The sequence below is a fragment of the Larimichthys crocea genome, chromosome II, assembly GCF_000972845.2.
Source record: "Larimichthys crocea isolate SSNF chromosome II, L_crocea_2.0, whole genome shotgun sequence".
In the NCBI taxonomy this organism is placed as follows: domain Eukaryota; kingdom Metazoa; phylum Chordata; class Actinopteri; family Sciaenidae; genus Larimichthys; species Larimichthys crocea.
In genome coordinates, this window is record NC_040012.1 from 6,266,176 (window position 1) to 6,401,184 (window position 135,009).

General features: G+C 40.8%; 6 protein-coding genes and 4 non-coding genes across 25 annotated transcripts; 6 read left to right on the forward strand and 4 right to left on the reverse strand.

Moving 5' to 3' along the window:
• Positions 1 to 10,702: 10,702 nt before the first annotated feature.
• LOC104932880 (microtubule-associated protein futsch) lies at positions 10,703 to 33,718 on the reverse strand. 10 transcript variants are annotated; one of them, XM_027289456.1, is made up of 51 exons: positions 33,617 to 33,718; positions 29,234 to 29,286; positions 29,129 to 29,155; positions 28,957 to 29,025; positions 27,754 to 27,807; positions 27,343 to 27,423; positions 27,054 to 27,107; positions 26,899 to 26,946; positions 26,756 to 26,821; positions 25,453 to 25,533; positions 25,314 to 25,364; positions 24,582 to 24,689; positions 24,212 to 24,283; positions 24,050 to 24,118; positions 23,640 to 23,708; positions 23,494 to 23,553; positions 23,297 to 23,368; positions 23,144 to 23,206; positions 22,985 to 23,056; positions 22,726 to 22,794; positions 22,156 to 22,227; positions 21,869 to 21,928; positions 21,674 to 21,727; positions 20,950 to 21,018; positions 20,235 to 20,306; positions 20,033 to 20,095; positions 19,869 to 19,940; positions 19,503 to 19,562; positions 19,355 to 19,420; positions 19,212 to 19,277; positions 19,063 to 19,131; positions 18,885 to 18,953; positions 18,327 to 18,395; positions 18,175 to 18,246; positions 18,001 to 18,066; positions 17,655 to 17,726; positions 17,513 to 17,569; positions 17,315 to 17,380; positions 17,177 to 17,239; positions 17,028 to 17,099; positions 16,851 to 16,913; positions 16,441 to 16,500; positions 16,306 to 16,359; positions 15,557 to 15,628; positions 15,385 to 15,441; positions 15,006 to 15,068; positions 14,696 to 14,770; positions 14,141 to 14,180; positions 13,984 to 14,035; positions 13,362 to 13,776; positions 10,703 to 12,527 (listed from the first exon to the last, which is right to left on the reverse strand). In XM_027289456.1, the coding sequence occupies exons 2-51, from the start codon at positions 29,279 to 29,281 to the stop codon at positions 10,899 to 10,901; spliced, it is 5,142 nt and encodes a 1,713-aa protein (XP_027145257.1). In that variant the 5' UTR covers positions 29,282 to 29,286; positions 33,617 to 33,718; the 3' UTR covers positions 10,703 to 10,898. The 10 variants fall into 10 exon arrangements, with proteins under 10 accessions (XP_027145257.1, XP_027145261.1, XP_027145268.1 ...); XM_027289460.1 differs by having other exon boundaries at positions 29,234 to 29,289; positions 33,621 to 33,706; XM_027289467.1 differs by lacking the exon at positions 33,617 to 33,718 and adding an exon at positions 33,428 to 33,551.
• A 1,165-nt stretch (positions 33,719 to 34,883) lies between these two features.
• Positions 34,884 to 52,569, reverse strand: apol1 (apolipoprotein L, 1). Of its 4 annotated transcripts, XM_019254232.2 has the most exons (37): positions 52,486 to 52,569; positions 52,174 to 52,375; positions 51,993 to 52,064; positions 49,520 to 49,591; positions 49,230 to 49,295; positions 49,081 to 49,131; positions 48,879 to 48,950; positions 48,729 to 48,800; positions 48,565 to 48,627; positions 47,608 to 47,673; positions 47,455 to 47,523; positions 47,293 to 47,361; positions 47,112 to 47,180; positions 46,965 to 47,024; positions 46,635 to 46,700; positions 46,469 to 46,519; positions 46,280 to 46,354; positions 46,112 to 46,159; positions 45,903 to 45,962; positions 45,751 to 45,804; positions 45,568 to 45,639; positions 44,423 to 44,476; positions 43,829 to 43,894; positions 43,479 to 43,556; positions 43,329 to 43,388; positions 43,072 to 43,143; positions 41,768 to 41,821; positions 41,228 to 41,281; positions 39,959 to 40,036; positions 39,823 to 39,873; positions 38,991 to 39,080; positions 38,844 to 38,894; positions 38,367 to 38,405; positions 37,693 to 37,770; positions 37,532 to 37,571; positions 37,105 to 37,156; positions 34,884 to 36,799 (listed from the first exon to the last, which is right to left on the reverse strand). In XM_019254232.2, exons 2-37 carry the CDS (start codon positions 52,174 to 52,176, stop codon positions 35,842 to 35,844), a joined length of 3,105 nt encoding a protein of 1,034 aa, XP_019109777.2. In that variant the 5' UTR covers positions 52,177 to 52,375; positions 52,486 to 52,569; the 3' UTR covers positions 34,884 to 35,841. The 4 variants fall into 4 exon arrangements, with proteins under 4 accessions (XP_019109777.2, XP_019109779.2, XP_019109776.2 ...); XM_019254234.2 differs by lacking the exon at positions 52,486 to 52,569 and having other exon boundaries at positions 49,526 to 49,591; positions 52,174 to 52,469; XM_019254231.2 differs by lacking the exon at positions 52,486 to 52,569 and having other exon boundaries at positions 52,174 to 52,468.
• A 1,487-nt stretch (positions 52,570 to 54,056) lies between these two features.
• On the reverse strand, positions 54,057 to 75,558 carry tep1 (telomerase-associated protein 1). The gene is made up of 56 exons (XM_019254257.2): positions 75,392 to 75,558; positions 74,275 to 74,792; positions 73,988 to 74,197; positions 73,728 to 73,877; positions 73,406 to 73,570; positions 73,187 to 73,324; positions 72,879 to 72,950; positions 72,539 to 72,666; positions 71,367 to 71,524; positions 71,160 to 71,269; positions 70,700 to 70,778; positions 70,134 to 70,326; positions 69,707 to 69,974; positions 69,461 to 69,613; positions 69,294 to 69,359; positions 68,682 to 68,800; positions 68,495 to 68,560; positions 68,241 to 68,384; positions 67,666 to 67,957; positions 66,560 to 66,681; positions 66,356 to 66,469; positions 66,062 to 66,179; positions 65,566 to 65,754; positions 65,022 to 65,188; positions 64,779 to 64,920; positions 64,462 to 64,641; positions 64,275 to 64,367; positions 63,980 to 64,115; positions 63,733 to 63,892; positions 63,003 to 63,136; positions 62,828 to 62,916; positions 62,346 to 62,460; positions 62,231 to 62,257; positions 61,937 to 62,144; positions 61,736 to 61,856; positions 61,249 to 61,373; positions 61,073 to 61,172; positions 60,779 to 60,934; positions 60,463 to 60,678; positions 60,305 to 60,361; positions 60,079 to 60,214; positions 59,385 to 59,636; positions 59,137 to 59,288; positions 58,953 to 59,060; positions 58,753 to 58,857; positions 58,465 to 58,594; positions 58,285 to 58,370; positions 58,040 to 58,166; positions 57,082 to 57,212; positions 56,862 to 56,983; positions 55,883 to 56,029; positions 55,527 to 55,626; positions 55,056 to 55,170; positions 54,827 to 54,909; positions 54,597 to 54,701; positions 54,057 to 54,454 (listed from the first exon to the last, which is right to left on the reverse strand). The coding sequence occupies exons 2-56, from the start codon at positions 74,788 to 74,790 to the stop codon at positions 54,335 to 54,337; spliced, it is 7,815 nt and encodes a 2,604-aa protein (XP_019109802.2). The 5' UTR covers positions 74,791 to 74,792; positions 75,392 to 75,558; the 3' UTR covers positions 54,057 to 54,334.
• A 2,406-nt stretch (positions 75,559 to 77,964) lies between these two features.
• Positions 77,965 to 85,049, forward strand: zgc:66427 (E3 ubiquitin-protein ligase ZNRF1). The gene is made up of 5 exons (XM_019254256.2): positions 77,965 to 78,822; positions 79,897 to 79,992; positions 80,087 to 80,192; positions 81,510 to 81,611; positions 82,435 to 85,049. Exons 1-4 carry the CDS (start codon positions 78,264 to 78,266, stop codon positions 81,565 to 81,567), a joined length of 819 nt encoding a protein of 272 aa, XP_019109801.2. The 5' UTR covers positions 77,965 to 78,263; the 3' UTR covers positions 81,568 to 81,611; positions 82,435 to 85,049.
• A 3,142-nt stretch (positions 85,050 to 88,191) lies between these two features.
• Positions 88,192 to 91,648, forward strand: LOC104932872 (40S ribosomal protein S8). The gene is made up of 6 exons (XM_010748200.3): positions 88,192 to 88,291; positions 89,251 to 89,357; positions 89,575 to 89,674; positions 89,894 to 90,069; positions 90,597 to 90,726; positions 91,489 to 91,648. The coding sequence occupies exons 1-6, from the start codon at positions 88,288 to 88,290 to the stop codon at positions 91,596 to 91,598; spliced, it is 627 nt and encodes a 208-aa protein (XP_010746502.1). The 5' UTR covers positions 88,192 to 88,287; the 3' UTR covers positions 91,599 to 91,648.
• LOC113744138 (small nucleolar RNA SNORD46) lies at positions 89,393 to 89,500 on the forward strand. Its single transcript, XR_003461301.1, has one exon. It is a non-coding gene; the product is annotated as a small nucleolar RNA SNORD46 (small nucleolar RNA).
• On the forward strand, positions 89,730 to 89,798 carry LOC113744148 (small nucleolar RNA SNORD38). The gene has a single exon (XR_003461305.1). It is a non-coding gene; the product is annotated as a small nucleolar RNA SNORD38 (small nucleolar RNA).
• On the forward strand, positions 90,434 to 90,502 carry LOC113744150 (small nucleolar RNA SNORD38). Its single transcript, XR_003461307.1, has one exon. It is a non-coding gene; the product is annotated as a small nucleolar RNA SNORD38 (small nucleolar RNA).
• On the forward strand, positions 91,062 to 91,130 carry LOC113744152 (small nucleolar RNA SNORD38). The gene has a single exon (XR_003461308.1). It is a non-coding gene; the product is annotated as a small nucleolar RNA SNORD38 (small nucleolar RNA).
• Positions 91,649 to 93,402: 1,754 nt separating the features above from the next.
• Positions 93,403 to 121,147, reverse strand: LOC104932877 (unconventional myosin-IXb). 4 transcript variants are annotated; one of them, XM_019254238.2, is made up of 41 exons: positions 120,823 to 121,145; positions 119,332 to 120,174; positions 112,539 to 112,633; positions 112,338 to 112,400; positions 112,114 to 112,213; positions 110,767 to 110,867; positions 109,171 to 109,294; positions 108,778 to 108,867; positions 108,503 to 108,619; positions 107,898 to 108,032; positions 107,267 to 107,388; positions 106,716 to 106,857; positions 106,293 to 106,482; positions 106,114 to 106,180; positions 105,565 to 105,657; positions 105,449 to 105,488; positions 105,172 to 105,294; positions 104,330 to 104,410; positions 104,132 to 104,242; positions 102,964 to 103,086; positions 102,634 to 102,783; positions 102,138 to 102,271; positions 101,159 to 101,500; positions 100,936 to 101,017; positions 100,533 to 100,730; positions 99,573 to 99,673; positions 99,413 to 99,486; positions 98,945 to 99,129; positions 98,047 to 98,154; positions 97,756 to 97,926; positions 97,616 to 97,654; positions 97,409 to 97,520; positions 97,239 to 97,312; positions 96,946 to 97,138; positions 96,215 to 96,343; positions 95,757 to 95,862; positions 95,532 to 95,663; positions 95,308 to 95,431; positions 95,081 to 95,181; positions 94,859 to 94,989; positions 93,403 to 94,679 (listed from the first exon to the last, which is right to left on the reverse strand). In XM_019254238.2, exons 2-41 carry the CDS (start codon positions 120,106 to 120,108, stop codon positions 94,417 to 94,419), a joined length of 5,643 nt encoding a protein of 1,880 aa, XP_019109783.2. In that variant the 5' UTR covers positions 120,109 to 120,174; positions 120,823 to 121,145; the 3' UTR covers positions 93,403 to 94,416. The 4 variants fall into 4 exon arrangements, with proteins under 4 accessions (XP_019109783.2, XP_027144769.1, XP_019109785.2 ...); XM_027288968.1 differs by having other exon boundaries at positions 120,675 to 121,145; XM_019254241.2 differs by having other exon boundaries at positions 94,538 to 94,679; positions 94,847 to 94,989; positions 120,675 to 121,147.
• Positions 121,148 to 135,009: the final 13,862 nt, after the last annotated feature.

Sequence of the window (135,009 nt, forward strand, 5' to 3'; positions counted from 1 at the left end):
CCCTTATAGGTAATGTTCATAAGATATCATTGTATATGTGCTTCTGTTTCTATTCAATCCAGATGTTTCGATGTTTCGCTACAGATAGCGGCTGTTCTGGATGAGATTTGTTGCTTTGGTCATTTTTCGTTCGGAAGCTCTTAATTTCTTCTATATATTTCTTATTTATTAGTGATTTCTTATCCACCTTGTGTATACGAGCTGCTGTGACAAGTGAATTTCCTTCAAAGTTCAGTTTTGCCCGTGGTGACAGCAGCTGGCAATGTCTGCTCAACGTCTATTTACAAGCTGATCCTGGATCCTGGAGTCATATGACATCAATTTCCTTGACAACTGGACAAAAGTCCATTTGTTGACGTAGATAATCGGATGTGATTGAAAGCTCCAAAACAGCTACTAAATGTATCCTGATGTGAGATTGTTTTTGTGTGTTTAGCTGGCTGAAAGGCTCACTTGGTTACAGGTGTACGTTTCTTCCTGTGAATTTCCAATTACTGTTCCTAAACCCATTATTTCTGTGGATGACCCTCGAATTTGTTAGAACCTAAAAATATAATGGTTATTGTGTACCATGAGCTCCATTGGATGCTGCGGCAGAAACTGTGGTCATGTTGGTGGGTGCCACTGTGTTGTTGGTGGGTGCCATTGTGGTGGTGGCAGCATTGTTAGCGGTCAGGTCAGTGAGGTTCACACGTTGGTTCAGGATAGGGATGAAAGGTCCGATTCCACCAGCTAATAATTACATGAGGGAACAGAGCGGTGGGAGGTTATACAGCTGTATGGATGAGTATCTTAAAGTCACAATAAAATAAATATAATGTACATCGCTATCAGAGCAGGAAATCCAAATTCATCGCTAGTCCTAATCTAATTCATCATCATCAATTTGTCTTTTTAATTTATGTTATTTATTCCATGATGGATGGGCAGTGCAATTCACAATAACGTGTCAAGCATCAAAGCTATATACAAGCTTGTGGTGGTAGTGTAATTTTTATACACTAATAATAATAATTAACTTTATCCTCAAAATCTTTATGACGATATTGTTGTTGCTGTTTCTGCATGGAAATTTTGTTGTGAACCAGGAGAATATCAAATACAGTGTGTGTTAATGTGTATTCACTTACTTGCAGTGACAACTCCAGAACCGGCGGTGATGTTGGGGTTGGTACCGATGCTGATCCTGTTCTGGTTGAGGGACACACCTTGGATATCGAACCCGCACCTGATCACATCGCCTTTCAGCATGACTCGAATTCCAGTCACTCTCTAATGAGGTAATATGACATTTAACAGCAGAGTTTAGGTAAAAAAGATACAACGTGTAATATAGTACTCACACAGAAAACACAGAGAAAATAATTTTAACTAACATTTTGGGGAAAAATGCTCAGCATTCAGCAAAACATTGTTATATATATTTGATATGCCATTCATATGGCATTTTCATGTCAATTATACAGCAACTATATGGATTCATATGGTAAATAAAAATTCCAACCATAAAGGTGAAATCAACAGTACAACTTACAGTCTCCGCTGGCATGAACGAGTTACTACCGTTGTTTCTGCTCAGTGTCTGGAAGAACGTTGCATTGGCTGAGCCGTTATGTGCACAGACGAACAGACTGGTGCTGCCCTGAGGAAAGAATTAGTGGGTTTAAAAAAAGATTAGTTAACTCTCTTGAAGCGAGGGGCAATCAAATTCCAACATCACAGACTAGCGACTTTGTTATGTTTGATTAAAAGTGATTAAAGTTATGAAATGTTCCAGACAACAGTTAACTTTACAGCCCTACTTGTTTTGTCTGTTGTGTGTTGACCTTCATGCTCACCTGGAAGTATTTGTGCACTATTATGGTTTACTTCTGTTTCCTTGTTTGCATTTGTGTTTCATGCCTTTGTTCAGGTCAAGTTATTCCGGAAAGTTTTCCACACTGCACAATGGGCTTCATGTGACCCTGTATTTGTGTAAGACACTCTGGTTTGTTATTTCCGTGTAATTTAAATGACTTGAAATTATAACCTGAACTAACCTGCAGTAAATTAACTGCATGAGGAAGCTGGCAGTGATATAATCATTTTTCTGTTGGTGGTTTAACTTTTTACAATTCTACATTATCCTCACAGATAGGCAAGTTTTTATTGTATCATATATCTATCTTATCTGTGATCATTTCCAAAAAAGTTAGATATCTGGCACCCGTTTTTTACTTTTTTACTTTTAGTTTTTTTTACTAGTTTTTTAATAATTTTAAAATTGTATTTCAAACTATTAAATGTGTGTTCTGAAGCATGGAGCTGTCTTTTACCCAATGCTGTTTTCTTTACAACCTTTATTGAAGATTCAGGCAGTCTTATCGGCACAATATATAACATATAAAGTCAATAAATGTCACATGACATATTTAACGAGCCATTTGTAATGAATCAGGTCAATAAAACCTTAAATAAAGAAGTAAGTCAATTTACTTTTAGTTTTATGAGAGCTGTGATATGCTCATGTCTGGGTGCCATATAATATTTGCCAGGTGTCTGTTATCAGCTTACCACTAGTATTACATTTCTATGGCTGTGGGAGGGGAACTTGACGGTGGAAATTTTTGACTTTACAACACATCTTATTCGGCGGAGAGAAGGAGGTTCGGCTTGGAAGGACGATGGAAAAAGAGACATATGTGATTCCGCATGTTTAAAGTGACAAGAGCTACAATTATATGTCCAATATGCTTAAATTCTTATCCATACATCTGTAAGGGTGGCTCCCATAGCAATGTATCCATGAATCAGTAAATCAGTGAAATAGTTGGTGGTGTGCGACTTGGTGCCGTAATACGTTACATAGTCCTCACAGGTGATCGTACCTGGAGCACATAATTACACATCAGTGAAGCTTCAAAATAATTTAAAATTTTTCATTTGATGTCAAGTCAAAATATTTGCTCTGCCACCAGTTGAAGGTCCAATCAACATGCTTGAATGGTTAGACAGGTTTTTCAACTGAACCCTCGGGATGTTAGTCGGATGTCAGTGTAGCTGAACCAAAGATTACAACCCAAATAACCGTAGTTTAAACTTTATTATTATTTTAGTTTAAGTGGACGATTAGATATCCCTTCAACAAATATTTTACACTCACATCTGTAAGGGTGGCTCCCATAGCGACGTATCCCGGGGACGGAACGTTTCCCCTGAGGTCGATGGTCAAGTCAGTGCTGTTAGTAGGTAATACGGTTCTGATAAAGGACACAAACAGGCAGGTGCCGTTTGTAGATGGATCGCAGTCGGTTGGGTCGTCCAAACAGATTTTATGGGATCCACAACCATCCCGAGTGATGTCCACCTGGAAGACACACACAGTCATTCATACACCGAGTCACAAGAGTAGACATTTCACATTTTTAGATTAGCCGGGAGGCAGAAGAGGCAGGACTGCCAACATGGTGGAAGCCAGCGCCACAGATTTTCAGTTTCAAATGGCTCTTCAGAAACCCGTGGGTCCATTTTCTATATAGTCAGTGTTAGAAATCGGTGTGTTCTACAGCGACGTCTGTAAATATAAAGTCTCATTCACTTTAAGATGGGGGTTTATGGAGAGTGACTCAACCTGGAGCCAGCCTGACGTGGCCGTTTGAGGTGGCAGTTTTTGGCAGTTTTTTTTTACTTAATTTCACAGTCACGGAAATTGCTGCTTGGTAGAAATGTGAAAAAAGGCTCTGTCTAGAAAATAGTGTTTGTTCTGCTTGTCCACTCTGGGTGGAAGATAGTAACATCTGTAGATATAAAGTGTCACTCTAAGGTAACAAAAACGTAACGATTCTTATTTTCAGATGATTATACACAAATAAAAACACAGCTGTGAATATTATATTCAATTAAAGCACACTGGACCTTTAAATAAAATCACTGAAGCATGAAGAATAAAAACATGAGGTGTTAAAACTCAATGGAAAGTTAGTTGTATGTCTGAATGCCAAATGAAAGTTTTGAAAGCAATCCTTAAACTAATAAAGATAACAGATACATATGTTTGAGGCACAAAGCTGAGTACAAAGGATTAAAGTGAAAGAAAGCAAACCTGTCTATCATTGGAAAATGACAAATGAGACGTCCCTTGAACGCCTGACGCCACAAAGACGGTCAGTGTAGCAAACAACGCGATCAATCGTCCTTCCATTCCTGATAGGAGAGCACAAAAAAAGCGTTTAAATAAATATTAAAAATCTGATTTTAAAAAAAAGGTCTAATTTGGGGCGGTCGGTAGCATAGTGGGTTAAGCGGCTGCCCCGTGTGTGGAGGCTATAGTCCTTGCTGCAGCTGGCCCCGGTTTGAATCCCGCATTGGACATTTACTGCGTGTCACTCCCCCTCTCTCTGCCCCCTGCTTCCTGTCTATCTTCAGCTGTACTATCATTAAAGGCATAAAAGGCCAAAAACATAATCTTTAAAAAAAATATTTTTAAAAAAGGTCTAATTTGAGAGTTTTTCTATTACCAATACACTAAACCTAAGATGAAATCTCTTATATAAGTAAAAATCTGTATGAATAACTGATTTAAACACATTTTAACAAAGTGTGTGATTGTATTTCTACTAAGAAAACACATTTGGTTTAATAAAAAAATATATAATATATTATTTTGAATTATACACAAAGAGGATATGTTTTCAGAGATTAAAATGTACTTTATCTGTGAATAAATGTAAAAAATAACTAAGTTTTTACAGCACAAATTCATATAAGTCATGAAACAGAGTGATACCCTTGAGATACAGTTAGAAAACACTCGTAATCAACTCATAATTAAGATGTTTTTGTCTTTAAATACACTTAAATTATCATAATTAGAACAGTAAAAAAAAAGATTCGTCCACTTCCCCTAAATCAGTTACTATAACTTAAAACTTAACCTCATTGAACTTTTAAAAATAATCAAAATAAATACTTAAAATGAAGAAACACAAGTGATTCAATCCAAATATAAAAATTAGTTTTGAAGTTTTCCCTTTTTATATCCGAGTCTTACCTGAGCTGTGATAGTCAAAGTTCGTGTTGAGGTGTGCAAATGTTCTCTGTTCAGCTTCTTCTGCCCCGCTGTGAGCAAACAATCCCTGCAGTGATGATTTAAATCAGCGAACTGATGCTGAGTGGGGAAGAGGGAGGTGATATAGCATCATGAAGAGGGGTGTGGCCTTTGTACCTGCCTGGAAGGTATGTAATTCAGGAAGCAGTTTCACTGAAACAAAAGAGGTGGCCGACCACTGAATCAACGTGTCAACTCAACATTTGAAAGAAGGTTATTGTAGTTCAAACTTTGGATTATAGCTTTGTTTGAACAAATGTTTCATTTATATTCACATGAACTCAAAACTCAAGTTCTATTCCAAAGTTATCATTCGAAACAACTCCACTATCTGGTATAATTGAGGTTACTTGCTGTTTTTTTAAGCACATTAGTGACTTCAGGTGATTTCAGATGTGAGATTCACTCGTCACATCACCTCGTTGTTACTCATAAATAAGAAATCTCTAGAAGAATGTCATGAAGTCGTGCTGGTGTTAAAGAGTCAGCTGTTGGGATGAAGGACCTGTGGTAGAGCTCCTTCTTACATGGTGGGAGTAGCAGTCTGTTGCTGAAGGAGCTGTTTAAGGCCTCAAACAGTGTCATGCAGGAGGTGAGAGGAGTTGGACTTCCTCTGGAGAGTCTAGAGGACAAAGCTGGACCAGCTAGTCAGAGTCCTGCACACTCCAAAGGACCTCAGTAAGTTGTAACTTCTCGAAGGTGACAAGTTGTGTCTGGAGTCTGATGTGTGTACGGTAAAATGATGTAATAAAACACCTTAAACCTTAAAGGTGAATTCAATAGTACTGATATCCTTTTTCCCGTAACATTAGAAGAACTTATACCGAATTTATGCTGGTAAAAAAAAACAACCACAGCTCAGTTTTACAACACAAAACATGATTAAGTGTCACCTGCTAAAATTGTTCTGAGGACAAACAATATTCTGGTTAAGGCTGTGTAACATTGTGATCATTCCTGTGGAATCAATTGTCCATGTGTTTATTTTTATTTATTTTTTGATAAGGAAGTTGTGTGGCGTTTCTCAGAAGTTGTAGGCTGTGAACTAACTGATATGTCCCACCTATTAAAATAACAAAAGAGCAGCGAGGTCACAGTCTGATATTACTACAGATTTAAGTTTGATGCACTTTTTTTGACGCACATAAATATAAAAATTGGGTTTTTTTCTCCTCATCCTAACCCCTGAGAGGCCTGCATAAAAACTATGTTCAACCCATTGTGAGACTCTCTGAGACTCCCCTGAGGCCCAGACCGATCAAATTTCTTTTGTTGCCACTCTTTCTTTTAAAGCAGACGGAAACTCTGAAGGATTCATTTCCCGAAAATAATTTTAAGTACAAGACAGAAGCATGCTATTTTTCTGTTGTCGGGAAGAAACCGGTGTTATTTCTGTAAATAAAATAACAAGATATCGAGTTGGTCTGACCTCAGTTAACCAGAATAATTATCACAAAGGTAACACGAAGTAAAAGAACCAGTTTTTACTGAAACTATGTGAATGAGAAACTCTGGAATTTTACCAGAACACGCAGATCATGTGTGTAAAGTACATTGCACATATATTGCACTCACACACACACACACACACACATATATATATATATATATATATATATATATATATAAAACAGCGTGGCACTATGGAGTAGTAGTACAGTACATGACGTACTAGAGTAGCCACTAAAGTTTAATGTGCTGCTGTCGCTACTGACAAATTTAGTTAAAGATATACGCTACCTCTACGCTTCAGAGCTAAAGCCAGACGTTAGAAAGTCCCTGAATCCATTCGTCTTTTTTATAACCTTATCTTTAGTTCCTCAAGCGTCCACTTGAGGCTGGCTCCAGAAGTGAGTCAGTCTCCATAAGTCCCCATGTACAAATGTCCAACTTCACAGCAGAAATAAACATGTTTACAGCCTGGTACAAAAAACTGTTTTGGTCTCTATAGCTAATTTCCCCGTTTATGACAACTGTACTCAGGGTGAATTTATATACAACTCACCTGATCAGATTATATTGATGCTTAAAGTTATACAGAATTAAGCCCATAGACGCTTTGACTGACAGGTAGGTGCTGTTACAGGTGGCTTGTTTGAGCTTGTTGAGATGTCGTTCGACCCGCTGATGCCAATTTTTGTGAATTTAGAGTCACAATTTAACCTGCATCACGCAAACACGGGGAGAACATACAAACTCCACACAGAAAAGCCTCAGCCGGGGTTTGAGCCGAGAACCTTCTCCCTGTGAGGCGACAGTGACGCTCAAAGTCACTAAATTTCCCAGCAGGATACCTGAGTATGTTGCTACTAGTGTCAGGTTTTTCAACTGGTTTACCATAAAATAAATACATCAAGGCCGAAAAAGGAGATGGCATGTTTGCTCGCCCTGCCTCGACTCACCTGACCCACATTCAGGTTTCCTGGCACCCATGATTTAAAGAAAATGGGAGACAAAAACATGCAAGCGACGTCACAGACGTTTTTGCTCTTTGAGGCAGTGAAGGTTCTTGAAAAAGGGGAATTTCCAGCAGCAGTGAGAGTACTTGACGTCAAACTGCTTAAGTAAATAATATTCTTCAGATGTTATTTAAATGTTACTTTATATTAAAATGACTTGAAAAGTTGTGATCGATAGTTCATGTTGATAATGTGACAACAGAGGTACAGGTTTTAAAACTCTCTTCTCTTCAAATGACATGCTCACCTTCACGTCCACTTAAAAGGTTCAAACTAGAACTGTCTTAATGATGTGAAAAAGCTGTTATCGAATAGTGATGTTATATTGAACCTGCTGCGGGTCTGGTTAGCGTAATAGTGTTTGTTCTGTAGGGCCAGGACTGTTTGCTTTTTTTAAAAAAACCACACACTCCTCAAACAGGCTGTGCTGAAAGTGAATGAGTGTGTTTGCTCTTTGTAAAGAGAGACAGAACAAACACCAAGAAACTGAGAGCAAAGTCACAAAATTACAATTCTAACATGTTTTTGAAGACAGTGTGAGAGTTGCTGACCTTTTAAGGGTGATTTATTTAGTTTTATGAAAGCTCATTAATGAATTGGCCAAAGTGAAGATGCAAATTGGGGGGTATCACGAAGAGCTCGTTCAGAGTTGATCTTTGCACTGTGCATGTGTGCTGTGTTATAAATATAATGGACGTCTGTGCTGAAATATCTTAACCACGACTGGATGGATTGAACATTCACAGTGCCCCGAGGATGCAACAGTTTTACATTTATAGATTTAAAGGTCCACTGTGTCAGAGTTTGGGGCAATATAATATTCATAAATGTGTTTTTATTAGTGTATAATCACCTGAAAATATAAGAATTGTTGTTTTTTATATCCACAGAGTCCGCCTCATAGACAGTATAAACAAAATTGTTGATTTTCTCTGTAAGTGTGTAAATGTGCATACAATTTCTATGAAAACATTGCAGTTTATACAGCTTTCTTGAGCATGAGTCAGCATATAATTGAGACACTGTTCTGTCTTGTGATATAATCTCATGAAACTCTTCCTCCTTCCTTCTATCAGAACATTGTCGTCACAGGTGACTAATAAAAATGCCAGATGTGAAGCAGCAGAAAAAGAAAAAACAACGACATGGTGGAAACTATCTATGAAGCCAATTTCCTCGTGTCGCTGCCATTTTATCTTTTAAACTGAGATGTGATGTGAATAAACACCTCCTAAAAGGAGTAAAAATATTCACGTCGTACACTCTTATACTAGTGTGTTGTTTCACATTCAGAGCGTCAGAAAAATATAAAAATGAAACTTAAGATAGGATTGAGTCGCGCCTTAAAATATTAATATAAGTAGTACTCAGCATCACCTTTGATAAACAGAGTCATAACTTACACAGGAAATACTTGTTAGTCTGTTTTATAACTTATTAACTTCACCTCTGCGTCCTCGACTGTTTTATGAGAAATTGACTCAGGTTTGATCTCACACGCACACACTCAGGTATTCACGGCTTTTCACTTAATCTCCTCGAATCTGTCAGGTCAACAAATCCAGGCAGCGCCACCCAACGTTGAACTGAGTAGAGTCTTAAGTTCTAACAAGAGTCTAAATAAAATCAAATAAAATCAGAGAAGGTCTGGAAATCCAACCTTTAGAAACAGGAAGTTTATTTTACCTTTATGATTAGAGCTTTTATTGAGTTATTAGTTAAACTTTTTTCATGTTTGAAAGCTCCACAGAAGTATTCAGATCCTTCACTCAGGTAAAAGTACTAATACAACACAGAAGTACTGAGAATCATCATAAATTGCATTAATTAAAGTATTAAAAGTACCAATGAAGTACTAATGTACTCATGCAGACTGTTATACTTCTATATATCAGTATTTTGACTCGTGTTGATATAAAATCAGGATTTTGTGGTTGTTGTTGATGTGAAGCTCATTTGTTTGTATAAAATCAAAAAGAAAAAGAAAATCCAGTCGAGTCAAGAAAAAAAAAGAGTTGCAGCAGTTTGATGTTTTCGGATAACTAATAATTTATTTGATCAATACATACCCAGCACCGTACAAAATATTTACCCCCGTATAAAAATACAAACATATAAAAACAGACACCAGACAGAGTGAACAGGTTCAGGTTACCTGAGGTAACACATACACACACACACACACACACACACATACACAAACAACAACAACAACACAATGTACAGATAAGAAAAAAAAAATGTAGTTTTTACCCTGAAACACCAGAAATATAAAAAGTAACAGACACGAGTAGAAAAAACATGAAACATATATTTAAAGGTTTATCACATCGTTAGATCATTATTATAATGAATTAATATAATTAGAACTATTAGCAGCCTCTCCTCTGTATTTTACATGCTTGTGGGGTGACAGGAAGCATCATCCTTCCTGTGATCACATTGGCTGTGAAGAGATTCCTAATTGTCTTTTATATCTTTCGTCATCGTGTCTTCGGCGTACCTCAGCTCTTACACTAAGTCAGCTGAGACTGGCGACCCTGATGAGGATCAGTGGTGACAGAAAACGGATGAATGGACGACGTTCGTTTGTAAAGTCTGTCGGGTCGAGCAGCTTCACCGAGTCGGACTCACATCAGACGTTTTGACTTCGAAACAAAGGCACGCACGACTGACTGATTATAATAATGACTCTGCCCTGTGCATTGATTAATAATCTTACTAGTCTTTCCGGTTTTGACAAGTCAAATATCTGCTGTTTGATCAATATTTATTCAGTATCCACACAAATATCTGCTGTTTGATCAATATTTATTCAGTATCCACACTGGAGACATCACACTGTGTTTGATCCTGCTAAATGAAAACTTCTTGAACCTCTTCAGGGATTTGTATCAGTGTGTTTCCATTAGTGTATGATCACCTGAGTACGAGAATCTTGTGTTTTTGTTGCCCTGAGCAGACAAATGTGTGAACTTTTCCTATCAATCTGCAACTCCACTGCTAGGTGGCAGTAAATCCAACAAACTGGACCTGTAAAGTAAAGTATTGATGTTCTTGTGACATGAAGCTGTTTGCAGCACTCTGTGGGCTCAGTCCTGACCGTGGACTGCTCGAATTTGCTTCAGTTGAACTTTATGATTTCTTTTAAAGGTCGTGTGAGGAAGAAGTCACATGCCGGTCAGCAGGAGGAACTCTGTCCGTGTACACATGATAACAGAACATCGTGTTAAAGTCCAGCTGAACATTAAGTTCACGTTTCAACATCCTGTTTCTAGTTAAACGTGGTCGATGGATGTTTGATTAGTAGTTTTGTTTCCCCTTTTTTCGTGTCAGTCGGGTGGAGTTAGTGTTTAAATGTACAGCCCGTCGTCGAGCAAAACGCTGGAGCGTGATTGAGATCCTCGCCGGCTGTGTCCGTGCTCTCTGTCTCTGTCGCTTCCTCTCCTCTCTCTTTCCTCTCTCCTCTTCCTCCTCTCTTCCTGCTCCTCCTTCTCCTTCTCGTCATCACCTCCTGCTTTCTCAAACTGCCTCCTCGCGCTCTCTATCCTGCTCTCTCGTTTCTCGTGATGACTCCTCTTTGACCTGGACTCCTCTCCTCTGCGCCCCGACTCTCTCTCTGAATGCTCCTTCCTCTCCTCAGTTTTGTGACTCCGATGCGACTCCTTCCTCACGTCACCTCTTCCGTGATCCTCCCTCGTCACCTGCCTCACCTCCTTGCTTTCTCTCTCCTCAGCTCTCCAGTCCTTCACTCCCCTCTCCTCCGTCCTGTCACTGTGTCGGCTGCTGCCTCTTTCTTTATCCCTCGCTTCGTGTCTGCTCCCTCTTTCGCTCCTGTGGTGTCCATCTTTGTCGCTCCTGCTGCTGCTGTGCCTCCTCGTACTCCTAACTTCGGCATCTTTCTGTTTTTCCGTGACTCTTTCGTCCTCTCTGCCACTCTTACTCCTCTCGCTCTCTCTCTCCGTCTTCGCCCGCTCACTGTAAGCTTTCCCGCTCTGCTCCTCACGCTTTGACTCGCCTGATCTCCTCTTCGTTTCCTCTCTTTCCTTCTCGTCTGTCTTTTTATTCGTACCGTTGTCTTCTTTTGCGTCTTGCCTGCTCTCGTATTTTTCTTTTCCGGCTGTGAGTCGGTTCTCGGCTTCTTTGTCCTTCTTCTTTCCTTTCTGAGATTGTTCTTCTGAAACTTCTTTTTCCACTTTGACCGCCTCTTTCTCCTCATCAGAAATCTTCTCTAATTTTGACTCAGACTTGCTCTTTTCCTCACCTTTTCCCTCTTTCTTATCATCCTGTTCCTCCTCCTGCTCCTTCTTCTTCTTCTCCTCCTCCTCCTTATTTTTCTCTTCCTCCTTCTTCTTCTCTGTCTCCTCCTTCTCCTTTTTCTCCTTCTTACTTTTAATTTTTTCCTGCTCCATCTCTTTATTCTTCTTCTGCTCCTCCTCCTCCTCGCGCTTCTTGTCCAGTTTCTCCTCCATCAGGTCCAGTTCCTGCTCCAGCTCGGCCAGCTTCTTCGGATCCGACTCCAAATCGTCGTCGTCGACTTCCACCTCCACCTCCTCGATCTCCTCGAATTCCTCCACCTCGATGCCATCCATGGTTTTCTGCAGCTGCGTCTTCACCTTGTTCAGCTCCAGGAGGCCGTCCTGCAGTTCTTTGCAGACGTCCCGGATCTTGGTGGCGAACTTAGTTTTGGCGCCCTTGCGGAGCTCGTGGGAGTCTTTGGCGAGGAAGAAAACATCCAGAGCGAGGAAGAGCGCTGACATCACCCCGGTGGTGACGCTGATGGCCTGGGCGGCTTTGGCGGCGCCGCCTGCAGCTCCTAAAACCTGAACGGTGCTGATGAGCTTGTCGGTGTTGATCATCAGGGCTTTCCCGGCACGGCCGCCCTCCTTCATCACGTGCTTTAAGTTGTGGTTTAAAGCCTTTTTGGCGGCGCTCTCTGAGTATTTTTCAAAGTCCCACTCCTGCAGGGTGTCCATACCGGCCTACGAGAGTCACAGAGAAACAACAGAGTCAGCACTGAGAGATCTTTTAGATTAATTAATCTATCTTTTAGATCATTTACATTTAATTCCTGGTTTTATAACACTCTTTCTTACCATAAATGAAGTTTAATTTAAAAAACAAACCCGCGTATGAAATATATTAAAATATTCTGATGTTATTCTGTCATGTTTGTCGTATTATTTTAGTCGACGAGAAACTGTATCACTGCAACAATTAAGCAATATGAGGTGTGCTTTATTGTCATTATTGGCACGACAGTAGTGAGTGCCAATATTGACGTTAAAGCACACCCTTGAATGTAATATATTGAGATTATACAACAGTTAAACATCTTAAATAAAATATAGATCCAAAATGTTTGTTTTGGGGCAATTTGTTCTCAAACTGAACATTTTTTTCTTCCCTTACTATCCCCGTTTCCAAGGAGATACATTTCTACTACATATTTTCTAAATGTTGACCAATCAGATTGCTTGGTTGTTGTACCGGTTTAGGTTGGATTACATGTCAAATAGTCGTGTCAGAGTCTGATCTAACATTTCCTTCCTTACATTGCCTTCATGTAATAAAAATAGCTTTAATGTTAGTTACTTTACCTGTTTTACCTGTCACAAGCTGTTTCCCACTACAGGGACACAACCCTATTATTTACTTCTGTATTGTCAATGATAACTGAGCTCTGAACTCTGAGAAGAGGTTATAGCCTGATAAATACTGGATTTCTGAAGCCGATTTGAAGCTCTAGCTGCACAGTTTTTGTGTCTGGACCTGCGACACATCTGCAAACAGCTGTATGAGGTTCATCTCCTCACCTGCACGAACTCCAGACACTCTCTGATGTCTTTGATCTCCTCCTGGTAGCCCTGGATCATCTTCTCCAGCTTCTTTCGGTCCATGCTGGAGTGAACTGTGTCTGTGATATTGGCCGTCGCTGAGGTGATGCTGCCCGCCGTCGCCACGCCGATGCCCACCGCAGTGACGATGATAGAGGCACCGAAGGTGAAAGGCGCCAGGATGAGGCCTGTGATCGTTGCCACGCTGCCCGCGACGCTGGCCACTCCTCCGCCCACGGCGGCCTTCACGGTTTTCTTGTGGAACTGATCAGCAGCGTCGGCCAGAGCCAAAAGCTCCAGGATGCGGTGCTGTAAGGACGCCCCCCGCTGGTTAAAAAGACGCACGAACAGACGTGCAGCCATGTAGACACGATCAGCTGCCTGCTCCATCGCCCTGCAGAGACAGATGTAAAGGACTAAAAAGTGTCTCTGGTACAATATAATTAATCTGACTTTTTAAAAGGTGTTTTCTGGAGAATTCAAGGATATTTTAAGACTTTTCAAGACCTGCAGAAATCAAATGGAAATAAAACAATAACTCTGTCCTAAATAAATGTTTTCTGGGTAATTATGAATGAAGTTCTTAAAGAAAGTCACTCACATCTGCTCATCATCCTCCTGGAAATTGGACATCTCGTTCCACTCAGCCCAGCCTGGAAAACAGCAGCAGCAGCAGCCGCAATACATGAATAAATCAATAAATCAATGCATGTGTAAAGAGTCCAAACAGATTAAAACATGAAGAGACAAAAACAAACCTTTGACTGTGTTCCACCACTCAATCAACTCATCAGTTTCCTGAGAAAAAAAAAGACTTTTGTCAATGAAAAGGCGGCCGACAGCATCTGTGACAGATCTGTAGAGAAACATTAAAACACACGAACACTGGCGAGGCTCTGACGTCTAACCTGTTCGGATCAGATAAAACAAAAACACGGTGCTTTAGCGTCGGTTAGAGACCAAGAGCTGTCGACTGAAACATCTCGGACGGGACTGTTTAAAAAAGAGCATCTCGATCCACCTCCGACTCTCGAGACGCTGGTGCGGTTCATTTGAGGTGTTAAAGAAAATATTATATATAATATACAATATTGCTGTACAAGACGCTCCTGTTTCATCCTGTTTACCCGTGAGGTACTAAATAATAACGTGTAGCCGATCTGCAGTATGATGAATGAGATATTTCTATTATAAATCATAAATTTAAACACAATATGGACATAAGAAGCATCAAAGTGCTGTCACTGGCTGTAATGTGACTTCTCAGATTAAATGAATCAGTCTACAGGTGTGAACGTGTTTCTAAATCACACCTGTTCAGACTCCAGACGGGTTTCTTCAGTCGGGTAAGCGGCCATCTCCACAAGCTGGACCTCGACTGAGCTCTCCTGTGAAAACAAACACGAAAACACAAAGTTAATATCTGAGTGAGGTTCATTAGTAAATTAAAGTGTCTAATAAAACATGATATGATGTTATGTATGTAAAAATCTTTAAATGCTATACACTGTTGAACATCTTCATTATGTCAGCTGCGCTTTGAAAAGATACACAGCTGCATGAAATTTAATATTTGCTTCACTAAAATGTTTGTTATCTATTGATTAATATGATCTTGTTAACCTGTGCTGGGTTCAGGTCCTGCAGCTCAACGACTTCTTCGACAATCGGCATCTTGTCTGAACTCTGCGGAGGAAAAAATAATGATCAAGTCAGCATTGAACTCATCTGAGCAACATAAACACAGATTATTAATAATAAGAGAAGAAAAGACAAGAAAAGGAAATGTGAGTCAAGAAGAGGACGAGACATGCATCTGTAAAAACACTGCAAATAATCTGGATTTTTTATAACTTATCATTTTTAACATGCCTTTTAATCAATCAAACATAATATAAAAATGTTCAGCATGTCGATATCTGCATCCGGTTTCAGATATTTCTCTCTGTATTGATGTAGAACAGGAACAAGGTGCAAAAAAACAAGCGAGATCTGAACAAACCTGAGCACCGAGCTTCGGCATTTTGGGAAGAGTTGTCTTGACTCTGAACGAGACGACCTGAGAAACAAAACAGATTTTATCGACGATGAAAGAACTTCAGCATCGAAGCTGAAGAAGAAAAACAGCCATTTTTTACTGTCATGTGTGGATACAGAAAGTAACGACGACTCACTCGTCTTTTCTTCTTGATGGTTCTCCTGCGTCTCAGCCCGCCTCCCACCGGCGGCTCCATGTCTTCACTGTCCTGCAAAACAAAGAGGGAGAGATGACAGCTGTTAACTTTTTGTATTTATACATAATGGTAGTATAATAAATGTTATGTGACCGCAGAGACAGCAAAGATTCAAATCAGATCACTAAACATGTTTTTATATTCAGAGCAGCTTCACTCACAGTCTCTAATATACAGATCAGAAATCAATCTACATCATTTTTCTGTGACTACTTGTTTGGTTGCTAAACACACTTCATCCATATCAGTGGCAAAACAAGCAAAAACACAAAATAACAAGAAACAAATGATCAAACAATAAAAGTCAGAAAGCAAAAAAAAAAACCTAGGAAAAAAAAGAGTGAAAAAAATAAAACAAATTAACAAATAAATCAGATTTAAAGGATTAATACGTAGCGACATCTAGTGGTTAAAAATCGGGACTGCAGTGAAAACTCAAAACACTAGAGAGTCGCCAGCAGGCTGTTACAGTCCCACTGTTTACTGATGATGATTATGTGACGTGATTTTGATACTTGAACTCAAAGACTTTATAGCTTTGTGTCTTTGGAAACTTTATGACAGAAAAAAATTGATGGATTTATACGTGGAAAAGTCACCACAACGGTGCACTCTGTCCCAGAAAACAACCTCCGCCTCCTGCAGTGAGAGGCTGGATCTGAAAGTAGTCGATCTCGTTAACATCGTACCTCGACAGTTTTGGGCGTCCTCCTGAAAATTCCAGCAAACCCTCCTTTTTTCTCCTGTTGAAAGAATAAAACATGAAGCATCATGTCGAGTCACAAACAGATGAGCAGAAATGTAACACACTCGATGAGACTCACCTTTGAGGCGCCTGCAGCTTCAACAAGGTTTTCGGTACTGTTCTCCACAGCGAAATAATCCTTTAAAAAAAAAACATGAATTCGCTTTTAAATATCGCCGTTATAAAGTTATCGCTGAAGTCGTTGGGGAACAACAACGAAGCTTAACACAGGGACCAAAAACCTACTCAGATATTTAAAAATACACACTGAAGCTTTGATATTTAAAGTCCTTTATAATGTTTGCTTCGATGCTTGAAGAAAGAGTCAGGGAGAAAGCTTGGCTTGGATTAAATATTAAAACTATCACTAGACTTGTAAGCAGAGACTTCCTTCCTCTGGATTTGATGTTTCTGGCTGAGTGTAGTCATCCTCTCAAAAGTATTCAAACATCAACAGCAAGCATTAAGCAGACTTCAAGAAGCTCTCACCTCGTCGGCGTCATTGAGGCTGTCGCAGCTAGAGGACAGTTCCTTCGTGTCGCTGAGAGGATCCTGGAAAACAAAAACTTTAACTTTTAGCAGGCAGGTCGGGTTCGCTGAAGGATTTTACCACAAAGATCTAAATGAGAGCTTTCACAGACTGTGTTCATGAGTTCATCTGGTCACCTTTGTGACGATGGAGCGTGGGGCTGGTTTGGGAGACTTTCTGAAGATCCCTGCAAGTCCTCCGGTCTTCTCCTGAAACACGAGGTAACAGTCATTCAGCAGGAAAAGCATAAAAATAAAAGTCTGTGCTCGTCGGACGACGTTCGTACCTTTGATGAGGTTACTTCCAACAAGTTTTCAGATAACTTGTTATCCTCGCCTGGGTCTAACTCCTGAACAGAAGCGAAAACGTGAAAAAGACAAAAAATATAAAATCCAAACTCTGTGTAGAAGAGTCATCACTGTACCTCGTCTGTTGTGGCACCGTCAGCTGGTTTATGTTTCTTAAACATGCCGCTGAAAATACTCTTCTCCTGAAAACAGACATCAAACAACGTGAGGGACAGTGAAAACTGCAACTGTGATGAATCAGAACATTTCATTTTGTATCCACAGACTGTAAATAAAACACACAGATTGTTTTATAGCGTTTCTCGTCGCAGTACCTTGGCGCCGCTGTTCTCAGACAGACTGTCGTTACTCGCCGTCAGCTCGTCTTTGTCCTGAAAGAATGAAAGTGGACGTTATTTGAATATGTACAATAAAAGCCACCACAGACAGTGAAACTACACACACACACACACACACCTCTGCAGCCGCCTCTTCTCCAGACGCTTTCTGTGTTTTCTTCTTCAGTCCACTGAACAGCCCGCCTTTCTCCTGCAACGTTTTAGAGACGTTTTGAAAGTTATTAACGTGGTTTAATTTTGGGGGATTTGGTTGATGATCTCTCGATTGGCTTGTGAAGACGGCGAAAGTAGGTTTGGAAGACTAAACAGGTGTGTGTTTATGGTTCACCCGGGTACCTTAAATTACACTAGATGCAGACAAAGCACACATTGAAACATGCTGTTACTTTGACTCTATTATGTGCAACAACAACATCAGTGGTGACTTAAACTGTAGCTAAGATGCTGATGATGCTGACACTGACCTCGTCAAACAGGTTTTCGATGCTGGACGATCTTTTGAAGATGTTGGCCAGGCCTCCTTTTTTCTCCTGAAACACACACAGAGTCAAAATCTGAATCAGACTTAACTCACACCGTGTTTTAATCTTCAAATGAAGTATTACAACTATTACATAACAATTTAAAGATTGAAGTACCTTTGTGGCGGTGGCGTCTAACAGATTCTCACAGCTAGCAGATAACTGATATTCACTGTTTGCCTCCGACTCCTGAATTCAAACAGTAAAATATCAAAATCTGCTCCGTCCATAAACAGAAAATTTAAATCAAGTGAATCTAATCTGAGTACCTTGTCGTCTGCAGCGCCCTCTGCTGGTTTCTGAGGCTTCTTAAACATGTTGCTGAAAATATTTTTCTCCTGAAAAACAGTTTGGTGTCAGTGAACGCTGCCTCCGAAGACATTTTATCTACATGTCATTGTTGTTAAAATGTAAGAAAATCACTTGTTTTGTCTTAACAACAGTCCGAACCCAAATATAACCAGTTTATTCTCACATAAGACAAAGAAAAGCTGATGAAGCTGAACGATGATGAAACTTTTGGCCTTTTCACTTGAAAAACAACTAATCGATTGCTAAATACATTTCTGTTGAATGATTTATCGTTTCAGCTCTAGTCATGAGTCCAACGATCATAAAAAACCAAGATGATTCCCACGAGCACTGTCAGCCTCTCTTTGGTTTATTGTTCGCCCTCGGGATCAGATTTGAGGAACAAAACAAAACAAGCCCCTCTGGTCTCTTTTTGTTCATGGAAACTGGATCAAGGAATCATGTTTAATTTAAAATAACATGTTGATCTATTAAAAAGATCATGTAACAGATGCCAGAGAGTGTTTTTTTTTTACCTTTGTGTTGGCGGCTTCAGACAGACTGTCGCTGCTCGCTGGAAGATCATTCTGTGCCAACAGATTCTCCTGAAACAAGAATTTAAAAATAAAATAAAAACAGACATAAGAAAGGGTAAAAAAAATGTGCTGAATTATGTCACGTCTGTCATGATTCTATATTAAAGCCTTTGAGTACCTTGTCTGCTGCAGCGCCCTCTGCTGCTTTCTGCGGCTTCTTAAACATGTTGCTAAAAATATTTTTCTCCTGAAAAACAGTTTGGTGTCAGTGAACGTTGCCTCTGAAGACATTTTATCTGCATGTCATTGTTGTTTTCTGCGGCTCACCTTAGTGGTGTTACTCTCGGGCAGGTCGTCATTGCTGGCAGACAGCTCTCTCTGAGTTTCTCTGTCCTGAAACATTAAAAAATAATAATGGTTTATCAAACATGCCGAATTGTGAGCAGGAAAAGTTAGAAACTGTAATTTACCGGTGACTCTGCCTTTTCTCTGGGAGTCTTCTTGAGGAGTCCGCTGAACAAGCCTCCACTTTTCTCCTGATGAAAAAGATTTTTATAAATCAAGCTTCTTCTGTTTCGTTAAAAAGTCATTAATCATCTCGAAGTTTGACTCGCTGACCTGTTTGTTCTCAGACAGACTCTCGTCGCTGGTTGAGAGCTCTTTGTCGGGAGACTCGTCCTGTAAGAAGTGATCAGAGGTTTTATGCTATTTTTAACCCAGAAATACTAAAAATATGATTTTAATCTTTACACTGATGAAAATGACGTCGCTTTGAGTGACACTTTGTTGCAAAAACGTTGTTGAATATTAGTTATAATTCATCACAGTTCCACAAGAAACATATTTAATGAAGATCTAATTTAATTTACAATCAAAAGATTTAAGAAGGAATTTGCACCGACAACTAATCACGTGTTTTTAATCATATGTTATGACTAAATTTGATAGTTTAGATATAGAAATATGGCTGTGAAGAGCTTTTACCTCCTCGGGTCGAGCAGCTTCTGCAGCTTTAGGAGCCTTCTTGAATATTTCACCAAATATTCCTCCTTTCTCCTAAAATATACAAATTCAGACAGTCATTGGTCTCTCTTTTCTAAACGATGCATAAAAAAAAGAAACAAAGAAACAAAAAGAAACAAACTCACCTTGGTGTTCTCAGACGGAGCTTCACTGCTGCCCGACAGCTCGTCATCTTGTGGCTGATTTTCCTGAGAAAAGATGAAAACAACTAAGACGCTTTTATGAAATAACACAAAAAAACTGTGACATGAACGACATTTAATCCAACTTCAAAACACTGATTTACTGTTTAATGGATGACTGAATGGGACCAGAAAAACTTCTTACTTCCTCTGTGGAAGGAGCGTCTGCAGGTTTGGACGACTTCTTGAATATTCCACTGAACGCACCTCCTTTCTCCTGAAACACAGATTAGTCCACACATAGAGCATATGAACTCATTAGAAAAATACATAAAGTTTCATACAATTATGATTTAACTACAGAAAAAAAGGAACGTATACAGGACAAATCAGATCAGACGCAATTTATGCATCTGTAAGTTATGAAATACTTTTATAAATAAAATGAGTTTCTTTAATGAGCTTTGTGCACAGTTTGAACAACATTAAATCTATTTGAATGTATATAAAATGTAAGAAAATCACTTGTTTTTTATTTCCAAACCCAAATATAACCAGTTTATTCTCACATAAGACAAAGAAAAGCTGATGAAGCTGAATGATGATGAAACTTTTGGCCTTTTCACTTGAAACACAACTAATCGATTGCTAAATAAATTTCTGTTGATTGATTTATCGTTTCAGCTCTAGTCATGAATCCAACTATCATAAAAAACCAAGATGATTCCCACGAGGACTGTCAGCCTCTCTTTGGTTTATTGTTCGCCCTCGGGATCAGATTTGAGGAACAAAACAAAACAAGCCCCTCTGGTCTCTTTTGTTCATGGAAACTGGATCAAGGAATCATGTTTAATTTAAAATAACATGTTGATCTATTAAAAAGATCATGTAACAGATGCCAGAGAGTGTTTTTTTTTTACCTTTGTGTTGGCGGCTTCAGACAGACTGTCGCTGCTCGCTGAAAGATCATTCTGTGCCAACAGATTCTCCTGAAACAAGAATTAAAAATAAAAACAGACATAAGAAAGGGTAAAAAAACAAAAACATCTGCGAGAAAAGTAAATGTGCTAAATTATGTCACGTCTGTCATAAATTACAGCCTTTGAGCACATTGGCAAGAAGATGCATCATACTGGCTGTGCTCCACTTGGTCAAAAGTTTGGACACTTGCTTGAGTGTGGAAATCTGCACTTTGGTCTGACGAGTCCACATTTGAGATTTTTGAGAACAGATGGTGTCTAGATGTGTGGTTCCCACCGTGAAGGAAGTAAAGTAACCAAATAAAAATAAGAGCCGACCACACGCACAGGCCTCCACTTTTATGCCCTTTTACACTGTGCATATATTAATTATATTAAGCCACACTCAGGAGGAACATACACCACTTTTAGTTACAGGCGAGTCTATTTGCTTTCTGATGAGATGAAATGAGGAGTAAACAAACACATGACATCAGATAATTGAGCCGTTTCCATTCTTCATATTATCTTTAATGATACAGACCATTAAAAAGCCCGCTGGGTCTAATGGCGTGCTTTTGTGTGCCAAAAGTCAAACAGAGCGTGAACTGACACTCGACAAACCGGCATGATGGCAGTTTTGTTTTTTTTGAGTGTGCCATGTCTGTTATTACAGGAGACGTACCTCTCCAGCTGTTTTTGTCTTTCTGAGGAGTCCGCTGAACAAACCGCCTTTTTCCTACAGAGAGCAGACGACTTATTGTCTTTAATTTCAGAATCATGAACTTCATCTTCCACCTACGAAGCTTCAGATATATTTTCTCACACTTCATTATCATGTTACAGTGACTCTTTTGTCGCTTCGTTAATGAAGACTCACCTTGTTCTCCGACAGGCTGTCAGTGCTGGCAGAGAAGTCGCTGTGCAACGACTCTGCACCCTAAAGAAAACAAAAATGTTACTCGACCTGTGCGAACATGCAAACTGAGTCCAACAAAACGAGGTTAAACTCGCAATTCAACAGATTCAAGGCTTCAAAAGGCCGAAGTACATTCACTCAGGCACAGAGTACATGAATCAAAAATCATCATGTACAATACTAAAACTTTGAGACATTCACAGCTGATAATTTTTCTGATATTTTGCAGAAGTTTATAAATGTTTTACCCCCTTCAGTCGGGGAGCCCCTGACAGTTTGGGAGATTTCTTGAACATGCCGCTGAAAACGTTTCCTTTCTCCTGGTGAAGAAAAAAAACTTTCTTTGTTTGAGTTTGATAAACGCTTTAAAATTACAATTAAAGTTTGTTTAATCTACAATACAAACAAACTCTTACAGATTATTCTCATATTATCTTTTTCCTTGCTAGATTTACTGAAAGAAAACGATGCTTTTGACCATAAATGCGCCTTTGACAAATGAAGAGGACAACTATTATAAATATTAGATTTTTCACTTCACGGTTAACTGTAACAGAAACAGTAGACATAAATCTTTTTGGTTAGTAGGGATTAAATAATGTTGCTTCACTAGTAGAGCAACGTTAAACAGAAAGCATCATTTACTGTGTTTATTATGTCGACTGATAATTCCACTCCACACATAAGATGTGAAATCAGGGTTAGGTTCAGGGTATTAGCAAGGAGCGCTTGTTTTCTAAGTAAAGTGGAGGGTTCAGAGTGAATATAAGATTCAGACCGCCCCCCCCACGCCGCCACCGTCATTCAGGGTTCCTTACTTTGGTCGTGTTGTTCTCAGACTCAGTCTCGTTACTGTCTGATGGGTCCGTTTGCAGCGATTGTTTATCCTGAAACAAAGATAATCAGAGTCACGGTGTCTCAGTGGTTTGACCGAGTCAAAGATCACTTGTACTTTGTTTGCTCTTCAACATCCATTTGTTTTTTTTGTACTGTGCACACAGGCAAGTTCTGCAGCAGGCTGACAAATATTTTCAGTGATTGTTGGAGCAATCTACAACATGTGGGGAATGTTTTTACCTGTCCAGGTGTTCCTTCTGTGGGAATCTTTGGAGACTTTCGGAGGATCCCGCTGAAAAATCCTCCTTTCTCCTGCCGACATCAGACAAATTGATTTGACCGTTACATAATGAAAAATAACGATGCTGCTGTCACTTCACAGACGAACGCTGAGCTCACCTTCGAGGTTTCAGACAGGTTATCGTTGCTGCCTGATAGATCATCGTGTAGAGACCGACGGTCCTAAAATACAAAATAAAATTGGTTCAGTGCGATCATCGGGAGACAAATTTAACTTTTTGATTTTGTTTGAATGATTTTCATCCACGTCACCTCGTCGGTCTGAGCAGCTTCAGTTGGTTTCGGAGACTTCTTGAACATCCCGCTGAATATTCCTCCTTTTTCCTGAGACAGACACAAACACATGGAAGATTTATTTTGGTGAAGTTCGGGTCTTTTTGTCCGGCTATCTTCCCTGTCTGTCTGTCTGTCTGTCTGTGTGTACACTGTAATTAAAGTTAATCTTTCACCTTGTTTTCAGACAGACTGTCACTGCTGGCAGACAACTCTTTATTAACACTCAGATACTCCTGAAAAGTAAAAAAAAACACACAAATAAAACAAATGAAAAATATCAACATGAACTTTTTTAAGAAGACAGGAGGAAGTTTGTCACCTGTGCAGGTGTTTCGTCTGTTGTCTTGTTGGTTTTTTTAAGGATGCCAGAGAAGAAGCTTCCTTTTTCCTGAAAGAAAATGTACAATTTATGTTAATGATAATACAAATACAGATAAACAAAACACAACACATCACCCAAAAACATCTCAGACTAAATGCATTTGATCCCAAGTCTTCTAAGACCTCTCGAAACATTTAATTAAATCATAAGTGGGCAGCTTCACAGAGCTTTTCTGCGCCTGACTTTGATTTAAACACACAGACGTGAATACAGAGATCTCTCTTCACAAATTTGTGTCACATCTTTCAAATCAGAGCTAATTCCATAGCAGCGGACACAAACAGTTTCTGTAAACAAAGAAAACTATCTGCCCTTCATCAGGCTGACTGACCGTCACGCTGAAGTACCTGTGATTGTTCAGAGCTTTTCTCTTCTGCTTCTTCTGCATCCTCAGAGTCGCTGTCGGGTTTGCTGAGCTGTCAGTGAACAAAAACAACGAACAATGAGGCGACACGAGACTGTAGGCTGAAAGTTTATGATCAGAAAATGAGCAGAAGAGCCGAAGTTACCGTCACCGTGGGAAGCGATGATTTCTCTTTGGGAGTTTTCCGAAATATTCCAGCGATCAGATCTCCAATGTCCTGAACGACAAGATCGAGAGAGAAATCTGATTTTTACTGACCAAATAATGAATTATGTAAAATGTTGAATACTGTGTACACTGTGTAAAATAGTTACTATGTGGCTCCCCAGTGTATTGATGGAAATGAAGTGTAAAGAACTTTTAAAGTAATCTGAAGTTCAAAAGAATACACTTTGTGGTTTCTCTGTCCCGTATGTATCAAAACAACGACTGAACAATGGTTTGGTTTGTCTGGAAAAAGCAGAACTGGCTTCTTAACTGAGTGGAGGCAGTTAAACCGATGTAAAACCTCTCACCTGTTTCGGTTCTGCATTCTTTTCCCGCTTGTTCTTTTCTGCAGGTTGTTCCTTTTTCTCGCCGCCTGCTTCCTCCGTGCCGGGATCTGGACTTGGATCTCTGCTGGCCTTAGAGAAGAGTCAACACAGTATGATCATCCTGAGTTATTTCAGGAGCACAACCTGACAAGCGAAGACACTGAAGTTTAAAATACGTGCTTCAGATTTCATGAAGATTGTCGTATTTCCTCTATTAACCTCATCACCTGAGCTGCAGGTTTTAAAACCTGAGAGCGAGATAATCATTATTATTATGTCTTTATTAGTGAGCCACCAGCAAAGAGATGACAAGAAGCGAGGGAAGACAAAGAAAAGGTGCCAGGCTGGATGTAAACCAGGGATATCGCAGCTCATGTTCGATGCCAATACCACTAAGCCACCATGTCAGAGAATCTTGCTGGGATTTTGATCAATCCCAGAATGCAGACAAACATCCAGGAGGTAAGAAAAAAAAGTATTAAGAAATGAACATGGAGATATAAAACGCAGAGTGATGAAAGTTCAGCCGAGTCTTGTGTGACCAAAGACGTCTTTACTCAGTACAGAAATAAAAGACTCTCAAGGAGCACCTCGTATTTCTTTAACCACCACCATCAACACCACCACACAACCAGTAGCACTTCCATAAAAAGTCAGTAGTAGACGCTGCAGCCACCAGCAGCAGAAAACACCCAACCGGGCGGTGCTTTATACCTTAGGTGACGTCTTGATTTGCAACCCTTTCATTACTCCCTTCAGAGCGCGCTGTCAACGGTCACAGTCACATGTCACAAAACAATTCATAACATCAACGGTAAGTGACACACACATGATGAAACACACACACACACACCGGTTTGATGGCAGGAGCCTGTTTGGCCGGGACGTCATCAGTTTTTTTTTCCTCTTTGTCACCGTCGTCGATCACGTAACTCTGAGGAGGAAGGAAAAGAATCAGTCAACAAACGCTGATTCAAGATTCGCTCTGTGTGTGTGTATATATATATATATATATATATATATATAAATATAAAACAAGTTTAAGCTTAATAAGTCCTCAGATTTTCTTTTATCTGAAGGCAGTGTCACTGAACAACTTACAACATTGACTAATAATGGTACACACCTATTTTATGTCTAAATACACACTCATGTCTCGTGTGTGTGCACACCCAAGGGCGAGGTTTAATCTCTCTGTGTAGCGACACTACAACAAATTGAAGTTATGAACGTTCTCTGTAAAAACCAGCATGTAGAAACAGCTTTTTGCAGCCAAAATACGAGTAGGAACAGGTAAGATCCTGACAGTTTTTAAACATTTACACACATTTTTTAGTTTTTTTAAATGTGCATATTGATTTCTTATTTATATTATATGTACCTTAGTGACCTTAATGGTCTAAAATAAACCCAAACTTTGCAGAGGTCATGAAAAGCCAGGAGGAGGGATTCAGGATTTGACTCAGCTGCTGATCCCTCAGTCAGTGTAAGATGTGTTCAAACATACTACAAAGAGTATTTTTGGTTATAATTATGGTCTCTATGTGACCTGCATAAATTATAAACAAGATCATGAGCGAGACGATTGGCTGACGGTGGAAAGTGGAAACTTTTGTCAACAGAGGCTGCTGGAATCAACCCAAATGGAATTGTACAATATTTAATTATTTATAAAATCACATTTGTATTGACATCAATAAGATACATACAGGCCCATCAGTTTTAGGCCGTACTCAGACCAAATCTTTCTTTCATTCACTGTCTATCTACCTTGTCCAAGACTGTCTCGTTGTCTTTGTCTCAAAACAAATCAAAGGAAGCGTCTTGGTGTTATTATTTTGCAGCATAAGCTGTGAGCCAGATACTGAATGGAACGTCATGAACTCGGCCTGGATAGCGCCCGGTTTCAGTGACACGCTGACTGTGGAGCAGTTTGACCGCAGTGTGATATCAGGTTGCGTTTCTCCAAAAGATGTTTCAGGTCACGTTTTTTGGCATACGCCCACGGCCACGGACTAAACCGATGACCCACTTTTAAATAAATAAGAGAAGAATTGCGTTTTAGCTGTAGCAGCCTGATTTGGTCTGAATCTCTCAGAAAATATGGACTCAACTCAGGGTGCAACACAGAGGCGAGCTTCAGGTGCATCGCTTACAGTGAACGCCGGCGTTTTCTCCTTTTGGCTCCGCCGAAACACTCCAGGCAGGACTCTCTGATTACTCTACAACAAAGCACACACAACTCAAGATGAAGACGTTTGAAACACTCTGTTATGTCAGGGCTCGGTGTTAAACATACCTGTTTGAAGTCGGCTTCGTCTTTTGACTGGGCATTTTCTCTGGAGCTCTGATGAGAAAGAGGAAAGACACTGACTCGTAAATTTATGAAAACAAGCGAGAAGGAACATATTTCCTTGTGTGTGTGTGTGTGTGTGTGTGTGTGTGTGTGTGTACCTGTGTGTCCTGTACCTTCCTACGTTGGCTGTATTTGGTTGTGGCCTTCATTTCCTGCACACACATAAAAGCCCGGAAGGAACAATAACAAAAGATATTTGGAGGAGGAACAGAAACATGAAACTTTATAATTCTTTCTCACACCGAACTTTGAAAAGGTTTCCGATCCACTCGAATTTCACTTAAAACAAACACACATCCCACATTTACCGACTCCGTAGTTGGCTTTAAACATGATAAAGTGTGTATGTATTTATATTATATATTGCAGTATTTGTGTGTACCGCACCTTTTCTGTGGGTCTGGGTGGAACCACGGGCGTTTCAGACGGTTTCTCTTTTGTCTCTCTTTGTATCAAGTCTCCATTAACCTGAGACACACGTGGGAAAGATGATAAAAATCTATTTGAACAATGATGAACAAAGTGTATGAAGAACATTAGTTAAATATCAATATAGCAACGTAAGCGTGTATTTCAGTACGAAGATATATCACCATGTGGTTTTCTACGGACGTCCTAAGCAGCCGTGCATTCATGCTTTTTATTTCCACCGTCTTTATCTTTTTTAATAGATTACAGTAGAAATGCAGACAAGAAAGAAAGTCCAGAATATTCACAGACCTAGCCTCGGCATAAAGATCTTTGTCACGTGTTTATTTTCTCTGTAATGCGAGCTATCTGTTAACACACAGTCAGTACCTTATTGTTTGTTGCTGCTGCGTTTTTCCTCCGGTATTGTGTGCGACTCAGTTCCTGCAGAGAAAACACAAAAATTCAGATCTTCAGAGTTGATACTCTCTTTCCTGGCCTGAAGGAGAAACTACAGTGGGGAACTAAATGTACAAGAAACGGTCCAGCCTAGAGCCACTATTTTGTTTGTTTGTTACTGTAGAAACATGGTGGGTAAACATAGTTACTCATATTATATTCAATTTCTGCCCCTAAATTTTAAAACACACTGAACCTTTAGTGAAGATTGTCTCTTTACTAAATTGGGCTGTCTACGCAGTCAAATGACACAAATATCTTTTTTAAATGATGCCACATGATCGGAGGAAACAGAGAAAAAAGGGAGCTTGGATGACGTACTGTGAGTTTGGCTTCTGGTATCAAATAAACATGTAACAATATCAAGTAAACTGAAATATGTTTCTGAAACTGCAGAATATCGATTCATATTTGATCTTCACCGCCTACTTGTGCAGGAAGCTGCTGCCCGATCTTTAGCATGTCCACGATGCAAACATATTCCCCCCGTGCTGTCGTCACTCCGCTGGCTTCCAGTCCGTTTTAGAATTGATTTTAAACTTCTGTTGTTTGTTTTTAACACCATTAATGGCTCGGCCTGCTCTTACTTGTCAGAGATTTTAACTTTTTGCAGTTGTGACAGAGTCCTGTGCTCTTCGGGTCAGCTTCTGTTAGAGGTCCCTGGGTTGAGATTTAAACAGTGGGGCGATCGTTCTTTTGTCGTCGCTGCTCCCAGACTGTGGAACAAACTTCTACCTGACATTTGCACCACTACTGATCTCAGCCTTTTTAAATCGAAAGCTTAAGACACACTTTTTTTTTTAGATTGGCGTTTTAATTCTGACTGGGGCAGTATTGTTTCTCAGGTGTACTCATTCTGTCTGCTCCTTTTTATGTATCTCTGGAAGGCCTGCAGCACTGCAGCACTTTTAATTATATTTATTTGTTGTGTGTCTGTGTGGCTGTCAGTGGATTATGTCAAAAATGCAGAAGTACAATCTGCAGTTTGATCAACAGCCCGAGAGCCGAAAGCAAATGAGCGGGGAAGCTCTGGCTGAAGGCAACATGGAGGGAAGTTAAACGGTGTTCATTTGCATACAGTGCCCACGCTGTTTTTGATACAAAGCTGGTACCTACAGAGACAAACACACTTACAGCGTCTGAAGGTCGTGGAGGCATCAGAGGAGCCGGCTTCTGCGGCCTCTCAGGGTCACTGTTTTTTATCTGTAAAGACAGATTACTAAAGTATGTAACCTTGATATAAGTCACATTATAAAACACTGATATCACTGCACACACATAGCTAATCAAAGGTTTATTAGAGTACCTCTGCAGGCTTTGGTGGAGGTTTAGGCTGTGAACAGAGAAGGAAACATGTTAAACTGCAGGTTATATATTCATGTGTTTTTGTGTCCGCTTTAAATGAACTCACCGGCTTCGGCTTCTTTTTGACATCTGGCTTCGTCATACAGGCCTCCATCGTGTCTGCAAGGTGACAAAAAGAGACAGAAAAATATAAACAGAGCTGATTACTGAGTACTACCTCTGCTCTTCACAGCGTTCCTTCTGAAATGTCAAAACAGGAAAGTCTTTTTCTGTCCCCCTCCCCAGCAGACGACCGCCACAGAGTCATAGAAAGTTTTTACCAAAGTCCTGCACGCTCCAAAGGACCTCAGTAAGTTCAGACAACTTTGACCACTCTTGTACAGAACGTCTGTGTGCGACCAGTCCAGTTTACTGTTGAGGTTGAACTCCAGGTATCTGAATGCTCCCACCACCTCAATATCCAATCCCTGGATGTTCCCCAGTGTGCTGTGAGACGTCGCCATCTCCTTTATCTTGCCGTCGATGATCACACCAGTTGTGAAGTCTGCGATGACCACCCTGTACTCCTGCTCATTTCCTTCTAATACAACAGCGGCTGCATTGCCCCGTGCTGTAAATCCCCACGTTAGACGCAGCCATGAAGCCTCACATGCTGTGGTTTGTTGGTGAGGGAGTTTTCCATGACATGACGCTCACATCGACTTCAGAAATCTCTGATGTATCGAACTCACGGCCTAAAAATACTGAAAACTTTTTTAAACATTGAGATTTGTTTCCATCTTTACCATCCACACGATACGACATGAACGCAACATAAAGGAGAGACCTTTTTTTTTCTTCACAATGATTCAAAGCACATTTTTTTCTCGAGCTCTGACCAGCTGCATTTACTTGTAATGTTTTGCAGCTGTGAGAAAATTAGACTTAATCTTCTGACAGACATTCTTTCTTTCAGTGTTTAGATCGTGAATATGTATCTGTTTCCTCCGGGTGTACAGAGGATGTCATGATTTATCTTTTAGCTGAGCGGGATGCCAAACCCACGGACTGCCCTTTAAACACAGACCTGTGTTTTGTGTCTCTGATCATGTGACTGTCCAGCACATGATGAAAGGGGATGAAATGGGAATACACAAAAATTTCTTCTGAAGCAGTGAGTCGGTTTCTGCAAAAACTGAGAGAGCATAATTTATGCACAGATTATTATCAAACAAAATCAACACATATCTGTCTCATAAAACTCACAGAAGTCTAAATACTGTTGCACTGAGTGATAACGGGGTAGTTTATTGTCCCGTTTTATCAGTGTAAAAACACACGGGGTAGTTTATTGTCCCGTTTTATCAGTGTAAAAACACACAAAACTTCACTGAGTCGATCAATATTTTGATCATTTCAGTCACGTTCACAGCAGAAATGACAGTAAATTGAACATTTTAAGCTTGTAGACTGAAAAAAAAACAGGCAAACTGAAGACGTTAAAGTAAATATTTTAATATTTCATAAACTAAACAATTAACCAGTTCATCTACAAAATAACTGGCATGTTAATCTATAATGTAAAGCTCTACTTCACTTTTGTATATTAAATAACGAGTTTTATGCCCGATCAGGTTTCAGCTGCACGTTAAAAGTCTTTGCTGGTTTTGGTCTCCTCGTGTGGTTTGTTGATAAATAATAGTGTCATGTAGAGTCATTATACTTCATCTAAACTCAGGTTAAACATATGTGAACTTGTTACATTAATTACGTCTGAGTCATTCAACTTTTCTCAATCTCTTGTGGGCATTTTGTGTGATCCTAATAACCTTTTATCAACCTGTTCCTCAGTATTGTAAACTAACTTTTTTCATACGTCTGGTTACAATATGCCAGTGAAATATAAGTAATCTCTCTTTTCAGCAGCAGTTACTTCAGTAAAAGAAGAAGCATCACTGGAGCTGACAGCGCTCAGAGCGAAAATAATAATCAGTATTATTAAAAAAGGTCCGGTCTGTAGGATCTATTGCAACTTACAGGTGTAGTTGCTAACTGCAACCACCTCGCCTCACCCTCCAAGCAAAGGAGAAACTACAGAGACAATACAGAGTCTGTGTGTTGTTTTGAATCTCTTCCACAGCAGCCATGTCGACACAGGTTTTTCCATTTAGTACAGCAGAGACTTTCCAGAGAGCCAACACGCACCAACAGCAGCAGCCTTACGCTGTCTGACCTGAATGGACAACTGACTGTATAAAGAGTGGACAGCGTATCCGTGGCGTCACACACGGATTTCTAAGGTGTTGTTTTGAAGCTTAAAATCTGCCTGGTTGCTCAAACAAGCCGTCTGTAACGGCATCAAAGCAGCCACACTGTTAATCCTGCATAACTTTAAACCTTAATATAATCTGAACAGGTGACTTTTATATAAATTCACCCTCAGTACAGTTGTCATGAACGGGGAAATTAGCTACAGAGACCAAAACTGTTCTTTGTACCAGGCTGTAAACATGTTTATTTCTGCTGTGAAGTTGGACACAAACTAGACTCACTTATGACTCACTTCTGGAGCCAGACTCAAGTGGACGTTTGAGGAACTGCAGGTTGTCATTTGGTGTTCAGCTCTATTCTATAAAAAAAGTTCTTATTTCCAGATGATTAAACACTAATATACTGTAAATAAACCTGACACACCGGACCTTTAAAGTGTGTTTTAATGAGCGATATCTTCTGAATTTGGCATTTAAACAGTATAAAACATCTGAATGTTATGTTGGCTGTTTCATTTTTAGATCAAACTAATTAATTATTTGAAGAATAAAGGAAAAAAAGAAACAATAATTAATAGTTTCAAGCCTAAATAACACAAACTAAAATAGTCACATTAGTCAAAGTACTGCCTTTAAAAGTAACTATTCCAGCAGTATGCAGGACAAGGAAAAGTAATGGAGTACAATGAGGCATAAAGATGCAAATTTAAAGCTTAAAACTGTAGAAATACAAGTAAAATCAACACTTTAGTAGACGAACTGTCAGGTAAAATGATTTACTGGATTAAAGCATTTAGAGAAGTGCTATAATCTGAACGGAACATTACCAGAACTGCTAAGAAACGTTGAGCAAACGTTCGCTAAGCGTTAAAAACACGTTCCCCGTTTTAAACAGGCGGTAAATTATGACATGATAAACGCGAAACTGCTGAATTAACCCAAACTTTGACCTACCGACGGTTTGGAGACACTTCAGAGACACTTTGCGTCCAGTTTGAGTCAAATATGATGAAGGTGGACACACGGCAGAGACAGGCTCCCTTCACAGACAGAGACAATCCCAGGAGTTTCCTAAACTTCACCACACCCGCACAACAACATCTGCACGCAGGAGGCGTTCAAGGGCGCCGGGAAAACTCAGAAATCACAGCTCTAGTTTGTTTTTGTTATACAGTGTAGTGACTAGTGTTGGTGTTATTTAAATCACAGTGATATATATAAGAAAGAGATGTATTAATTATGTTCTATTTGTCTTAAACTGCAAAATATCCTGTAATATCCATTACATACACTAAAAGGAAAACTAGTTATTAAGTTCCTTTTCATCCTTATTAACCATTTTTTGCTGTTTAAGGTTTTTTAAAAAAGCTCTTTAAGTCACTTTGAGAAACATTTTTAAGAACTTTGGAGTGTTGATTGCTGCTTATTTTGCCGTAACCTGACCTGGTTTTGATTAAAAACCAACAATGAGACAGTTTGAACACCTTTGAAAATACTTTTTGTGAGCGTTTAATGCCTGATACATGTCTAACTTGTGTTTGTGTGTAGAAATTACTGTTGTGGTGACATTTCTAATTGTAATGGGAGCATAGAGAGAGCTTAATGATGTAATATTTGATATAAAGTAATAAATAACTTTACCGCCAATGTTGCATTTAAAAATTAATATTTTAATATAAATTATTACATATTGTACCTTGAATGAACTCAGGGATAATTACTATTTACAGTACATTGTACAATGTGTAGATTTTACGGTGAAAAACTGTTTATTTATACACTATTTTAAGGGAGTTTATACAGAATCAAGTAGAAGTAAAACACTAATATTTAATGGCATATTTTACACAAATTGCATAAATACACTAATATTTAATGGCATATTTTACACAAATTGCATAAATAAAAGAAATAAAAGCTTGCTGTATTATCTATTTAGCATATATAAAATACAAAACAGCTAATATAGACATCACTGTTGATGCAGCTTTCACCCTCTCCTCCTCCCAACCTGTCAGTCTCATGCCCCCATGTGTCTCCAGTGTTTTTACCTCCAGGTTTAGTAATCCAAATATTTCCGACATCACCCAAAGGCAACACGGCTCACAGGTCGAACAAAGCATCCCAGTGAACTCACATGTTAAATAACCAGCCACATAAAAGATCTGAGCCACCACATGTCCGTCTGATCATTGCTCCAAAGATGAAAGGCTGAGTTATAATAAAGTCAAATATCTCACCTGGTTTTTTTAGAGAAGATGTGAATCGTTTGTCTCCTTCCTGATTTTGTGGTCTCACCTGGGAGGTGTGGGCGTTGCCAGTTTACCTGTGTCTGTGTGGGAGTGAAAGAAACGAGTTTCCCAGCCGTTGTGACTCTGAGTCATCAGTTTCACAAGTGTGTCAGCTATGTGTAAATAAAAAAAACAGAACATGATGGGAGCTGACATAAAAATAGAAAAACTCAGGAGTCATCTTGGCTGACACATTGTGACATCACAATGATTGTTACGATTGTTTTATTTTTCAGAATTAATTTAACTGTTTAATTACATTTTCTAGAAATATTAATATTAATAAGTGTTATGAGGTTATTGTTTTTTTTGTTTTTTTTATTGTTTCTCTTTGTGCATGCGTGTATGTGTATATTGTATTAAGTGTATAGGTAGATTTTGTTTTGTTTTTTTGTAATACAAAGGCAGGAATATATTTTATTTATCTATAAGTATCAGGTAAATCTAAACAAGTTGCAAGGAAGCTTGGTGTTGTCATTCATTATTTAAAGAGAAGGGGTGGGAGTTCATAAGTTATTCTTCTTTTTCACTCCTTTTCAAAAATGTATTTCTATGTTTAAATGTTTTGCCTTACTTTTATTTTTATTTTGGTTTGCATATTCGAAATAAACACTTCAATCAATCAATCAGTCCTGAGTTATATATAAAATATGATGTAACCGTTTTCTTTTTTTTTATTTAAAAAAAAAATCATCCAATGATGAATGACAAGTACTGTAAAATTAAACATAATCATAATTCAATTGTGGAGAAAATATTTATTATTTTATTACATCTGTTATTTGGGACTGTATATTTATTTTCCAGGTCTTAAGACAGGTGTCTTCCTACATCTTTAAGTCATTCATACTTCTCTGTCTCACTGACTATAGAAAATCTTTAAGTCATTCATACTTCTCTGTCTCACTGACTATAGAAAATCACTAAAGACCTCAGATTTGTGGGGGGAAAAGGAAAAATATTGACCTTAATCTCAACATAAATTTAACTTTAGACTCATAATTGTGTTTAATACAAACTCAAATCAGCGTATGAATTCTCTATCATGTCAACAAAAGGATTTTTTTGCACCTAGCAGACTTACATGCACATTCATAGAAAAGTAATCTTCTTATCTTATTGTTAACTGAGCAAACACAGACTCAGTTAGTACAGTAGTTGGTAGAATAGAAGGAAATGAAGTGTTTGCTTGGACTTATGAACAAACAGACGGACAGAAAGTGTTTCTCTGGCCTTTAATTATGAGTTTTACATTTATTACACACAGAGGTCTACAATATATTGCACATATAAAGGTATCATCGAATGAACAACACCCAGAACAAGACAGAAAAATAAATATGAAGTTCATTAAACAGCCCGCAGAGCTGACGTGTGTCATCCCAGTTGTCTAACAAGAAACCCGTTAACAAATGGAAATCATTAAATCATCGAATATGGCAGAAACTTGTAGTAGTTGGTTAGAAGTTTTAGTTGCTCGCCTGGAGCCAGTTGCACCACCCGTTCATAGTGTTAACTTACTGTCACACTTCGAAATCTATACATCACTAAAATAAATCAGGTCGCTCTACAAAAATCAAACAGAGATCAGTTGCTACTCAATATTTACATCCCGTAGCTAACGGAACAAAGCTAACGTTATCGTATATGACCCAACACTTGACTAAAAAGGCTGTTAATTAATTGAGTTCATTACAAAAAAATTTTAAAACGTTGCACTACAAAGAATTGTTTATGTTGGCATAAGTTGTGTTACAGCTTATGACTTCCTGTTGGCACTACAGATGTTTCCCTCGACTTTAGAGAAGTCTTTAGACACGACTTAAGTTCAAATGGTGCAGCCCAAACCAATGAAACACTACTTTATTGGCTCTTTTTGTAAAGACATAATCAAAGCTTAGTACCACTGTCCATCTAAACGTCCCACATCAGATCCAAACCATCAAGCAGCAGATGTGGTTCAATGGTTTTGTTGCAGCCTGGACATCTTAATAAAAACAACATAAGGCAACAGAGTCGTGCTGCAATTGGCACCAACCACCTCAGAGATGCGAACAGGGCAGCAGTAGTTTTGAGTCAGTAGATTCAGAAACATTTAAAGCGTTTGTAGTGGACATGGCATAACGTTTGAATCTTCCCATGATTGAAAACTCAATATTAAAGCACAGTTTCTGTCAAACATATTCTCGGTTCTCGTAGTCTTTTTTAATTTGTTTTTTAATGCGGTCGATTTCATCCTCTGAACTGTCGTCTTGGTTGTCTTTCTCTTTCTTGTCACTCTCCACAGACGGTGTATCATTGCCTACGTCCTTGTTTTCTGGCGTGGTGGCTTGCAGCTCCTCTCGGATCCCGTTAAGCTCCACCAGACCGTCGTGCAGCTGCGTAGCCACCTCCCTGATTTTGGCGGCAAACTCCGACTTGGCGCCTTTCTTGAGTTCTTTGGAGTCTTTGGCCACAAAGTAGATGTCCATACCTACGAAGAGTCCGGTGAGTACACCGGTAGCCATACTGGCGATCTGGACTGCTCTGGCTGCTGTGCTGCCGGCCACGTTGGCGATCTGCACCACGCGCATGATCTCGTTGGCGTTGATGAGGATCGCCTTTCCTGCCATGGCACCGTCCTCGTAGAAACTGCTGCTGAGCACAGGGAAGTCGCGGTTGTAGGCGTGTTTTTTCATCTTGATCAGGTCGAACTTCTTCAGGTTCTCGATACCCTGCTTGATGAATTTCAGGCACTTGTTGAGGTCGACCATCTTCTCCTGATAATCCTGCACGATCTTCTCCACCTTCTTGCGGTCCATCGAGTTGTTGACCTGGTTGGAGATGCCAGCACCTGCTGACGTCAGACCGCCCGCCGTGGCAACACCCAATCCCACCGCCGTCACAATCAAGGAGGTTCCCATGGTCACAGGTGCCAGGGCGAGGCCGGCGATGGTGGCGACACCCCCAATGGCGCTGGTGGAGCCGCCGGTGATCTGAGCGATCTTTGTGTTTTTGCTGAACTTATCCAGGCCATCCGCGATGCCGTTGAGGTCGATGACGTGCTGCCAGAGGCTCTCAGCGCGCTCCGAGAACAGTTTGTTAAAGACACGGATGCCCTTCTGCACTTTCTCTGCCGTCACAGCGAACGCCCTGAGAGGAGCAAGTTAGGAGTCATTACACAGAGCGAGATCACTTTATTTTAAACTTAAACTTTATTTTTTTATTTTCTCTCACTTACAACTAATGTCACTATGTAGTCAAGCAGATATAAGTGGTTTAATTTAAGAGATATCCAGCTTTCTCTCCAATGTTCTGATAACTCTTTTGTGTAATATTTTGTGGAGTGTTTCTGGGGATTTTTGTTAAATACATTTTAGATGTGGATATCTCAAAACTAAAGCTATCTGCATGGCTAAATGAAATATTATTTAACACCTATTTGAGCCTTTACTTACTTGGCCTCTTCTTTTTCGGTCATGTCATCATCTTGAGGCGTGTCTTCCCAAGCTGGTGATGTAACAGAGAATGATAATTAGCTTTTATGTGGCCAAAAGTATGTCAATAACAATAACAGAACCAAAGGTTATGGGCATTTCTGGGTGATGGGGATGAGGTCATGGTTTCAGTCAACTTCTACCACACTAAACCATCTCTTTATGGACTGGGCTTCCTGCACTGGGCAAAGGGTCTTGCTCAAACTGTTGCCACTGAGCTGAAAGAACGCTATTGTATGATATATAAATGTATGCTGCCTTTAATTGGAACTTGGGGGGTCAAAACAAAACAGTACCCATCATGTAAACAGTGATATCCACATACAATGTTGTACATTTGGTCATACAGTGTTTGTGGTTCAGACCTCGACTTTAATTTGTAACTTACACTCCACTGTGTCCCACCACTCCATGAGATCCTCCACATCCTGAAAGACACCATTAGATTTGTGTTGGTTTGAATGTTTATGGTTGGTAAACAGGTAATAATGTGGCATCACATGATACTGAAATGTTACTGTGGTGACTTGCTTTTCATCTGAGACCAACCTGTCTGTCTTCAGGCCGTGCCGGGTCAATACGGAAGTCTTCCAGTTGGTCAAACAAAGACCTGTTTCCACCTTCATTCTGAAAGATCACATATGAATGTTTTTTACAGTGTGTGTCAGCAAAAGACACTAAACAACAAAGAGCAAGAATTAAATTTGACTTATAAAGTGTAACATATCCTTAGTTTCACTTTGAGTACACTCAGAAAAATAGGAGGAAGTGATGGTGAAAGGGATTCTGACTAGTCTGACTTATTTCTGCTGTTTTGCAGAAGTAAAAAAAGGGCCAAAATCTTTCATGGTCACATTGAAAAAGGAAGCAGAGAAACAAGTCTGGGCACATTGCAACCTAGACTCGACTTCCATGTTATAAAAGCACAAACACTGTGAGGTAGATGAAGGTGTGGGGGTGGGTGTCATGTGGTGAGTGAAGGGAAAAAACAACGAAACACATGTTGACTATAATAGTCTCCGTTGGGAGCTGAGTGGACACCCTGGAGACAAACAGAAGGTTGTTGTCAGGGACCGGTTGGATTGTAATCCTAAACCACAATGAGTAAGACTCCACATGTTAGCACTGACTGGGAGGGAAGTGGTTAAAAGTGGCTTTGACTGTAAAGCTCCATGTATGTGAGAGGTGAGTAAAGACAGAAAGTCTGAGGAGTGTTTCTTTACCTCTGCAGATCCGTCCTGTGCCGGCTTCGGAGTTCGACCCTGAAACCACAATTAAAAGACTTGTAACACCAGGATACAAGTGTACTTTGGGGCTGATATTTGTTCTTATGTAAACAAGATTAAAAAGTCAGTTAGAGAACAAAGAACTCTGGCACAATAACTTATTTATCTTTATCTTCAAATCAACAGTTAGGCGACTCAGTGGTTTGCTCATGGAGGCGTTTGGAATTTCAGCTATGCAAACCTCACCAAAAAAAACATGTTTCCAATTAGCAGCAAGAGATACGTACAGGTGAGAAACTAAAAAAAAAAACAGAGCCACTGTCCACTTGTTTAGGATGGAAATATGTTGACGATGTGTCTATATCGTTCAATTAATAATGTGACTTGAGCCCAAAAACATTTTGTCAGTTTTGTTTTAACAAACAAGTATCGTCCACTCAGGAGGAAACACGTTTGTACATGTTTGAATGTTACCTTGACTCGAGGCATGAAGGGGTTGTGTTTCTTAGGTTTCTTGACTTTTGTCTAAAAACAAACAAAAAAAAATCAGGATTACAGAGTTAGTCAAAGGTCAGTATCATAACAATCAAACTGAGAGCAGAAGGAAATGAGTTAAAAGACCTCTGTCTTGTCTTTGCCCTCCTCATCTTTCTTCTCCTCTTTGGATGAAGAATCGTCTTCTTCTTTCAGCCCTTCATCATCAGACGAAGCCTGAAGTAAATAAAAGTAAATAAGACATAAAGCTATGCATGAACTCCTCCCTAATTTAAATAGTTAACGGATGAAGTATAGCACATATAACTTATTGAGGTAAGTGCTGATTTGATCATCACGAGGGATTTTTAACCTCGTTTGCACCGACAGCACCGCAAAGAGAAAATCATTTTTATATCAACAACAACTAACTCACAGTTTATTCAAGTTAATTAGTGCCTAAGGGGTGTTAATTGAGATAATAGGTTAGTTAGAATAATTACTCATGAGCACATTTTCTTCTTTATCTCTGTTTGTTGAACTTTGTGCTGCTGCAGCCTTTGTGTTAACCTGACAGCATTAGATTGGTGTCATCCGCTGTGTTAGTTAGCACCCATCGTCATTGACACCCTCTGCTGATCAATTAATTAAGGAACTTAATCAGGACAGGATAACAGGCACTGGATGCCTGAAGCGCGTGGGCGTGATGTATAACACACACACACTGCAGGACCGTCACATGTCCGATGACGTACGCTTGGATCAGACTACTCAAATTCTAGTTTCTCCGGTTCAGCGGCATCGAACAGTAGAAACACAGAGAGATACAGATCTTTATAAAATTATTATTTCATTAAAGACAGAACGATGTGACAGATATAAGACCATAGTGCTGTCATCAGTGATGTTAGCTGGTGTGTTAAAAGACATTTGGGCAGTTTTGTTTGAACAAACAGGTTTGTACATGAGTGAATTTTACCTTGACCCGAGGCATGAAGGGATTGTGTCTCTTAGGTTTCTTGACTTTTGTCTATAAAGAAAGAAAATCACAGAGTTACTCAAAGGTCAGGACAGGTCAGATTCTGAGTGAAGGAGCAGAAGGAAAACCTCTGGACCTCTTCTGTTTTGTCTTTGCCCTCCTCGTCTTTCTTTTCCTCATCTTCTTCTTTCAGACCTTCATCATCAGACGGAGCCTGAATTAAGGAACAAAGTGTGAACACAACAATGAAATAAATTAGCACAAAGTTACATATGAACCACTTCCTAATTCAAATACATTTAAATTATACATTCAGCATGTATGCATGATATGCAAGACCACCAACATAAATATCCACTTGACTGTATTGACTCTACTTGTTCCCACACCTTCTTAAACATCAAATTCCAGGATGTTTCCAGGACTTTCAAGGCCCAAGTCCATCAAATTTAAGGACCCAAAATGGTAAAGTTTGAGGCAAGGTTAATAACTGCCACAGCCCTGAGAGTTAGCATCGTTACAGAAGCTTACAGACAATTAAAGAGCGAGAGGCTTGAATGTGATGTATAGACAGACCCTCTATGAGGCCTCCTCTAACAAAGCACAGCAAAACAATACACTGTAAGCTAAAACAAACACCAGTTGCATGTGTGGGAGACATGCAGGCAGCCTGTTTACTCATGTTAAGTCAAAAAAAATGTCAAAAGAACATCAGTTCTTGCATAAAATAAATAAATTCAAGCACTTTCAATGACCTGTTTTTCTAAAAACAAAAATATAAACTCAACAGTTTTGTTTTTTTCTCTCCTATTTTTCATGAGTTGAACTAAAATATGACTTCTTCTTCTCAGCACACAGACGTTTTATTTCTTTCTAAATTTGTTTCTAAATTTGGTAAGAACCATCTTAGTGAGCACTTCTCCTGTGCCGACATAATCCATCCACCTGACAGGTGTGGTATCTCAAGATGCTGATTAAACAGTGTGACTACAACACAGGTGTAACATCTTGGACTGGTCCCAATAAAGAAGACTCTGTAAAATGTGCTTGTTTAATCTTGGAAAATACAGTGTGAGGCACTGAACATCAGGCTACTGACACCAATGGTTTTTCCCAGGAGGGCAAAGTCGTGACCCGTCCCAGTGAAGTAGGGCGTGTCATGAGTTTGTCCTGCATTGAGCTGTTATTTACTGATGTTTTAGAACCATAGCAACAAAATGAGAGCTAAATAAACCTTTTGTGTGCTCTAAGGAAGTCCTCAGTCTCAAAGAGGGGGAATTTAATTTAGTTTTTCTAAGTGTATTTATGTGTAATTCGAAAAACATCCACAGCCTTGACTTTCAGCCCCTCAAATTCACAAATCTTTAAGGATTTCAAGGATCTGTGGGAATCACATGTTGCATACCTTGGCTGCAGCACGCGGCATAAACGGATTATGCTTGAGTTTTTTCACTTTGGTCTGTGAAAGAAAAAGGCACAGTTACAACACGTTAGGCGACATGAGAAGCGATAACTGGAAGAACTACATTTCATTACAGCCGTTTGTGAATTGAAGGACTGCGTCTGTGATTCATACATGCTACAGTAGTCACAGACTGTGAATATGTCACACACACAGTCTTGGGTTTAAATATTTTTTCAATGACCTGAGAAGCTAAGTGGAAACAGAGTTAGGGTGAGTAATACGAGCTTTCATAAACAGGTGTCACATGTCATTTGCACGTCTCTGGTGTCAAAGATTAGAAAATCAAGAAGCAGGAATTAGAAAAGATCTTGTTTTGCACTGAAATCCACAATTTGGACACAAAATTTCAGACTAAAAACACAATTAATCAGTCTCTATACAAGTTATTATGCGGACCGATCCATTTTCTGAGCTACATACTGAGGCTGTGGATTATTAAATAATACAGTCTGTCTGTAAACGATGAAGGGATAAACTCACTGTTTTGCTTTCTGGAGGGTTCGACTTGTCTCCCTCTTCGTCGTCTGATTGGTTCTGCAGCAAAATTAAATTATTCAGACTTAAAATGAAATGACAATGTTTCAGCAAAGTCTTTTCTACATGTGTGAAAGAGTTTCACTGTTTGTCAGAAACTCCTAAATTTGTATAAACAGCAATATGAGGCTATCTCGGCTCAATTGTTGAGTGTGTATGAGCTCAAATAACAAAATCAGGCATCAAGGAACCAAGGGAAACTAGGCAAGTAAACTAAGGGAGGAGGGAGGGGTGTACAGTGTCCGACTTTGGCTGTTTGAAGGCAGCATTCAGGCGACACATTTGACTGAGTTTATGTGAAGAACTTAAAACGTTTAATGCGTCTTCAGGGCTGCTTTTCTTTCAAGGTGGAAATTTGTAACTAAGTTTGTCAGAATACAAGAACTTTAAACCAGTAAACTATTAAAAAAAACAATAGTCGATACCTGTTTCAATACCACCACAAAAGTTCTAGCGTCGGAAAACTGGAAAACTATTTTTAAATTAACACCCTGCGCACAGTGCTGGTGCAGAAACTGACAGTTTAACTAGAGTAGATATTCTTATTTTATTTGGATACATCACCCTATGTCTTCTATTTTATTTCTTATGTCACCATTTTAATTCTCCACATTATTTTAGTGTTTACTCACACACTTTAATCTGCTCACCTCACTTCCCCTTTCGTCTACCGTCACGCACACCTACACCTCTACGCTTCTATAGGAACAGATCAGCGGATGATCCATGAGTGGACGAGGTTTGATGTTCATGACACAGCCGATTGAAACCAAAATGGTACCAGATGGCATCAGCAGCAACTAAGGTGTGTTCACTGTCGCTTTACCTGGTCAGTGCTTCTAAAATAAACAGTGTGAATGCAGGTTTCTTCATCATACATGAGAAGATCCTGCTCTTGCATGAGGTTTTCAGCTCTGACTTAAAGTGAGCCTTCAAGAGTCAAACTCTGCACAGCGAAGGTTAAATATCCAGGTGAAGTAACAATGAGGTAATTTACACCTTTAAATTGATCTGAACTTTAAGTTTTATGTTTTTTCTTATAGCTAAGATATTCTTTGATATTCAATATTTACTAAATATAAACTTTCAGTACATATAGTAAATAAATCAATCTAACCCTTATACTGTGTGTCTAGTCAGTACCTCAGTTACCTCATGAAAATTAAACCAGAGAAGTTTCCTCAAACCCGCAGTGATACAAACAGAAACAACATCAGCTCCAGACTAAAAACACTAAGAGCTTAAACTACCTCCTCTGACGTCCTGGCAGGAGTTTTTGCAGGTTTGGCTTTTTTCTCTCTGGAGATCATGTCCTTGGTGTCCTGCAGAGGACAAAGTTTATGAGAAAGTTACAGTGAGACCTCTCATGTATAAAAAACTGTGACATTGAAAAGGATTATATGTAATCATTCTTCACTTTTGTCAGTTGTTATAGTACAGCATTCATTAACTTTGAGTAAGCAGAAATATCCATACACCGCGATAACTCTAAATCTGAACACTGTACCTGATTGTCCTCAGTTCCTCTCGCTTTTACTTTGGCGTGTGTAGATGTGCTCTTCATCTCCTGTGGAGAGATCACAGCCTTAAAAGTCACAATATGACAGACGGCTGAAGACAGAATAATCTCCTCGTGACAGTGTGACTGCTTTCAAACCTCTTCAGTTGGTCTGGGTGGGACTGTTGGTGTTTCACTTCTTTCTTTCCTCTCTCGCTGGATCATGTTGCTCTTGACCTGACAAGGACACACACACACAGACACACACTCACAGTCACACAGTGTGGAGGAGCAGGAGCAGGCAGGATTTAAAGGGGGATGAATGGAGAGGATGTGGTGGAGATTCGGAAGAGGAGGAGCGTGAGGAGAGAGGGTATTTTTGACAGAAGTTGATCAGCTATGCGCGTGTGTGTGTGTGTGTGTGTGTGTGTGTGTGTGTGTGTGTGTGTGTGTGTGTGTGTGTGTGTGTGGTCACCGATGACTCATGAGTGATGCAAAAATAGACTGACCGCTTTCGGCTTCTCTTCCACTTGTTTCTCGTCCTCTTTGAGTGTCTCTGTGTCTTCAGTGTCTTTCTGAACAAAGGGACATCAAACATGAGCAATTAAACTGAATCAACCAAAATCTGCGCAGCGATAAAAAAAAATTTAAAAAAAGACCATACTTGTCTAACTCTTTAATTACTTCACCTTTTGCTCTACAGTTTTTACAATTTTCAGCATTTATGGTTATTTTTCGTATAATTCCAGGCGGCCATTGACTTCCATTCATTTCTGTTTGGCATGAAATTAAAATGACAGACTGAAACCTGTTTGAGTTGTGTTCAGACACCAAGTCTGAATTAGTTACTGATTTTTTATACTGTATAAAATAAATGGAAAACAATGGAAAATACATCTAAATTGTTTAGAAATCGATCAGTTGTAGATGACAGGTACGGTCCTTTAAGTCTGAACTACATCATTACTACTTGATGAACCAATGAAACCAAAAAAATTACCACCATCACCATTATCACAGTCCTATCACCGCTGCCCGTCACTTATCATGACTATCTCACCAACACCTCCACCATGTTCAAACACAGTTAGCAGGGTAGTTACTTTATTTGCAGATTTGAATATATTCAGTTTGGACATGGCTCCGACCACGGCGTTCTGAGGGCGAGACACATCATCGAAAGATTAAAAGGGAATATCTCTGTCTTAGATTTGAATCTGCCACTTTAGACACGTTGTTTTTTTAAAAAGCACAGACTGTATATAAAGCTGGATGACACGTCTCAACTTCTTCTCACTGTAGAAAAATTAAGGAATATATGATTTGTACTGCAGTCAGCCATCAAAGTCCATGTTTTATAGCAGACCTGGGCATTAGGTGGCCCGCGGGCCACATCCACATTGGCTGTACCTATTCGGCCCGCGTGAGGTTACCCAGAAATGTAGAAATGTACACAGAATGTAGACTTTTTTAACACGAGCTCTCCGGACGAACTGTAACAAGAAGGATAGAGGACTCATCTTTGTCCGTGGAATAATTTAAGGAAACGGAGGAGCTGGCAGCGATGCAATCGATGAAAGGGATGACAGCCGGGAGTGATCTGTTTACAGAGGTAAGGCATGCTTTGACAGGCTGGGACTGAAATGGAACAAACTGGTAGGTGTTACCACGGATGGTTGTCCAAATCTGACGGGAAAAATGTCGGTCTACTGAAGAAGATGCAGGATAAATTTACTGAAATAAACCCTGAACAGAAATTTTTAGATTTAGCAGATTTGAGTTCCGAGTATTGGTCTGGCCCTCCACGACCTTTGCAGTATCTCATGTGGCCCCTTGGGAAAATTAATTACCCACCCCTGTTTTATAGTTTCCCCCCTGATGTAATTTAGTTTATGACCGACAGTTTTGCCTGGTCTGAGGTGCCCCGGTGTGCTAGAGGTTGTTGCTGAGGCAAAAAAAAAAAACACCAGTAAGACAAGCTGAGTCTAATTATCTGAAGCTCCTGTGGCTTGAAAGGTATGATAATCTCAACAAGACCAGACAAGACAAGTTGGGCTGGACTGCAGACACAGTCTGTGGGTGAAATGCTCATGACTTCTTACTTTCGACCTTAGCAGGACAAAGCGCTTCATAGTGACTCTCAGTCACGCGAACACACAAAACAGGACACTAGGAACTGGAAATCTTCCTCTTATTCAGGAAACTTACAAAATAACACAATGAAACAGGAACAGAAGGATCAAATCACCTGTTTGTTGCTTGATGACTTTTCACCGCTTGCAGGTGGATCCTCGTCATCTGAGCCCGCCTGCTTCTCCTGCTGCACAGAGACAGAAATCTTTATTTTATGAAAAACACGCCAACAAAGCTGTACACTTCACTTTTAATACATCAATTGATCTAAATATCTATTTATATTCTTCTTCCTTACTTTGTTTGCAGATCGGAATGGATTCAGCTTCGTCATCGCTTCAGAAAATTTACTCTGAAAATGAAACAAAACAAAAAGATTTTTTAAAAAATAATACAACAATAGCATCAGAAATTAAACTGACAAAATCAAACTGAGAAAACTTCACAAACCTGTTTGTGACCGGACTCATTGTCCAGCATCTCCTCACAGTCAGAGTCAGAGTTCTTCTCCTGCACATGGAGCGAATATTTCATCAGTAGATATAAAACAACGGTAGACAGTATGAACAATAGTGCATCATCTGTGGATGACTTGTCATTGAGGGACGTGTGATGAGAAACTGCAGCAAACGTCAGGAGGACGGTACTCCACCTCGTACCTGTTTGTCAGTGTAGAACGTGCTCTTCATCATCGCACTGAAGCCGTTCTGAAAAACACAAATACACCGTTACCTTCCACCTAACAACTCATTCTTTGAGCATTCGTTGAGCTGATTACTAATTTTTAGAAAGATGATTTCTATCTGCGACTACTCTGGCATAACCACCTGCTTGGCTTTGGGCTTCTCTGTTGTCGAGGTATTCTCGTTTGAGTCTCCTGAGTGTTCAGTCTTTTCCTTATCCTGTTACAACACATTACCGGCATGTCATCAATCTCATGAGCAACAGTGTAATGCACCGCCTGGGTAGAGTAATTTATATGAGGCAGGATGAGTTTAAGTGTGGGGTGAATTTACCTGAGATGAAGAGGTGAATGGATTCTTCAGGATCTTTGATGCAACGTCGCCCTGACGGAAAATTCAAGTTACAAATGACTTCATCTGCTCTGTGCTGTGTTAGTGTTGAGGTGGGAACCCAAGTGAACCCAAAAAGACAAGAAAAGGACTTGAAACAAACACAAACCTTTGTGGACTTCTCTGTAACGCTCTCGCTGACGGCAGAGGATTCACCATCCGCAGATAAATCATCCTAAACGGAGCGAAAACAGACACTCAAATGTTTTATCCTCTGATTTTAGTAAGGTTTAGTTTGTAGATAAATTTGACAATTCTGGTAAACCTTGACCAGCCTTTTGCTCTCCGTGTCTGCAGATTGTCACTAAAAGTGATGCCAAAGTCAGGAATGTTCTAATTTTATACTTTAAAAACTAAACCACGAACCAGAAGTCTCCTGAAAATTTCCACTTAATTATCAAAAGAACAGGTGGATTTGGCTTTTACCCGAACGTCTTACCTGAGACTGAGATTTGGCAACTTTTTTTCTGAACACACCGCTGAAGATTCCTCCTTTCTCCTGAGGAAATAACAGGAAGCCAACATTTAATATCACAGATACTACTGCGGTATTGTTTCAGATCGAGGCGGCTTTAACAAACCTCACCTTAGTGCTGCTGTTCTCCGAAAGATTGTCAGTGCTGCCCGAGAGCTCGCTGGGTTCAGACAAATCATCCTGAAGGCGGGAAACAAACGTTAACCAATTAATATCGATAATTTCCAAATAATTTATAGGAACATGGTTTGATGGTGACATGAATAAGCTGCAGCGATCCTCTATAACTCACCTGTGATTGTGTCCTTCCAAAAGGCTTTGGGGATTTTTTAAACATCCCGCTGAAAATCCCTCCTCCCTCCTGCAACAACAGTTACATGAAAATGATTTATGAAGTTTTTTTTCCCACAGTGGAGGAGTTTAGTAAAGTATCCTCTGCTGCCACAAGCCTCACCTTAGTGTTGTTATTCACGGACAGATTGTCGGTGCTGCCTGGGAGCTCGTCGGGCGCATTCAAATCATCCTGAAAGCGAGAAACATCCACTTTCAGTTATTATTATCATCTCCTGATAATAAGACAGGTAAAGGTGAGATGCAGAAGTCTCACCTGAGATTGTGTCCTTGCTCCAAAAGGCTTTTTTTTAAACATCCCACTGAACACGTTTCCGGTCTCCTGGGGGAAAAAAAAGTTAAACAATAATTATATTATGTTATTTTAATGCTTCTTTTGTATTTTCACCTGACAGGCAGGCATTGAATGACTTTACACATCGGCGAGCACTTCATGCAAACTGCTGATGCGTGCAAGTTCAGCTCACGCTTCAAAAACACACAACAAATCACACAGTCGACTGTACTCTACCATAGGATAAACCAGAATCACCAACATACGGTAATAGTTAACACTAAGGAAGAACTCAGTGTTATTTTAGAGTACAAATCTCTAATATTCATTCAGTCATGTTTCATATAATGAAGTTTCAGGACCAACAAACAACCACCACTTCCTTTCTCCACCTAATAAAAATAACAAATCATAAATAGAGTCTCATGGTTTGGGGTTTATGGTCTAACGTTTCCGTTTTATTTTGTAATTCTCTCCTCTTCTCGCGTGTTACTCTGCTTCATGTCTTTCTGTTTCCTACTTTGATTATCTGTTCCTGCCTGATGAATTCCACCTGTCCACGTTTAGTTCTCACCTGTCTTCATTTGCGTATCTAGTCTTGTGATCTTTGGTTTCAGTTGTCAGGTTGATATTTCTCTCCATGTTCCTATATTATCTATCTATCTATCTATCTATCTATCTATCTATCTATCTATCTATCTATCTATCTATCTATCTATATTCATTCATGTCTACATTTGAGTTGAATTTTAGATTTATCTTAACAGGGATTTGTTGAATGAGTCTAAAAACATCATACTGCCAAACGTCAACTTTAAAGTCTCTTTAAAGTTCAACTTTCATTATTACTGATATTTAATTTAAAAAAGTAAAAGCACTACTTTAGTTTTTAGTTTGTATTTTTGCATTTTAAAATCATATTTTTCTTCTGAGACTCACTTTGGTTGTGTTGTTTTCAGACAGACTGTCGTTACTGGCTGTGAACTCGTTGTCCAAAAGATCCTGAAACACAAACACAAAAAAAGATCATCTGTCAGCTTCCTACTGAAACAACACAACACAGCATTATGTGACATTTATGTAAAAAGAAGATTGGGTTTCACCTGTGAAGGCCTCCGGGCGTGTCCTGGCTTAGGAGATCGTTTCAGTATCCCACCAAACACTCCTGATTTCTCCTGAAGAGAAGAGTTCAGTTTGAAAGACACAACAACACAAACTTCATAAAAATATCACAGAGCACAGAGGAAACTCACCTTCGATGACTTCTTGTCTGTTAAGCTGTCACTGCTGACAGACAGTTCAGGATTTTGTAATGAGAGGGTGTCCTAGAAAAGATAACCAAAGCTGACTGACTGACTCGATACCTCAATAACTCAATAATTGCTGCTGAGTCTTTTTTTGTGGATCAGCGTGACTAATGATTTCAGTTCTAGTTTCATCAGAAAAAGTTCAAACCTGTGGCTTTGTCGTCTTCTTAAACATTCCTTTAAACACGCCTCCTTTGTCCTGAAATATTAAGAAATAAGTTTACATGCTAAAAAATAAACAGAAAATAAAACAAAACTCAACACTAATAATTCACAGGAATGTTTCATGAGTGTCACCTTGGCGCTGCCGTCAGTCAGACTGTCGTTGCTCTTTGAGAGTTCACTGTTGGCTGACAATCCATCCTGTGAAATCAAAACACAGAGCCTGTGTGAGTATATGCAGAATCAAATAATGTAAATCCATATCCAGATTTTATTGTTTCATATCTGAATTTTACGTGTCTATTTTACAAAATAGCAGTTTTTGTCTTATTTTTGTAAAAAACACAAACACCTTAAATATCACTGTCAATATCAGTATATCATCAGTGATTAATGTGAAGTTAAATCAAAAAAGATAAGGTCACCTGTGCCTGGACAGAAGGTTCTGATGACTTGGCGGAGCGTTTGAACATCCCGCCAAATATCGCCGCTTTTTGCTGAATGAAGAGCAAAATAAAAACTGAAAATTAAACTACAAAGAACATATTCACAAACACATAAAACATACTACGGATCAAAGGCTAATCTCGAATGACGTTTCAGTTCAGACGCACCAGCCTCATTCAGAACGAGTGAGTAACAGAGGGTAAACATTGACTTCCGTGACCTGTGAGTCAGCAGCATAAATTTGGCTCCACAATGGAGACAAAGCTCAAAGAGACAATTCACTGATGAAATGATGCATTCACTGGTTCACATCTCACAGTCCAGATTCACGGACAGATCTCAAGTCTGGACTTGAAGCTGGTTTCATGTCCAGACTTGAAATCTTAATGACAGTGACAGAGCGATATTACTGATTTAAAGACATTAAAAAGGAGATACTGGGGAAGCGCATTACAAATAAACTGGATAGAAAACAGGCAAAGACGACTTAACGGTTCATTTCTGTTAAAGCCTTTTCCAAAGATGCAGCATTAAATAAAAAGGTTTGTAAATTCAGTTGATGATCATCAGAATATAAACTACAAATATAAACTTTATGAATATGCAGACAGAGCAGAAAGCCCCTTGTACAAAAGTTGTGTTGCATATTAAATTGATACTACAGCTCATAGCTGCACGGGGATTCATGGGTAGCCTGTCATCAATGTTTTATTTTATGAATAGTCTCCTTTATCTAATATTGTGTTGGATTTATGTTAATGTGTATTGTGAGGCTACAAAATGTACAAGTGATTTGTATAATAATAATTAGGCACTGTGGATCATCAGCGGATCCGAGGAGGGCTGAATGATGCACAGATAAACCACCTGAAACAACACCTACCTGTCAATCAAAGCAACCACTTTTTTTAATTAAACAAACTTTAAGACTTAATTAGCTATAGAGACCAAAACTGTATATTTGTACCAGGCCATAAACTTTTATTATTATTTATTTCTGCTGTGAAAAATTGGACATTTTAACATGGGGACTTTTGGAGAGTGACTCCACTTTTGGATCCAGCCTCAAGTTGCCGCTCGAAGAATTGCGGTTTTTGGCACTTACGCATTGGCTTCATGAATAACCCAATGCTATAAAAAAAGTCCCAAAAAATTTGCATTATTTCCTTCTGTTTAAGTAATGTTTGTTCAAATATATATATATATATATATATATATATATATATATATATATGTTTTAAGTACCGTATTTTCCGGACTATAAGCCGCTACTTTTTTTTTCCCGCGCTTTGAACCATGCGGCTTATACAAAGATGCAGCTTTTCTATAGATTTTTCTTCAGCCGCCACGAGACAGACAGTTTTTATTTAGCACATGCAACACAACACGCACAACGAATTAATAACAGCGAATTATTTTCACCCCCTCATCATGGAAAGCGCACGAAGAAGTTCGTATGACGCAGCTTTTAAGTTGAAGGCCGTCGATCTGACTATCCAGGAAGGAAACAGAGCTGCTGCATGTAAGCTTGGTGTTAATGAATCCATGGTGAGACGTGTTACATGCACTGTTTGGCAACAATCAGTTCAGGTATATAAATAAACATCTACGGTACAAAATCTTTCTGTGTATCCAGTAAATACAGTGGTCCCTCGTTTATCGCGGGGGATACGTTCTAAAAATAACCCGCAATAAACGAAATCCGCAAAGTAAGTTTTACAATTATTATACATGTTTTAAGGCCGTAAAACCCCTAACCACACACTTTTATACACATTTTTACACGCATTTTGTAGAGTACTCCCTTAGCCAATTTAGGACGCAGAACACAATGCGCGTTCATAATGTACAGTACGCTGTAAAAAAAAAAAAGCATGCAAAATTACACTGAAAAAATCCGCAAAACAGCGAGTCCGCGAAAAGCGAACCGCGATATAGCGAGGGACGACTCATTTCTCAACCTGGATATCGGCGGCTAATAGTCTGGTGTGGCTTATATATGTAAAAAAAATAATAATTTTAACTTAGTGGGTGCGGCTAATATTCAGGTGCGCTCTATAGTCTGGAAAATACGGTAGTTTTGTCTCCACTAATGTTGGTTTTATTGATAGAAAAACTAAAAGACTAACACTTTACTAACTTTAACTCCTGAAACTTGACCTTCACTGCTCCACTTCTGTGCTGTGGTTAATTATATTAACTGCTTTGGAGATAATCCGGTCTGGTAGGGGGGGTTTAACTAAGGGGGGCCACATTTCAGCCCTGGGCCAACCTTCAGGTTAATCCGGCCATGGTGACTGAAAATGTGACATAACTGAAGTCATGGTGGAGTAAAAGCACAACAGAAAATGAAATGTCACCGTGCATGTGTTTGTGCGTTAGTTCGGGTCAGACATATCGAGGTCACTGTTTAAAATGACCGTGAACGCAGCTCTGCAAACTTTCACTCACCGCTACACCTCCTCCACCTCCTCCACCTCCTCCATCACACTCCAAATCCAAATCCAGGTTATCGTATCGCTCCTGTGCAAAAAAGAGTCACCACATTTTTTTTTAGCTGTCATTTCATTTTTTTAACGGACTATATCGGCGATACGTCGAGGTTTTTAAATGTACAGGACCGTGAACTCACCATCCGCGTCTGTTTATGTCCGCCTTTGTTTTCCGCTGTTGTTGTTGTTGTTGTTGTTGTTTTTTATTGTTAACCGACGTCTGTGTGGTGTTTTATCGAGATGTCACCGTCCTCAGGTCAGAGTTTCTGTCCGCTCCGTGTTGATACTGTCGGTTGTTTTCAGTCACAACAACACTGTGAAGTTAAAGATCCTCCGCCCCCACTAAAAAAGACAGAGACACTTCTCACAGTGTGGATTTCATTAAGCAGATCCTCTGTTTAAAAAAAAAAAAAAAGAAAAACCGGTGGATCCAGTTCTTAGTTTTCTTCTACCTGTGTGCTGTCGTCCAGGAGAGGGCGTGTCTGTCTCACCTGGTGCTGCGTTCAAGTGCTGCTCGAAAACAACTGATTCACACTACCCCCCCATGACTAAAATAAAACAAACACCTTCCGTGCCTTAGTAACATTTTACCAGAGAGTATTTTTGAGTACTTGTATTAGAGTAATTTCTTTTTAGGCTACAACTTCTGAGTACCAAAAAAAACCGCAGTTCCTCAAACGTCCACTTGAGGCTGGCTCCAGAAGTGAGTCAGTCTCCATAAGTCCCCATGTTCAAATGTCTGTTTTGTTAATGATCGGTTTAATCGATTTAAACCCGTCTGAATGTTTTGTTTTTTTTTGTCCTTGAAATCAAGTTAAAGGTCCAGAGTGTCAGATTTAAGGAGCTCTATTTACAGACATTAAACATATTAAAGATAATTATGTTTTAATTTGTTTATAATCACCTGAAACTAAGAGTTGGTATTGTTTTTATTACAGACACCATGTTCGTGACACCTGTGTTTCTAGCCCAGACCGGACAAACATGACACAGAGTTTATCTTTAACACTGAGTAGAGGAACGTCAGGTTTGCATTCGACACCTACGCCTGGATGCCACTAAAGTTTAATGTGCTGCTGTCGCTACTGACAAATTTAGTTAAAGATATACACTACCTCTATGCTTCAGAGCTAAAGCCAGACGTTAGAAAGTCCCTGAATCCATCCGTCTTTTTTATAACCTTATGTTTAGTTCCTCAAGCGTCCACTTGAGGCTGGCTCCAGAAGTGAGTCAGTCTCCATAAGTCCCCATGTTAAAAACTTCACAGCAGAAATAAACATGTTTACAGCCTGGTACAAAAAACAGTTTTGGTCTCTATAGCTAATTTCCCCGTTCATGACAACTGTACTGAGGGTGAACTTATATACAACTCACCTGTTTAAATTATATTAAGGCTTCAAGTTATGTTTAATTAACAGTGTGGCAGCTTTAATTGACAGGTATGTGCAGTGACAGGTGTCTTGTTTAAACACCCAGGCATCATTCGGCACAGATTCAGAGAGTGTCCAGCCTTTATTCTGTCAGTGGTATTTTTACAGTAAGCTATATATTATATTATATTATATTATATATGATACACCCTTGCCATGCACTGCTTGGATTAAAGACTTTTATTTGTATAGCAATAGATATGGCTACAGTATAATTCTTAAAATATTTCTATAAATATTTGAGTTCAACCATGTAAAAATATGTGACTTCTTAATCAGAAAGTAAAAATTCAGGTTTATGGTGAAGTCATTAAAATTCAGTGGGCAGCACTGGTTTTATTTACTTAACAGGTTTTATTACACTAAATGTGTCTCGCTGTCGATATATTGGAAGCACTTCAGTGCAGATAACAGGCTTGTAAAAGCATGAGCTGATAATCTGTGTTTATGTGTCACAGCTCAACAGACAGTCTTTGATCTTGGTTTAATCTACATTTAAATATATTATAATAAGGTAAAAAAACAAAACCCTAAATGTAAATCCTGTTTCATCCTGTTCAGAAATCTACTACTTACAAACAACAACAACAAAGTGACGACATGAACAGAATTTTAATGCCAAAGAATAATATTTTTTAAGCTTTTTTTATACTTGCTTGTTACATTTGCAAGTCTAAATCAAAGGCACATGTAAACATGGCTTTGCAGTCATAACATAGATACTTATTCCTTCATATTTAGTGTGATTACGTCGCCTTTTTAAATACATTTATTGCACATACACAACCACTGAAGCAAAGAGGAAGCTAGACATTACAAGTAATCTTTGGCTTGTGTAGTTATCGAGTGTTTTTCTTTGTTATCTTGAAGATTATTCTTTCCAGGAGAGGAAGTAGAGCTTTCCCTGCGCGTCATCACAAACCAGCTCAGAGGGTTTTTCAGGGTTCACCTCCAAATGTAACACAGGTCCTCCACACACAAACATTCCCACCTGGAGGAAGAGAGAGAGCAGAGGGTAAAACTTTTTCTTGCTGCTGGCTGTAGCTTCATATTCGCCGCACATTTATATGAGACAGTGGTATCAATCCTGTAATACGTCAAAGGACGAAAACTGGGTTAAGCCTCTGATGCACCTGCTTCTTGGTGTTTCTGTCCCACAGCTTCACCGTTCTGTCGTAGGAGGCCGAGATGATGGTGCGGTCAGTGAGTCTCAGCACGCTGATTCTGTCGCTGTGGGCCTGGAGGATAAAACATCAGCATTAAGAAGTCCACTTAACCACTTCAGCTGTAGCTTTAGCTTTCTGATTCACACTAATCCTTTGTGTTACAACATTGTTCTGTGTCGGAGTCTCTCAGCTCTTACAGGTTTTCTGCTCCTCCATGTGGAAGTCTCAGGTGACTGGATGCACCACATGTCGCCCTTCATGTCTCCGCACACGACAAAATCTGAAAAAAAACAACAAAAAAACAAAAACAAAACACAAATAAACAAAACAAATTTTAAAAACTGGTAACATTTACGCGCCACAGCAAGGACTATGAGTAACTTTGACAGCTGCAGAATAAACGGTACTCCTGGTAGATGTTAGTACCCCTGTCGATGGTTATAGCGGAGATCGCACTCTCTTGTTTCTCCTCCTCATCGTCGGTCTCGAGGGTCATTGTACTGAAACCATTATGAAATCCGTATTTGGGGCCCATGGTGAACTGAAGAAGGAGAGGACAATCAACAGTCATAAAACAAAGTGTGTGGTGCATTTGACATCATTTGAAATTGACTCTTGTCAGAAATCTAAACTGAGATGATGAAAAGAAGAGCTAAGACAATGATTTCTGTTCTATATTATTGATAAAGGGAAGGGAAGTGAGTTTTCTAGGATAACAAGAATGAGATTCAAGACCCAACCATAAGGAATCTTTCCTATTCAAAAACCAATCTGACATCATTTTAAGTTGTGCTTAAAGACAATGATTTCTAATCTATTCTTGAATAAACGAGAGATATAGTATTAATATTATTTTTTGTGTTCTTAGATTATTCGTAATATTATTTAGAAACTCACAAGGAAGCCAATATGTACTTCGCCGCCTCCTTCGCCCACCAACCACAAGCTTTTCTCGTCGTTTGGGATCAACCCCAGAAGTCGCACGTTGTTGGCCCAACTGCAACAAAGACAAAATAATCTATAAACTCAGCCCTCGGTGTCTAAGGAACAAAAGAAACCGCTGGTTTCTCAAACTGTGGAACGAGTACCATTGGTGGTACGTGGCCCTCCTGTAGTGGAATCTCTGAGATACATATAAAATGAATGAAAAATTAAAAGTTGAGCCATTTTAGGAGTATTAAAAACAACTCTGTCCGAACCCCCTGGACATCTTGGACAAAGATTTCTGCACACAGTACAGTATGAAGTATTACCTTTCGACTCTTTGGAGCCACGCGTTCATATCCTTGTCGAATGGGATGCCAATTATCATCCCGTCCGGCTTCACGCCGATCAGCATTGTGCAGTAGTGGAGGTGGACCACTGTATCTTTCACGCTGTGCGAGTTTACCTTCACCAGGCTGAAACACAGGACAGAGCAGGGCTGGATGGTCACAACTTATTTGATGTTTCCATAGAAACAACACTCTCAAACCCTTCGTTTACTTCATGGTGCATGTTCTTATACTCGACAGACAATATGTAACTTTACTCATAACTGACATCTAGTGGTTAAAAATTGGCACGGCAGCATGTTTCCTTAATCTCTGATGACATTACATGTCATTTTATGATTTGACACAGTAAATACCTGACACATTGTTCCTTTAATAGTTTCAAAGCATCAGCTGTGAGCTCGGACAATATCACAGAGAGTAAAAAATATGGTAGGCAGCATGCTGGGTTTTATTGATCTGTGGTTTAATGGGTCTATTCACAAATATTATTCTGTTTTTATTTTATATTATTGTTCAGTATTATTATTTTTGCATTGTCTGATTTTAGGAGGAAGTGTACGTGGGCTAAGACAGACCTGTAGGGCTCTCTGTCACCCATGTGGTGTACAGTAAAGTCAATTTACTCAAGTACTGTACTACTGTACCGATCTCGAGATAATGTGTTGATTTAAACACATTAATCTGATTTAATTTAATCTGAATTCTCAATGCAAAACTTATCGCAGCTTAAATAACTACAAATTTAAGTAATGAAAACAAAAACTTTATTTTAAACTTTTTTCACATTTAAAACTGACTGATGAGCTTCAATCACATTCATTTGTCACCTGCAAATCAATTCTGGTACCAATAAAAGTCTATTTATTGTTTTATTGTGTTGCTTTCTTGTGTTTCTGATAAATAAAGTATAAGTAGGATTGTAGCTCAGCAGCGTGACTGTTTTGCTCACGTTTACCTCGCTGTGCGGTGTTGTTGATTCCACACCGACTTCCACACGTCAACAACAGGTTTTAAGTAGCTGACAGCAAACTGGCTGTCCGGCATGGAGCAGATCGCTGTGATGGAGCTGTCTGAAGCCTGACACACACAAACAGATGCATCATGTGATTGCACAAACATAAAAACACACGTGTGTTCAGTATAAATCCCTCTTCTAGTGCGGTGCGTAATTTTACCTGCCTGCGGCCGACCACAGTGTTGTGCTGCCATAATTCCAGCAAACCGGATTCATAACCGGCGACGAGCAGATCGTCTCTCGCAGAAAAGCACAGAGCCATGATTGAGCCTTTCTGTGTGGGAGGAACCTCTGAAGAGACACACAAAGAAAGGCCACATATATTAGATACACTGAAATTATGATCACACCGACTAGGTGTTCTCAAATGCTTTCGGTGACCTGGTACATTATGACTTGATTACTGGATGATTGAAGCTGATTATTTTGAGACATGAACAAACTTTGACAGGTTTGTCTGGATATTTAAAAAAAGGAGACACAGAGGTAAAGGACATAATGTAATATTTTCAGCTGCCTTCCACTCAGATATTAATATCTCATTTAGAAATGAAGCCTTGCTAAACACACAGATGCAGAACATTTACCATAAGTGCATGAATTTTGCTCTGAATTACACCTTTCAGGTAACGCAGGTTGACCTACCTCATTGGTAAAGATTAATGAGGCCGAATGCAACCTGTACTACTCTGCTAAAAACACTACTCAGGGCTCAAAACAAAACTAATTTTTCCAAATAAAATCTGTGGTGTTAGATAGACGCAGAATATAAAGTATAACAACCCAACCCATATATCGCTAGGATGATTTTAATCAGCTGATACTGGCCTATAGATAAATATAGATATTGGTATCAGTGTACATGTTGTCCGATGTGTGCTGTATTTATATTTTCTTACAGGACTTAATGCAGAAAAAGATGCTTGGACTAATTTAGTTCTATTAATTACGCTTTTTACGTATAGTTGTTTATAATTATGAAATTCCCTGTGATGTTTCAGTGCACTGATGCTATTTTTGACAACAAAGTTACTGTTAGACTGTAAAATATCATGCCTCTGTTACATATTTCTGTCACATTTGTTTGCTCCTATAATTCTCTAACTGTTTCTTATTACCTGTTGTCATTGTCCAGCATCTCAGTGAGCAGTCTTCAGAAACACTGAGGAATTCTGGAAGTCCTTCTTTGCAAACGACGCCATGTATCGCACCGCTGTGACCCTGGAAGGTGCTGATGTGCTCCACCTGGATGTAAAGATACAGAACGTGAGAGAGGAGACAGTGTCTGCTGTTTTATTATAGTCAGGAAGTTACTAAATTAAACTATTTAAATGTCTCTTATATCTTGTGTTGACAGACGGACCTGTAGTGGTTTCCAGAGCTGCACTGTGCCGTCGTCAGACGCAGTGAAAACCGTCATTTCTTCTGAGCTGACTTCATCGTTCTTGTCTTAAAAAACAAAAAAAAGAACAATCAACATCAAACCAATGTTTGCCTACTTGTTGAAATATAAAATAAAGAAGGAGAGACAAAGGAAGCTTACCTGGGTTTGGTTGCAGACAGCAGTGGTGGACTCGCTGCTTGTGTGCAGTAATGTGGCAGATTTCTGTGTTTGTTCCCCAGGTCCAAACATGAAGCGCTCCATCTGCACAGCCGGCGATTACATACTCTCCCTGCAGAAACACAGAATCAACACAGAATCCTCTAATGAGGCTGTTTACTGCATGAGAGGAAACTAATCAGTTAAATGTCAACACTATGCACCAACTATGGAGCTATGATTTACCTCTATGATACAACTATTTAATGCATGAAGGTATAATCTGCTCACCTGACAGCAGACTGATGTCAGTGGACTTCTCCAGGAGATTTCTTTGAGAAGCTGGCCCGCCTGCAGATCCCATACACAAAGCCTCCCGTCGTTTGAAGAGCTAATCTGTAACAAAAAAAGAGAGGCTGATGAAGACACAAGAACACAGCACAGTAATATGTAATATGACTCTCTCTCAGGTTATAGATCTGTAGATTTACCACACAGTCTGGAGTCCAAACACAGCCGGTGATCCAGTCTCTGTGCGAGTGAGGGAGCGACTTAGAGAGGACAGCAGGAGACACGCTCACATCCCAAACCTTTAAGGCCTGAAACAACAGACAGCCGTCAGTACTGCGTTATACTGACCAATCCAGCAGCACTGAATCGATCATTACACTGTACCTGATCTTTTCCACCGGACAGCAGCTGTCCACCGTCAGGGCTGAAAGCCAGACACGTGACTCCTCCTTCGTGGCCCCTCAGAAACGCATGAGGCTCGACGTGGGGGTCGACGGCCAGATCGCTCAGCAACCACAGGACGATGGTGAAGTCGTCTGAGTCAACAGGAAATAATAAAACAGTTATGAGCAGAAAGAAGAGGACACCTTCTACCTGATACAGATATATTACGTTGCCTTGGTAACACTTACCAGACGCCGTGGCCAGGTATGTGGAGTTCTGTGCTAATGCCAGGATGGCGCCGGTTTGCACACCAAACGTTCCCAACATTCCCAGGCCTCCCAGCATTCCCTTCTCTCCTCCTTTCCTCTTCCAGACCCTCAGACGTTTGTCACTTCCTCCAGACACCAGCAGCTTGGGTTCGGTCTGCTCTGCATCCACAACGACCCAGAGCAGAGAGAGGACGGACACGTCGAGGTTTTCCGAGGACCAGATCTTCTTAGCTACGATTAAAATACAGACAGTTACGCTCTGATTGTATATCATATTTTCTTTTTTTCATTTAGTGGCTGGATCCTGAGCTCCTCTAATGTTATCTTAGAATATGTTAGTTTGTGTTTTAAGTGTTACTTTTTTAATCATTTTCATCTGTTGCCTGTTAATCCTTTTTTTCTTTTGTTATTTGTTGTTGTTCCATCTATATCTCTGTTTCAATTTGAAAAAACTACCAAGACAGAAAATACAGACAACATATAAGAGAAAGAAATAAAAGTACAAAGAAAATCTACAAAACCTCAAACAACATGTGTCACTTTCTTCAGAGTTTCAGCCGGTAAAGTTTCTGACTGAAGCTCTAAAGCCACAAACACTGTTCGGATTTGAAGTCATCACCAGCATGTTCATGTTTGCTCTGTCAGATTTCGAGTCTTCTTCACATAAACACACCTGGATCAAGACTGAAGAGTTTGAGGCCTTCACCGTGGTACCCCACAGCAGCGTAGTCTCCATTAACAGCCACACACAGAGCGGCAGGTTCAGAGGTCACCGTCTTCTGTTTCTTCAGAGGAGGCTCCACGTCGCACTACGAGATGAAATGATATGATGATTCAGACTGCAGTCTGAAAGACAGCTTAGCAACACAAAGTGAAAAGACGATCAATAAGCAGCTTACGTCATCATTTTTTAATGTGGCGACCGAACGTCCGAGTCCACCCGACCAGAGCTGGAGCTGAAGGAGACACAGAGAAAGTCTGACAATGTGCGCTTGACAGGAAATGTTAAAACTTAAAAAAAAAAGATTTATGAAGATCAGAAAGAGCAATGCCTCACCGTGCGATCGGAGCCGGCGCTCAGCAGCATGCTCCCTTCATCCAGGAAGGTCAAGACGTCCGTGGCTCCGGAGTGAGCCTGGAAACATCCCACGCAGGTGGAGGTGGGCACCGACCACACCCGGACCTCTCCGGACACTGAGCCCGAGCAGAGCATGGAGGAGGAGGAGGAAGAGAAGGAGACGCTGCGCACAGAGCGACGGTGACCGGTCAGAGTCTGAGGGAACAGAAGAGAGAGAGGTTACATTTTTAAATAAAATAACGAAATACTAACTAATAAGGAACTAGTTCTTCGGCCTCTCCCGATGATAACTGACCGTCTGAGTTTTATTCTGCAGCCAGTTCCAAATGATCACATCCCCGCTCCAGCAACCGGCCGCCAGCAGATGATCCTCGGGGTCAAAGGTCACACAGTTCAACGGGCTGGAGCTGAGCATGGACGCTTCCTCGTGACCTTTAGTAGAGGACCACACCTGAGAGCAGAGAAATGTTCGGTAAGCATGATGGAAGGAAGTTTGTGTGCAAAGTGTTGACCAGTCTATCAGCTTTAAAATGACACAGAGTCAAATCGAGCAGAGTGAAGAAACACAGAAGTTTAAAAAGGGACAAACTTTCAGCATGAAGTCCAGAGACACAGTCACGAGGTGCTTCCTGTCCGCAGTGATGTCGCTCGCTGTTATCACATTATTGTGGGCATCGATGAGAGCAGTCCTGCAGGGAACACGAGTCAGTCGATTCAAACACCCTCAGGCTGAAGAATCTGAAGGGTAAATTCTACTCGTCTCACCTGCAGGCATTCTCGATGTCCCAGATTTCTATTCGTCCATCGAAGGAGGTCGTAGCGAGACGTCCGTCCTTCAGAAAGACGCATGTCGTGATGCCGTCGCAGCTGCTCACCACCGACTTCACCTCCTGCGCAGAGCCACAATTAACATCTGAGAGAGTTTACATGCAGTAATCTGATTTTTTTAAACATGAAACGTGATGTCTGTAACTGGAAGTTTCTGCTCTGTTTCTTACATGTGCATAAAAAAGACTTCAGACATGTAAAATAACTGCTGTGACCGCAGTGCAGCAGCATGAAGGAAGACACATGGTTACCACATGTGCTGTTAACGAGTTGCAGATTTCCTGTGCAGCCTTTCATGTCTGACTTTAAATGTGTTGAATGTGTCGAGATTAAAATCCATCCAGTCAGTCTCCAAGGCCACAAAACGTGCGACACGATGCAGGAAAAAAATGAACTACATTTATGGCAACAAACGTGTTCGTACCTGTCCGGTCTGCGTGTTGATGAGATGCAGCATTCCCTGTCCAGTGCCGACCACCATCAGCTCTTTATCTGGGTTCACAACCAAACAGGTCGGCTCGGACGAGAAGGTCGACACCAGCTCGCTGCGATGAAGCGCAGAAGATCATCCACGTGAACATCAGCATTGAATCAAACACTCAGTATACAAAGGACAGACACTGACCTGCTCTCGGGAAGGTGACAGTCGTTATTTAGCCACTCAACTACACGGACCCCGCCTTTTCCCTTCAGGCTTTGTGCCCAGGTGTGAGCAGAGGTCTCAGGAGGCTCATTGAGGGCTTGCTGGATGCAGAGAGCCGGCCAGGAGGAGAGTACGAGGGCGTGACGCTGCAGGAAGCTCCGGCAGTCTTCTAGACAACCCTGGACGGCAACTGAGAACACAGAGAGAAACTTGTATGGAGGAGAAGTTAAAAGATAGTTGGCAGGAATGTGCGATTGTGTATCTTTAAGCACTTACATGACGACGCAGAGTTACACTTGTCATCTACAGAAAAGTAGAAAAATTTCAATCAATTCATCCAAAACACGTACAAAGAATCAAAACATCACACGGTATCGTCACACACGCTCACCGTACGAGTTGTAGATCTCCAGGAGGTGGTGCAGGAGGCCATGGCGCACATTAGCGTAGAGGAAGTGGTAGCTGCAGAGCAGGGAGTGAAGAGCCTCCAGCTGGCCACTTTGAATCTGAACGAAGCCAAAGAACGACGGCTAGGAGTTAAAATCTACAGTAAAAACATCCTCTGGAGAATCTCCAGATGTTACTGTAGATATTTGGACTAGGAGGTAAAAAAAATTGGATTTCATTTGGCTCTGCACATTATTAAAAACACTATTAAGAGTTTAAAAAAGACTTATTTTGAGTTTCCAAGGTTTAAAACAGTGTTTGGACAGAATAAAGTCGTAACAACAGGTGTAAACTAAACTATGAAGGAGCCAGAAGGTCAGAGAAGGAAGGAAAGAGTTAACCGAAATACCTGAAGAAGGTCAAATAAGTGGACACAGTATGTATATAAATGTACAGCTTTTATGTTATGTGTGGTGACAGACTAACCAGGCTGGAGGGAAGGTGCATGACAGAGTTGGCCTCACAGTGAAGGAAGGTGTCAGTGCCCTGCTGATCGGCGAGTGCCCACAGATGAGCTGTGTAAAGAGAAATTATAAATTACAATATACGGTGACATATATCCGCGTATGCTGCACTAAAACTAAGACTGGGTGAACTTTACCTGCCAGTGCGAGGTGAGCTCTGCTCCTGTCGCTCTCTGTTGGGAGGAGAAAGTCTTCGAAGCCCTTCCTCACCTCCGGATTGGTGAAAGCCAGCAGGTCGTCAGTGTCGCGGCAATGAGACGGACCAATCAGGCTGCAGATAAAGAGCCGAACAAGTTTAACATCCGATTGTTTCGATAATTTTACTTTATACACAGGACATTTTCTCTTTAATGTGTATTCTACCCCTAAAGTCCCAAAAGGTTAAAATCTTGTGCACACAAGATGTTTTTTTCTGGTAATGATTGATGCAAATCGTCTCTGTGGTAACATCTCTGCAGCTCTGCAACGTGACAGTTTTCTCATGGTCAGTGCGCACAAGCTTCTACAAAATACCTTTGACCTAAAGTCACTTTTAGTTTTGTCAGCATTCAGCCAAATTATTTTCATCGATACACCTTATAATACACACCAAAATGTTTTAACTTATCATATGAATCTATGTGTCAGAGGTAATTGGGTCCTTTTAAGAAGTACTGTCTCCTTTTGAAGTCTCATAAGATTAAAAAAAACTTTAGGGGTTTTGTAGTTTTCCCTAAACCTGAGGGAAATTTTAAAGTATAAATCATTTGTCAAAATCCTGAACAAATATTAACAAGTTAATTTTAAAGTATCATTGAAATAAAAATACTAGTACAAATCATAGAACAGGACGGTAAAGATGAGACGGTTTCTGTGCGAGGTTCACACCTTTGTAAACTCTGCACTATTCGAGTGAAAGTCGCCATGGGAACGCGTCCTCTGGGCTTCCTGGACAGTTTGAGTGCTTCCTGCCATGTAACCTGTCCGTCCCGTGAGGACAGGTCACTGCACGTGTTCAGTACAGAGTACAAATCTCTCTCCCTCAGGCCTGCAGGAGAAAAGCAGTTCAGATAGTTACCCCTTTAGTTATAACATGCCCTTTAAATATCCATAACACTAAATGACCTTGTCCTACCTGTAGCACTGACAGTGAGTGCCGCCAGCGCCCAGCGGAGTCCCAGCATGCCCCTGTGCTGCAAGCAGAGTCTGTCCAGGCTGTAATGGACCAACTGGCTCAGAGACTGAGGCAAGGCCTGGAGGTTCTCCTTCAACTAAGACACAGAGAGTTCACTGTAATCATTGTTTTTAAGCAACAAGTTGATAATCGTGTGCATGCACGGGATGCAGGACGGTCTAATATCTCTTTGCTGGTTTTACTTATTGGATGAAGGTTTGATGTCAGTAACAGCGCTGTGAGAAATGAGTTAAACCTTATCAAAGGAGGCAAAGTTCCTCAGGTCTTCGCAGGCCAGGTGCAGGTAGAGAGGACTCACTGCTCCCTTCTTCATGATCAGTGTCTGGAGCTGGATGAGAAACAGACACAACGTAGTTTAAATTAAAAAAAGAAGTGTGGTGGCCAAATGTTGGTGGGCGCAGTGCAAAACATATGAGAAGAACCTGGTTGTTGAACGCAGAGTCGCTGAGTTTCTTCCCAAAGGTGTCCAGTCCCTTCTGAACTATCGCCTTCCGGTCTGACATGGTAAGCTGTGGCAGGGCGAACAGGGCAGTGCCTTTTTTCTTGACCAGGATTTGTGACAGCGCTGCTTTGGACGTGATGCTCACTACCAGACAAACACCCTGACGGGAAAAACACAATCTCAGTTTTACTGCTGCAGGATATCAAAGCACAGACAAGCGTACATCCATCTGAAGAAAGATGTGATTGTGCAGCTCGTCCATAGGATAGATATGTGTTTTCCCTTCATGTAACCGACCTGTGGAAGCTGCTGTGGTATCCAGTCAGAGCTCAGCTGACCTCTGCCGTCTCGCACATGATCCACCCCATCAACCAGCAGCACCAGAGGACTTTCCGACTTCCAGCCGCTCAAAGTGGAGCGAAATTCTGACAGCAAATCTCTGCGATCACAAATAATGAGAGGAAAGACGACAGCTGTTACTATAAAGACTGCAACGTTGAAATCTTATCGATTTTAAACAACAAATAAAAATCTAGCTACTTGTAGGAATGTGGAAGAGGCGATTGCTCCTCAGTGTCCTTCATCTTCCTCAGCCACTGAACGAGGCATCGGAGCAGGTTATCCACGGAGCGTGCCGACTGGCTGGCAGCTGTCGAGTAGGAGATGACGTTACAGACGTCAGTCCTGACCACGTCTGCTAGAGAAGCCTGCGTGGAGAGAGATAAATACAGATACCAATGTTTCACATGTAGAGAAGTTTGGCAAAATCTGCCAAAAATGATCTGGTTTGAGCTTCTCCAGTGTGAAAATTTGCCCCTTTTCTCTGTTTATTAAAATTGTAAATTGAATTTTTTGGCTTTTGGTTGGACAAAATTAGACATTTAAAAGATGTTTAAAGATGATTTGAGGTTTGTAACAGACAATTTAACAACTTCTTTACATTTCATAGAGCCAACGATTAATCAGTTAATCCAGGAAACAATTCGAAGAGCGTTATGTGCTGTTTATTTTTATTCTGTCCAAACCCTTATGTACAGATCTGGCTGCATTCCTGATAAAACAAAAGAATAAAGTAGAAATTTACCATGAAGACAGTTTTGCCCTCTCCAGGTCCTCCCTCCACCACCATCATCCCTCCTTTGGTCTGGACCTGCTCCACCATCTCGACGGCCCCGATCAGCAGCTTCTCCCTGCCGAAGAACTGACTCTGCAGCGCCTCCTGGAGCACCTCCTGCTCGGTCACATCGGACTCTGCCTCGGCCTCGTCTTCCTCCTGCCACATGGAGAACAACAAAGGGTTATATCTGTAACCTATTATATGTTAGCTGCGTTGACACGTTACTATTTTAGTTTAAAATGACACTGATGAATCATTTAAGGGTTAATTTACTCAAGCGCAGTCTTATGGCACTTGTACTCGATTATTTCTGTCTTGAATTTTACTTCTGATACTTTAAAAGTACAATTTGTTGTAAATACTTTTATACTTTACTTGCTGTTACACGAGTAAATGATTTGTATGCTTTAACCAACTGCACAGCTGAGTTTGGTTAACGAGGGTCTTTGGAAATGAAACTAACTTCTACAAACTGCTTCACCACAGCCGTCCACAGGTCGTCCAGCACAGCTTTGCCGAAGTCCTCCAGGTTTTTCAGGTACGGTTTCCCCTCCACGACTCCTCCCCACGCACACGGGTAACTACGACAGGAAAAACAGACGAGTACGCTCAGCTAAGGCACAAAAAAAAGTTTAATTTCAGAATGCTACATGATAGTTTGCTCACTTTATACTAAAAACAAAGAATATAGTAATATATAAGTGTAGTGAGCTGTTGCTTTGATACCACAGGTTCAGTGTCGTAGGAGAAGACTCACTTTTCAGTGACCTTGACTTCACTGGTTCGGATATTTCTCTTCAGGGCGCCCATTTTAGACTCAGCCTCCTTTGATTCAGGAACAAAGTCAGACCTCCAAGCCACCGGCACTGATCTGAGAAACAACGGAGGAAAACGATACGAAAACATTTGTGAAAATGTATTTATAGTATAAAGTGATGTGATGTGATTATGTATCGCATACTTGGTGATGTTTGGATCTCTGAAGTAGCAGAACATTCGCTGATGTGCCGCGTCCGGGAAAAGAGCCTGAAACTGACGGATCTCCATCTCTGTGATGGACAGGCCTGCTGGAGCCGACGCCAGCTGCACACAAACAGAGAAGCGATGCCTCGGTCAGAATTTTTGTTTGAGTGTTAAAAGGTGGTTTGATTTTTCATTCCTGATAACACAAAATCAATATTTCTACAGAGTTCTGCTTGTTAGGGTGACAAGTTACTTCTGTCCACCAGGTGTCCCTGTTTCTCTCCTTGTAGTGATCTTGCGGATGCTGAATGGAGTGTCGGGTCTGTGCCTTCCTATACAGGCCTTCCTAATCATGCAGAGTATCTCTGCTGCTCTGTTCTAGTTCTGGTTCTGGTTCTGGCATGACGACAGCATGTGTTTTCTTGTTGCATCCTCTTCCTACGCTCACTCAGTCACATGCCTTACACTACTGATGTCTACACGTTTGCCTGATTTATAAATAAATATATTATTTCTTTGCTACCACCTCGTGCCGTCTCCCTTCTTTGAGCCGGGCTGTGACACGGCCCGGAGACCTTTAAAAGGTTGTCTGTACAGAACTTGGGAAGAGAACGTTTGGATTTCTGTGAATACTTTTAAATCCACATTAAAAGGCCTGGAAACTTTTCTTTGGGGTGTCATTGCTTAAACTGATATTAGCCAGGACTACCTGGAAAATATATTTTTAATCCTAATGGTACATTTCCTGATTAAATAAAGGTTAAATAAATATGTTCATCTAAATTGTTCACTTTATTTCCTACAGTTAACTTTAAAGGCTTGTAGCGACTGTAACTTATTCTATTTTATTAAAAGATGTGAGGACTCCAATTTATTATTGTTATGACTGCTAAAAATGAACCATCACTGGAAATTAGTGCAGCACGAGGAGCTCGCTTTGAATAATGTAATGTGTAATAATTTTTGTTCTTCTTGCCTGGTGAAATAAAATGAGCCAAATTTAAATCCCAATCTAAATAAAACACAGAATTAAGCATTAGTACTTAATGTATATATTTAAGTAGTACTTAGTACACTGTGTACACAGTTCTATCCAAGTCTTACCCAGCTGTACTGCGGCAGGTCAGGGAGGACAGGTTTGGGAGGCACCAGGCCGTACCTCTCCCCGAGGATTCCTACCATCATCTGGCTGCGACACACCTCCGACAGGCACAGCTCGGTGGCCCGCCCCGACTCCTCCTCTGTCACGCCCCAACGCAGCTCCACCTCCTGCAGGTAGAGGCAGTGTGATGCGGCACGACGCCGGAGCTCCGGGAAGACGCTCCGCACCAGGATGTCACGCTCAGCGTGCATGTCTCTGAAGGTGGAGGAGATGAAGACGCGTACACCTCGCCACCTGGGGAAAGACATGGTGTTAAAGCAGTGACAGTTCAGCCTTTAACAACACTGGGGAAATTGTTGTAACCATGTAGACCTTTAATATATATATATATATATATATATATATATACACACACACACTCTTCTTATCTAGACCCTTTGTGGTCAACTACATGTACCTGCACCTTTTCTATGTAAAACTCCAGACATCACCTTTTTCATGTTGACATAAAAACTAAAAAAATAAAAAGTTTTTTCAATTTTTTCCAAACAAGTTACAAAACAGCTCAAAACATTACCGTAACTTGGGGCTGGCTGCTATTGTGACGACATTGTCTTTGGTCTGAGGGTCTTTAGAGCCCTCTAACGGTGGGATCTTGTACAGTTTGTCTAAATGCTCCACGTGGTCCATCAGCCGGGACGATCCTCGTTCTGCCACAAACCTGGTCACATGGTTAAATAAATGTTTAAACACAATGGAAATGGTAAAGTTAGACCAGCAGAAAGTTTGTTATCAAGGCTTAACATATAAACATACAGAAATACATTTTACCTCAGTATTTGTTCACTGAAACCTTCCAGACGAACATAGTTCCTTTCAGCGATGTAGTATTGGCGTCTGCAAGTCATAAATACAACAGTTGATGCATTCAGAATCAGTTAAACAGAAACTTTAACTTCCCAACACTGCCTGTACGATATAAGAATGACAGAAGCTACAGCTACAATTGTAGCATTACCCTCCCAAGTAGATTTCCACCACGAGGGCCTTGCTGTTTATCTCCCTCCTGTAGTTGTTGATGGCCCAGGTGGTGTCTGGATTTATCCAGTTGTCAGCCAACACAATGATGTTGTCCAGCTGGGATACAAAAGCATGTGCAGTTAAGGATCAGAAGGAAGCAACATGTGCCGTCTTTTCTGAAGTCCTCATGACGTTTTCGAAGAAAGGTCGTTTTTTTGACCATCCAGCTGTACCCCATGAAGTTATCGAAGTCGGCTGACTGTGTGTTGAGTCTTTTGGTGCCGCATGTGTCGATGAAGAAGTTTGCACGGCTTTGTACGGCAGAGACACGTGTAAACTTCAGCTGCTATTTCTTTTCCTGATAGCTTCCTCTTTTGTGGATAAATTGTGCATGACTGAGCTGTAAACCAGTGCTTGAAATATATTTATTTAAATAGAATTGTAATGTTTGCAGTGCCTCTTTAATATCACTTATAACTAACCATCTAAAGACACTTTCACCACAGATGCTTTGAGGTGTTTAACGTTTATTTTGGATGCATTTATCACCACAAAATAAAGACATAAAAATACATTTTGATTTCTTTCTTTTATGTACAAATAAACTGACCTTGTTGTTCTTGGTGAGCACTTTGGGGAGGAAGTTAATTTCTTCACATGGCCGTTTGTCATGTTCCTGAGAAAGGGAAGTGTTCATAAATAAAAGGAAAGTTCCAAAGCAGGCTTATAATTCGATGTTATTTCACATGAGGTTTTAAATCTTAAATCATCTCTGACCTTTATTTCCTTCATCACACTCCTGACGTTTTCCAAATGAACGTCAGACTTCAGTTTGAATTCATCGGCGCAATTCCAGTAATTTAAGAGGAGCTGAGAGTCCTCTGCACTGCTGTTGATCATCAGAGCGAGCAAAGCTGCCACCTCCAACAGCTGAGAGGACGCAAAAATGAGGACAGATTAGTGACGAGCGATACAAGTCGAATAGCTCGTGTGACTTATAATCAGCAGAGAACGGGTCCTTACAGAAGGAGTGAGCTTGTCCTCATCCTCCTCCTTTTTCTTCCTTCTCCTGGTAACTTCGTCTTCTTCCTCGTCATCGTTCTTCTGCTCGGGGTCTGGTCGTGGGAGGCAGAAGTCCTGACCCTTGAACAGCTCAGAATCCATGGTGGCGGTAAGCAGGACAACGGTCCGTCCAGGGAGCGGAGGTACGTTGTAACGGCAGGAGATCTGAACCGCCGTCTCCAGAGCTTTGCGGTAGCGGTCCAACAGAGCCACGGTGTACTGCTTCTGACTGGATACATTATATAACTGAGTGTACTTTGAATTAATCCATGCAGATGTCAATTTGTATTTCAGTCATTAACTGTTTCATCAGCTAGAGACAACAATAACGTTTATATGTTTGAATTTAAAATAGAATAAATCAGGAGAACATCAGATAAAAACGTACTTGACCTTCAGGAGCTGGGCCTTCTTTATTCGGTACAGCCGATAGACAAACGGCACTCCGAGTGTCACCCTGAGCCTGCTCCTCGGAGTCGTGTCCCACTCCAACCTTTTGAAGCGCTTGCTCTTGGGAATCTTCTTCAGGATTCCCTTCAGGATCTCTTTGACGGGAGGCATCGCTTGCTGTGATTCTGAGGCTAGAGGGCAGAAAGACAAAGAGGAAGAACTGTGTGTGTTATTTTATTAAGCGTGGTTAGTTTAGTGTTTTAAAGACGGCCAATTACATGAAAAACTGCAAGTTATTAAAGGGCAAGGCTGGTGTTATTATATATTTATATATAATTCCCACGAAAGAACCAAAACCAACAACGTGGTTTGACTCACAGTCGTCATTTGTAAACCCTTTTCTCCCGTTAACTTGTCGGGGAAACTGAATGACACGCCAAACATAGCTAAGAACGACCCTTTCATAATGAATGTACTCTGAAAAAAAAAAATCTTAATTTCATTCTGAGATTTTAAGTTTGAACCTCGTGGTGTACTGGTACCACGAGGTACTGGTTATCTCACCCAAAGCGTGAAGCTCCATGATGACTTTGTAGGCAGCGAGGAATCTGAAGGGAAACTGACGGCTCTGAATAACTGCTTTCTATAAACACAAAGCATTTAATAGATTAGATTAATCTTTATCTATCCCACAATGGGGAAATTCGCTTGTTACAGCAGCAGAAAGTGTGATATACACTACAGAAGTAGAATAAAACACAAGGAACAGACAGAAGTATCAATCACCTATCAATAACCTGCAACATTAAGAGTTCAACTGAAGTTTCAGAGGATTCACAGAGTCGTTTGCTCATTTTTGTTAATTTATCTTGAGTGTTTTTACTTATTATTTTAATTCCAGTGAACTCAAATGTTTTTTTTCAAACACCCAACTTATTAATTTTAGTTCACGTAGTTTTAACAACTTTAATCTGAAGGACACGTTTACTCATTTTTAAGAACTGAGTCCACGCTTCGCTCTCACCTTATTGGTCAGCCTGCTGAGGATCTTCTTGTGATGAGCCTCGCTGATGCCTTTAGTGATCATGTTCCTCAGATTCCTCAACATGGCCATGAATGGAAGAGACTTATTGTCTGCACAGAAGAGACATTATTCATCAATACGTGTGGATCATGGATCACGTGTGATTTATAGGTGCAGACGGTATTTGTGTTTTTGATTGTGTGTAACCTATGAGCTTCTCCCAGGTGGCCGCCTTGTTGCCCTCCAGACTCAGCAGCCGCTCCCACGTCTCTGGCTCTTTGAGCTTCATTCGCTGGCCGGCTCTCTCCCTTTCCCAAGCGCCTCTCATTCCACTGCGGGTGAACGTCTTCAGGTCAGCGGGATACCTGAGACCAACACACCCACATTTTAGGAAGCAAGGCCACAGATACATCAGTGGTAATGTTACTTTAGGACAACGGGGATATCATGACAAGCCTGAGACTGAATCCAACCAGACAGTTTTCTCATTATTCCCCCCTCCTCTGTCTACTTCTATATCTCCATATTTTTTAAACCACTCGTTCTCAAGCTATGGTACCTCCCTGTTGTGGTATGTGAAGGAATCCCAAATATAATATTATATATATGAAGAATGAGATTGCTAGAATGTAAATTAAAAGAACTTTTAAAGTAATTTTCTGTGATATTTAGTTTCAACGTCAGCCGGCTACGTAGTCACGCTGCTGCATGTATCACACACATACTGTATATCCACAGAAAGCGGAGGTAAAATTAAACTCTGAACGCAGAAGTGCAGATCAAGAGTACCATTTTTCTACCAAACTAGCTCTGGTTCTTAAACTGGTTCCATTTAGTCAATAAATAATCTTCTTAGGAATAAACCTGCCTCCTGTGAACTGTCTACACTGCTGTTTGTTAATGTCGCTCATACTGGTGGTACTAACGTTTTCTCAAAAGTTTGAGTAACACTGTCTAAACAATAAATTAATAAAAACACAGAAGAACAATAAATGCTCAGTTTCTTTTGACCAAGAAGCTTCAAGTTGTTTAGAGAGGGGAGTTCTTACACAGATAATCGGACCTTTGTGCTCATTCATTTCCCTAAAATTTGCATTTTTTGGATGTAAACCCTCGACAAGATGTTTCATGCAGTAGACAAGATAATGTATTTTTTACACTTCCTAGGAACAAAGCATACTCTATAACTCTTTAGCCTATTTGGTGTTGTTTAGTGCAGTTTATATATTTATTACCACATGGTTTATAATATAGTTTAAGATTTAAGTGTCTGTTTGTGAACTTTTAACTCTCCTGTGTGATAATAAATGACATTATAATACATCACCAACACTTTATTTATAAGTTTACTAGTGATTAAATGAGCGCGTGTGTCTTACTTTTTCCCCAGGATGGCCATCACATGTTCAGCTGGTTCTTTAATGTGAAGCCTCTTGATCATTTTCTTGATACTGAACTCACTCTGCTTTTTATCCACCACCACCGCTTTTTTGTCTTCTAACTGCAACTGTGCATAGAAACACATCAATCAGTGCAAAGGGAAGGACAAGTGCAAGAAATATAAAGTATACAAGTAAGATGCTTTGATGGGGTTTCTCCTAGAACACTACTGATGCTCAGAATTAATATTTAACACTTAAATACAGGAACACAAAATGTGAAAACATCCACAAAAAAAATCTGATTTAGTGACAGGATATAAACTGTGTATTAACTTACAAACTTGGTCAGAATGGTTTCATCTGCTCTGAGCAGGTTCGCCCACTGTTTCAGCTGCGGGCTTTTTATTTTCTGGAAATCAAAAGATAGTATACGGAGAAAAAAAACAACCATGGAGACATCAGTTACAGAAATGAGTCAACTGTATCGAAATAGAAACTGCACAAGGTTTCGGTTAACAGCGTGTGGGTTCGTAAACCACAGTGGAAACAATGAAAAGAAGAAACACGCTTAACACTAATGCAAACAGTTTTCTATCTGTTAATAACACGTGTGTGATACTAGGATTGTTCGTTTCACTTCTGTACCTTGTTTTTGCGTCTGTTGCGGTTGTGTTTACATCTGTGTTTACGGGTGTTGTACTTGGCCAGCTGATACTCGCTGAACTGCTTGAACTTGTCAGCCATCGCCTTCTTCAGGCACATCGGCAGGGAGCGGCTGAAGCACTGGGAAACAGACGAACATTGCTGAGGCTGGACAGACCAAACAGAACTGACTCCATCCAGTTTCCACCACTAAAAACTTACTGTGCTGTAGATTCTGACCACCTCCAGCCAATCGGAGGGCAGCTGCACGGCAGCGCAGAAGTATCTGCGGACATGTGGCTTAGTGGAGGGTTGGTTGGCGGCCAGCGCCAGTAAGAAGTTTGCTGTGATGCGGATGTTCAGCTGCTGTCGAGTGTAAACTGCCACCTGAACGGTGAAGAGACAAGCAGTTTTTATGATAGATGGCATTGCTGTAATGCATTTCTGTCTTCACAGTGCGATAAAGTCCCAATACGGTTGAAACATGCCGCTTTAAAAGTTAAGATAAAAGTTTGGGAGCTACAATCCACAAACACACACACACCTTAAGAAGAAACTGAGGGTCGTATACAGAAATGTAATTCGCCAGGTTTGTGATCCTGGTCCAAACACTGTCCTCGGAGTCCCAGTCCTTCTGGCCTGGAGCTGCATTCTTATTGACCAGAGAGCAGCACACTTGGTTCAGCAGGAGATACTGAGGAACAGACAGAAAGACAATGAAGTCTGTGCACACCGCTCAGAGGAGTCACCTTAATTAACACACACAGGATCATAATTTAGTGGCAAAGACTCCTCCTCTCCCACCTTTTTGTCCTTCAGCTCCTCTACAATCTTATCGTCGTCTTCTCTGACAAGCTCTGCAAATTCCTCCCGTCTGATGACCAAAGCTTCTTCTTGTTCCTTGTTGCCAAACGCTGCTTCCAGGGCAGGTATTTCCAAGCTTGTCCCAGCATCCTCCTCCTCCATACCCTCCGTCTCCTCTTCGGCCAGTACGTCATCTTCCTCAGAATGCGTCTGATGGAGGATAAGTTACATTAAAGCAGTAATACAAACAAATGAGACTGAAATATGAACTGAAACAGATCATGTACCACGCTTGATTCTTCAACATAGGACTGCATCGCTTCAGATGTTTCCTCTCTGCCTTCGTCTCCTCCATCATCCTTTTTCTGTTCCTCAGCCAAAATATCACGTAGGAATGAAGGCGTATGAGCAAAGCGGTTGAGCAGAGCACTGCTGGTCAGAGATGTGGAGAGCAGAGACTTGTTGCGGACAGAGGTCGGGGAAAAAGAGAGCGATGAGCTTTCAAGGAGCTTGTTCTTGGTGCTGAGGAAGGGAGAGGTGAGGGAAGGCGAGAGGGAAGAGGTGGAGAGGAGCGAGGATGAGGTGGAGGTCAGGCTGGAAGGCTGCAGAGAGGGGCAAGAGGAAGGTTGTGTCGCAAAGTTTAAGAGCGGAGCGCAGGGCGGAGGCATCAGCATGGAGGTCCGAGCTAAGAACTTATTCTCCAGACTCGGAGCTGCATAGTTTGAGGACAAACTTCTCCCACATGTGGCCTTCTGCTGATCTCCTTGGGCCACGTTGGTCTGCTGCAACGTCAGCGCCCTCATCTCTGTGGAGGAACACATCGATCAGGAGGTCAAAGTTTGAGCCCCTCCTCCACAAAATCACACTAGATAGCAAAACACTATTGAAACAACTAGTTCAGCTGCATTTCTTCTGCTGTTTGAACAACCATTGTACTGCTGTAGTTAAGGGCGTGTAAGCATCCATAAAAAGGGTACAAAGTCCACACAGAAAAAAAGCAGATTTAAACAGTTTAAATAGACACTAAAGGCACCATAATGCAGAGATAAAATGCAAAAAAATATTCAAATATAATGAAAATAATGAGTTTCTGGGCAAACATGGGCAATGTAAAACCAAAAACTCATCTTTAGACCAAATCTAAGCGCTTAAACTGATGGAAAATGTTTGAATTAGTTGGTTTGTGAGCTGAAAGATCTTTATTCACGCTGGTAAAGTAGAATTTTATCCTATTTATTAAAAATATAATGCATAAACTAGCAGACAAATGTCAAAATGGGCGCATTTAAACATCAGAAAATGAATGAACAGACACTAAAGTCGGACTGTTTACTTGCGTTTCTACGCAGTGACTCAATGGTTCCTAGGTGTGGTGATCTGAGGCGAACAACCAGATTAACTCACCGGACACCAAAGGTTTAAACTCCGCAGGCAGGTCGTTGGCTGAACAAACGCGTCCTTCAGCTGTGTAAAGTTACAGTTGGATGTAAACGCTGTGTTTATGTCTGTGTCTGGAGCCTGGAGCTGATGCGTGGCTGTAAAACTTCCTCATAGGAGCAGCTGCACGTCGGCGTCTGGGCTGTATGTTTATTACCGTAATGACACGTATATAGGGAGCCCAGCCCCCCAAAAAAAGTGGAATTTTGTGTATTTTTTATTTTATTTTTTTATTCATTTTGTATATGAGAGAAAGCAACAAATTACGAACACAACAATTATATAACATAATGTTTAGATTACAAACTGGTCATTGTGATGTTACCGTAACTGTCTGTAATTCTTTGAGGCTGGCTCCAAAAGTGAGTCCATAAGTCCCCATGTTAAAATGTTCAACTTTCACAGCAGAAATAAACATGTTTACAGCCTGCTGGTACTAAAACAACAGTTTTAGTCTCTATAGTTAATTTCCCATCTGTTTGAAGGATCTGGTACAGAGAGAGAGACCATCGCCAGGTTGGCTCGCTTCTGCGTATGATCCAGGGGTGTCCAAACTGTACCACAAAGGGCCGGCGTGGCTGCAGGTTTTCCTTCCAACCAACCAAGAGCACACAGTTTGACCAATCAACACTCTGAAGACTGAGATCAGTTGATTAAATTAGTCAAGTCTGGTGTGCTCTTGGTTGGTTGAAACAAAAACCTGCAGCCACACCGGCCCTTTGTGGAACAGTTTGGACATCCCTGTAAAGAGGTAACACATTTCAGTTGGTGTATTTGCATTACAATAAAACACCAGGCAGATACAAATGAAAGGAGGGGGGTAAAAGATGCAAATTGGCATAGGCCAGATTAAAAACAGACCTGAAAACGTGTTGTGACTGGAAAAGAAGAAAGCAAGACCCGTTGTCCCTTTCAATGATAAAGTGCTAAACACGATCCAGACGACCTCTGCTGAGATACTGTGATTAAGAATCATTATCTTCAACATGACATAAAGTATAACACGAGATAAGACACAATCTCTCCACTTTTACGTAGCAGAAGACGAGATAAAATGTAAATTATGCATAACTTTAAAGGTCCGGTGTGTAGAATTTAGTTGCATCTAGCGGTCTAATCGCTGTATTGCAATCTCCTCACATCACCCTCACTTTAAGGAGAAACAAGACTATAAGGAGCATGTTTAGAGTCAGTATTTAGTTTGTCTGTTCTGGGCTACCGTAGAAACACAGTGTATGGCGTCCTCCAAGTGTAGATATAAAAGGATCATTTTTAAGTAAAGCAAAAATATTCTTACTTTCAGGTGATTATAGATGCATGAAAACATAGTTATGGATATTATATTCCCCATGTCTGCCTTAAAGGGCTCATATCTTACACACTGCAACTTTAAGCCTTAATATAATCTGAACAGCTGAGTTGTATATAAATTCACCCTCAGTACAGTTGTCATGAACGAGGAAATTAGCTATGGAGGCCAAAACTGTTTTTTGTACCAGGCTGTAAACATGTTTATTTCTGCTGTGAAGTTGGGTATTACATAAGCTGGTCCAGAATTCAGCTGGCCGCATCATCACCAGAACCCCCTTCCATCCACCACATCACTTCTGTCCTGCAACAGCTCCACTGGCTCCCGGTCAAATCCAATCAATTACAATCAATTACAATTGATCAATTGATCCAATCAATCAATTACAAAACCCTTCTGCTCACATTCAAAGCCATCCATGACCATATCTCTCATATCTTCTCCATGTTGCTGCTCCTACATTCACCTGACTGTCCCCTCTGCCCGTCTCACCACCAGCTTTGGACCTCTTTACCCCCCGTCATAAGAAACATCAACTCACTCTCACAATTCAAGAGTGCACTCAAAACCAACCTGTTTAAAATCACCTTTTCCATCTGACAGATTCAATTGCATTGTCCTATTTTAACCTGTTTTTAATGTTGTATTCTTGTAATTTGGTTTACTTTTATGGTTTTACTTTTACTCTTTGTTTGTTTTTGTTATTTGCTGTCTACTTTTATTTATTGTACGGTGTCCTTGGGTGACAGAAATGCGCCTATGAAATAAAATGCATTATTATTATTATTAATTATTATGTTATTACTAACAGAATATTAGGGCCACATTTAAATTATTTTATTTTTTCATTAATACGAGATTAAAGTTGTTGTTATGGCGAGATTTAATACTCGCCATGTTAATAACAACTTTATTCTCGTAATTAATTCCAAAAAATGTTTTAAAATTTAAATGTGGCCCTAATTCTCTGTCGTATTAATTATTATATTATTATTATTAATTATTATTATATTATTATTATTATTATTATATGGGGTTGTCGCTATAATGTGAAAATGCAAACAGAATTATTGCTTTTAATATTTACTCAATAACACATTATTATATATATATGATAATATAAAATGAGGAGAGAGATTAGAGAAATAATAATTATAAAAATTATTTTAAAAAATTTGTTTGTTTGTCATTTTAACACTGTTAGGCTTCCGTACTGGTGACGTTACCGTAACTGTTTGTGTACGGCTCAAAGGAGGAAGCGAAAATGCGGTATTTCCGCTGCAGCAGCGAGAAGGGGCACGTCAAAAAAGAAAGAAAAATGTGGACACACTGAGGCCACAGCGGGGACATCAGGACACATATACCGTCTCCACTGGACTCTGCTGGCTGACATTAGTCGTTATTTAAAGTTCCCAGACGGGTATTTGTCAGTTTGAGGGTCGATCCGAGGTTAACTCGCCCCCCCCCGGTTGTGTGGTTCGCTTTGAGGAAGCAGGCTCGGCTTTAGCCCGCTAGCTCGCTTCGATAGAGATGGGGACGAGAGCAAGTCGCCTACAGGAAGACCCGGTTCCGTCCGCCTTTGGGAAAGATGGCCCAAAGCGGGATTCGTACCGGCGACCCCGCTGTGCCAGGCCCACCAGTCTCATGGTGGACTTCTCGGGCAGCTTCGAGGACACGGAGGCCAACCGGAGCCGATCGGAGGAAGGCAGCGACTCGGACCTGGGGCAGCATGGGGCGAGCGCCGACGGCAGCCCCGCTGACCACCACCATCACCACCACCACCACCACCACAACAACAGCGGCGGCATCCCCTCCAGCATTAGCCAAGCGTCACCCGCGGACGACAACAGCGAGGGGAAGCCGGAGGAAGACGGGAACTCAAGCCCAGAGTCCCCCGTCGTAGCTGAACACCAGCCCGGGGAGGAGACAGGCCGCACGCCCCACCGCACCTTTTCCGAGCGGCTGCCCGGGAATCGGCACTCATCCGCCCGCAGCGTCGGAGCGAGGTCCGCCCGGGTGCGGGGCACACACCAGCGGCCGGTGTCAGAGGCTTGGATCGGCCTTTACCGTGTCAACAACCGCCATGGCAGTAAGTTATATATATTTATACATATTATGTGTTTGTGATAATTATTGGCATGTTTCCACTAGGTTTTTTTTTTTTTTTTGTTTTTTGTGGATGTCTAGACAGGTCATCAACACAAGTTACAGGCTGTCAATGACTCAATACCTCAATATAAAAGGTGTGACCAGAAGTGGGGTATGACTGCCATGAGACAGCTGGAGTGGGAAATAAACAGGAATCATGGGTGTGATAGTCACTGGGAAATACAGGAGGACTTACTTCACTCTATAGCAGCCGAATAAAGTGTCTTATTCTCACAGCACAACCACTATGAATTTCAAATTCATCCACCCATTCATCGGTAGTGAAATGGATTATTTGAGGGAGGGGGAATTTACATTCCTGGACAGATAATCTCTTTTCCCGTGACTCAAAAAATCATCAGAGACTCTATTGTATGAAGCAGAGCTATGGCGTAAAAAACTAGAAGTGGTGACACACAACACACAAGTCATGACACAAGGCCTGTGTTGACAGTCGTTGTGTGAAATCCTGCAGCGAGCAACCGACCACCTTTTTTTTGCGTTGAAGAAACGGGAACATGAGTTTGCAGAGGAAGTGAAAACGCATTATTCTTGGTCTGCATGTGACGGGCAAACATGAGATTAGGAGGCAAAAACACAACAGTGTGGTGGGTTTCCCAGGCCAGCCCTCCAGCAAAACCCGGGGAAAATGGGTCACAACTTCACATGCCCTCGCACAACGCTGGCAGCAGCTCATAGATAGGAGGAGGAGGAGGTGGAGGAGGAGGTGGAGAATGTAGGGCACTGCTTCTGCATGTCTGTCCCATCCACTCATGGCTCTGGCGTTTCTTTCCCTCCAGCTCATGTGTGCATTTAAGTGAAGTTGCTGCGCTCAAGTTAACACCCTTCCTAACACCATCCCCGCAGCCTTCACACCGGCTGATTGTGTTTCAGTCTTCACGTTCTTTATCTAGAAAGTGATGCGCACATCATCTATCATTTATATCTGGTCGTGACACGGCGTGTTAATCTCAACCCTTGTTGTTGTGTCTCCGCTCTCTCTCTCTCTGTGCAGATATCCGCTGTCCCTTCTGCTCGAAGCCCTTCCCGGGGGGTCGGATCGAGGATCACCTGTTGAGCTGCCTCACCTCTCCTCCCCTACCTTACAATAGTAAGTATCGTGTCAAAAAATAGTCCAAAAGGCTGTGTCTTTTCTTTTTATTTAACACACTGTAAACACCTATGATTGCTTTGTGTGTCTACAGCGGATGTGCTCAGTAAAGACAGCGGAGAATGCTCCATCTGTTTGGAGGATCTGGTACAGGGAGAGACCATCGCCAGGCTGGCTTGCCTCTGCGTATACCATAAGAGGTAACACATTTCAGTTGGTGTATTTGCATTACAATAAAACACAGGCAGATACAAACGAAAGGAGGACGGTAAAAGATGCAAATTGGCGTAGGACAGATTAAAAAACGGACTGGACAAAAAGAAAGCAAAAGTTGTTTTGTACGAGTGCACGTTTAGAGACCCGTTGTCCCTCTCAATGATGTGCTGAACACGATCCAGACGACCTCTGCTGACATACTGTGATTAAGAATCATTATCTTCAACATGACATGAAGTATAACACGAGATAAGACCAGCTTTTACGTAGCAGAGGACGAGATAAACAGTCCGCTGACAGTAGATGATGCTGTTAGAAGTGTGGTAATGACTGCACCGTTACGTTTTAAGAAGACGCAGTCGCAGACAAGACAGATCAAAGATTCGTGGAAGAGTTTATGCACGTCACAGCTCATCACCTTCTAATTTTCATTTTGGAAACATGCTGCAACACAAACACTGCTTTATTCCCCACTTCCAAGAAGCCTTTGCTTTCCCATAATTCTCTCAAAAAAGACTTTGAGAGTGGACACGCTGAGACTTGAAGTTTACCAAGATTAGGAAATCCGAGAAGAAGAAGAAGAAGAAGATTGGAAAATCCACACGACAATAAAAGCATCATCACGTTTAACTGTGATGAAAACCAGCAGGCTGAAAGTTGGAAAGTTATGTTACATAAGAAGATTTTAGTTTTTAGGCGTGGCTGCCGTTCGGCTGCCTAATTGACTGATCCACCCAGTCGAGCAAGGGAGATTTGGAAAAAGGCTAAGAATCTAAAATATGAAACTAATCAAGCACGACACGACAATAAAAGTCACGTACGCACAGTGTCGACTGCAACAAACGGCCAATCGATCATCTGGACTGTAAGACTGTAGTTCCCAGAGGCTCCGACAAACCTCATCAACAATCCATTAACCTTCAGTTAAAAGAGAGAAAGTTCAGCAAATCGTCACGATAGAGAAACTGCAACTCACAAATAAGATGTTAAAATAGTTGCTGTCAGACTGTAGACTGTTTTGTCTCACTCGAGTGGTAGACTTATTTGTTTCAGTTCCACGTTAGTGCTCGAGGCGAATTAAAAGAAGTGCTGGCCTGACCACTCTTCTCACGTCTGACTGTGGACTTGTTGTGTTTAATGAGCTGGGGAGACTTTATATTTATTTATAACTGGCTGCAGCCGTTTCATTATGTTTGCTTTCACTTTCTGTTAGTGAATTGCGCCATTTAAAAAAAAACCCACCACAGAGGATCTGCCACATTAACACGACGTGGTGTCTGTTTTCTTTCTTTCCCTTGTAGCTGCATTGATTCTTGGTCCAAGGTGAAACCCTGCTGCCCCGAGCATCCCTTTGATTGACTCACGGGTCACATGTATTCCACACAGTGACCAACCCGACTCAGGTACGTAAGATTCGCTCTTCAACATCAGGCACAGCAACACTACTGTAGAGACGTTTATGAGACGGACGTGATAAAGAATCTCCTGAGGTCACTGCAGTAGATTACGTCTCCACAAGAAGAAGTATCAACCACTCATTGCTCGGTTTCATCATTAGTTTTCGTAACTTTTCATTACTAGTGCTGATATGATAACCCTAAATCTGTATTTCTGGTATCGAGATGTTTAATCTTCAGTTTTTTAAAGGAGATACTTTGAGAAAACATCATCACTTTGTGTCCTGTAACAAAAGAAGCAAAGGTTCTGGAATGTAAAGAGAAGAACCGACACAAGAACCTTAAGAAAATGAATCAAATATCAACTGGAATTAAGTTAACCACACATTTCACGACAGTTTTCCGAATTTTGACACATTTCAGCCTGTAAATAAATTCACAGAGGCTCAAATATCCACCCCATGAACTGCAGCGAGTCGAGAGGCAGTTTAAAAATAAAGTGTTTGTTTCACTTACGGTGCAGAACACCAAAGTAGGGTGGTAATGATCTATATTTATACTACTTTATCTTTAAAGAAGAACCCAGAGCTGCAGCTAACAATCATTTCGAACACCTATTCATCTAAAAACAATATTCATTTTGTCAGTTCAGTGTTGGAGCCAGTTGTGTCATTCAACTCATCAGTTTATTGATTCATTTCATGCATTTATCGTAGACTGATGATGGTAAATGATCCTGAAAATATTAATGTGATGTTTTAATACAGTCATTACGGTGTGCATTGCTTCTCTAATGGACAGTCTTCTTCTTTTTTTTCCGTCCTCACAGGAGACTACACTGAATCCCAATAGAAACCCAATGAAAACACGTGTAATTGAACAAAATCAAAGTCCCTCTCAGACGCTAACCCTATATTTGAGCGGAGAACAGACGATCCTAAGAGGAAGCTCCGGTTGTATCGACACCTGACGCTCTCCGCTGCTCGGATCTATTTGAACTCAGTCGAGGTCGTTTCAAGCCAACCGTAAAACAACAAAAAAGAAAAGAAAAAAAAAAACAGCTGATCTGTGGGTCGGGAACCTTGATGGAACAGAAGTGTGGAAGAGGAGGAGGTTCGGCCGCGGAACATTTAATAAAAAAATAACGATGGAACTCGCCCCAGAAAGATCTCGAACTTTGGGAGGGACACACACACACAAAAAAAAGTTGTCCTAACTGTGACTTTGGATCCTCTCCTGTGTATTTTTTTTTGGTCATTTTATCAAGTATTTTGCAGAAAGAGTATTGTTCCATGTCATACATTGGATGAATGTTTTCTTTCCTCGGCTAACCCCAAATGAACCAAACCTCACACTGAAAGCGAACTGTTACCACATTGCTTTATTTTGACCCAGCTGGAGGTTGAGGGCTTTTTTTTTTTTTGGTGAATGGGGGGCTGCCGTTAAACCTTTTTTTTTTTTCTATTACCTGTAAACATTTCAGGGGAAGTTTGGGGGCTAATTGTTTATCTGAGTAGGTCAGTTTTCTTGTAGGTGGTTAGTTAGTTAGCTCAGAGTTTAATGTGCTGCTACTTGCTGAGTGTTTTAGGAAGGTTGTAGGTATTTCATAGGGCCATAGTAGCGCTGGTGTTGGCACCAATTTGAGCACTTTTGTCCTTCAAGGCTGATTTTTTTTTAATTTTATTTTTCATTTTTTTCCACATACGGTCTTGGTTGTGTGTGTGTGTTTGTTTGGAGATGATGACCAAGGATAGAAAATGTCCTAAGCATGACTGAAAGTGTGAAAGTGTGTGTGTGTGGTGTCGTGTGTGTTTACTGTAAATTGCCCAAAGGTCTGCTTGGTCGAGCGGGTTACCCTTTTTTTTTCTTTTCATTTTCTTCCTGTTACATGTGGCATTGGTACGCGACATGGCGGCTCAAGTGGTCCAGCTGCACTTTGAATGCGGTTTCGGGGGGTTGTGTCCCACCACACCCTCCTCCCTCCTCTTCTATCTATCCATTCTCCAACACTCTCTGGGGTGTAGTCCGGATTTTTTGGACCAGAACCCAAGGGGACAGTTTGGCCATCTGGTTATATCGGTGCCAGATCGAGGAGGGATAAAGGAGGGATGGGCGGATTGAGGGATGTATTTTTGGGGGTGGTGTGTTTATACCATGTGGCATCTGCCTCTCTTTCCAGAACTGGAGGCGATGGACAGCTGATGGTTAATTATTACATAACTAAGCCCCCACCCATTTCCCCTCTTTTTTTTATTTTTAGGTTTCTAGATATTATATCATTGCTAAATATGTTAAGTGTGTGTGTGTGTGTGTGTGTGTGGATTGCCTTTGCCGGGTGAAGGGGTTCTTGTGCAAGCAGGTATTTGTAGTTTTTTGGTTTTTTTTCTTTTTAGGGCTGAACTGAGGTGGAAGCACAACAGTGAGGCTGCTCAACAGATGCTGTCTGGTGCGGATTGTACACAGGCCAGTGGGGAACCGAACAAAAACATGAATCGATTTGATTTTTTTCTGTCCCATGTGTTTTTTTTTTTAATCTCTGTGCTCACAAGTGGTAAGTATGGATCAGGTTTTTTTTTTTAGAGGTCGGCCCAGTGCACAGGTTTCCTAGTTTTGTGTTCACCCCCCTCTCCTCCCCCTCTTCTTTTCTGGTCCATGGTGTTAAAGAGTCTGAGGTGCTACGACTTGCCCCGCCACGAGAGGGCAGCCCCGTGCATGCGTCTCATGTTTTTTGTGTAGGTGATCAGAAAAAAATAATGCCAAAAGTCTCTGTGTCTGTGTGCGCGAGAACGGACGAGCTGCATTGATCATTAGATGTTACATTTTGTTGTGGTGATGAATTATGATGTTGTATACTTTGACTGGGAGGGGTGTGTGTGTGTGTGTGTGTTTGTTTGTTTAGGGGTGGGAAGTGGGGGGCGGGTGGTGGTGGTGGTGGTGGTGGTTGGGTTGTCGATTAAAGATTTAGACAATCTAAAAACCCCACATTACTCTCATTTGCTTTCTTACCCCCTCTAAGCTGTGTGGTGCAATACCTCAATTTTTACCAATGCTAACTAAATACTCTGTGTGTAAACTAGCTCCAATCCAAGGACGGTGTTTTGTATAAATGTCCTTTTGTTTTTTGTTTTTTGAATGGCAGGGCGCTGATCCCGCTGTGCGCCCTGTGCTTTGAGGCCGATGTATTTAGATGAGAATGTTCTCTTTTCTTTTTTTTTTCTCCCCCCACCATAACGGCATCTGCATCCCCAAGATATGGACAATCTGCCTTTACTCTGGTATAAAAACAAATTGAATTTTATTTATTAAAATTGTAAATATGTAATGCAATTCAAGAAAAATGGCTTGGTCTTTGTCTGTTCAATATACTGTTTCTAAGCTCCAATCTTTTGTATGTCTCAGAAATTGTTTTTATATGTATTTTTTACAATAAATATGTGTGAGAGACGTTTTGTGGATGTCTGTTTTTGTGTCAGTGTGTCAGTGATGTGTTTGTGGTTGTTTGTGCTGTTCAGTCAGATCAAACTCCACCTGGATAGTCTTAGTCTTAGTTTCAGAGACATTTCAGGGTTCGACCGGTCTGATTTGACGGGCTGCAACGTCAAAAGTTGGATTCGACTCAACTTCACCACAGGTACCCTCAGCCACCCATACAGCTGCAGCCAAAACGCACTACACCAACTCAAATGAATGGAAAAACCTGCATTTTACCACAGTGCTGAACTGTGTTTGAATCCAGCCTTAATCAGGTCACACTGACCTGAAGAGTTTTCATTTTAAAGAGATCATTTCAATCACAGAATAAATGTTTTAAAAGTTGATCTTAGGTTTGGTTTCCTTCACAGATCCTTTTCCCACCATTAAATTGAATTCTTTTCAAATGAAGTTGTATGAGAAAATGAAATGAGCACAGTAGGATGTACCTGATGATGCAGACGGGAGTTCTGGTGGGAGGTAATAAGAATATTGCAGACAGTAGCAATAATTTCCAAAATGAGGCCCACACACTCAGATCAATGCTGAAGAAGCTGCAGAACTATGTGAACTAGACAATTATGTGACTTTCGCAGCCAGAGTTTTTCCTACATGCTTGGAAGTAGAGGGTGAGGTGTGAGAGAATATCCATTCACTTTGTAATCTGCAACTTCACTGCTAGGTGCCACTGAATCCTACAAACTAGACCTTTAATAAAAAGATGCTAAGGTGGAACTACTAGGACTAATATCATCAATCAGTCTGTGAATAAAAACTACAGTGAGACAAATCATACTGGCCGAATGAGATTTATTAAGAGTATGGGATGTAACAAGAAACAGACTGCTGATAAACTCCTACATATCATCAGACTACAGACCACTGTAAGAGCACATTTCAAATTTCAGTGGCATTTAATCACACAAACACCAGAAAGATCTGCACAGGATTCATTTGGACATACGTCAGTTAAAATGGTACAGCTGTGATAAAATACACGGCACACATATGGAAAAAAGACAGAAATGATTAAATGAATTATGGAGGTTAAATGGCAATGGCTAAAAATGAAATTCTAGTCTTTAGCTTTTGATGATCTGGCAACTTTGCACCAACAAAAAATGTACTGGTTCAAATCCTGTATGTAACAAAGTATGGAGGTGGACTGGTAGCTGTAGAAGTGGCACTAAACCCCCCACAACTGCTTGCAGTGGTACTTCTAAGGGAGGGCTGCCCATTACTCCACCATCTCTCTCCACATTTGCATGTGAACCATGTGTACATAAAGTGTGTTTTTCGGGTTAAAATGCATGTAACAACAACAACAAAAAAGAATTTCCCTTTGAGAGAAGAAAAATCCTTAAATAAGGAAGACTGGATTCAAAGTATTAAAGTTTAAGTTGAATTTATTATTCTTGTACAAGAAGGAGCGTTTAACAGTGCAACACACCAAAGGGGTTTACAGAGAAAAGGCTCCTTGAGGAGCTCTAACAGTTGGTTCTTATACATTTTTTAAAAAAAAGGGCTGTCTTGGACACCTCCCCTGTTACTGGTTTTATTTAACAGTTAAATAAAAACAGTAACATTAAAATAAAAACCAAGTAACAGTGAACTATGCAATATGTAAGTCTAAAACCTTATAAAGAATCTAGTCTTTGAGAGACTGTACAGATGCATGTGAGGCAGATTTCACTTATTTATTGCACAAGCCAGTTCGACAGCTACTGGACTTGACTTGGAGTGTGTGATATTTTGAGGGGGGAGTTGTAGAGACTAATGCTCACAGGTAGGAAAGACTTCTTGTGTCTCTCTGTGGAGCATCTTGGTGCCAGCAGTCTCTGGCTGAAGGTCTGTCCAGCACCTCATGGAGTGGAGTGGGAGTCATAGTCCAAGACAGCCCGACACCTTAGCTGCCAGAACTAAACACAAAGCTCTGACGCTAGCCTACAAAACCATCTCAGGATCTGCCCCTGCCTATCTCAGCGTCCTACTAAAGGCTCACGTCCCGACCAGGGCGTTACGCCCCGCTCATTCAAACCGTCTAGTTGTACCCTCGCCTCTCGCAAAGCGAGGTCACTCTAAACTCTTCTCTGTGGTCGTCCCCAAATGGTGGAATGACCGACCAACGGCTACTAGAACAGCAACATCCCTTTCTACCTTTAAAAAACTTGTAAAAACCTTTCTCTTTCGAGAATGCTTCCCTGCCTAACAAAACTAACAACTACTCTGTGCTCCTTTACACCTTTGTCAGCTTATGTCCTCCTCTGTAAGTCGCTTTGGATAAAAGCGTCTGCTAAATGCAATGTAATGTAATGTAATGTAATACCTTAGACAGACTTTTATAACAGGATTAATAAAATCTCTTCTTATACCAACTGCAACAATATAATTTACTCGAAGGATATACCGTATTTATAATAATAACTAAGAAGATGGCAAGCGGCCTTATCTCGGGTATAAACACACAAAAGTTGAATTTTAGTTATAAAATTGAAATATGTAATGCAATTCAAGAAAAATGGCTGTCCTTTGTCTGTTAATATTACTGTTTCTAAGCTCAATCGTGTGTATGTCTCAGAAATTTGTTTTATATGTATGGGTTATTACATAAATAGGTGGGGGGACCGCGTTGTGGGAGGTGGCTGTTTTGTGTCCAGTGGCATAGGTGTTGTTGTGTTTGGTTGGGTTGGCTGGTCATCGGCAAAAATGTACGCCGACGACGGATTATAAGACAAAGACGAAGATAGAATAAGATAATAAGAATAAGAAGAATAGAATAATAATTTAGAAAAACGTAGGTGTTTTTTTCGTTAAACAAAATTATAAAGTTTTGTTGGGAAAGTCAATTAAATCAACACGACCAGAAAACCAAAACATAGTCAACAAACAAACAACAACAACAACAACAACAATAATAAGAATACTAATTAGTAATAATGTAGTTAAAGTTTTTTTCTTTAAACAAACTAATTTAAAGTTTTGTTGGCGGAAGTCCAAATTAAATTCAAACTACTTTAACCCTAAAATATATATAAATAATTATTAATAATAACAAAACAGATAATCAGGTCGGCAGCCTCGTTCCCCCAAATCTCGTTCGCAGCCGTCTGTGTGGTGTTTGTGTGTTGTGTGCGCGATTTATCGCGAGAACACGCGGCTTCAAACCTCCCCATGATCCTTTGCGCTCCCTCTTTCTAGCCGGCGCCTGAGAATGGGTACGTGTTTTCACGCTCGGCTCGGAGGCTGAATCCTTCTCCATCTGCCGATTTAACGAAGGGATACTCAAATAATGGTTCGCCACGTTGAAGCTAAACATTACTTGAACAGATTTAGGTTGAACTTTCCTGTCTTGCTGTCAGTTTGTCGTGTTTTAAATGAGATAATTCTCGGGGAGGATGTGTGGGTGAAGATGTGCCCCAAGATGGCTGCTCGCTCTCTCTCTCTCATGTAGCTGATGTTTGGAGTTTGTCTCTGTGCACGGCTCTCTCTGCTTTAATGTGAGGGTTTAAAGTGTTTTAGCGGGATTCAGCGCTGTGTGCTCGGTGTGTTGACTGTTTCAGAGGCGGTGTGAGTTTTTAAAAGGTGTTTGAAGAGGTGGTGTTAGCATTAGTTAGCAGGACGCGACATGCTGCTTTGAGACACATGGAGGGAAATAATGAGGATTAAACGCGTTTAAGGAGGTAGTTAAGTGCTTTTTATGTGATTTATCTTAAAGATTTATGTGTGCTTTAGTTAACTAACGTGTGTTAGGGAAGTTAGGGTGCATGCTGGCTCCTCGTGAGGCCTCATGATGGTTTTAAAGAGGAAGAAAATGACTGAAATTAGTGTCTTTATGCTTAAATACGAGGTTTAAAGCACAATATGCACAGGCAGCTTAATGTAGGTTTAAATCCAGAGTTTAGTGTTGGATAATGTGACACATGCAGCCACATTTTTCCATGCACAGACAGATTTATGTAGGTTCAAATCCAGAGTTTAGTGTTGGATAATGTGACACATGCAGCTTTAAAATCGCTTGAGCGATGTGATGAAAATCTTTAAGCGGAATCCGAATTAAACTGCGGACAACCTACCTTGGAGAACTGATCGCTCAAGCTCTTTTATAGATCGTACCGAGAGTCCTGTGAGTTTATCCGGTGATCTAACTTTGTTTTTTTTTAAACTCTTTGTTCAGGTATCTCAAGGGACAACTGGCATAAACGCCGCAAGACCGGCGGTAAACGCAAGCCCTACCACAAGAAGAGGAAGTATGAGCTCGGACGTCCTCCCGCAAACACAAAGGTAAATGAATCTTGTGCTTAAAAGAGACTTGATGTAGCGTGGGTGATGAAAACGTGACCTTAGGTGAGTCCTTTTTGGGCCGTTTTGGTTCAAAGTTTTGGGCTCACCAATGTTAGGACTTGTCATAGTTACACTGACACGCGTGTGGTTCAGAAAGCAGTCTGTACGCATGATTAACCTGTGTTATATAAACACTAAGAGCGTGTCTTTCTTTTAGATCGGAGCTCGCCGCATCCACACAGTGAGGGTCCGTGGTGGGAACAAGAAGTACCGTGCTCTGAGGCTGGATGTTGGTAACTTCTCATGGGGCTCTGAGTGTAAGTTTCTTTGATTTCCTGCAGCTTGAGCCCTTTTTTTAATGTCGCACACTTCTTTCCATGAAGATAACTTTGTCCAGTTCTGCTACTGAATGCAAGTGATGATAATGAAGACTCTGAGAAAGACCTGTGTGATATTAAAACAACGTTTTTAGTTGATCGATGTAATGGGAAGTGTTGCTTCTGCTATAATGCCGCTTCATTTTTGTGTACACACAGGCTGCACACGTAAGACCAGGATCATCGACGTGGTCTACAATGCCTCCAACAACGAGCTGGTCAGAACCAAGACCCTGGTGAAGAACTGCATCGTCCTTGTCGACAGCCTTCCCTACAGGCAGTGGTACGAGGCTCACTACGCCACTCCTTTGGGACGCAAGAAGGGAGCCAAGCTGGTACGTGGGGAGAATATAGTCTAGCATGTTTTTATTCTTTTAAATTGAGCAGAGGCTCGACGCCTTCTGTTTTTAGAGTTTGTATACAGTGTGGTGCTGCTGTGATAGGTTGAAATGTGACTTTCTCTTCATTAGAGCTCAATGTCAGTTTCAGACCACATGTTGCCACAATGGCAACCCACAATCGCACTTAGTCCAAGTTCAGTTGTGTTGGGTTTGAGTGTCGTCCGCCCAGCCTAATGGACTAAGGGTGGTCTTTGTATGAAAGCCCTTTTGTGTTGACACAACACAGAAAGTTAGAATCAGGGTCCCCAGATCACAATAGACTTCATGTCCACAGCATCTGCACTTTTAGTTTCACGTCTTTCCATGAAGATAACTTTGTCCAGTTCTGCTACTGAATGAAAGTGGTGATAATAACGACTCTGAGAAAGACCTGATGTCTGCTGCAGTATTACACCACCTGTTATTGCTCAGTAGACGAAGTGTTAATGAGCCTTTATCCCTCTTTTTTTTTTTTTCTGTAGACTCCTGAGGAGGAAGAGGTTCTGAACAAGAAGAGGTCCAAGAGGACCCAGAAGAAGTACGATGAGCGTAAAAAGACAGCCAAGATCAGCACCCTCCTGGAGGAGCAGTTCCAGCAGGGAAAACTGCTCGGTGAGTCTCGACATGTTTGTTCTGCTGTGATAGCTGTCGATGTGGAGATTGTATCTGTTATTTGAGTCCAAAATATCTGAACTCGAAATAACTTTGCAATATTCCTCTTCGTGTCATGGGAAATGCATGTTTCAGAGGTGAAAATGAGTTAATGTGGTCTGTGGGTCGACGTTCTGGATTCAGTCTGACTTTATTAGACTGAATTTCCTCCATGCAGTGAGACTAACCTGTAGAAATACACTGACCTGCCTTTATGGGTGATCTCTCTCTGTAGAAATCCACTTTTTGACAATGCAATTAAAAGGCATCGTCTCTTCTCTAATCCTGTCCACGTCTTTCCATGAAGATAACTTTGTCCAGTTCTGCTACTGAATGAAAGTGGTGATATCAAAGACTCTGAGAAAGACCTACGCTGACATCTGCAGCGTTAACTCGCCCTGTCGATACCTAAAACGTGGATGTAGTATCCATGGTGACCACAGGTTTCTGAGACCTGTTGTGAAGCTCAGTCAGGCTCCCGACTAATCCAAAAATGAGCGAAGGTGTGGGTGGAGATGAGGCAGGCTGAACGAAGCCTAGTTACTCAAACAAGTCACCTGTAATTGCACCCACCTCAATTTAAGCAGCCATGATCTTAATTATGCAAATCTTTAAGACTGGCTGAAGCAGGACAGTGTCAGACTGGTTTATACCACTCGTACTCTTCACTTGTGGACTTCCAAGTATTAACTGTACTGATCATTTCTCTTGTCCCTCCTGCAGCTTGCATCGCCTCCAGACCCGGCCAGTGCGGCAGGGCAGACGGCTACATCCTGGAAGGCAAAGAGCTTGAGTTCTACCTGAGGAAGATCAAGGCCAAGAAAGGCAAATAGATGTACAGCTGTTTGATACGTCAATAAACTCCAAACGCCCCACAACTGTCTACTGCTTTGATTTGTCTGTTTGTTGATGCATTACAATTCTAATCTTGATCACAGAGGGTTAAAACTTAGATATATGATGACTCTGGTCATATGGGGAGCAAAATATAAACGCTTGATATTATTTTAACAATTGAGTAAAGACCAGGAAGTCTGCTGCAGCACACACTGATGTACTGGAAATGTCAGATTATGAGGTGGAAGAGGCGTTGCGACCTTTAACTTTGTAAATGCATTTCTTCTGAAAAACTATTGAATACAGTGGTACAGAAATGATCTCAAGTATTTTCCCCAATCTACAGTTTAGAGTATGATCTAAAACTATTTACTGTTACATTAACTATTGAAGTATTGGTACACTATTTTATTGGCAGGTGCTTCTAACACTGGCTCATGTATGTTAGGGGGGTGGCCAAACTATTTTAAACTCCTAAATATAATACAGTCCAGTTTAACATGACTGCAAACTACAACTTCAGTAGTAAATGACGGTTAAAACCTGACGGTGTCGACAGAACTGAGACATGAGCTTAGTGAATATAGAATTTATGGCAGAGCTATTGGATTGATGGTGAATATTGCAGTGTGTTGAGGTGAAGCTACTTGTAATATAATTAAATTATAAATAAATAAAGCTTTCTGGCAGGCTAATTCTATTACCTGTGGTGGCTGACAGAGGACAGGAGGGAAACTAACCCTCTACCTGTTTATATGCTTGTACAACAAAAGAATTAATGACTTAAAGCAATCATTCACTTGTTTCTACATTAATCACACTGGCCAAATGAGACACGACAAGTAACCAGGCCAGTGTTAAACGCCTACAGACCACTGTAAGAGCACACTTTACATTTCAGTGGCATTTAATCACGCAGGATTCATTTTGGCTCATGTTAAACAGGAAAAATACATTATATTTGTTTCCACACGGCAATTAAATGTGGTTTATAGGCCATTCATACAGCTCTTTGAAATGCATGGCACACATGCAGGTAAGCAAGAAATGATTAAAGTAATTATGAAAACAATTTGATGGCTGAGAGGGAAACGAGGCGAAGATGAAATCTAAGTCTTCAACTTTGCACCAACAAAAAATAAATAAAACATCTAAATCATCTTAAAAAGGAAAACTAATTATACCAACTGCAACAATGGTATTTATAATAATAATAAGAAGAAGAATAGAGGGCAGTGTCTCCCAACATTTTCCTGAAATGATCCCTTATATATCACTGAGTCAACAGGCGGCCTATGGCTAAGTGATATATGTCATGGATATTTTTAATATTATATTGAATGTATAACAGCACAGTACAACTACAGATGTTATTGTTGTTTTACATTGTTGTTATTTGTTGTGAATAGAAATAAACTCAGAGAAACAGGTGTTGGCAGGTATTTGGCCAAATTCACCACTGAGTCTGTCTGTACCTTACCACCTTAGTAATCAGTCCACCTGTATCCTCCTGCGACCCTGCGTCCTCATACAGGGACATTTCAATAATACTTTATTTTGCTCAACTTAGACCTATTGTCCTCATTCAGGGACAGTTACTGTGCTGTCTAGTGGTCAGAGAAGTGTTTTGGGAAACATGCTTAGTTTTTATGAGAAATCAAAAATGCACACCAAAAAGAAGCTCTAGTCTCAGGAGGGTATAGAAGCCCTAAGCAGCCATTTATTGTTAAAATATGCCTGTCTTTGCATTAGTGTTGAGTTCATCAGGTAGATTTTTATTAACCTCTCTTTCCATTGATGTAGAGTGAGTGGAAGTGGATTTATTTGAGGCTATACAACAAGTAAAACTCTCTTTCCCATTGATCTATCAGGCTCCCGTGATATAAAACAATAGGTCAAATGGTATCTAACATCGTAGTAACACCATGAACTAATGTAATATGTTATTTTATAAGCCTTCTTCACGATGTGCATGTTTTTCTTTACGTTTTTATTCTCACACCTGTTGCTGTCAAAGCTGCATTCTTGGTTATAGTCGTTCGTATTACAGCAGGAGACATTTGAAAACGGTCAGTTTATTTCAGTTGGTGACAGAAGTCAAACCTGTCGGACGTTCACCCCAATATGCATTATTCCTACTCCCTTATACGATGTACAGGCATGCATTATTTTTAAAAAAAATGTATAGACAAAACATTTACTTGGTGAAACGGCCAGTACCGATACCGAGGGAAGTATTTTCAGTCAGTCTAAAAAGGCAGCAATATGAGCGTTCCCTGTCCAGGCATACTGAATCACTTACAGCAGTCACACACCAGAGGAAAAAGGAAAGCAGACACACAACAATGCACTCAACGAGAACCCAAAATTCACTCTGTACAATAGAGAATCTCTCCGATAAATCTTTCTGGAACACTTACAAGACTTTTTCTTTTTTTTATCCACAAACAGACATAAACTGTCATTAGTACCACAGCGGTCGAGCTCAGAATCATCACTTGTATCGACGATCGCTCCTCATTAATCTAACTTTCATAAAACGTGTACTGTACAGTTCTGAATTATTTTTAAAATCACATACAGTGTGTATTGGCATAAAGAGGATGAGTAATCCTCTGGCTGTTTCCAGATCTGTTATGTCATAAAAGCCCCACTGAGACTGTCTGTACGATCTCCCATTAAATATATAAATTCTTAAAGCACGTTGTTTCCTTAGCAGCACTGACAAATGGATATGTCCATAAAACAAAGTGCACAGTTCCTCTTTGACATAACACAAACTTGAGAATATTCCACCTATTACAACTTGTAGCGTTATGCTGCGGTTTGCTCTTCATCCTCGTCGATGTAAGGAATGTCCAGATCATCAAAGCTCCCGTTTAAAGTCTTGATCTGGGGCTCGTCGGTTGAGGAGGGAAGGAAGTACATGGATTGGGTAACATTTGTCTTGCGTCCTGGCATCAACTCTCCCCACTCATCCTCTGTCAGAGCCATCAGACTTCTGACTCTCTGTGCCAGGTCAGGAGGTTTGGGAGGGCATTCTGGTTTTTTAAATTTCGATCGCATTGTCACCTTTCCTGGAAAAAGAGACATCAGACTTGTAAAAATATTTGCTATGAGCTTGTAGTACACACAAACACAATGTCAACCCCAAGTTGTGGGATAATAAAGTAACATCCTTATTAAATATACTATGGAACATTGTTGGGGGGGGGAATCCTGGAGGAAGGTGAAGGTACCTTACCTCTCTACTGACCTTCCGAGTCCAGGCTCCCCAGGCGGTCCTCCAGGCTGTCTAAGCTCATCGATGACGCAGAGTCCAGGTTGTCGTTGTCGTTGTCAGAGTTCTCCTGCTCCAGGTCAGGTAACCCGACGGCCAGTTTCACCCTGAAAATAACAAAACAAGATATTATTATTCAGACTCATTCACTCAAGTGCATTTAACTCCAATGAAAAAAAAAATCTCAGCTGCTCTCACTTTTCTTGCTTGATGGACTTGATCCTCTCGATGAGGGTCTTCTCAGTTTCGTCTGGATTTGTTTGCACTGGGACGTCGAGCTCGGACGGCTTTTCAACAACCTGCACAGAGATCAGAGAAGTGTTTGGCTGTTTTCAAATCAGAAAAATTTGCTACTCTTCAATCGAATGATAATTTTCAGAACCTCGGATTTATACTGAGGTAAACAATAACAGTTCATTTAATACCGTGTTTTGTCTCTTCAGTTTGAGCTGACTGACAGCCAGGGCCTCTGCATATTCCAGTTCCTGGATGTTCTGCATCTTCTCGGTGTAACGCCTGAACTGCTCAGAGATCAGGATCTCCACACACCTGCAAGACAACATAGTCAGAGATAAACAAATAAAAACAATGTTACGTACATTAAGGAAAAACTAGAAAACTCAAAGACTGCTGTGTGTGTGTGACTCACATCGTAGTCTTGGACACATCCTTCATGCCAAGGAAGGGGTCGTTAACATCAGGTGAACGCAAGATGCAGGGAGCAAACACAATGGCAAGAGAGCTTGGTGACATCTTATTGTGCTCTTCCTCTTTTGCAACCCTAAAAAAACAAAAAAACACACAGATCAAGATTTCGCACACAAAACATGCAGTTAAGGAAAACAGTAGAAGAAAATAATACAGATCTTCTTACCTGACAAGATGAAAGATGAGCCGCTCTAACGTGTTGTAATTAGCAGGAGGAAGTTCATCAACCTTTTGGTAGACGGCTCTTATTCTCTCAGCTCTCTCTGGCAGCTCTGAGGACAAACAAACAAACAGCAAATATCAATAAATGTCAATAAAACTCAGACGTAGAAGCTGGTTCATGAAACAAACCATGTTACACTTGTTTCAGTGTCTTGCCTGCAGTACCAACTTATAACCACTAGATGTCACTGATACACGCAAAGTTACATATTGTACTTTTAAGATTTATGACAAAAAGATCACAAGTACAGATGAAACAATTATAATTTTATCGATTAGTTAATCGACAGAAAATTCTAGTTCTAGTTGAGGCTTCTCTAAGGAGAGCTGACAGGATAGCTCATTCATCAAAACGATGCAAAGTAAGGACAAAGTATGCAAAACATATCAATATTTACTCACCCACGGCATGCAGAAAGTCGCTGTAGAGAGCGAAGGTCATGAGGGGGTCCGGCAGCTCTCTGAGCCAACGTTTAACCAGACCTGTGATGGTGTGGATCGGGTAGTTATCTAAAGGTGCTCCCTCAGGATCTGATGCCACAAGACAGAAGACACACATCGGTTATTATTATTTTTCAGTGTACACAGCTAGATGACAAAAGATGTAGTATTAATATTATCAATATTAATATTGATAATTTTATCATCATACATATATTATACAAAGTAAAAAGGATAATATGCTCCACTCATAAAGTGAAAGTTTTATTTTTATACATTTTTATCGAAATGTAATTTTTTAAATACGTATGTACAGAGCTAAAGTTATAATTATTGGTTGTAATTGTTGATTTTGAATTCTTATTTTTCTTAATTTAAAATTTAAAACTTCTTTTAAAATCTTACTTTAAAATAAATAAGTAAACACAGGAGAACACAAGAGATTAGACTGAGAAATATAAAAAAACAGAAAGAATATGGGAAATTTAGACTGAGAAATATAAAAAAACAGAAAGAATATGGGAAATTAAGAGAGAGAAAAAATGTTGTCTCCCTGGTAGAAAATGTAATTTTGTGACTCGCTCCACACTAACGATTCCAGTTAATGCTACAAGGGAAATCACATTATGTACAACTCCAACCTGCCAAGTTAACTTGATTTGTGCATTTCAAGTTTTAGCTGAATTTCGTACCCGTCTCCAGAATCTGGTGGAGCTCCCTCGCTCGACAGGCCGACCCCGACTTGCGGTAAATGCCCTCCGTGTAGAGGCCTTCCAGCTCCACGTGCATCAGCAGCAACTCCACCACTTTGGGCACAGGGTTGGCTTTACTGGTGAGGACACACACATGCACCCCAAAGTGAAGGGAGCCTGGTACACTGTCGTCCTTTCACAAACAGAGACGAGAGAGTACAGGTGAGACGGACAGAGAGAGTCTTGAGAAACTGACATGTATGTTTTTATTACTCCGTCGTCTCAGTTCCTACCTGCCTGGCACACCGTGTCGAGCAGTCTGTGATGATTTTATTCAGGCATTTCTTGTGACATATTAACTTGCAAGCTAACATAAAAATAAAAAAAAAACAAATTAATTGTGCCATTCTTGTGTTTTTTTTTTAATGTTACATTTCGTGGCCTTGCAGCCCTTTGAACTCACCGCTGCACATGTAAGCTTTCTCCATTCCCCAGATGTAGGAGCCACACAAGTCACATGACTGCATAATGTTCACCTGGTATGTGCTGAAGAGGTGATCCAGAGGACTATTAGGCTGTAGAGAGAGGACGTACAGACAATGCACTGGGATGATTTAACTGGGTGTATAACACAGAAACTTCACAATGCAGGTAAAGATATACAGCTTACGCAGATGTCCTTTTTCCTCTTTTTTGTTGTCTTGGTGGTCTGAAAGAAGCCAGAAATGAGAGATATGAGTGAGTCAAGCGGTAGCTTATACTCACCAAGTAGTTTAAAGACTGATGATTGGCTGAAATTCTCAAACTTACCTTGGCTGGTTCAGAATGAGCTCGCTTTTCCTCCCCCCTGATAAAGCCATCCAGCACAGACTGAAACAAGTTGACCACCAGCGAGACTTCGGACTTCTTCCTCGACCCTGCTAGCGTGTTCACTTTGTTTTTGTAACCCTTCATCAGATCCTTGTATGCGATTTGGGGCTTCTGTTGGTCACAAATTGTATAAAAATATCCCTACAATGATTATGAATGGAAGTGACATGCGAGTTAAAGGTGTAAAAGATTGCTCCCTTCGCTTTCTTTTTTGAACGAAGTTGAACTGACCTGCACGGAGTACATGCCTTTGATGGTGTCTCTGAACTGCATGGTGGCTGTGAGAAAGATGTTTTCTGTCGGCGACAGCTCTTTTATTCTAGTTCGCAGCTCATTCACCTGAGGACAAGGATGACGTAAATTACAAACATCCTGGAACGCAGGATTTTTTTTCATTGGTTGAGAAGGACTTGGGGACAGTTTTTTTGGCATATGCTTTAACCATTTGGCTGGTGAGCCGAGGAATACAAGATTATCTAAAAAAAAAATATACCAATTGTCAATGCTCTACACTAACCAAAGTTACCGACCCTGCCCGGCTCCCACTGAGGGAGGCGGAGGCTGTTTTCTGGAACAGAGTGCACCGTACTGTCAGTAGGGAAGACTGGCCTGGTCGTGGTGACTTCTCCACGTATAAATTCATCCATTATTTCCCTCGTGAAGTTTACAAAGACAGACAATAATCAGTAAACAGTGGGACCTACTACGCTCTTACTGCCAGAGATGGAGGGTGCTTCCTCCATAGGGAGGACTGATCAGGTCATGGCGACTTTTAGCTCTAAATTCACTGATTACTCTCAAAAGTCGGCGTTCATTACTGTTGTGTGCAATGTTTTTTCTACTGGGGTCTAAAGGAGTGTTTATTATACTGAATGTAACTTTGGCCTTGTGGAGGTTCAGTGTCTTCAATCTGGCAAGCTGCTTGAGCTTCGAGTCTGCTGAGGAGGGACTGGGTGGAGACGCTGCTCCAGTATTTTGAATTTGAACTGCAGCACCAATGTTTAACCACTAGATGTCACTGTTACAAGCAAGAGTCACAAATTGTTCCTTTAACTGTTTGCACAGCAGGAAAAACACTGGTGGACTTAACAGATGATGATGATGATGATGATGATGATGATGATCTCACCTGATTGCCGAGGAACTCGTCCAGGTGTCGCAGCTCTTTGGAGTTGGTGATCTCGCGGTCCAGAGACACGTTCCACTGCGTCACCCGCGTGGCCCGGCTGATCCGAATGGTCGGATTTCGTTTGACCCTCCCGCTGTCCTGGTTTGGCATGTGGTATGGATGTGGGGTGTAGCTGGGCAAGGTGACTGCAGTCAGATGAGAGAGAGGGAGGAGGCATTATTAGACTTGACATGACGATTAATAGTTAAACATTATATATGAAGAGTTTTCACCTCAACCTCCAGATGGCAGTAAAACGAGTGATGTATGACATAAAACAGTGACCTTAATTTGAATACAAAAAGCTGTGATTGTTTCCTCATTCACATTTATAATCTGTGTGCGTATGTATTTAAATTTCTGTGTTGTACAAATAAAAACATTATGGTCGGTGTTTTGAAGAATAAGTCTTGTAAAACTTTTGGTTACCTGTTTTATCAGAGTCACCGGTCGGGGAATATTTAGCTGGCCGTTTTTTCAGGAATTTACTGAGAAACCAGATCCTGCAAAGAAGACAACATGCAGCAACACATCAGATTAAATATTGTTAAAAATGGTCATTTCCTTTGAACACGGTGAAGTGTTTCACCTCTCAGGGGTCGTGAGCTGTGATTGAGATTGGTGTCCTGAGTCCTCATTGGTGCTCCTGGCTGGAAGACTGTACCTCGACCCGTCAGGTTCTGCTGGAATCTGCAACAGCATCAAAACGTGCTTTAAATTAAAGCATAAAACATGCAAACATACAATCCTATAAAAAAAAAAAAACATCCTGAGATCCCAGGTAACCAGTCTTAAACCTCTTTCCCCACCACGTCCCCCTTGCAGCAGCTGCACCACCACCAAACCAGACCACAACCAGTGAATACGGTAAAACATTAGCGCGATAGTCCTTCACCAGTTTTACTCCTCATGCAGAGCTGTCACTCCTGCTTTAGTTAGTGTGAGCAAAGTTAGTTCATCTATCGTTAATAACGTTATGTCAGTGTGTTATGAGCATTTAGAATTTACAAATACAAGTGAGAGTTAATGGATAAAACCAGATATTTTAAATATTATTCCCATTTATACACCCAGTATTAGATTTATTTGGCTCTGTTTCACTTTTAATTATGATTTTCTTTGTGTAACGATTGGTTCATATGTAAGATACCATATAGTTTAGTTTAAGTTGCCAGGTACAGTTGAAAAAACAAAGACTGTACAAAGAGTCCTGGAGATATTAACGGCCTGAATCGGCTTCATAATGAATTTGTATTACAATATTGTTGTAATGGAAATAAGCACAAGTCACAATCCCCACGTTTATTTCAAAGTGACTTAAAAAAACACTGACATAAAAACAATGTTCCTGCGTTTGGATGACATAAAATGAGCTTTCATACTTCCTTCCTGTTTCTCAGAGGTAACAGCTCATTCTTTATTGCCCTCGGCTGCAGGGCAGAAATAAGAAGCCCCCAGAGCAATTCAATGAATTCGGGGGCATACACATGCAAGTAATGCACATGCAGAGGATAGCCGTGGTCGGTCAGAACGTCTCTTCGGTCAGTACCTTGACCTGTGATTTGATGGACCGGACATCCAGGCTACTGGCCGAGCTCTTCAGGTTGGCTTCATGAGGGCTGATGGGAGGCAGTGGAAAGCTCCAGTACTCGCTCTCCTTGGAGCCCCCAAAGTTAACCATCAAACCACTGCGGGCATTGGCTATGCGCCGCTTGCGTTTGGGCTGCTTGCGGAAACGCACCCTGACCTAATTGAGCCAGGAAAGGTGATGAGGCACTTCTTTGATTCACGTGTAAGGAGCCTCCATTCATGTGTTTGTCACACACATAAGTGCTTTAAAAAGCCAATGCCAATATTTATTGTTGTACAGGACACTAACTACATTAGAAGCAGAAGGAAGACATTCAATGACAGTGTTTTGGATTATGTAATAACATATCAACAAAGGTTACCTCATTGATTGACGGTGAACTATCAGAGCCTGATGTGCTTATCTTGGACAGTTCATCGGCAGACATGGACTTCCCTCTGACCCTGTTATGTAGATGAGAATAAGAGCAGAGTTGTCGACTTTGTTATTATATTGTGAGAAATTACTACCACATACAGCTCAAATCAATCAAGAGCTTGTTGGGGTTAACAGACCTCCAACATCTGTGAGTTTAGGGTGCTTACTGAAACTCGTTTTTCATGTTGTCCGGTCGTCGCCGCAGTTCTGGACTTGAGTCGTCGCTCTGTCTTTCCTTCCATCGCTCGGCCTTTTCCTTGATGCCCCCCGCGTCTTTGTAACGCTGAAGCGGGGTCTTGGAGGGGCTGGTGGTGTGATCGTCACCGCTGACTTTAGGGTCCAGCGGGAGGGAGAGGGGCCTGTTGAGAGGAGGAGGCGATCCTCTGCCCTCTCGCTTCTCCTTGCTCCTGGCTCTCTGCTCAGACTGGCCGTTGACTGGGTCAGACTGCTGGGCCCTGCTGGGGCTGTGCTCCACTTTGTCCTGCCTCCTTAGCCCTTGTTTTGTCAGACTGTTATGTAAGAAGAATTAATTCAGACTGGTATAACAGCAACTAGAAATGCTAATGGTATGACAAGAAGAAGAAGAAGAACTATCACACTGTCGACTGGAAAACTACTGGATAAAACCAGACCTTTATAAATGATCACACATGTATTAGTATCAACATGTATGTTGGCCTCTAAGTAACAAGAAATATGTATGCTATTCAATATCGGACCACTAGAGAGCACTGTTTTTAAATCAGTACAGCTTATTTTTTCTAACCAAATTTAATATTCTGCAAGTTGCACACACACACACAGCACATTCACTGGCAGACAGTGTGGAGTACGATATCAGCCTAAAGAGTGACTTCAAATCTGTGCAGCAGCTGTGATATTCAAGATTTGAGTGAAAGCCTTTGGTGGAAGCTGGACAACAACTAACAGATGTTTAATAGATTTAAATATTCAAAATTGTGATTAGTGAAGCTTTTGTAAGTCTTGCGGGGACAGTTGCATGCTGCATAGCCTGTGTTACGTTATATTATGTTAACAAAACAGATCCAATATTTACACTTAATGTTGGTAAAGGCACATTTGATTCAGAGCAAAGCCAGCAGTATTGGTTGTGTTGTGGTTGTGGTGTGGTTGTGATATGTATACCTGTCCCGTCCAAGCCGGGTTTTGGACTCGTTATCCCCCTTCGTATGACTTGATCTCTTCAGGGAAGTCCTCCATGCTGTCTGGATCACTGTAGCAGCTTTGTTTTGGTTCTCATAAAACCCACGCCAGCTCCTCTGAAAAGCGTCAGAAATCCTCAGTTTTAGTCTGCTGTCATGTTCCTCATTTGTTCTTAAAGCTTTGTACGACTTATCAATCATGTTGCACCACCTCCTTCAAAGCTCTCTTCTCAGCCATGCCATGGCAAGTTTAGTTCAGCTCGAGCGAAAATGGTGTAAAGAAATTGGGTGTTGTTGAGATTAGTATTGGGTTTTGTGAAGGTGTGGGTGTGTTATCGCTGTGAAACAATGAGAGCCTCACAGCAAAGCCCCCAGCCGGTTCAGACCTCGGGTGTCAGCTGGGATCGGATCCATCCACCCCTACGCCGTGATGTGATGTGATAAGGATAAACAGTTAATAAGACAAATATAAATGGTACCTGTATAATCATGGTGGCATCTCTTTTCTGCAGGAAGTGTAACCTGATCAGACAGGTGCGGAACCAGCGCTGCAGGATGACGATGTGACGCATCACTTCTTTGTGGTGAGTGTCTTGGAGTAGCTTCCTCTCCTTCTCCTTGAGGAACACCTGAGCAGATGAAAGAGAGCCATACGCATGAGGAAAGACAAAACTGCATTTCATGTCCTTTGTTGGATGCTTTCAATTTAAAACACACAACAGGAAAGTGTGAAGTAAGTTTCCAATCATGGCAACATTACTTTCATCCTCTGGATACTGTGACGCACGGATACGATCTTGAATCTTTACCTTGGTTCTTCCTATCTGATAGCTGCTCTTATCCAGCTTCATCTTCTCAAACAGTGCAGTTATGTGCTCTGGCGTTCCCGTGGCTCCTTTTGGAAGCATCATTCTGAAATTCTTCACAAATTCCTGCCATGAAGAGAAAAGTATCATGAAAGTAAATCAACTTGGCTTCTCATTAACAGGCACAGACGTTAGAGGGTAAATTCAATGAATGTACAGTAAATATATACATACACACATAATAAACTACACAATCCTCAAATTATTGCTTTGGTTAAATTTGCTGAAATATAAACTGCTGAATCATCATCATGTCAAGTCAAGGCCAGTGCGACTTTTATGACCACTGACGTCAGATGAGATGTTCAGACAGTCAGCTGTATTAATTTGACCCTGGGGTGTCTCAAGTTTTTGAGATATGCTACGTTCTTATCCAGAGAGACTTACAAAAAAGAGTAACAGTCAGTGCACAGTGTGACAAGGACATGTTAGTGCAGCAATAAGTACTACTAAGTGACAGTTGTAGAGGGGGGAAGTGTTGAAGAGGAGGTACTCTCTGAAGAGCTGGAGGTCTTCAGGAGGTTTTTAAAGGTAGAGAGGGACGCCCCTGATCTGGTAGGACGTTCCACCAACTGCAGTGCAGAACTGGAAACTACTTTGTAATCAGCATTAGGGGGTTTGGATTTAATGCAGGCTGCTGCAGGTAGCCAGTGGAGCTCAATGAGCAGCGGGGTAACGAGACCTTTTGGGTTGATTGAAAACGAGGCACGACGCCACATTCATCTGAAAGGGTTTCACTATGCAGGCCTGGAGGCCCGTCAGGAGGACGTTACGGTCATGAGATGACCACAGCCTGTATCAGGAGTTGGGTAGCGTGTCGAGTTATGTAAGGCCTGATTCTTCTCATGCTGTAACGTGCAAAGCTGCACGACCGGGCTGACTGAGGCAGTGTGATCAGAGAAGGTTAGTTGGTCATCGACACGACTTCTGGAGCGCCACTCTTTGTGACCTTGGCAGTGCGGGTATAAACTACACTATGTTGTTTGCAAGCAGACTGTGCTGAATCAGTGTGTAGTGAGATTTGCTTTCTTGTGCCAGTGCTTCAAATGAAACACATTCATATAACTATTGACCAGAGCAGAGAGTGTTTCTTTATTCACCAGCTGCCCACCTTGAATGTGTACTTGGCACTGTAGCCAGACTTCTGGATAAGAACCATCTGCAGGATGCCTGTGGACTTGATTTGCCGTCTCACAAGTTCATCATCAAAGTGCAGCTCTTTCTGTAAAAAAAAAAAAACATTTTTCAAAGGGATGATTTGTTATGCAGTCAAACATGTGGGAATAAAGTTTACAGGGATGATCGTTACCTTCTCAGCGTTGGAGCGAACACAGACAATAACGAACGGTTCGGCTTTTTCAATCGTCTCCACCAGCTTCTTGAGTGAGGCCTGTGAGATACGAAAGCAGTGCAGTGAGCGATGCCCGGTGTTCAATTATTACAATAGCAGATTAGAAACAGGCAGCTAACAAGTTCAAGACAGGACAAACATGCACTGGTGTTGAGTTTTGCAACATTGTCCCAAAATTCCAGTACATACAGTTTGTCATGTACCGAACAAATGTAGATCAAGTATGTTTTTATTTATCTGCTATACTAAAACTATTTTTTTAAGTCAAACTAGGGATACATGACTCAGATATATAAAATAAAATACAGATTATTGCTGAGCTCTACACCTCAGGTCGTGGGATTCCTGCTCCCCTGTTGCGCCTCTGTGCCTTACATCTGCCCTGCTAGTGGCCAGACCTGCTCCCCACGCATAGTAATAATAGTCCAGTTATCAGTTAATCAATGGCTGATTAATATAATTACATCTCTCCCCAGTTACCCTAATTATTCATGTGCGGGACACACAAGGCCCAAAACAAAAAAAGTATTTATTCATTGACTCTTTCTCTCTCTCCATCTGGAAGCTTCAGTCTAACCCACCAACTTGACCTCATGTTGTATCCACTCAGTCATTCATCATGTCCTGTTTGTGTCTATCATTCGTCCTTGTGTCTGTCCTATGTCCTACTATGTATTGTATTCACTGTTATTTGAACATCACCCTCAAATAACGGATATCTTAAGGTCCGACTCTTTCCTTTATGAGATGGAGCGAGGACAGTGAGCAAAGGTACAGAGAGAGAGGGAGAGAGGACAAACCTGGAACTGAGTGCCAACTGTAGGAGGCTTTGTCCTCCGATGAGGGTGGAAGATGAATTTGCTGGTTCGGTCGTGAGCGGTGAAACCAGCAATATGTTGGAGTGATTGAAAATTCATGAGGTTCTGTTGAATAAAACATCATAAAGTCTGTGAGCTCCCCAAAAACAAATTTGACTTTGGAAGGACACGCATGCAGACGGAGAGACTGATGAAGTGAACAAACTAAATTAAATTTTACTTTAAAGATGTACAAACATTATGTAGAAGTGCACTTCACCTTTGGAATGAGCTGCTTCTGTCGACCGCTTTTAGTTTTCCTGCGGCAAAAAAAAAATAAAACGTGAGAAGGCGACACATAAAATTATGTTTTAATCTGTGTGAAATTAAACTTACTTTCTCTTTTCATAATTGGCAAAGATGTCTTCGAATACGTCGAGGGGCAGTTCATCGGAGCGGTCAAAGGAGAAATCCAGAGGGAGGCTGTTGCTGCAAACGTCAGAGAGGTATTTTAACTTCATCAGCACAGAGGACTTTTTTATTTTTATCAATGCTCGATCCTACACGTCGTTCCCTCCGTAGCTCTTCTGTTTTTGATAAATGCACACAAAGGGAATATTATTTGCATTTAGGATTCATGTCTGTCCGTCTCTTTTACTAATGGAAAAAGATGGCGAGGGTGATTCCCCATCTTTCAACCCACCAACTGGTGCATGACCAACACTAGATATAGATCACAGGTAGCTTTAAAAGTTCCTCATACTAACCCTGAACTGGGAAAAACTGCTTTCCGGTACTACACACCTTAATGTTAATATGTTAGATGTTGATGTTAATGGCTACACCCATGGTCTGGTCCATGGTTTAAATACATTTGGTCGTAGGAAGAGACACATGTCAGTGGCAGTAAAATATACGATGGATGCACCGGTGTAGTAAACCTACCTGTCCAAAGTACTGCTGCGCTTTTTCATGTCTTTGAGGGACCTGCGGGAGCCTTTTCTGGAAGCGACTGTGGTGACAAAACAAGAAGTCAGTCATATACAGAATAATCAATAGATGATAGAGGGTCAGTCACTCATTCAGAAAAAGACACGACTGAAGCTAAAGCCAAATCAACCTACTCAGTTCTGCCCGCTGGCGCCCGAGGCTCTTGAATACGGCGAGGATGCGAATGGTGGCTCGGAGGACTCCCCATCTGAACAGCGCCTCTGGGCTGGACGCAACCAAGTGGTGCAAGAACGCTCGCTCACTGCTCCGTAGAAGCGACACGACTTCGGGACGCATGTGCTCGGCGTTTTTCTGCAGGAAATCCTGAAGAACGAGAAGAACCACGATCAACATGCTGCATACTTTTACCCACACAGAAGGGGCCACAGTCTTCTCGGGGGAGGGATCAGCATTAATCGTTCACTTATTTAGGATGTTCAAGGATTTTCCCACAGCGGTGAGTGTGACGCTCACAGTGATTTACTGAAATTCAAATGGAAGAATCTTATTGACTTTCTGGAAAAAAGATGTTTCCACCGTGGGGGATTATACTCCACCTTGATATGATATTTGACACTCCCAGCAAAATGCTGAATGACAAAAGTCAGCTCTGTATTTGAAGAGGGTACAAAGAATGGATTGTCCCGATGCTGCTGCTTTAACTTGTCCAACAGGGTTTCATCTGTGGCCTCGGGGATGCTGGAGATACACAAAGGGGAGGACAGAATATCAATATCAACACATAGTGTCTGGGAAAGACAACAACACAGGTCAACGGTCAGCTGATAGATCAGAAAGGTGGAAAAACACCAGACATGTGATAATTTAATATATTAACAGCTGATATGACATAAAAAAAACAAGCTCATGACTTTAATTTCAACTGAATCATCCAGTTAGACTTCAAACTAGTCTCCGTTAGCTGTGATTGCCCTGAAAAATTGCATTTATCGAATCAGTAAGTTCAGCTGGATTTCTTGTGACGACAGAACAAATAATTAAAGGAAGGAGTTATTCCTCCGTTTGCCATGAGAGCTTTTGTAAAAAAAGGTTATGACTAAGACCACCCAGACTAACTGGTCTGTTACGACGTTTTTATTCCACCTACCTGCTCTCCTTATCCAGCAGTTCAAAGAGTCCGGTTGATTTCCCGCTGATCAGCTGAACGCAGTCGCTGTTGTCAGTGTAGTCAATGTTTTGCCAGGTGATGCCTTCGGACACATAATCCTCCTGAAATAGAGTTTCATCACAATTACATAATCAGGTGAAGTGAATTTAAATCAATCCGTGTATGTGGCCATGGTGAAGAGACACAGAACAGACGGCTAAAATAGTAACCGCAGAGCCTTCAAGATGGACAAAAGAAACACGACGTGACTGTCTGTCTGTAAGCCCTGAACATAATTTAATCTGTTTATTGGCATATTCAGATTGTATTTTAGTCTGGACTGTTCATCCAAGATGTATTTGGAAGTGGTTTGAGAAGCGATTTCTACAGATCTGCATCTCAGTTTGAATGCTCTGGTCACTCTTTTCATATTTCGGGGCATCTTTTGAGTCACTCGAACTGCAACATACAACGCCGACGTCAGTGACGGAAGAAGAACTGTACATCTGAGCACAACAGTGCTGACATACACTGAAGGGAGACAAAGCTGCTTCAATCTGATTTACTGCAGTCTGCAGTGCCCTTGACTGTCATTAAAATATATATATTGTTTTTTTTAAAAACACCTTACTTGCTCAAGCTTAAAGATTTGCAGGTTGATGTAATACTGCAGCAGCTCGTTGGTGAAGTTGATGCAGAGCTGCTCGAAGCTGTTTGTCTGCCGGTTCTCGAATCCAAACATATCCAGGACACCGACGGACAAGAACTAAAAACAACAAACAACAACAACAGGACAACTCATAAGCAACATACGAATGGGAGCAAACGTGATGATGTAATTCAGTAGTTTTAAACTGTGAGCTGGACCCCACTGGTAGGACATAGAGCCCCTGAAGGAAGACTGGGGAAAAATATGGAGTGATATTAAATAAAATGGAAAATAAACATTTTGCTGCTTTTATTTCCACCAAATTCAACTTCCTTTTTTATCTGTTGCTTCCTCTTTTATTGTTAATAATGGACAATGAATGTGGAAGGAGATGCATGAATCTTTTTCAGCTTCTGAAGTGAGACATGTCTACTATTTTAAGGATGCACATTTTCTGCTAAACCTACAGTGTGTTTCTGATGAATATTGTGAATGACTTTGACATTTTCAGGGCAAAAATGTATTTACAAAATGACATTTGATGATATAAGTTTTTTAAATACAATCTCCTGCATCACGTGACTTACAGAGACAGACTCCTCCATGTCTCGTCTGTTGAGCGTCGCGTGGTTGATGTGAATGACGATCCAGTCGAACAGAGCGCCGTATAAAGACTTGGCCATGGAGTCTCGCATCGTGGAGGCCTGAACACACAAAAACATCAAACGGAGCTAATTACAACTTAAACTCGGACGTAAAAAGGTGGTAACAGCTTTAAATTACAACCCCAGACACAAATGAGTGTTGTGCAATGATTTAATCTGAAGGGGGCAGGCCCTAGTACTACATTTAACGTCTGTACCTCTTGTAGTGTGTACTGTGAATCCACGGTGGCGTCGGCAGTCATGACTCTCCTCTTGGTCAGAGTCTTCACCAGTAGCTCTTTTTTTACCTGGAAATAAACAAACAGTTACGAGAGTTCTTAAGCTCTATGACACATTATTAATCCACATGAAATTTACTATCAACTACTGTATTCAACAGACAGAGCACGTTGAAACATGCTCGCTCTTAAACAATACAGAGAGCTATTTTAGGCGTAGCAATGACGCACTTTTTCTCTACGAGTTGCTCAAATTTTTCCAGGTTCATGTGATTTCATCACAAATATATACGGCATCAGAAAAACAACCCGGAGGCCGTAGGTGATAAATCCACATCGTCACTGAGCTGAGTTTCTGTTTTGGGAACGTACTTTGAACAGGTCAGACAGCGTGGACAAAACTTCAGCAGGTCCGACCTCCAGGACTTCAGTGTCCTCTGACAGCGTGTACGTCACATTGCCCAGGAGCAGGATGGCAGAGAGGGTGGAAAACACGCTGCGTGGTGGAAATAAGTTAGGGTTAGGGTTAGGTTAGAAATTATGTTAAATAAATCTGGGGCAACTGGACTTAGTTGTAGACCACTTGGTTCGTCACTGCTCTGAACGTCTTTACAGATCTACAACCAGGTCCAGTTGAACCCTTCTTGACGACCCGGAGAACCACCGCAGACATAATTGAGGTCCTCAAATAAACTTCAACTCGAGTCCAACTTAAAAAAATGGTTCAAATTTACAAATTTACACAATGAATTGAACATTTCATCACTGATGAACCAGACCTGAACTCAATCTGCCACGTCTAGAGTGAACTAGAAACCATCCCAATTATTAGTATTTGTGTTTTATAAGTGTATTTACTGAAAAACTTCAGTCACAATGTCCATTTCAACTAACCTGCCTAACATGTTAAATATATTATTAACCATTTTTTTTTCATTTCTGTTTAACACGTTCCAAAATTATTCGATAATTGACACTCGACACCTGAATACCGACATTTGTATCTTCTGGCATCTCATTCATCAGTGTATCAGTAATAACCCAAAACTGATGTGTGCATTTGTAGCCGGCAGACAGCGTTTGGAAGGCTAAACACTATTCTGGTTATGTAAACGTGTCAGTCTTGTCGTCTAGCCAGTACATCTAGTATTGTAGAAGTGAGTAGTAGTTGATATTAATATTTTACTATACTGACTTACTCGACAAAGCCTAAAAACAGGTTGTACATTCAGGTCAAGTGTTAGTTCAACCTGCTGTAAATACGAGGAAAATTAGGCCTTAATAGACTATTTATTTATAGGCGTCTGCACTGGAGTTGAAACCTTTTATTACATATGTAATGATATGACACAATCCTGCGTGGGTTTATTCGCTTCCGCAGTTACTGGTGATTCACTTCACGAGGGAACCAACCTGAACAGGTTACGACTACGCTGCTAGCGCCTTGATAAATATACGCTGTGTCCCGAGGCTGTCAGGCGCTTGTCGACATGCTTGCTGCATTTTTTCCCTCTGCTCGACTTGACATGCTCTGACCTGTTACTGCCACCAGTATAGAAAGCAGAAACTCTTCGAGAGTCGAGCAGTCAAATTACAAATGACTTTTCCTGCGTGCATGGTTTTGTTAGATCTGTTACAGCTGTGCAGCGTCACTGTAAACTTTGTAAACACTGTGTCTCCGCATCACAGACTGCAAATATTTCTCTTTGACGTATTTCTTAGAAGACCTAGCGCTTTGCTGTAATAACACACGCTGCTGTGCTGTTGTGTGACAAATCCCACGTGTCCGACAGAAACAAAAGCAAAATAATTATTATTTCCAAACAGTTTTGGAGTTAAATACACACCAACATTTCCATGTCACACAAGGATTTTACACTGGTGACTCTTGGGTACAGGTACACTGGTTAGTTTGACTCCAGTCTGCAGCCTCCCACTTGTGTTGTTCATGATTAAAATCATACGTACTGTTTCTTGGTGGAGGCCAGGAAGCCGACCATCTCCATCGCTTGATGGAGCCTTTTGTACTCCTGCCCGAGTTTCTCCTCATCGTCGAAATGGAGGTCATCCTGCAGAACAAGAGGACGAGATATGGAGGGAAAGTAGACATTAGGCATAAGGCACAGAGGTGTAGGCGTGTCCACACATAATCAAGTCATCATGAAGACATTATAATCTATTTATCTTCCACTTATTCAGGCTCGGGTCTCCCCTCTGCAACACATTCCAGCTCCTCCTGGGGGATCCCAAGGCATTCCCAAATGTTACACGGGCTACGAGTCTGCCCAGGGGTCTCCTCCCTGTTGGACGTGCCTGGAATACCTCGCAAGGAAGGCGCCCAGGGGGCATCCTCATCAGACGCCCTGAACCACCTCAGCTGGCTCCTTTTCACACGATGGAGCAGCAGCTCTACTCCCGAGCTCCCTCCGGATGTTCAAGCTCTTCCTTTTATCCACAGTCTCATTCTTTCGGTCACTACCCAAAGCTCTTGATGGATGATGGACTGGAAAATTGAGAGCTTTGTTTTCTAATTCAGCTCCCTTTTTCCCCCACAATGGTTTTATTATTCTCTGTGAAATACAACTTTTCTAATTTATTGAGTTTTCACCTGTAGTTGTGCTCTCTCTGTGTCAGCATTTGTTAATAATGTTTGTGCTCTATAAATAAAATGACCGCATTCAATTTCCCAGGTTCAAAGTTTCGAAATGACGCATTTACAACAGAACTGGTTCTGCATCATCGGCCTCCCACACAAACTTCATCAATTTATTTTCTGCTGTCTGACTAAAGCAGTAACAAACACAAACACTAGTTAGTTGTAAGACAGCACCTGTAAATTAAGAGCTACTACAAATAAAAGAGACAGCAGTATCTAAACTGGAAAACGATGTTGCACTGTCAACACAAACAAAATGCACTGGGTAGCTTAAAACTAGTGTCTGTCTGTTTTCAGTCGACGTCAGGGTTCAATCAAACTACGGCATTTTCAAAAGACAAACAGGCGAAAGTATCAGCGTGTGAACATGGTCTTAAATTCTCTGTATATTTAAATGATTTTGAGGGAACGCAGATGCACTTTGAGCCGAGTTAAGAGGCGGTTTTACAGTTTTATGTGAGTGTCTGTTTATTACTAGGCAGGGGAAACTCTGACACGCTAAAATTTACTGTTGAGAAGTTTCTAGATATCATGGGCCTGTTTCTAAAAACATCTACCGCTGGGTTTTCCCTGTTTAATAGGATGACACATCGCGTCTTATCCTAGTCCTCCCCTTTTCTTTCTCTATGACTGCTGCAAAGTGTGCAGATCAAAGGTACCTGCTTGAGGTAGAGATAATCTTGCGGCTTTAACAGATGAAACTCCTCCCGCTCGTCTTTGGACGCGCCCATCAGCAGATAGTAGAACACGTGGTAGCTCCTGCAGGTCACAGAGCATCAATACAGTCAATCAGGGCTCAGACAACTCCTGTTATTTAGTCAACATTTCCTTGCACACAGAGCTGTGAATGTGGTGATGCTTATGGGACTTAAAGGGTTATTACTTCTCCCTCTTATCTCTGGACACCAGACGGGACTTTTCTAGTAGGTACTTCTCAATAACCGCCCTGTTGGAAAACAAGAAGAGGATGTCAACAAAAAAAGGTCTGGTTTGGTTGCCAGCAGACGAGAAGAAGTAGAAAAATGAACTGTTGAATGAAATAAACACATCATCCAAGATAAACTGCGCTGCAGAAGCCACCTACCCTCTGATGACACCACTCTCCAGATAGTTGAGTTGGATGAACTTCCCGAAGCGACTGGAGTTGTTATTCTCTGCAGTCCTAGCATTGCCAAAGGCCTGTTTAAAACACAAGGGGGAACACAAGTTTCAGTCACTTAAATAAACAGACAAATTTGTGGTGGGCATGTTTCTCACAGACACTGGCACCCAGACCTAAACACTTTAAATGTCTGCAGAGCAGCTATCAGATAAATCACTTTAGTTTAGGGATGGCATGGGGACTGTTTTCATTATGTATTATGTAACCTTATGTTTCGGTCTAAGTCCAAACTAAAGCTGCAGCTAACTGCATTATTATCTTTATTATCAATTACTATATCTTAGTTAGTTTCAGTTTATTTCGAACATGTGCGAGTGACACAACAAAGTAAGCTGGAACCGGAACATGCATGTGCATATCTTGATTATTTGATTAGTCTCTGGAGTACGTCAGAAAATAGTGAAAAATGTCCAGAGCCCAAAGCTTTGTTTTCAAATTGCTCATTTTGTCCAACCAACAGTCTAAAAGATTAGCCAGATTATATTCACATTTAGAGTGTAGAAGCAGAGTTTATTCCTTACAAATCACTTACAACGCCACCCTTCATGGGTGCAACGCCTGAGAATTAATCAATATTAAAAACGAATCATACAATAAAACCTTAAAACCTAACAACACAAGTGCATTGTGTTTGTGAAAATATATTTTTGATGTTGTGATATTATCTCTGTGTGTTTTCATCAATAATGCAGTTAAACCAGGAGACCCAGGTCAATTATGCAAATGGTTAAGTGGCCGCAGGCGCCACCAATAAAACCACCATGAGGCAGCTGTGCTCTACTGTGTTGTCTGTTACGTTTCAGGTTTTTTTTTCCTGCATGGCCGATAAAGCGGAAAAACCAACTGTTGTTGTCACTTGATGATAACGGTGAGAGGGAACTAGGCCCGACAGAAGATTGACAGCTACCTTAACAACTGATTATCATTTTAAGTTATTTTTAGGGCAACAACGAGGGCAACATTTTGACTTGATAAGGGAGCGGCTGTGGCTCAGGAGGTAGAGCGGGTCGTACACTAATCAGATGTGGAGGTGTCCTTAGATACTGAAGCCCAAACTGCTCCTGAAGGCTGCGCCACTGGTGTGTGAGTGTGTATGAATGATTAACTCCTAAAACTGATGAGCAGCTGGCACCTTGCCATCAGTGCGTGTGAATTAGATATGTAGTGTAAAAGGGCCTTGAGTGGTTAGAAGACCGGGAAGACATTATATAAGTGCAGTCCATTGGCTGGAAACTCAACGATTTTTCTGTTTCATGTCATTATAAATGAACTGTTTTCATTTTTAAACTGTTGTTTGGACAAAATAAAAAGTATCTTTGGGGTAAATACCTTCTAGCCTATCAAAAACTGAGGATGAAGAAAATCATTAGTCACCCAAGAGGACTTTATGACTGGATTGTTATTCTCTGACTAGTGACAGTAACTAAGGTTCACTATCAATAACACAAAATAACTCTGGAAAAAAAAAAATCACTGGGAAAACGTGGCTCATGAGCAGCAGCTGACTCAGGATCAGTTTCTTTTTCCCAAGTCGGAACCTTTCCCATCGGAAAAGAAACATCCAAACTGCGCCCACGTCAGCGTCTAAGGAAATCACTCTCCTTCATTCCAGTGCGAGCTATGCCGTGGGTCATGTCTTAACAAGCCGGAGTAATAATGCCTCTGCAGACAGTAAGCTGGATGTGCAAGCTGTGCTGATCGCACGCTGGTAAAAGGTAAAGCTTTGATACGCTGGAATGTTCCTACCCAGAGCACCTCTGTAAACACAGGGAGGGATTTTTTTTTTTTTCCAAACACACATTGCTTTCATTTTTCAACCAGATAGATCAAACTTCTAAAAAAAGTTGAATGCAGCGTGGAGAGGATGAAAGGCATATGGAGAGAAAAGTATAGCTGGTATGCAGAGGAGGGTGAGAAACAGGTGTTTGCCATGTCCCAGTTCAGGGGCTGAATCCTCTGAAGGACTCTGTCATGAAGAGGGGGCAGGCTGAACAAATGATGCATTCAGACGGACTGTGGAGTCAACAAAATTCCAAGTTTATCATCAGGAATTTAGCCCAAAAAAAACTCTCACTGCCAACAAATATCAGTGGTAAAGTCTGAAGTGACATTTCACTCTGACACATGACAGACCTGGAAAACTGATTTAGTGACTTATCAAGCAAAAGTCCCAAACATGCTGTGATTTGCTTATTTTTGCTGTTTCACATTCATCATTATAAGTTAAATATCTTTGTCAGACAAAACTAGTAATAGTCACCTTGGTCTCTTCTGTCAAACAAATAACCTATAGATTCATTAAAGAAAAGAAAATATCTAGTAAATTTAGCCCTGATCCATTTAAACTGTATTTATTTGCCTATAAAGTCAGTCAGGCTGCTAAAATGAACAAATAATGCCGTTCATTCACAGAGTTTGGTGGTTTACCAAACTTTTTGGCCTGTGACTCTTTAGCTACTGTTTGCCAGTTGCATAACATTATGGGATTTGAATGGGTAACCACAAGGCTATAAAAAAGGCTGGAATAATAAAACACAGCGACACTCAGGTTTGGGAATCACTGGTCTGGTTCATATAATACATTTCCCAGGGATCAATGACAACCTAAATAATGTGAAATTTGCTGATTTTGACTTGCAAAGGATTGCCTGAACATTACAGTACACTGATATGGATTGTGGGTTAATGAAGGCCGCAAATGACATGTCCTAAAAATTCAGACATTGAGATGGAATATTGTTTCGAATATTAGGAAAATGGGGCAGACACAGACGCTTTAAAACCTCTGAGAATCTATAATCCCTGACTTGCATCTGAACAATGAGGGAAGGAGAGAAAGAGTGGATTTATGAGAACGGTTTAAGGAGGGAGAGAAAGAGAAGGAGGGTAAGGAAGTGATTTATACTTTGTTGTGTAGGTTTGCCAGCAGACCTGGCCGAGCCTGTTCTGACACGTTCCTGCCGCTCTTCTCTCTCTCTCTCTCTCTCTCTCTCTCTCTGGTGTTCCCTCAAAGACAACGCCCTTCTCATTCCCCCTGTTGGAGCTCAGCTCTCAGCTTCCTGATCACCAACACCAAACACAAACCTTGAGCAACTATCAGTCAGTCAGTTAACCTCCATTCTTACTGAAAGCAGGCCCTAGTACGCGCCAGCTACTGAATGCAGAGGTTTAATAAAATTAACAATTTACTTACAACATACAACACGCTGTGATATCTTCTTTACTTAAAAATAAAGCTGCATTTGATATATAGACGTCAGTGGTGGTTAACTTGCAGTGAGATTAAAATCTGTGCAGTTTCCGTTACGTACTGATGTGAAGAGAGAGATAACATTGAATTTAAAGTTAGGGTGTGACTCATGTAAGTAAAGGAAGCGTAATTGCAAATGCAAAATGCAAATTAGCATATCTACTGATGGAAATCTTGTCAAAATGTCCTGGCTTGGCCTCTATTGATATTCAACACCCGTGCATGGCCTCCTCTGGTTTTAACCTAAGGCTAACTGTCGTGTCATGATCACTGTCTTCAGTAAGCTTCTTTCTTGTTTACCGTGTTTAAAAAAAAGTTCTCTCCTCAAGCTCAATCTCTGCCTCTTTGAAAACTACTAAACCATGAACACAAAACAGTGAAGTGCCAGAAAGACCAGTTAATAGGAAAAATACTTCAGCTGTTGCTTATTTCAAGGAGGAACTCGTTGGACTTGTTCAGAGAGAGGAAGAATCCATATTTAGACATTGTCTAACGAAAGGCTGGCCCCATGGGACTGTGCATGTGTGTGTGTGTGTGTGGGGGTGTGTGATCAGTAACAAATGGGTCGGGGATCCTTTGTCTAAACCACATATATCTGAGATTTTCTAAGAGCTGTCCAATTCTCCCTTTGACGAAATTGTACTGTTGCAGAGTTTTGAATTGAATTCTTGGCAGCTTCCCTTAGAAAACCTGGTTTATCCAAATTATAGAAAGAATACGGACTGTCACAATAACTATGTTATCGACTTATCATACAATATATACGATATGTTATCATCTTATCGTAAGACATAAAGACATGAGCGCGATCATTTTCGCTCACCTTGATAAAGCCTGTTAAGTTACTGAGTGTTTGTTTACATAAGAATGTCGCTAACATGATACTAGAATAAACAGCAGGGGTTTCCCTAAATCAAGACTTGGTTACAAGTGTTTTTTTATAGTGCCTAAGTCAAATGAATAGAATTAATTATTGCAATTGTTTCTAAGGAAGTTATCCTCCATCAAAAATAGTTATCCTACCCGACCTAGTCGAAAAGGTACAGGAGAATTTGGCCACCAAAATCATGAAACTATTTTTCCAATCTGCTGTTTTTGAACCGAATATATTGAAATCATTGTCCTGCTGTCAACTCGCATTACGACCTGTTAGCCTTGCGCCAAAACTGTGGGGCGCCGGGTACGGCTTGTGCCAGGGGGCTTGGTCCATGCTAATACCAGCTAGTTTTTCATATGATGCATACCCCCAGTTAAAGACCACCTGTCAATACATTCATACATTTTAGAAATGTCTTAAAAGTATTTGAATCCCCAGATAAGTTCAAATCTATATACGGTGTCTTTCTGAGGACTATAGTTTTAAAAAAAAGTTTTTTTTGTACATTTATATCCAGAAAAAGTTTAAAAATCTTTAAATGAAGACATCAGTATGGGAATAACAACCTCTGGTACTGTAACAAACAGCAACACATCGTCCGCATATAGACAAAACCTCTTAAAACTTCTATTACTTTTATCAGCTACAAACTGAACGCACTAATGGTTCAGTATATAAAGTGAAAGAGTGCTTGGCATCAATTCTGTCTATGTTCATAATGTCTGTTAATCTTAATTCTGGCGTTTGGTGAGGAGTTTACAGTTTTAACGCATCTAATAGAATCATCTTTAGGCCAGGCTTCTTTGTGTAAAAGTTGTTTTAGTTGGATGGATAAATAAACTGTGAACTGTACAAACTCCACTGCTCCCTGTTTGATAACTGGGAGATGCAAAAATAACATGAATAAAACAAATACTGGAACACAGTATTGTTATTCCCAATTACTGAACTGAAACCAACTAAATCCCCTGCGTCTTATTTACTGATTTGTTCTCAGGCTTTGAGCGCTGCAAACAGTTTGCCCGGAAAAGGATTTAACAAAGTTTAAGTCCCAAAGAGACATGCATTTCCCTTTAAAAAGGCATTTGGTCTTGGTTTTATGTCAATTATCATTTGAGCATATTGTGCAATCTAGACAACTGAAAGAGAAAGCAGATGTCAGGAGGAAATGTGGGCAAATGTGTTGTTGGGTTATTCATTGACCCGATTACTGTAATTCAGTGGTATGTGAATGCCAACAAAGAAACCTTTCGGCACTTTCAGGGAAACTAAAGTTATGTGGTAAAAGCGAGGATTCCCAGTTGACAGAAACTATTTTACTCACTGGTGGTTTTTGAGTTGAGGAAATGTCTGATTGTACGAGGAATGACGCAAACATATACGTCTAGATATGTTACTCAATGTAAAAAATCAGCATAGATAAAACGGATCTCAAACTGCTAAACGTTTGCAGCCTTCATGTCGTGCCATTTGTTACATTTTGTCTTATAAACAAATGACTAATAAGATACCGCAGAGTCCCTCATGGTTTAGATCACGCAGCTGTTTTGTGGTTATTGTTGACGACACTGGTGCTTTTGTTGCAGGGAATGCGAAACACATGAGGTTGATACATAGTTTTTGTGGTTTTACTTTATCTGACACTTTCTGTCCTTGAACAGAAGTGACGTGTCTAAAAAAAAAAGGATATGAGACTAAAGAGGCTACAGCAACGTGACCTAAGATTAAGAAATACATTAATCTCATGACCAGAAAACACGTAGCAGAGTGATTCTCAGGCAGAGTCTTAGTTTGTGAGTCATCATGCTCTGCAGACTGCAGCAAAAGAAGATGACTAACATCAACAGGGATTTTATCAACTAAACTGAAAAGACCAATTGGGGTTAAACCACCCATGCGAGTTTCTGGTGGGGTGACTGCCAGACCAGTATGTTCTCAGGGGTTCATAGAAAACTGACCTCATCAGGTCATGTGTTGATTAGTTGTTATGTCTGGGCCAACCAACAGTGTGTTTAAAGTAAAAATGTTCATTCCCTAATTGCTGCTTTTATCTGCAATATCTGTTTTATCTTCTATCTCTGTACACTGAATATCTTTTGGACTGTTGGTTGGACAAAACAAGAAGTAAAGAGGTCATGTTGGGCTTGGGAAACTGTGATGGCTAAAAAAGATTATCATCAAACTGACACTGACAATTAACATAATCTCAAAAAGTTACAACTAGTTTTGAGTGTTTATATCTGGGGTCTGCGCAAAAATGTTCTTCATTAACAAAGAGACCCCCAAAAAGAGGTAAAGACTTCTTTCTTGAGATGAATAAAAACATATCAAAATGTCCCAAAGCCACTGTGATGACTTCACATGTTGTCTTGTCTGTGCAACAGTTAAAACCCCGCCCCAAAGATATTCAATTTGCAATGATAACATCCGAGATCCTGAAACCAGAAAATGGACATAAAAGGAGTTTTGTCCTGGATCTATAAGTTTTGAATTACTTATGATTGTGTACATGTGCTGCCTGACACAAAACTGTCCAGACAGTGTGGACTGTCAGCAGCTGGCCAGCGTTCACGCCACAGTTGACCTACCTCTAGCACCGGGCCGGCCCCGAGGACGGTCCGTTTCAGCCCGCCGCAGTAGGTCTTCTGGCTGAGGGCGGTCAGGCAGTGGATGAGATAACTGCTGCTCTCAGTCTTCCCTGAGCCACTCTCACCAGATATCACAATACACTGGTTCACCTGCCTGTTCAGCATAGTACGGAAGGCTACGTCTGCTATGGCAAATATATGAGGGCTTAGTTTGCCCAGTGGCTGGTTCTCGTACATCTTGACATACTTGGGATTGTAGTAAACAGGGAGGAACTTATTGGGGTTGATGGCAATGAGGAGGTCACTGGCATAGGTGTAGATTTTACGCTGGTAAAAGCGCTGACGTAAAGTCTCCAGGGTACTCTCCTCGGTCACATCTGGGAGGTTACAGAGGTCGTCGTAGTCCTCTCTGCTGCTTTCCACTTGGTTGCGTCCAACGATGGCTTGCTGCTGCAGGACAAAGTAGTACCCATGGGTCTTAGAGTGCCACTTCTGTGTCTCCGGTGGCCACAGCAGGACTCGCTCCAAAACTGAATCCCCAGCCTCCAGCAACTGCTCCTCTCCATCGCTCTCCCTGACCTCTAGCAGGCTGTACCTCTGGCTGGCATCCAGGCCCAGCGTGATCACGGCATTGTGGATGACAGTTCTCGCAGTGTCCCCGCCGCTGACCTGCAGGGGACAGTAGGCAGGTGTGTCCTGGGACAACCTGGGGTAGATCTGCACAACACGGGTCACTTCGTGCTGTTCAGGGGCCCCGGCTCCATCTGTAGTGCTCATTCTGATATACAGATGTACAGGCGGGCTTCAGCATAACTTACTGCCCCGACTCTCTGCCTGCACCCACTGTAAAAAAAACACATAAAGAGTTTAAAATGAAGGAAAGAAAGTAGGAATTAAGGTAAAAGATCATAAGTTTGAGTCCATTTACACCACACAAAGTGTAAGGAGCACTCCCTGTACTGCTACTATACCTCTAAAGTATATAAAATCACTGTTTAAACATGCAAATACTGTATATACTGTCATATCCACCTATGTTCTGTACATAAAGCAACCTGCAACTCTGCAGCATTGCCATACTCTGCCTACAAATATACATATTTATTTAATGTATACTTGTTTTTAGGTGTATTTATATCTGTCTTGTGCAAGTGCAAATTCCTTGTGTGTGTGCACGTACCTGCCCAGTCAAAGTGGCTCTGAAACACTCTTTACAGTTAAATGCATGAAAACATTTCCACCCATAGTATGCAAACAGCATTTCCTCTTATCCAAATCATAAATTCCCACCCAGGTGATACATGTCAGACGGTGACAAACAAAGTGTCAAATTTAAGTCTCACCTTTCATGAAAAGCAGCTTTTAAAGTTTTAAATCCTTAAAGAATAAAAATAAAAACTCCTGAGAGCGAAGAGCAGATCTCTGCACCTCCTCCGGTTAACTCCAATCACACAACTGAAGGTGGAAAGAGAAAAAAAAAAGTTTCTTCACCTGAGCTTCACGGAATAAAGGTGAGCGAAGCAACACTTAGACTTTTAAAGGATAAACAGAGACTTCCCGGCGGTTTCAGCTCGTTGTTGTCCGTGTAAATCAGTTTCTTTGGGGGAAACTGGGAGATTAACGTCCTCCTCGTCGTCCCGGTCGAAAAAAACCTTAGGTTAACGTTTACTTCCTAGATTTCTCCACTGACACACACACACACACACACACACACACACACACACACACACTGAAGCGTCGACGAGGTGGAAGTGAGTGGATGTTTTTCCTTCACTGACCTGAAGGATGCAACCACTTTAACCAACAGCAGGTAAACTACAGAGAAATAAACACAACTGAGAGAAACAGAGAGAGAGAGAGAGAGAGAGAGAGAGAGAGAGAGAGAGACAGGGAGGTGACAGTTTCACTTCACCAAGAGAGAAGTTAATAAACAGACTCAGCTCAGCATTTTAATTTGTTACTTTGTTACTGTGAGCCAGCTGTGTGCTGTGAGCGCCATCTAGTGACTCACTGCTGTCTGTGTCCTGACTATCTGTCTCTCTGCTGTCTGTGTCCTGTATGTCTGTCAGTCTGCTGTCTGTGTCCTGTCTCTCTCTCTGCTGTCTGTGTCCTGTCTGTCTCTCTGCAGTCTGTGTCCTGTCTGTCTCTCTGCTGTCTGTGTCCTGTCTGTCTCTCTGCTGTGTCCTGTCTGTCTCTCTGCTGTCTGTGTCCTGTCTCTCTCTCTGCTGTGTCCTGTCTGTCTCTCTGCTATCTGTGTCCTGTCTGTCTGTCTGCTGTCTGTGTCCTGTCTGTCTCTCTGCTGTCTGTGTCTTGTCTGTCTGTCTGTCTGTCTGTCTGTCTGTCTGTCTGTCTCTCTGCTGTTTGTGTCCTGACTGTCTCTCTGCTGTCTGTGTCCTGGCTGTCTGTCTGTCTGTCTGTCTTTCTCTCTGCTGTTTGTGTCCTTTCTCTCTCTCTGCTGTCTGTGTCCTGGCTGTCTGTCTGTCTGTCTGTCTGTCTGTCTCTCTGCTGTCTGTATCCTGTCTGTCTCACTGCTGTCTGTGTCCTGTCTGTCTGTCTCTCTGCTGTGTCCTGTCTGTCTCTCTGCTGTCAGTGTCCTGTCTGTCTGTCTGTCTCTCTGCTGTCTGTGTCCTGTCTGTGTCTCTGCTGTCTGGGTCCTGTTTGTCTCTCTGCTGTTTGTGTCCTGTCTGTCTGTCTCTTTGCTGTCTGTGTCCTGTCTGTCTGTCTGCTGTCTATATCCTGTCTGTCTCTCTCTCTGCTGTCTGTGTCCTGGCTGTCTCTCTGCTGTCAGATTGATATTCTTTGGAGATTTAGTACCAGTGGTGTAAAGTAACTAAGTACATTTACTCAGGTGTGGAAGAAGTACTCTTTTACTTAAATAAAAGTAGCAATACCACAGTGTAGATATACTCTGTTCTGCATTCAAAGTACTAAAAGTACAAAGCATCGAAATATACTTAAAGCGCCAAAATAAAAAAAATCTTATTCAGAAATAATGTATATTATATTATTGTATTACAGTATGTGCTCACTATTTATAATAGTGTACGTGGGGATAATTTTAATATATATATAAAAAAAATAAAATAACTTATAGTATATAAATATCTAATATGTGTTGATTATATTTTGTGTTATTCACAAAGAAAAGAGAAAACTGTAGTAAACAAAGGAGAGTACAAGTACCTCAAAACTGTTCTTAAGTATAGTACTTGTGTAAATGTACTCAGTGTTACTGCATTTACTCAAGAACTGTACTTTAGTATAATGCTAGATTCTTGTACTTCAAGTAGTTACTTCTCAGATTAGTATTTAACATAAAAAAACACGCGAGACCTTATCTCTCTAAACTTCCCAAATAGTGTCATTTAAATCATCTTTCCAAACCTAAAGAAGTTAAATGATTCAATATTTCACAAAAAAAAGCAGAGAACAGATTTTTGTAAATCTTTTTACTTGTGACTCTTTTAATGGCTCGATAGTTTGGAAACCACTGAAATACTGTGTAAGTAAAGTTAACCTACTCGTCCTCGACCATCTTCAACAGTAACACACTGCGTCTACACTGATGCATCAAAATGAACAATCTAAAAATATTATGTCTACGTTCTTAAACTAAGAGATAAGAACAGAGTGAAGTAGAAAGTAGTCAAAAATAGAAATAATTATGACATAATAGAGTGTAACTTTATTGCTCTGCCAGCGCAGAAAATACAGTAAACACAATAAAGATAATTGACACAACACAGAAACGATGAGCCGTACAGGAATATGTGTGCAAAAGTTGATGTATTTTATTAAAATGTCCTGAATTCTTCATCTTGTTTACCTGGGGCGTTGTCCAAAAGGTGTTGTATCAAAGTGGAGAAGACGGTCGGTGTCATTAGATAATAAACAGAGCTTTTGGTTTTAAGATTTAATGCCACTTTTTAATGGCCTGTGTGCTGCTCCGGTGTCCTAAAAAAACAGAAAATAATGTACTCAGCAACTGTTCCAGAGGCCACAAATCCCTTTGACACTTTTAATTAACATTTTTGGCTTCAAACCGTCTTATGAAAATTAAAGAAGTTGTTTGTTTGGTCTGATTTATTTGTTTATTTATTCATAAGGGGTTATGTAAAGTTATTTTAAGGTTATGCTGAACGATAAGTCACTTTGCAGAGCAGCTTCTGCTGATGACACATCCCCCAGTAACGTTTTTAAAATAATATAAATAATCCTGTTGGGACTATTTTGGGCATTGTAATGCTCAACAGGGATTGAAACTATGTCACTATAGTGACCTTATCATATTTGGTTTGCACTATAATTTCATTGTACTATTCTCAGAGGATACTATCTTTAGTTTATGGGGGCGATAGATACAATAAAAGAAACACCTGTACAATACAATGCAAATCAATGCAAATCTGCAGCAAACCTTCTGCAGAGAGGATGTAATGCAAGGCTGACATTTGCCTGTGACGTGCAGCAGTGGCAGTATTATGCAAATCCTTTTTATATAGGTCATACAGACCACATGCTGTCAAGTTAGGTAAAAAAAAAAGAGTTCACATGGAATTTCTTCTTTGCTTTTGGGCGTTATGTTCTCACCTGCACAAATGTTTTACCGTTCTTGCTGGCAATTTAAAAAAACAACATGCAAATAAAGACAAGGTGAGTCTTTCTCATACACAAAGACACTTCAATGCAAATTAAAGGTGTAGAAACAAAAAAAAACATTAAATTAAATGATAAAAAAAAAGTTAGAAATAAATAGAGGATTGCTAAAGATGTACGTGCAAGTTGGAAAACTAATTCAGCTAAAGTACAAAAACAAGCTGGTTTGGGGGGGAAATGGCTGCTGATATTTGAAGCAGCATTAAAGTAGCATTGAGTTCAGGTATTTTAATCCCTCTGAAGGGTCAGGCTGACATATTTAAACACAGAAAAAGAAGAATCTGTGCCCTTCACAGTCTGCGCCTGAGAAAAGATAATAATGTGAATGTCACACTCCAGTCTGTAGTTCAACACAGATTTAGTTTGGAGCCACTGATATGTAATTGCAAAGTAAGAAAATGTGAAATTTTAGAGCTTTTCAACAATGTTTTCTTTTCCAATTAATGTTTGCACGTCTGCAGACTTTATTTAGCCCAAAAGAAGATGACCTCAGGTCAAAACTAATTGTTCGCACGCCACCACCCCGACATCCAGAATCAATAACGTGTCATATAATGATCGTTTTTGCTTATGCTAATGCAGCTCCTGTCCGTTCAGGTGTATAATGACTGCAGAGGTGTTGAGGCGCTATATTCCAGTTTAGTGTGGAGGCTCGCGGACACACTGACAGCTTATTATACTGTGAGGAATGAAGAGAGGCAACGTAAAGTGTTACTCAGCACAAATCAGCTGCTGTTGATAACGACTACCTGCAGAGGCAGCCAGATTCACCCACACAGCGAGACAAATTAGGACACACACACACACACACACATATATATATATATATACACACACACACAAACACACAGATGTGCACACACATCATTTCTTTGTGTCAGAATCACAAATTCATCACTCCTGACAAAACACACATCGCTGTGATAAACACATTTGTGGTCATTTACGATGTGTTCCCTCTGATTATCTTTATGAGGGATGACGACGACGACGGCGACCTTGTTAGTGCTGTTGGTGTCATAGTAGGTGTCACTCTTGTTCCTGCTGGACTGAGCCAGTTCTGCAAAGACACACTGAATCCAGTTCAGTAGGCACAGGAGTACACAACTTGGAAAAAGTCCACGTTATCACATGATGCCAAAAATGATTTAGAGCACGAAATTTAACAAGCTACGGCTCTATTTTAAACTCTCTGAGGAAAAGTAAGTCCGTAGTTGACACATTGACGCAGCTTTTATCGACTGAAATCATCTTTATCTTGGAAAATGTGAAGCTTTAGGTCATAATCTTTCTTTTTTAAATAGAAATGTGGTGTTGAAAATGAATACTATGCTTCGAAAATCTTTCTTCTTCTTCATAAAACCCCCATAAATCAGAAGAAGTTGACAACATCACAGTGTGTCTGAACATGCAAAGACGTCCACAGCATTCCTCTTTGTTGTTTTACAGTAAAAGGTGGGCCGGTTTCTTTCTTTCTTTCCTTCCCGTGCATCCTCCTTGCCTCACCTCTCAGTTTGGGGATGGCTGAGGACTCTCAGGTATGCAAGAGTTTATTCTTTCATGTTAGACACTGAACTTAGCCACTGTGAACAATTCCTGTTTGGTTCAATGCTCACTAATGAGCTAAGTTCTGCATCTTCAGAAAAGTCATCCCGGAGTGGCATTTCGAAGCAGGAAATCTGAGATCTGTGTGTCTCATTCTGCAAGGAAACAAAAAACTTTACACAACTCGTAAAAAATTAGACTTTTTAACGGAGAACGTGGATTTTTAGCGACGTTGCAATCATGCTTAGTCCTGTAAAAGTAATCATGCCTGCTGTTTTCACGCTGTGTCTTATCCAAATGGGAAATCCAGGTCCACTGCAAGGAGAGAAAGTCATTAAATAAAGAAAAAAAAACTGAGGAAATTTGCTCATAAAAACAAACTATATTAGTCTAATATATCATACAGACCACTAATGTGAATGTAGAACATGTGGAGGCGTAAGATGTGAGGTTGGCCAAAGAGTTGAACTGCAGTTTATTACTTTCAAATGCAATAAATGAATGAGCTCTTTTCATGACATGCGCGTTAATAAAGGAAAATTACCTCATATGACTCCTCAAATCCAGTGGTGGAAGAAGTATTTCACTTAAAGTACAACTAAAAATACTCCAGTACTAGTAAACATGCTCATTATAGAGCAGAACGACACTTGGATTATTATAACTGACAGTTCTTTATACACTGTTGTTGTCAGGTTGCGTTAATGATCAGTAACTATATGAATATGGTGGAGTAAAAAGTTCAATATTTACCTCAAATGTGATGAAACAGAAGTAAAAAAAAAAGCGGCATAAAATAATGGAGATAGTCGAGTGAAGTAAATGTGCTACTTTCCTGTTCAAATGTAACTACTAAAGAAGAAGGTCACACCAGGCCTGGATGCAGCCACACACTCTCATATGTACTGTTTGACATGATGACTTGGTGTTTTTTTACATTTTTTAATAGACTTTAAATGTAGATTTGTTTTTCTCACGCATGCAAGAGGCTTTAATCCTTCCCTCCCCGGCTGAGAAGAGTCTTCATCGTTTGTACTCGTATAGTTTGTCTGAGCCTCGGGACACGGGCTCAGTTTTCAGAATAAACTGTTAGCACGCCCACTCTGTGGTGTCATGACATCACCCCACTCAGTAAAAAAACAACTCACTCTCACGTTCACGTCGCCTCAATCTGGAGCTTTATGAGCAAAACTTGCTGCACACAGATGCATCAATTGTGTCTTGATATTTTAAGATCTACATCCCCTCTTTGGCTAAAATGGGAAAGTCAGACTGTGATTTCTCTCCTCCAGATGCACTGGGTTAAATGTTAAATAAGTGCTACAAATGAAGATAATAACACTTAATTAGAGCAGTTTGTAATTTCCTCATCACCTCTTTATTTTTGTGGATTGACGGTGATCTCAAACTCTTGCAGCAGCACAAATCTTGTAAACACAACCCAAGAGTTGGATTAGTTTCAAGGGTATCAGTGTCCAAGTGAAGTTACCTGAGCTCAACTGCCATTATGTCATTTTTCACCCTGCTTCATGAGAAGAAAAGGCAGCTGCAGCCTTTGTCATCCCGCCACCTCCTTCTTCCCTGTGGAGAAGAAAGTGTGATGATCCATCTTTTGGGATTAAACAAGCAGGAAACCAAAAAAAAAAAATCCCCCGCTATCACCTCCCCTATATGACTTTATTCAACTTCTCAAGGCTTGTTCTGCTCAGGTTAATCGCTGCTTCTGGAGGGGAGAAGCAAGCAAAACATTTTAGAGATGGTGGAGATGTTATGTTAAAGACAAAAAGTGGGTGCATTAGGAGGAAAGAGAAAGGAATAAAAATAGCTGAAGAGAGCGAAAGAGAAAGAACGGCACAGTCTGAAACAGTCTGTACAAGCAATTCAGCAGCGCCATATTCAGCAAAAAAACAAAACATTCCCAAATAAGAAAAGATGCACTTAAATGCATTACAACACAATTTAAACACATGATATTGATTCTGTCTTCTGTTGTCCAAAGAGCTGAGATACCAGCGTTCATTGCATCTAATCCTAAAAGTGCCTGTGAAAGGTTGTGAATCTCAACTTACCTGCATGTGAAGGAAGAAAGCGGGATGATAAAGACAAGAAAGAGGGGCCTTCGCTGTCGTCAAACCTGATCACTCTCTGCTGGGTTCACCTCACTGGTTTCTGTTGCATGTTCTTAACCAAGACGGCGGCTGCCTTCGTGCTCCTCTGGCTGTTCGGTGTGAGGTGTGGGTGAACGAGGAAGGAGGGGGGAGCATGTGTGAAAAGAGAGTAGGCACGAAAAGGGGAGGGGAAGACCGAGGGGAAGGAGGGGAGGCATGGAGGGGAGGGAGAAGGGGATGATGGGACAGGTGTGGAATTTACACACCCTGCTGGTAGCGCGCACTATTGGCATATTTGGCTCAGTGTGATGACTCACCCTCTCTTATGGTGGAAGTGAGGGAAAATGTGGGTTTGTGAGTGATAGGGAGACACAAACTGGATAAACTGTCTGCAGGATGTGTCATTGTTTCGAGTCAGGAATAGCCTCTTAACTTTTTAGTCTAAAATATATGTTATTCGTGCTTAGGACAACTATATCTGAGCACAGGAAACACAGAGAAGCAACCTGATTAGCCCTGTAGGGCATGTACACGTTGTAGATATATTAAGTTTCACAGTCAAGATATTCCCATTGCACATTTAAAACAACTGGACGTTGGATCATCGGTGGACCTGAGGCAGGCTGAATGACGCCCTCAGTACAGTAAACATGTTTATTTCTGCTGTGAAGTTTGGACATTTTAACATGGGGACTTATGGAGACGCGGCTGCTCAACGTTGACAGTTTTTTGGGACTTTTGCATTGGTTTCACTTCACAGACGCGGAAGTTGACGCTTGTAATGATTTCTCTTTGGTGAACGAATCCCATGTGCCAGAGTCAAACCAACAATGAATTGATTGCACTAACACGAATACTCTGCGTAGCTTAAGCCTGATATAGATTATTCCTCTGTGCTATAGAGCTCCATTGTTGTCTTCAAAACACATAAATTAACCACACCGTCTTCATTATAACGGAGCACAGTCAGCGTAGTTCTGCTGCAAGAAATAGAGAACTATCGAACCAAGTGTGTATGAATTCGCATCAGAAAATAGTCCCCCCAAAAATAACTATCTATAAAATTAAACTATATTTTTGAGACCCATTTATTAAAGCACAAAGATTTAGTGGCATCGAGGTAGCTCCTGTTTGCAGCGTCCTCATCTCACCAACAATTTTGGCTGCACAAACCTGCACAGAATACGAATGGCCCTAAACAAAGCCAGTGTTTATTTTGTCTATTCAGGGTTATGGTAGACTCTCTACATGAGAAGAGGAGCTGTGGTAGATATAAAAGGCTCATTCTGAGGTAACAAAAAACAGAACAATTCTTATTTAATGATGGTTATAGACTGTATATATTCAATTTCTGCTTAGCCCTTAAATCTTACATACTGGACCTTTAAGATTTACGTCTTGGTTAGGACTTTGGGATGGAAGCTGGAAGTTGGTTTTGGTCTTTTCAAAGAGGGTTTGTTGAATGAAAAGTATCATTCAAGCAAGTTTTAAAAGAAGTTCCATAAGTTAGGAAACTTTTGCATACACTATTTTTTAAGATTAACCCTGTAAGAGTCACGTCTTTGTTTGCAGAATTCCTTTGTTTCTTGTCTTTGTTACTCTCTGGAATAAGAAGAGTATTTTTGTTCTCTGTATGACAAACACTACTTATTATTTCTTGATTATTTCTTCAGAAAACTCTGTCCAGTTGTAACAAAGTAGAGGAAATGAAACATGTCCACCCTCCATCACAGGTGGGCCCTCATGTCAGTCACCATACCCTCCATGTACGTTCTGTTTTGATTTGACGGGCTGCAACCCGATACGCTGCGCCTCCATACATAGTTGATACTTGTCACCGTCGCTCTACAACAGGGAAGCGGGCCTGGAAAAAAAAAAAACATGACATGGAGGCTGTCTGGAGTTGTTTTTCTCTCCTCGCCTTTTAAAAGCACTCTGCAGCGAGCTCCTCTCTGGCCCCTAATGCACCCGGTCCATTTAGCAAAGCAGAGCTGTGAAACCCAAGATCACAGGCATGGTCAAAAACAATTTCACCCTCTGATTGAGCCAATATCCACTTTGCATTTTGCAGGAGAAACAGCAAATCTGATACGTGTTACTGTACATACAGGATCTGCATTTTGTAATCTGTTAGTGAAATGTGATTCAGCACATTTGTCACCAGTCAAAATATATAAAATATCAGCACGTGAAACCTCACCATGTTTATTACTTCGCCAGATACCTCTACATCCTCTCCTTGACTTTGTAACCTCAACTACTAAACACACAAACTTATTAGTATGACACAGAAAACAAACATTTTCTCAGCATTTCTCAGGGGTCAGTGTTTTGGAGCGAGCATAAAGAGATGAGGCGGCTGCTCTCTGAAACCAGATCCAGTCTCGAGTGATGGGCAGTGCATGGCAGCGAGTCCTGGACGCATTAGCCCAGGCTAATGGGCTAGCTGGCTCCGAGAGGCCTGACTGTCCATTATGTGCTGCCACGGCTGGAGGAGTTTGAAGGTAAACTGCTTTTGACTGCTCTGATGTCCAACGAGCCCCTTAACTCTCACATCATTACTGTCTCTGATATTTAAATTCACAAACAAACTCGTAGCAGACGTAAGAATGATTGTTTACTGGCAATCCGTCTGTCTGCCTGTTGGGTTTAATTGAATTGGTGGGTAGATGGATAAATAGGAAGACAGATACAGAGAGACACAGACGCACAGCAGCAATAAACTGTAACTATATACTTTAATGGAGATATGACTGAATGCCATATATATATATGTATATATGGATGTCAAGCAGGGCCACAGCAGCAGGCTCGACCAACGTCCGATCTCCTGCATGGCCACGATCCGTGAGAACCACGCCGAGATAAGCACAAAAACTCTGGGCAAGAAGTGAAGTTAGTAACATGTTGATGGGACATGAACCATGCAGTCTCATCCTACAGCAGCGTGACTAAGGGAAGCTCCAACAAAAAGTCAAGTTTTTAAAATTGTTGATGGTGTCTGCCTCCCGAACCCAAACTGGGAGTTTGTCTCACATAAGAGGAGTTGATAACTGAAAGCTCTGGCTCCTGTTCTACTTTTAGACACTAAAGGAACCACAGGGAACCCTGCATAGTGTTCGAGTGAGGTTGTAAGGTACTATGAGCTCTTTAAGAGATGATGGCCCCTAAACCATGAAGAGCTTTGTAGGTGAGCAGAAGGATTTCAAATTATATTCTTATATTTCACAGAATGCAGAGAAGTTAAAATTGGATCTGTCTACCTACAGCTACCGCTAAATAATATACAGCAGTACGCTTGAAGATGAAAAGAACCAGACGAGTACTTTGAATGAATTCCACCTAATCTGTCTTTTTTATGTAATTTGACAGTCACAGAAAATCGCTGGCTGACGTGTTCTCTGCTTCGCTGAAAAGGTGATTGTTAATGGTTTGATTGAAGGTGGATAATGTGGGCAGTTTTCTGTCCTTGCAGCGAGGTTCAGGACGTTTTGGCACCGGTTCTCGAGTGAAGCGTATTTGGTGGTGGTGGTGGGGGGGGGGTTAAAAAGGCCACCGAGATGGCAGGGATCCCCGTGATGAATGGCTCTTTAAGTTGAGAGAAGTAGATTGATCTGTATCCCTTCTGCTGCATGCAAAGCCAACAGACATTTTGGAGGGAGGGAGTAATAGAACAGAAAGAGAGAGAGAGAAGCTGCAGGGGGTTTTTTTTTGTTTTTTTGATGTATACTGCAGGACTTTGGAGGATGTGCCATAGAGGGTGCTGTTGCATTAATCAAATCTGGAGGTGATAAATGCATGAATAAGACAGCCAAGAATGAGAATGAAGGGCAGTGTTTTAGTGGAAGAAAAGGTTGTTTCAGTCTCCAGGATTACTCATAATATCATCCATGAAACAGCCGAGCATCATAATATCCATGTTTGATTACAGTTATATTGTTTCAGGGTTTAACAGATATCATTGCAACACTTTAAAAAAACAAACTTTTAAATGAAAAAGTGCAAAATAAAAAAAAACATTCCGACTCGCTGTTTGCAGGAATAATTTATTCCTGTAAACGGATGACTTTGCAAAACTGTCAAGGATCATTGGTGCCACCTATTGATCATGTTGAGAATTTTAATCCCTCTCAAAGATGCACAAGATCAGTTTCATACCTGCTTGGTTAAATAATGAAAGTGAAGCTCAGTTTCTTCGTGCAAGCTGCAGAATGTGTAACACCACGATATCCTCTCAGCCGGATCGGCAGACAGAAAAGGAGAACTACATCTGTGTACAATGGCCGGGCGACCTTTGGCTCTGATGCGGGGAATCAGTGACACTTGCATACCGAGCTGTCAGGGCGGCTGCACGGCCTCTCCCTGCGCCTCTGTGGTACGAGCGGTATCACACAGGAAATGCAGAGGAGCTAATTATGTTGAGTAAGTCTGAAGTGCCTCCACTCCAAAACAAGTGTTTCACTTTGAAAGGATATAAATAATTATCCAGATGATCTGTTCAGAGGAAGTCACACTATGTTCTCTTATATGAAAGGTTCAGCTGAGGTTTTGTTAAACTGATACTTAAAAGTCCAGTTTGTCAGATTTAGGAGGCTTTTACAGAACATGGCAGAAATTATTAGTGTATAATTACCTGGAAATAAGAGTCATTATGTTTTTGTAAGCTTAGAATGAGACTTTTATATCTGCAGAGGGTGATTCGAGGGGGTTACAATACAGCAGGAGATGCCACCTACACACTTTAAGTAAGTTTCACTGACACAGCTTTAAAAAACACAAATATCCTCTCACATCCAGGACTGCGTGTCATCGCTCTCAGACATATCTACATGGACGAAAGCGCTCCATCTCCAGCTGAACCTCTCAGTGACCTAACAACATCAACATCAAAATCAACTCCGAGTCATAATTGATGACCAATAACCTTCTCTGATCACGTTGCCTCGGTTGCCCGGGCTGACTCAAAATTCTAACCGACTCCTGATTCAGGCTGTGATCATCTAACGCCTTCCTGACGGGCCTCCAGATTAGGGGCGTCCGTCTCTACCTTCAAAAACCTCCTGAAGACCCAGCTCTTACTTACGTACCTCCTCTCATACTACTACCAAAAACTAAACGTGCTAAATCTTGTATTGTATGCATGTATTGTATGTAATACTTAGGATGCCGTCTTGTTTTGTCTGTCCAAAATTCAGAGATATTCAGTTTATTATATTGTTAAGACGAGGAGAGGCACGTTGGAAAGTCGATAATCGCTCTAAATTCCATACTTACATACAGAACATGATACACACTAATCCTTTAAAAATGTTTTGCAGTTAGCATACAAGAAATGTAATATTTTTGCTTTAAACTCACAGGAAGTGATGCGATACACGTGCCGTCTGATAGCAAAGCCTCTAACACTTCACCACAAATAAAAGCAAAGTGGCAGTCATGCCATTAGCAATTTAATTTAATGTTTAGCACTTCCACACCCAGTCTCCATTTCTTTTATGCGTTGGCAAAACATCAACGGCACACTCCGAAATCAAGTGTTATTAGCGTGTATTCTCATTTTCAAAGTACACCTTATTACAAAAAAACAAAATGTTCCACCCACGATGATTTTAATTACAATAATTTCAACACTCAGAGCTCCTTTTTTTTTTTTTTCCAAAGAAATGTACCACAAAGGATGAAGTAAAAATCCTTCAAACAGTGTCGACGCTCACCAGAATAGTTGCTACAACAAGCTGCTTTCATGCAAAGTGATGTTCATCATCCAAAAGCTTTTTTTTATTATTTTATGGAAAGCATTGTTCTGACTGAGGCCAGCTGCTGAGGGACAACAGCAGAAAAAAAATAAAGGATTTCATTTATTTTTCAGGCGCACAGCGAGAGTTGTTGTGGTGTAGATGGCAGCGAAACGGTGGCACACAAACCCACTGTCATACTCTTTGTGCTGTTTTTCATACTTTTATAATAGCTTCTTTTTGAACAACACATATTTGGGTTGTTCTTGAAACTTTTTGTGTTTTTGTGTGACACCAGATCATTTTCCAACTAACTCTGAGAAAGAAGTCTTTCTCTGCAATGTTTTCTCTGATGTAACTCGTCTACCAGCAGCAGCTTCTCTCTCCTGCTTTCGTTATCTATTATTTTCATCCTTATATTATTTGGAAATGTGTTTTATTATGTATTCATGTTTTATTTTATGTTGTTCATATTCGTTGTGTGTAAAGCTAACTGAGTTTACGTTGTATGAAAAGCGCTCTATAAGTCATTTTGATCTGATATTATACGTGCATTCGAGTGTTTCTAGTTGTCATGTTAATTGCTGCATTAAAGAAAGATTCGAGTATGAACAATGCGGCAGTTGTCGAGTAAATCCTCTGATTGTTTCTACATTTAGTCTCAGTCCCCAGTCTGGACTTGAACAGGACTGGACCTGAGTCTGAAAGTCGCCTCGGATGATCTTCACTACAGTTTTGAATAACAATGATTTAGAGGACAAAAAAAGACTCAGCTCTTGCAGACAATGCTATATGAGAGCTGCAGGCACTAAATAAGTCACTGCCACTTAGGAAAATAAGAGAGGTCGCATAGCTGCAGCCAAGATTGAACGTTGTGTCAGCACAGTGTGTTAAACCACACTCCCAGGCTTGGCTGTTTCTGGTGTTGGTTCAACCAAGGTCTTGCAGGAGTGCCTATCTTTTTTTATTGGCTGTTTACGAAGCATAAAACGCCCTTCTCAACACCTTCATTGACCATCACAGGCTCCTCTAAAGCTAAGGCTACAAGAGTACATCAACGGAAACTTAAAACGAGATCACGAGGCCCTTTTAATGATGTTCGATCTATGTTGGCACGTTTCTCCTCAGATTAGACGTGAAACAAGTAACGGTCTTGCCAGTACTGCTCTCAAGTGTCTCCACGGTACATCAGAAGATGATTTTTCTTTGCCATCCGCTGTACATTTCCATTATCTACACACAAAAAAGAGACTGAGAGATACTTGAAACATCCAAAAAGGGAAAGCACTTATATTTCTTCAGACTAAGCTTTTGCCTGCGTCATTATTTGACGCAGATGCGAGAAGCAAATGATGATTTTGACGTTAACTGGTTACCTTGGAGGATTTTGCACATTATCATAACGGACGTTAAGGATAGTGATCGGCTGTCGTGTTGAGTAAGGCTTTGATTTCTCTCTTTGGTGCACAGCTTTAAGTGCACTGCTTTTCATAGAATAAAATAGAAAAATATGAAGGCTGGAGGCTTCACAGTTTGTGTTAAAAGGCGGAGAATAAATTATTCAGCTTTTGTTTGTGGGAAAACATGAGATGTGACTCTGAACAAACAGACGGCCATGAACTTGAAAAATGCCA

What these genes read in the sequence shown, in the direction of transcription:
- zgc:66427 (XM_019254256.2), top strand. Translation starts at nt 78,264, where the DNA reads ATGGGGACGAGAGCAAGTCGCCTACAGGAAGACCCGGTTCCGTCCGCC. An exon ending in TCCTCCCCTACCTTACAATA is followed by an intron (nt 79,993 to 80,086) that starts GTAAGTATCGTG and finishes GTGTGTCTACAG; the next exon opens with CGGATGTGCTCAGTAAAGAC. An exon ending in CTCTGCGTATACCATAAGAG is followed by an intron (nt 80,193 to 81,509) that starts GTAACACATTTC and finishes TTTCCCTTGTAG; the next exon opens with CTGCATTGATTCTTGGTCCA.
- LOC104932872 (XM_010748200.3), top strand. An exon ending in GCAAGAAGGGAGCCAAGCTG is followed by an intron (nt 90,070 to 90,596) that starts GTACGTGGGGAG and finishes TTTTTTCTGTAG; the next exon opens with ACTCCTGAGGAGGAAGAGGT. An exon ending in CCAGCAGGGAAAACTGCTCG is followed by an intron (nt 90,727 to 91,488) that starts GTGAGTCTCGAC and finishes TCCCTCCTGCAG; the next exon opens with CTTGCATCGCCTCCAGACCC.
- apol1 (XM_019254232.2), bottom strand. An exon ending in ACCCTCCAGAAAGCAAAACA is followed by an intron (nt 41,282 to 41,767) that starts GTGAGTTTATCC and finishes TTTCTTTCACAG; the next exon opens with ACCAAAGTGAAAAAACTCAA. An exon ending in ACCGAAAAAGAAGAGGCCAA is followed by an intron (nt 36,800 to 37,104) that starts GTAAGTAAAGGC and finishes TGCTCCTCTCAG; the next exon opens with GGCGTTCGCTGTGACGGCAG.
- tep1 (XM_019254257.2), bottom strand. Translation starts at nt 74,790, where the DNA reads ATGAGGGCGCTGACGTTGCAGCAGACCAACGTGGCCCAAGGAGATCAG. An exon ending in TGTCCGGTGGAAAAGATCAG is followed by an intron (nt 59,061 to 59,136) that starts GTACAGTGTAAT and finishes CTGTTGTTTCAG; the next exon opens with GCCTTAAAGGTTTGGGATGT. An exon ending in CATGGAGGAGCAGAAAACCT is followed by an intron (nt 54,702 to 54,826) that starts GTAAGAGCTGAG and finishes TTTATCCTCCAG; the next exon opens with GCCCACAGCGACAGAATCAG.
- LOC104932877 (XM_019254238.2), bottom strand. Translation starts at nt 120,108, where the DNA reads ATGAGCACTACAGATGGAGCCGGGGCCCCTGAACAGCACGAAGTGACC. An exon ending in CGCTGTCTGACCTGTTCAAA is followed by an intron (nt 108,868 to 109,170) that starts GTACGTTCCCAA and finishes GTTTATTTCCAG; the next exon opens with GTAAAAAAAGAGCTACTGGT. An exon ending in ACCCGGCTTGGACGGGACAG is followed by an intron (nt 101,501 to 102,137) that starts GTATACATATCA and finishes CTTACATAACAG; the next exon opens with TCTGACAAAACAAGGGCTAA.
- LOC104932880 (XM_027289456.1), bottom strand. Translation starts at nt 29,281, where the DNA reads ATGGAGGCCTGTATGACGAAGCCAGATGTCAAAAAGAAGCCGAAGCCG. An exon ending in TCAAAAAGAAGCCGAAGCCG is followed by an intron (nt 29,156 to 29,233) that starts GTGAGTTCATTT and finishes CTCTGTTCACAG; the next exon opens with CCTAAACCTCCACCAAAGCC. An exon ending in AGGGCGCTGCAGCAGACAAG is followed by an intron (nt 18,954 to 19,062) that starts GTACTCAAAGGC and finishes TTCTTGTTTCAG; the next exon opens with GAGAATCTGTTGGCACAGAA.